The sequence below is a fragment of the Micromys minutus genome (genome assembly GCF_963924665.1).
Source record: "Micromys minutus genome assembly, chromosome: 6".
Taxonomy (NCBI): Eukaryota; Metazoa; Chordata; class Mammalia; order Rodentia; family Muridae; genus Micromys; species Micromys minutus.
In genome coordinates this window covers 72,701,468-72,842,291 of record NC_137975.1, presented here as the reverse complement: position 1 = coordinate 72,842,291, position 140,824 = coordinate 72,701,468, and the positions used below count along the sequence as shown (strand labels likewise).

Below are 140,824 nucleotides of genomic sequence, written 5' to 3'. Positions count from 1 at the left end.
AAAACAAGCGAACAAACTTGCCCTGGCTTTCCTACTGGTACTTCTGCTTGAGCCGGTTGAGCGCTGGGATTTACTAGCATGAGCGACCACACCCAGCTAGTAAATTTAACCTCCATAATTAGGGTCTTCAGAAATAAAAGGAAGCAGGTGTGTGTCACAGAGGACATACTCTCTGAAATGATCCGCCCAAGAAGGTCAGCCTGGAGAAGCTACTGGTGTGCACAGGACCCGGTCCTCTGTGCGCGGTGCACAAATGAATGGTGATCCTCAGGTTTCCTTAAAGAGCGCTAGACCAGAAGGCTGTGCGATTCAGAATTGGCTTTTCAGGTAAGATGACTGATGCTCAGGAGGGAAACTCAGGGAGCAGGGAAGCGACCTCGGTGATTTCCAGAATGCGGAGGCAGGCGGGCTCAGCGTCTTGTCCCTGAGGTAGAGAGAGCAGCATCTGGCTCCAGCAGGTGCACAGGAATGCCGTGAGCCTGTCCATTAGCTTTCGCCTTCCATAAAACCCCTTGGGTAAATGCTGGTCCCAGATGAACTGGGGAAAGGTGACACGGATACTTCTACACTCCTGGATGCTCTACAAAGGAAAGATGCTTTCTGCGCCAAGCGCGCTCCCGCGCATCCCTCTGTAGAGTGTGCACAGCCACCACAGAGAAAGCATGCTCCAGTGGCGCAATCGGTTAGCGCGCGGTACTTATACAGCAGTATATGTGCGGGTGATGCCGAGGTTGTGAGTTCGAGCCTCACCTGGAGCATGTTTTCTTCCCTTTCCGCCTCAAACACGTTCGGAAATGCCTTTTTCCTTCCAAAGAAAACAGGAAGTGGTAATATTTTCCGTGGTGCGAACACATAAAGTCCTCAAAAGATAAAGGGCATCTAATCCATATCAAACATAGAAGTAAAACTAGGAGCCAATAGGTTTAATTAAATTCGTACGCTAATTTCTAGGAAAGCAGAAGGAGGCTCATTGTTTCCTTCTCCCCGGCTTAATCCCAGGAAAGGATTCTTCAGCATTTGGCGAGTGCGTCAGTACCTGATAATGCCACCACTGGCCGTATGTTCTTCTATTTTCACAAGGCTTGCCGTGAGGCCTAAATCTCCAGTTGTGCCGAGTCCAGTTTTCCCACCTGTTTTAGAAAAGCCTGCCTGGATAACAACCCCTGTATCAGGGGAAGCTGAGGCAGGAAGACTGCCACTGCGGGGGAGATGAATGCCAGTCTGGGATACAAATCGGACTTCCAGGCTGGCCTGGAATACAGAGAAACTTAACCATCCCAGCTCTGTCCCTTGTCAGTTTGGCTCATATAAACATCTCCATAAAGCATACTTTATCGTGTAACGAAGAAAAAGATCGCCACCCACCAAGCATGAATGAATTAGTCTACATACAAATGAAAGTATGCTAACCCTTGGAGATGCCATTCTGGGACAGACAACCATGCTCAGTTATTCAGCATAAAACTGCTTCTGCCTCAGATTAAGGTCCCTGATGCTTGCGAGCAGAATCAAGATGAGTTAGCCCTGGGTCGGTTGACCTGGGTTCTAGGAGAAAGCAAGCTGAGCGAGCCCGGGAAGGCAATCAAGTAAGTCCCTGGTGACCTGTGTGCCGATTGCTAGGCCCCCAAAAAAATAATCATACAGGTGTCCCGCCCTACGGGACCCACAGCCAAGGCACCTAGATACTAAAACTGATATGCCTGCAGACAATGCCTCCGTGTAGAGAGTTGCTCTGCTGTGTTGCCGCGTGTTTGATTAGTTCTTCATATACCTGCTTTGTCTTGGGGAATCCCCTCACAGACCATCACCATCTTGTCAACCCTGTTCCAGGCATGCTAACTCCTTCCCCAGAGAAGGAAGTGGTGTTTATTGTTCACCTGATATCTCGTAACTTAAGTTTTAGAGACTAAAGGGAACAAGACTTAAAGAGTGATTGTCGTGTTTTATAAAAACAAAGAGAGAAGGAATGTGTTCAGTGGAGGCCAGGTATGGTATGGGGGGAGAGGGTGCCTCTGCAGGCCCGTGTTGAGGCATCCGGTCCCCCTGAGGGACCTGCCACGCAGCTGTATAGTATAGAATAGAGTTTAATCAGGACATGGTGGAGGGGAGTTGAGAGGGTAGAGACAGAGAAAGGCGGGTGGGGCGGGGCAGCCCCTTTTATAGGTAATCAGGCACACCTGGCTGTTGCCAGGTAACTGTGGGGCGGAGCTTAGACTAAATGCCAACAGTGATAGAAGGTTACTAATAATTTATGAGAGAAGAATGGAAAGATATTTAATATATGTGCTTACACACACACAAGTATTCATAGAAAAACAAAGGAGAAATGTTTATGAAAACGATAGTCTTTTGTTTGTTTCAAAACAGGGTCTCTAAAAAAATAAATAAATAAATACGGGGTCTCTATATAGTCCAGGCTGTCCTAGAACTCACTATGTGTCCAAGTTATCCTTGAACTCAGAGATCTGCTGGCCTCTGCTTCTGAGTGTTGGGATTCAAGGTGTACACCACCATCATACCTGAGTGTTGGGATTCAAGGTGTACACCACCATCATACCTGAGTGTTGGGATTCAAGGTGTACACCACCATCATACCTGAGTGTTGGGATTCAAGGTGTACACCACCATCATACCTGAGTGTTGGGATTCAAGGTGTACACCACCATCATACCTGAGTGTTGGGATTCAAGGTGTACACCACCATCATACCTGGATGTTGTGCTTTGTTTTGTTCTGCTTTTTGAGTCAAGGTTTTTCTGTAAAACAGCCCCGGCTGTCCTGGAACTCGATTTGTTTACCAGACTGGCCTCAAACTCAGAGACTCACACGACCCTGCCTCCCAAGGGCTGGGACTAAAGGGGAGCAACACGACTCCTTAGCTTCTTAAATAGCCCTGTTATCTTTTGTGCCTACAGACGTTGTTTTGTCTGCATGTATGTCTGCATATCACATGCTTCCCTGTGGGCTAGAGGAGGGTGTCACTGCGTTGTGACTAGAGTGTCACACCTGAGTAAGGAATGTGCCGCCTCCCAAATGCAAACTGTCAGTAGATAATGGGCTTCTTTTTGGTTCTAGGAGGATCAGGCGCAGTAATTTACTCACATTTCTAGGTTTTCCCAGCATGCATCACACCATTGGATTACTAATGGGATTCCATAGGTAAAGGGCTGCTAAGGTTTTGTTGTTGTTGTTGTTGTTTTTAAGAGAAGTAAGCCTTTATTTCCATCTTTCTCAAATTAAGCAGGCTGAGTTGGTTGCATTGAAGGGATTAGTCTAAGAGACCAAATCCCAGATCACCATCTGATTCCTCCGACTCTTCCTTTGCTTCAGCCTTGGCTGGGGCTGCAGCAGCCGCAGGAGCAGCAACTGCAAATGCAGATGGATCAGCCAGGAAGGCCTTGACCTTTTCAGCAAGTGGGAAGGTGTACTCAGTCTCCACAGACAAAGCCAGGGCCCGCTTGTACCCATTGGTGATGGAGTGAGGTACTGAGAGGCAACAGTCGGGTAGCCAATCTGCAGACAGACGATGGCCACATTGCGGACATCCTCTAGGAAGCGAGAGTGCAGGGTCTGCTCAGTGATGTCCAGCACTTCAGGGTTGTAAATCTGCCATTGTGAAACACCTGCTGGATGATCAGCCCAAAGGAGAAGGGGAGATGTTCATCAGTGTGTTTAGCAGTGTGGCTTCACTGGCTCCTACCTTGTCTCCAGATTTGATCAGAATTTCAATGGTACCTCTGGAGATCTTAGTGGTGGTAACTAGAGCTTGGAAGAAAGAGGTCTTCTCAGGCCCCAGACCAGTGTTCTGAGGCTGCTGAGTTTTGGTTGGATGTATTTTCCCCATGTCTGAAGCACAATATCTTTGCAGAGGTATATTTCTCACTCACTTGATATGTCCATAAACTGTGTATGTATGTATCTATGTATGTTTATATATATGTGTGTGTGTGTGTATGTGTGTGTGTGTTGATGTGTGTGTATGTATGTGTGTGTATGTATGTGTGTGTTAATGTGTGTGTATGTATGTGTGTGTATGTATGTGTGTGTTAATGTGTGTGTATGTATGTGTGTATGTATGTGTGTGTTAATGTGTGTGTATGTATGTGTGTGTGTTGATGTGTGTGTGTGTGTATGTATGTGTGTGTGTTGATGTGTGTGCATGTATGTGTGTGTTAATGTGTGTGTATGTATGTATGTGTGTGTGTATGTATGTATGTGTGTGTATGTGTGTGTTGATGTGTGTGTATGTATGTGTGTGTGTTGATGTGTGTGTATGTATGTGTGTGTGTTGATGTGTGTGTATGTATGTGTGTGTTGATGTGTGTGTATGTATGTGTGTGTGTTGATGTGTGTGTATGTATGTGTGTGTTGATGTGTGTGTATGTATGTGTGTGTATGTATGTGTGTGTTAATGTGTGTGTATGTATGTGTGTGTTGATGTGTGTGTATGTATGTGTGTGTGTTGATGTGTGTGTATGTATGTGTGTGTTGATGTGTGTGTATGTATGTGTGTGTATGTATGTGTGTGTTAATGTGTGTGTATGTATGTGTGTATGTATGTGTGTGTTAATGTGTGTGTATGTATGTGTATGTGTTGATGTGTGTGTGTATGTATGTGTGTGTGTGTTGATGTGTGTGTATGTATGTGTGTGTATGTATGTGTGTGTTAATGTGTGTGTATGTATGTGTGTGTGTTGATGTGTGTGTATGTATGTATGTGTGTGTTAATGTGTGTGTATGTATGTGTGTGTTAATGTGTGTGTATGTATGTGTGTGTGTTGATGTGTGTGTGTGTATGTATGTATGTGTGTGTGTGTGTGTGTGTGAGAGAGAGAGAGAGAGAGAGAGAGAGAGAGAGAGAGAGAGAGAGAGGGACTTTTCTCTTTTGCTCTGATCAGATACCTCACAGGTAGAAGTTTAATAAAAGAATAGTTTGTTTTGACATATAGTTCAGGTAGTTCAGGGCAAACAGTTCCCTGTGTTGGGGCGACGTGGAGGGGGCCCGGCTCCTGCTCCTGACCATGGCTACAGGACATTGCTCCCATCTTGTTTGTCAGGAAGCAGAGAAAGCTGTTGTCATCTGGCTCTTTTCTTTCCCCCATTTTAGTCTGTCGGGAACCACAGCCCGTGATACGGTGCTGCTTACACGAGGGGACTCTCTCCCCTCAGTTAATCTTCTCTATAAAATTTGTCACAGGTTCAATGCTGTGCGTCACTGGTGCTCCATGTATTTTTCGATCTTGCTGCGACAGAACTCTCTTGTCATATTTTTTAAAAAACATTTCTTTGATTAGAACAACTCTACAAATATCAATTCTTTTGAATTGAACACAGAGCCAAGCATATTGCTGTCTGGTAGACATAATCTAACAGAAATTTCCACAGGTTCGGAATATGTTACACTCAAATCAAGCCTCCCTCCTGAGCTCTTTATCTTAATAAAGTCAGCACACAAATCCACAGTGAGTACTTCCCCACGTGTGTTCTAGATGATGTAACAGAAAAAGAGAGTAAGAAGCCTTTGCTCTCTAGAATTAAATCCTATAAGAAAGACAGAAGACATAAACAACGAGACACCCAGTGCATTATTCCAGGGCTTAAACGAACTAGGCAGGACCATCCAGAGTTTCAGGGGAGCCTCAGAGCTATGTAGTAGGATCCAATGTTAAAAGTATATATCACTACTACTCAGCTATTGGAAACAATGAATTCATGAAATTTATAGGCAAATGGATGAAACTAGAGACTATCATCCTGAGTGAGGTAACCCAGTCACAAAGGAACACACATGGTATGTACTCACTGATAATCGGACACTAGCCCCAGAAAACTCTGAATACCCAAGAAACAATTCACAGACATTATGAAGCCCAAAAAGAAGAAAGGCCAAAATTGGGATTCCTCTGTTCTTCTTATAAGGGACAACAAAACAATCACAGGAGGAAATTTAAGGTCAAATAGAGAAACAGGGACTGAAAAAAAGATCATTCAGAGACTGCCTCACCTTGGGATCCACCACATATGCAGCCCCCAAAGCCAAGCACTCAAGCCAAGAAGTACTTGCTGGCAGGAACCAGATAGAGATGTCTCCTCAGGGCATCTGCCAGAGTCATACAGATACATCTGAGCATGCTTGCAGCTAACCAGTGAACATGGGGACCCCAATGAAGGTGCTAAAGAAAGGACTGAAGGAGCTGAAAGGGGTTGCAGCCTCATGGAAAGAACATTATCAACCAACCAAACCCTCCACAATTCCCATGGACTAAAACACCAACCACTGAGCCCACATTGAGAGACCTATGGCTCCTGTTGCATATGTAGTTGAAGATATGTGTCTGGCATCAATGTGAGAAGAGGCCTTTGGTCCAGGGAGGGCAAATTTTTCCAGTGTAGGGGAATGCCAAGGCAGTGGGGTGGAGAGGGTGATTAGGAGCGAGTGCACCTTCGTGAAGACAAGTGGAGGGGGAGGGAGGATGGGAGCAGAATGGGGTAAAGGGATAACATCTCAAATGTAAATATAGAGTATTTAATTTAAAAAGTATATAGCACACACACACACATACACACGGTTAGAATAGGTGCCTGTAGATATAATTAAATTTATATCCACATGAGTCTTAAATAAGACAATGTCTGTAGGGGAAAATAGAAATAGATTAATAAATCACAGAATATGTATGAAGTGTTACTTTTTTCTCTCTCTTTTCTTTTGAGATGGGATCTCCATGTAGTCCTTGCTGTCTGTTTTGGGATTTGCTATTTAGACCAGGCTGACCTGGAACTCACAGAGATCTCCTGGCTCTTGAGTGCTGGAATTAAAGGTGTGTGCCACCACATCCAGCCCTGAGGAGCTACTTTGTGTAAGGCTGTTACAGAAATCTTCTCTAAACAATCAGTGTTTAAACAGAAATATGGTTTAAAAACAAAAGAGGAGAAATCCTGTATTTGGTCTGAACGTGGGTGTGGCCCCCCAAAGCATTGTAAAGCAGAAAGAAGTTGTTAATGAGAAATTTTCAACTGAAGACTTTTTAAAAATGTACTTTAAAATGAAGGTGAAAGTAAAGGCAGCCCGGTCCTGTCATCTTAGAGCCCAGCAGGCTGAGGATCATTAGTTCATGACTGGCAACCAACATGGCCAATCTGTGACCACAAGCACCAGGCCCTTCAGGAGAAGAGGACATGACTATTAATGTACAGACAAGATTGTTTATTGTAGATGTAAGGGAGAAAGCAGGCAGAGGGGAGAGTCCTGTCTGAACAAAGCTATAGACTGATCCAGACCACGAGAGGAGAGAGGGAGAGAGAACAAGAGCCGAGCACCCTCCACACACACACACACACACACACACACACACACACACACTAAGAGACCAGTATAGTCAAAATGCTTGAGTTATTTACGGATGAGGCTGGGTGAACAGAAGAGAAGGCCAGCCCCCAGGAGGGAGAGGTTCAGGGTACGGGTGACTAGTTCTGCAGGTACTGAGTAAGGTTTATCCCAGGTTTCTTTGAGACCAACATAGGGAAGACTGGGGAATGGAGTAGGGAAAGTGGGTTAATGGGAACAAAGTATAAGAACAGACAGTTTATATGCTAACTTTAAAGATCACTGGTAAACAGTTAGCTGGGAATAGTGGCTCTTGTCTACATGTCAGTACCTTAGTGGCTGAGGCAGGAAGATCAAGGTGAGCTCAAGGCCACTTTGGGCTACAGAATGAGGCTTTGTTTCATAAAACGGAGAAAGCTGAACACCATGAAGCATGCCTGCATTAGCAGCACCAGATGAGGAGTTGGGGGGGGTGGAGGAAGAGGAGGGGAAGGAGGAGGAGGAGGAGGGGAAGGAGGAGGAGGAGGAGGAAGAGGAGGGGAAGGAGGAGGAAGAGGAGGGGAAGGAGGAGGAGGAGGAGGGGAAGGAGGAGGAGGAGGAGGAAGAGGAGGGGAAGGAGGAGGAGGAGGAGGGGAAGGAGGAGGAGGAAGAGGAGGGAAAGGAAGAGGAGGAGGAGGGGAAGGAGGAGGAGGAGGAGGAAGAGGAGGGGAAGGAGGAGGAAGAGGAGGGGAAGGAGGAGGAGGAGGAGGGGAAGGAGGAGGAGGAGGAGGAAGAGGAGGGGAAGGAAGAGGAGGAGGAGGGGAAGGAGGAGGAGGAGGAGGAAGAGGAGGGGAAGGAGGAGGAGGAGGAGAAGGAGGAAGAGGAGGGGAAGGAGGAGGAGGAGGAGGAGGAAGAGGAGGGGAAGGAGGAGGAGGAGGAGGGGAAGGAGGAGGAGGAGGAGGAAGAGGAGGGGAAGGAGGAGGAAGAGGAGGGGAAGGAGGAGGAGGAGGGGAAGGAGGAGGAGGAGGAGGAAGAGGAGGGGAAGGAGGAGGAGGGGAAGGAGGAGGAGGAGGAGGGGAAGGAGGAGGAGGAGGAGAGTAGCTACAAGTTGAAGGCTATTCTGGTGTTCATAGTAGGTTCAGCTCTCACAACATCTCTGGTCAAATAGCTAAAATCAAATACTGACAATGGTAAGTGCTGGCTGATCTGGACATAATACGAGTTCTCACAGAATGCTTAGGAGCACTTTATTTTGCTAAATATAAATTTGTATCTTGGGGTTGGGGATTTAGCTCAGTGGTAGAGCGCTTGCCTAGCAAGCGCAAGGCCCTGGGTTCGGTCCTCAGCTCTGAAAAAATAAAATAAATAAATAAATAAATAAATAAATTTGTATCTTACAACCCAGTGATTTCTACTGTCTGCCTGTCAATCTGACAAACAAGTGCTTGTGTTCACCCAAAAGTCATGTGCAAGATGGATCAGGTAGTGATTTTTATAATATCTTTGGCTGGAGACAACCTGATGGATAAGTATATTGTAGCAGACCTGGAAAACAGAAGTTGATGGGAAAGAACACTATTTCTGTTGTTCTCATTTTTAACCACCACACCCAGCTTAGGCAGTCTGTTTTCAGTCATAAGCATTGACAAAGTCTATAATCCTAGCATGAGGAGAGGAAAAATTGGGACCTCAGAGTCCTTCTCTTCCATGTATAGGTGTTCAAGGCTGGACCCAGATGACTCCAGGCCCTGTCACAAACAAACAAACAAACAAACAAGCACCCACAAAATAAACAGCAACACTAGTACAACCAACAAAAATAAATACATAACACATAGTACAAATTTCAGAGATAATATTGGTTGAAAACAGCCAGACACACAAAAAAAAATGCAGATTCTGTGTGGTTTAATATATATAAAGTTATTAAAATAAGACAGCTCAGGAAGTGGCTGTCTTGTGGAAGGTGTGGCATGAGAGGAAAATGGAGGTAGGACAGGACTCTAAACCTGCAAAACTCATTAAGTGGCACACACATTCATGGTTTTCACTCTGTAATCTACTCTTAGTGGAGTAGAAAAACTGAATGAGAAAGAAAGCTTTGGGTGCTCAATTGGATAATCCTAAATGATGTCATACAAGTTAGGAAGAATCGTGGAGCAGCGGGAAGCTCACCGACCATGGGGACTTGGATTGCTTCCCTGTGTACAGATCTTCCCACCTTTCTTTCTCCCTCCTTTCTATAACACTTTTGCAACTTTTTTGGGCTATTCCATTTTATAGATTTTAAACTTACTTTTTAAAAACAAACTTTAATTTTGTTGACACGTTAATTTTTTTAAGCTTTATTTCCAGTTTCTAGGAATCGGAAAGTTTCTTTTTTTTTTTTAATGATTTATTTTATTTATATGAGTACACCGTTGCTATCTTCAGACACACACAAGAGGGCATCTGATCCCATTACAGATGGTTGTGAGCCACCATGTGGTTGCTGGGAATTGAACTCAGGACCTCTGGGAGAGCAGTCAGTGCTCTTAACCCCTGAGCCATCTCTCCAGCCCGTTAATTTTTAATTAATTAAAAAATTATTCTATTTTTAATTAAAATAAAATTGGCTGGCCAATTAGGAGCCTCCTCATCTTTGGGGAAGACAAATCCTACCTCTCTCATCAGTTTTTAATTACACAACGTTCTTCATCTAGGACCCCATGAGATTTCCTCCCTCCCTGTTGGTTTGTCGGCGGGTGCCGCCATTGTTCAGGTCTTGTTTAGGCAGCCATATTGATGAGAATTCATGGATGTAGCTTCTCTGCCACAATCTAGACTGCAGCAGACCTCTTGGTCCTCTGACTCTTACCATCTTCTCCCTCCCACTCCACAGTGTCCCCATGCCTTTTGTGCAGGGGTTGTGGGCTACAGGTGCATCTGCTGGGGTTGAGCGCCGCATGGCCAGTTCTCTGCATTTTGACCAGTTGTGGCTTTCTGCAATGGTTTCTATCTGCTGCAATAAAAGGAGCTCCTTCGATGAGGGGTGGGAGGCACACTTATCTAAGGGTATAACGAAATTTAGAATGTACTTAGGAATTATACTGGTTTAGGAAAGAGACAGTAGAGGTTATCCTCTAAGCTCAGTGACCTCACCAGCGTGTGTAATTGGCTAGGGTACAGCAGTAGGCTAAATTTCCCTCCAGTTGAGGTCTGTCTCTCTCTGAGGAACACACAAAGAGCTGTGCTGTTAATAAACTCGCTGGCAGCCCTCCTGACTCCAGCTTTGGACTCTTTCTTGATCTTTCTCTGTCTCGCTCTCTGTCTCTGTCTCTCTCTTTCTCGGTGTCTCTGTATCTGCCTGTCTCTCCCTCTTTCTTTCTTTCTCTTTAGTTTTTAGTTTTTAGTTTTTTTTTTTTTTTGGTCCGGGAGTCTCCTCCAGGGACAGTCTAGAGTCCTGATATGGCTGGTTAAACGGGTGCTGCCAAGCCGAAATAGCTCAGTTGGGAGAGCGTTAGACTGAAGATCTAAAGGTCCCTGGTTCAATCCCGGGTTTCGGCAGTAACTTATTTTTCATACTTCCATGTGTTTCTCACCCACTGTTCCTTTGTTAAAGTCCCTGTCTTATGATAAGGGATTGTATAACTTCACTGTTGCCAGAGAAAGAGACTTGAAAGTCCTTTTGTGTACTCGAAGCTAACTTGTTCTTCAGTTTCCAGTAGTTCCCGGAATTAAAATTATATATTTATATATATGGTATTATTTGTTTGAAAGTAGATTTTATTAAATGTATGTATAAGATTCAGGGAAGGGAGTGTGGTTCAGGGGTAGTGGTCCCACATTCTAGCTCTGGGTTCTGTTCCAAGCACCATCTTGGTTTCCGGGGTCTCTTTGTAAGAAGAAGTAAAGGCACAGCTGTGTGCTGAGGGTTAGCCCAAACCTAGATGCCAATGTGTGCAGATGTTTAGAGAGTCCATTCCTCAATACCAGGAGTCTCTGAAGATTTACTTTGAACAGAAACCTGAAAAAAATACGAGTTATCTCTTGTCAATAAATAACGAGTTATTGAGAAGTTTGCAATTTGCTATCTAGTAATTGTCATGCTTCTAAAATTGAAACATAGGGTTATGAGAGTTTTTTCAGGAAAAGTTCATCAACGGTTAAAGATATTGTTTTGAATGTGATGTCTAAGTGTTACAGATTCTCTTATTTAAAACTATGAATATTACTTAGGAAATCTCTAGTTGTTTTACTTAGAACTTCGGCGTATATCTGGCCGGTTAGCTCAGTTGGTTAGAGCGTGGTGCTAATAACGCCAAGGTCGCGGGTTCCATCCCCGTACGGGCCAGTCCGTATGTGTTTTCTTTCTTAAACCGAAGCCAGATCGGTTTAAAACAAAGTCACTATATTAAAGAGATGAGCGCGCTCTAGAGGCAGAGTCAGGCAGATCTCCGAGCCTGCAAGAATAATGAGGTACCAATCTGTCTTTTAAAAAAATTCAGGAAAGAAATGAACAGTTAGGTGTGACTGATTGCCTACGTGCTCAATTCTCTCTTCTGGAAGGCAGGAGCTGATCCTAGCGTGTTGGTTGAGATACAGTGTGAAATCCTGTCTCACGAAATTTTGCACGAAATTGTGCTTAGGTGAGTGTGTGTTTTATAGGCAATTAAAAGAAGGTACGAAATTCTCTCGCTTTCTCTTTTCAGTCTAGAGAGGAGCCAGACTCAACGAGTCAGTAAGTAAAGTTGGTGTGAACGAGGCAGTAAGAACAGCAAGAGTTTTTGTCTTTGTGTTTTGAACAGTCTCACTATGTGGTGTTTGTTTTGAAACAGGATCTTGTGTAGCCCAGACTGACCTTGAGCTGGAGTGTTTGCAAATCTGGTCTTGAATCTCTGATCCTCCTGCTTCAACCTCTAAGCTGGGTTTACCTCTTTAATTTTTCTGGGGTAAATAAACGCTGTGCTGATGTGGTCTGCAAGGCCCCGTGAGGTTCTCTGGACTGCGGAGGCCGCGGGACCTTAGACTTGGAGGTGAGCATGCTGTACAGAGACCCAGCCGAGGCGCAGGGTTCCTCGTCCGAGCAGCTGGGTGTTCCAGGCCTCCCCTGAGCTCGGAGTTTTCTCTGGTGTAATCATCTCTTGCATAGCCTCATCTAATCAGAAACACCAACAGTTAATATCTGCTCTCGGCTGTGAGGTGCCCTGTGACATGCGAAAGGCTGATCCCGTGTTGGCTCTTAGTGCACAACCCATTATTAAATGCTTCATCCCTCTCGAGCTTGCCCGGAGAACGCGGCACCGAGCAGTACACGCCGTCAGCTGGAGGCCACGAGTGACTTCCTTAGTTTCCTCTAGTAATCCCCAAACTCTCTGTGAGAGGGAAGACAGGACATATGGATTCATTCCTAAACTAAGATGTTCTCGGTGTAACTTGAGAAAATAACTTCCACTTGAAAGTAACCTCGGCCTCCAGCCTCTCTCTTCACTGTGCCCGAGTCTTCTAGGTTTTAAAGTCAGGATCTTGTTGAGTGTACCGGCTCATACATTTAATCCCAGAACTAAGAAGGCAGAGGCAGGCAGATCTCTGTGAGTTTGAGATCAGTCTAATTTACATAGTGAGTTCCAAGCCAGCAGGCTGTCCAGAGATTAGTGAAACCCTGTCTCAAAAAAAGACAGTCTTAAGTAGTCCTGGCTGATCTCTTGTGCCTCAGTGCTGGGATTACACGTGTGTATCTTTTATTCTGAGAGTGAGGAGAAAAATTGTCATGGTCAAAGACCAACCTTCAGTTCTAGAAAGCAGCAATCATCCAAGCTATGATTTCTGTTTGTTTTTTAAATCAAGGTTGACTTAAGATGCACAGGCCAATCAAAACAACATGACAGCTCTCAGATCAGTTCTGTCTTAGTGTCATTCTGTTGCTGTGACAGATCCTATGACAGAAAGCCAAGTAAGGAGAGGAAAGGTCCTATTTCAGTTCATAACTGGAAGTCACATGCCAGTACCCAGCAGAACTCCAGCAGAAGCCAGGAAGGAACACTGACTGCTTGCTGGCTCCTGTCTAACCTCTAACACAACCAGACTCACCTGCTGAGGGAATGACTCCACCCACAACGGGATGAGCCTCGGTATCAATTAACAATCAGAACTCCACCCCCAACACACACCCTTGGTTGAAACTAAAGATGTATATGAAAATATTGAAGGCAGAAGCTGGGTCTTGCAGTTCTGGCCCATAATTATAGCTACTCAGGAGGCCAAGACAAGAGGATTAATAGTTCAAGGCTTATCTGAGTCATGGAGTGAGTTCAAGGGAAACGTGAGAAACAGTGAGACCCTCTTTGTGTTTTGTTTTATGTATAAAGTGGATTAAGGGACTGGAGAGATGTCAGTGGTTAAGAGCACGCACTGTTCTTGTAGAAGGCCCGATTTCAGATCCCAGAATCCAAGCCCAGCAGCTTGCAACTCTTGTTACTCCAATTTGGAGATCTAATGCCCTTTTCTGGCCTCCACATAGTCCCACAGTCACACGCAAATACACACCACCACCCACCCTTACACACGATTAAAAATAAAATGAATTTTTTTTTAAAGGTATATGCAGGGGCTGGAGAGATGAGATGCTTCAGCAGTTAAAAGCACAGACTGCTCTTCAGAGGTCCTGAGTTCAATCCCCAGCAACTGCATCGTGGCTCACAACCATCTGTACTGGAATCTGATGTCCTTTTCTGGTGTCTGAAGATGGCAACAGTGTACTCACATAAGAAACAAACAAACAAAAAACTTTTAAAAAGTGGATGCAAAGGGGAAAATTGGCTTAAAATGAAAAACAAACATTAATTCAAAAGAAGACAGAAGGAACAAAGGGATACGGAAGAGTCAACAAGAAACGTGAGTAGGAAGGACCAGTAGAAATGATAGGTTAAATCGTAAGGCCTGGGAATCGCTGCAGGAAGACCCCAGACTTAGTATGGAAAGGAAAGAGAGCTTATTCTGCAGGGACAGCTAGAATGGCAGGATCTCCATTGTTTCCAAGTGGCAACACCCACAGCCCATCCAGTTCCTTTTATAACAGGGCTGCTGAATTGCTTTTGAGATACCAGCAGACTTCTAGAATTAAGGGCACATTCCAAAGGGGTTACAGATACCTGTAATCAAAGGTTGTAGAGAATATATACACCACTGAACCCCAGATGCAAAACCAGGAGATAAGATATTGACTGAGTTTGTCAAAACTTCAAAGATGCTTACTTATAGTCTAAAAGTTTTTCATGACCCTGCAAGCTTGGAACAAATGGTGAAAGTTAAGCAAGATAATTGCTCCTAGAGTGTATGCATGGTGGCATTCTCTTATTCAATTTATGATTGAATTTATGTGCAGACCTGCAGTGAGTTCTTTTCACCCTGTGAACACACGCTCTGGATACTGAGAACAAAGGGCAGAGATAAGTCCCCTCCCCTTTTCTCACAGAGACATCGATTTGGAGAAGTGCAATTCCCTGCTGCTCAGACTTTACCTAGACTCTAGCTATGCCACTTGGAGATTCTAACTGGAGGCTGCAGAGGCCAGCCTTAAAGGGACTTGGCCAGGCAGAAACAGAATACCTTTCACCCAGGAGAGAAAGCCAATGGTCTAAATGGTCCATTGCTTAGTTTCTGAATGGGATATGAAACACGAACTCCTCAAAATACAATTATATGAATAGTTACATCAAATGTAAATGAGACTGGAGATTCAAACCATATTCCGGAGACAAAGAAACAAAAGCCACTTAGAAAGAACCATTTTGCTATACTCGAAGTTAGGTGTGTTTTCAAACAACACTTTATCCGAACTTATGAAAGCACTTTAAAGCTGATTTCCTGAAGAAGCCTTATAGTTCTGACTCTGATCAGAATCCCACAGTGCTTTGTCCATCTGGAATCCCAGCACTTGGCAGACAGAGACAGTGGACTGCTGGGAGTTCCAGGCCAGCCCAGGCCACAAAATCAGACCCTGTCTCCAAAGAGATGGAGAGGAAAGGAAGGAAGAAGGAAGTGAAGAGGGACAGACACACGGAAAGACATCGAGGAGAGAGTTACCATGGAAGCTAAGAGAGGCAGGCCTGGTGGTTTGTGCCTGCAATCCCAGCTTCCTATATACTGAGGCAGGAGAACTAAAACAAAGGCAGTCACCCTGGGCTACAAGGTGAGGTCCAGAAAGAAAAAAACAAACACTTGAAAGTTTATGTTTTGAGTTTTGAGACAAAGTCTCACTGTGTAGCCCAGACTGAATAAGAATTTATCATAACCCCCCTTATTTCTGGGGTTACAAGTGCTCGGCCAACCACATGCCTGGGGACACCAGTCTCAAAAACTGGGGGAGTAAGGAGAGGGTGCTAGAGACAATGGCAAAGAAGAGACCCCAATGGCTCGGACAGAGACATAAAGAACAGAGGGAAAAGTCCTTTCCCACACGGTGCTGCTCAAATCAGCAGGTCTTGTGATGATTTGAAGGGTGTTAACAGGTGAGAGAAGTTGGATCTAACCACAGGCTCTAAGGAGGTTTGCTGGTCGGGGAGTGTCTTAGTTACCGTTCGATTGCTGTGAAAAGAGACCATGACTAAGGCAGTTTAGGGAAGAGAGTGATTAGTTGTGGGCTTCTTTACCATTTCAGAAGGATAGCCCATGACTGTCATGGTGGGCAGCCTGGCAGCAGGCAGGAAGGCATGGTGCTGGGGCAGTAGGTAAGAAGTTACGTTCTGATCCATATGCAGGAGGCAGAGACATAGAGACTGGGTCTGCCCTGGGTTTTTGGAACCCACAAGCTCACTTCCAGTGACTCGCCTTCTCCAGTAAGGCCACAGTTCCCCAAGACTTCCTAAACAGTTCACTGACTGAGAATGGAACATTCGAATGCATGAGTTTATGGGAACCATTCCCATTCAAACGAGCACAGTGAGTTTAGCCTGTGACACGTCCATGTCTAGGACTTGGTGGGAGCTCCATCTCTAGTGTCTCAGGAACCACCGACTAAACACCCCACAGTGCAATGTCATAATCAGAAAGTATCATGATGCTTGAGATGTTTCTATGTGATCATGATTAAAGTATGGGCCCAGTCAGCTTAAAACTCAACTCTGTGTTTGATGGACACTCCAAGACTCTGAGCTTATGTTGAACTGTAGGCTTCAGCCTCTGTGTTAGATATTAATGGACACCAGGGCAGTGGGTTGCAGCTAGTCTAGAGCATACCAGTGTTTGGAAGCCATGTTCTGCAGTACAGTTGCTTTCTTATTTATCTCGTTCCTAAAGTCTCTGGTTGGACTTCAGGTAGGAATAGTTGGGCCATGGCTTTTCCCCGACATCCTCTACCACTCTGCTTCTCTTTTCACCTTTGTGTGAATATCAAGATTCAACAGTTAAATAGGTGTCCAATATTGACAATTAATCCTGGACAGAAGAAAGAAAGAAACACACACCTGGTGCAAGGCAGCTCTGGAACTACAGTGTCCTATATTTGGGAGGCAGGTGCTTAGTATCAGGAGTTCAGGGAAGTCTCAGCTACTTAATCTAAAACCAGGCTTGGTTATAAGAGAAAGAACCACTACAGCCCTGATGTGGCTGGTCAGACAGGTATCACCAAGCCGAAATAGCTCAGTTGGGAGAGCGTTAGACTGAAGATCTAAAGGTCCCTGGTTCAATCCCGGGTTTCGGCAGTAACTTATTTTTCATACTTCCATGTGTTTCTCACCCACTGTTCCTTTGTTAAAGTCCCTGTCTTATGATAAGGGATTGTATAACTTCACTGTTGCCAGAGAAAGAGACTTGAAAGTCCTTTTGTGTACTCGAAGCTAACTTGTTCTTCAGTTTCCAGTAGTTCCCGGAATTAAAATTATATATTTATATATATGGTATTATTTGTTTGAAAGTAGATTTTATTAAATGTATGTATAAGATTCAGGGAAGGGAGTGTGGTTCAGGGGTAGTGGTCCCACATTCTAGCTCTGGGTTCTGTTCCAAGCACCATCTTGGTTTCCGGGGTCTCTTTGTAAGAAGAAGTAAAGGCACAGCTGTGTGCTGAGGGTTAGCCCAAACCTAGATGCCAATGTGTGCAGATGTTTAGAGAGTCCATTCCTCAATACCAGGAGTCTCTGAAGATTTACTTTGAACAGAAACCTGAAAAAAATACGAGTTATCTCTTGTCAATAAATAACAAGTTATTGAGAAGTTTGCAATTTGCTATCTAGCAATTGTCATGCTTCTAAAATTGAAACATAGGGTTATGAGAGTTTTTTCAGGAAAAGTTCATCAACGGCTAAAGATGTTCTTCTGAATGTGATGTCTAAGTGTTGCAGATTCTCTTATTTAAAACTATGAATATACAATACAATAGGTCTAGAATTGATCCTTGACTACAGACAGATGATTGATCAAACAAAAAGTCAGCCTGGGCTACGGCTAGCCTCAGCTAGAGTGTGAGACAATGTCTCAGAAAGACAAGAGGAAAGGAAAAAGAAAAGAAAAGAGACAAGCAGTGAGCCATCTGTCGATCCTTTGGCACAGATACAGCTGTGAATGTCTGAGCCATGGTGAAAGGGTTAATATGTATTTGCCATGTTCTTCTTCTACGTGTTCAGTGCCTTCAGAGCTACATATAATTCTGTAACGTTCATTTCCATCGCAAGGGTAATGGTTATTATCTTATTTACATTAATTTTGTATTAATGGCTATCTAAGGCAGGGCCAGATAAGCTTTCCCCCCCTCAATATGTCCCCAACCTGAGTTGTCTTTTGCACTTCAGTCTAGCACACCCCACATAATCCTGAATGCTCAGTGCAAAACCAACCAACCAGCCAACCAATCAAACCAAACACCACCCCAAAACTTCATAAAATCCAGTTCTCTGTAGAATTCTGTGAACTTTACTGAAGAAGGGAGATAGGATGTTTACAGAGTCTAGCATAATCGGAAAACACATCTTAGAATATCAAAAGTCTCCTTACACACCAAGAAAACGTTGACTAATTCCGGGTTACATCCTGTTTTACATGTACTTTTTGCTCATTGTAACTAGTAAGACCTTAATGCAGAGTATCAAACCTTAAAAAAAAAAAAAAAAGAAAAAAAAAAAAAAAGCCAAGCACTGACACAATTGTATTTGTATACATTTATGCAAAAATGTTTAAAAATTTTTTCTTTTATCTTTGTTTTTTTAAAATAAAGTTTAAAAAATGAATATCAAAAGTAGGGAAAGAAATAGAAAATAAAACATAAATGTCCTATTTTTTTTGGAGTTTGATCTCTTTTGCAGTTATTCTATAAAAAATCTGCTAGAAAAGACTCAAAGACATCAAGTCTTAAGATGATTTTTTAACCTGTAGTCAGTTTGTCAGTTGTTAGATATGTGTGTTTTATCACTAATCGCCTTTTTAAAAAATAGTACCTCTCTGTATTGTTGTTGCCTAGTTACTGCCTCATCCCAGACTCAGGCATTTCAGGGGTGCACCATCATTCCTAAAATGTTTAAAGTCCATACATTGTTATTGCTTCTTCTCAGTGTGTACCTAGACTGACGATGATGCATCTCTAATCTCATGATCTCAAAGCCAGCGTTCTGGAGTGTTTCAGGAGTTATTGGAAAGTTTTTCTCAAATTACTTCATTTCTTATCTGCATATTCCAACGCAAGGCTGGTCAGTTTCTCAGCAAAGGTTAATAGGTGGGATGTGATCGTAAGATGTAAAGAAAAACGCTCCAGTTCAATTAGTGCAAATATCAAATGGGATTAATAAGAACCAAGCAAGAACAAAAAGGCCCCGCTGGGATTTGAACCCAGGATCTCCTGTTTACTAGACAGGCGCTTTAACCAGCTAAGCCACGGAGCCAGAGCTGCGGAGAGGAGTAGTTATGTGTTATTTGAATACGATCAAACACGTTTGTAAGGTTCAGCAATCCTGGAAATTAGCTAAGAAATGAAATAGATCAGAAATACCAATCACAACCAAAGAAGAACTTTCTCCTAAAGTGGCTGCATATTGTAGCTGGATTGAAGGAGCGACCGTTGGTAAAGTCCTTTGCTGAAGCCAGAGGAAAGAATCTTCTTATCCATCTCAGCGTCGAAGCCGCACCTGCGGCTGTGTAGTTCTAGTGGGAGCCGCGTTTTTGGGCACCCTAGGAGGAGCGAAGAAAGCCGGTTCCCGGGCTCGGTTCACCTGGTTTAAGAGAAAACCAAACCAAACCCAAATGTTTCTTTGGATGACACAGCGCTCCTCGAGGTTGTATCCCAAGCAAGATAGATTAGTGCATTCACTTACTTCAAAAGCCAAAGGTCAAAGAAGAAAGAGAAAAAAGGGGAAAGAAAACAAAGCAATGAAGAAATGAAATGATAGGATGAAGAAAAGAGAAATGAAGTCTATTTGAGACCTTTTATAGTACGTAAGGAAGTCGACCAGTTATCCTCTGGCCGGTTAGCTCAGTTGGTTAGAGCGTGGTGCTAATAACGCCAAGGTCGCGGGTTCGATCCCCGTACGGGCCAGTGTGGAGTAGTGATTTTGTAACTGTCTCTGGGTTGGTCAGTTCTGCTCTTTCTACATTAGCATAGTTCACAGAACCTTCAGCAGGTGTCAAATGTATCTATCTTATCTTAGCCAACTGTCATGATTTTCCGACCACTTTTTCAGTCTTTCACTTCATTTGCTGCCTAATTGTATTATTGGTACCTGACTTTTCTTCACCTCCACTGGACCTGTACATCGGTACCTTCGTTCGTTAATTGTTCTAGAATGCTCTCCGGCCTGATAGCTCCAAACCTTGAGCATCAGCAGTGGGAATCACCCTTTCCCCTTGGTTTTGCTTTCATCTTCATATCGGTGAGGGTGATAAGTTATTCCATGAGAAGTGAAGCGCTGGATCAGTCTCATGTTTAACTGTTAGATCTTTAGTGCTGGAGTATAATAGTGTCCATATGCTTTTGCTGCATGAAGGACAATAGACACACATGCAAAACACCCTATACATAAAAACAAAACAAAATCAAAAAGGTTGAAGTCCTCATTGTATTTTATCCCTGTAGGAAGTAAAAACATTCAGAGGAGAAATGTAAACACATCCGCGAAGTAATATGTGGTTGCCCTGAAATCATATAAAACCAGACTGAGTCGTGGTCATTTGTATTCACACACCAGGGAAACAGTTTGACCGTGGGCAGGGTAAGTTCGCAACCTTGAACTGGTTAGTTTTTGTCAACTTGACGCTAAGTGTAATCACTTGGGAAAAAAAAAGGGGGGGGGAACCTCAATCGAGGGATTGCTACCCGTAGATTGGTCTGTAGGGCATCAGATTGGTTTATGATTGATTTTTGATTGATGCAGGAGATGTATGAGAAAACTGGCTGAGTAACAAGAATTGAAACCAGAAAGCAGCGTGCCTCTGTGGTCTTTGCTCTAGGTCCTGCCAGCACGTTTCTGCTTTGAATTCCAGGGCCATCTTCCCGCAAGTGTGACCTATATACAACCTGTAAGGTGGGAACAGCCCGCTTTCCTTCCTCAAGTTGTTTTTGGGTGTGGTGTTGCCTCCTCTGCCCCTGCTTTTTAGGATGAGACACTGTTGTCAAATCTCAAACTGAAATACCATCAAGTCTTTCTAGGTCTTGAGCGGGTGCCCTCTGAACTGAGAATCTGCCATTGACTTAGGCTTGCTAGCTGCAGGTTTTGTGAGTTGTCAGGCATGTGTATAGATGCAAGCATAGATTTACTTCGTCCTGGTTTTGTTTCTGACTAATGGAGTGGTAAGGACAGGCTGGTTAGAGAAAGGTGGAGGGGCTGTGAATGTCTTCATAATTTCTACACAAAGATGGCCCTAATTTAAGTTTTAATTCCCCCCCCCTCCATAAATATTTTCTTTTGAAAAGACAACCGTCTCTGGAGTTTCTTCCTTTGTACCAGAAATTCTGGAAGGACAGGGGCTCACTTTTCTCACTACTGTTGCCTCGTACTCAGATGTACCCACTTGCTGGCACCCAAACCCTCTGTTTACCAGACAGCCAACTAATCACAGGGTCCCACAAGCTACGGTCTTAGACTATATGCTATGTTATAAAATTCCTTCCCTCAAACTCTAGCTTCATTACGTGTTCTCTAAGTGAAGCATGGGAAAAATGTGCCCTGGTCTCCACTCTTTTCTCTAGGATTTTGCCGCTCTCACAAGCACAAATATTTCTTTGGAATATTAGTGGTAATCATGAAAAGTGATTTCTTAAAGTGTAGAGAAAATTTTCACTGCTATACCACCATATTTCAAGGAATCTTTAACAGTTCAGCATAAGCTTGTGCATTTGAATATAGAATGATCTTAAAGTGATTCTCTGGCTGTACTGGGATGGCCGAGTGGTTAAGGCGTTGGACTTAAGATCCAATGGGCATATGCCTGCGTGGGTTCGAACCCCACTCCCAGTATCCTTAGGTGGAGCGTTTGTGAGGTTTTTCTAATGGTTTTGAAGTACAATTACCCACCCTACAAATGAGTGTTATGTTTACGTTTATTTACTTTACAACACACCCTGGTGTCACAGGCTCTGTCTTCACCGGCAGTGGTTTGCAGATGGTTTTCAACAGCAATCTTCTCAGGTTTCCAACAGAGGAAACCCATGTGTACACATTCACTGCATATTGGTTTTGTTTCTGACTAATGGAGTGGTAAAGGCAGGCTGGTTAGGGAAAGGTGGTAGGAAATAAACTCTGGTTCCCAGAATTCCCGGAATGAAGAAAAGGCCAGGACCCCTGATGGGAACTTGCTAAAATATTTAATAAATGTTTTACTGTTAGCCTTTCTCCCATTCTTCCTCAGAGGGGATATTATTGGGGAAAAAGAAACAATTGAACTTTCTAGGGGCTATTTAATACTGGCTCTGAATTCACACACACACACACACACACACACACACACACACACACACACAATGGCAGAATCTCGACACTGGGTCCATAACCTTTCGAGAGAAGACTATTATGGTTGGAAAGGTTAAGTGGAAGCCACTGGAGTTGCCTTTGCCAAGGAAAACAGTGACTCAAAAACCAAAACTGCATCCCTGGAAGGATTAAAGAAGTTAGTGCCTGCATCAAGAATTTGAAAGATACGGGGGTGGGGGTTTCCTTCCTGAGTTGTGCAGGAGACAAGGTGGATCCTGAAGAATTGACAGGTGACTGATCACACACTTAATCAAACAGAGACTCTGATTGCAGCTGCTCTACCAGAGGTTGTAGCCTTACTTCAGAGGACAAACACATCTTCTGGTAAGTGTTTGATCTAGAAAAATTCCCTTTTCTCGGTACCCGTCCACAGGGACCACCAGAAACAATTTGCTTTCAGTTGGCAAGGCCAGCAGAACACCTATACAGCTTCTCCCCAACGATGTATATGAACTTCCCAGCCTGTGTCATAATCTCCACAATTTAGTTAGAAAGGATTGCCCTCATCTGCCTCTTCCACAAAGCATCACACTGGCCGGTGGCGCTCTGCTGATTGGACTAAGTGCACAGGAGGATTTGTTGGAAATGCCTGTGCACGTGGAAGGATGGGAAATAAAACCCATTTCACAGGCCTTCTACCTCAGTGAAATTTCTAGGGAATCGGTGATGGGGGGGGGCGCAGAGATATTCAGCACAACGCCGAGTGCCCCGATTTGGACTCTGGAGTCAGCACTTTTTCACTTGGCTGTGATATTCCAGCCTATAGATGAAGTGGCTGGGAAAACTAGCCCCGAGTGGGGTCTGGCTCAGGAGAAGTGTCTTCAGCAGGTCCAGGCCGCTCTAGCACTTGGGGTCACATGACCCAGCCGACCCGGTGCTTCTTGAGGTGTCAGTGGCACAGTGGCACATGTGGGCACGACCCCTTGTGGTGTTAACTGCGGAGGACACCCTTGGGGTTTTGGAGCAAGGCGCTGCCATCATCTGCAGAAAACTAGTGCTAGAGCATCCTGGACTTACAAACAAAAAACAAGAAAGTGCCCATAGCAGCAGAGATGGAGGTTGCACTTCTGCACAGCACGGCTGACTGGACCAGTGGCTGATCCAGCGCTGATACGGAGGGTGGCCATCAGAGAGCTGGTGTCAGCTTGACTGCATTGTGCCACGTCCTCGGGGGGAAAGGACAACACTTTGGTGTTTATTCTGGCTATGGGTTTGCCCTTCCCTCAGGTGAGGTATTTACCCACCATCCATTGGCCTACAGGATGCCTTACACAGCCATGGTGGTCTACACAGCATTGCTTCTGACCACGAAGCATGTCCAGAGACAGGAACACAGTAGGTCCACAATCATGGGACCCACCGGTCTTACCAAGTTTCCCACCATCCTAAAGGCGCTGGCTTGGAACGGCCTTTTGACGACACAATTACAGTATCAGTTAGGTGGCAATGGCCTGGAAGGTTGTGTCAGGGTTCTGCAGTTTGAGTCAGAGTCCGATATATGGTATGGAATTAAGGGGTGGATCCGAGAACGGTTCCACTCACAATCACTCCTAATGCCTCACTCTGGAAATTTTGATTTTCTGTTCCCATGGTTTTAAGTTCTGCTGGCCCAGAGGTTATGGTTCCAGAACCATGCGTGCTCCTGCTAGGTGACACAGCAAACGGTCCACTGAGCTGGAAGCGCTGACGTCCCCCTGACCACTTTGGGCCAGGATGACTCCTTATCATAAACTCAATGGCCAAATATTGGTGAGCCGATGAGGTACCTGAGAATGGCATTCTGCTAATAACAAAAAGTGCCTCACATTTTGTGAAAGAAATTTCCTTTGGGTCAGGGAATAGGCTGAAGAGTACGCTTTCTCCTTGAAGTAAGTTTCGCCTTACAGGCTCTGTTCAACTTGACTTGGAAGATTCGCCACTGTTTAGCAAGTTAGGAAGTTGTTGCCGGTGGGAGGGGTGTGGGGTTATGTGAGAGTCCTCCCCCCCTTTTTTATGGAGGGTCATTTTTCAAAATCAGTTCTAACTGTGAAACCCTGGCTGTCCTGAAACTATGTAGACCATGCTGCCTTTATACTCAGAGATCCTTCCTTCTGCATCTGCTTGGCATTCAAGGCATGTACCCAGCTTTGAGATTCCATCTTAGAAGGGAAAAAGAGGGAAGGGAAGAAAAAAAAATCCCAGGGGGAGAAGGAATAAAAGAGAAATAAAAACCGAGAAGAGAAAAAACAAGACACACAAACAACCCAGAACAACTAAGTTCACTGGGCCTTAAGGGCTGATCGGTTAATCAGGTGGCAGATTTATTTATTCTAAATCTTTCCCAGGGTGGCTCAGCAGAAACAAACAGGGCCTATTAACCTAAAGGTGAAAGCCTTCCTATGGGGGTGGTTTTAGTTTAGTTTAGTTTTGTTTTCTTGTAAAGAACACGATGTCCAGAGTACAGCGTCCAAGACGATGTGTGCTTCTGTTCACGTTCTGTCTTTGTTAAATCCATGTAGAGTTTGAGGCTGTGCCTGGCTCTCACACTTCCCATGCTTGTGAAACTCCTGCTCACTTATTCCAAACACATTATTACTTGGGAAAAGTATGAACACTGCATTTGTTTCCACCACTGAATCCCGTGTCTTCCGGAGTTAGAATAGAGGCTAAAGTCGAATGTGATCTTGTTTCTTTTACTCATACTTGGAAAAACAGCATGGCTGACTTACTCTTTCTACTTGCTCCTTAGTTCCTGTCAGATCCGTTCGAGGCAGCGGTCACGTGCTGTGAATCCTTTAAAGTAATCCATGTTATCATAACTCAGGAGATCCATTTTATACACCCTCCTTTCCAAATCCAAATTAGATTCTTGGAAATGCTCCGAGGTGCCGCAGCATACGATAGGACAGGAGAGTACATTGAAGCGAATCTCGTGTCCCAGAACTCCACAGACATATTAACGAGGGGAGACAGTCTTACTGACATTATTGACAAAGCAAAATAACCCCGCAAACCACAACAACAACAACAATGACAAAAACCAACCCCAAACATATATAGCAAGCAGCTAATAAAACACCCCTTTATAGCCAGTACAAAGGCATTTGTAAATTTAATTTGAACTCTGAAATCAAGAATAAATTTTATTGTTACATCTTCTTGTCATCAATAATAAGTTTTATTGTTACATCTTCTTGTCATTTGTATAAGATTGGAGAAAAATTTCTTGTCAAGTGCTTTTTGTTTTCAGTTAGAGAGTCACACAGGTTGCTGAGCTTCTATTTGATGACCGTGCATCTATAAAATTAGCAGTGAATGTAACAGTGGATGTTTTATTTTTGTTTGTTTGTCACATCGGTTATCCTCGAAATCACACATTCTCTGCTTCAGACGTCATATTCTAGGGACACAGGATTTGGCTACCATGCCCGGCAGGTGGTTGCGAATTGACTGCTCTGGCATAGGTGTGCGGGCCACTCACCCGGCACCCGCATCCGTTTTTCCGTATGCACACTTCTGCGCACACATTCGTTGCCATCCTCACATTCTCTACCTCACCCTCCTCTCCTTCCTGAATTTGCTCCCTTCGGAGTCTGGATCGTCTCTAGCTTCACAGACTCCAGACACCTCCCGTTGGCTTCTGGCCGGCCAGGAGATAGCGTAAGATGACGAGCAAACCTTCCAGCGTGTTCCTCAACATTTGGCCAACTTTGCTACGAGAAGCTGAGATGGGGCAGACGCTTGTTTAGCGACGGTGGTTTGAGCAGAAATGGAATGTTTTGGATGAGAGGATGGTGTGGCCTCTTAGGTCACCAAGGCAAACTCCATCCGATGGATAAAGTGCTCCCTCTAGCACCAGCAAATGCCCACCACTGAGTTCCACCTTGTCGGAGTTCCTTCAATGGTTTTTGCAAGTGGGATTTCCCCAGTCATAGCAAAGTCCGATTGAGAATAGTCAGGACAAATCTGTCTGTCTGTCTGTCTGTCTCTATAGATACATGCACAAACCTATATAAACACACAAAGACATACATCTATGTACATACACATATAGGTTAGAGATATATAGACACACAAACATATGTACACACACATATATACACATACATTCATGTACACATACATATATGGATTGAGCAGGAGCACAAATTACAAGTTTCTTAACCCTGATGGAGACAAAGGAAAAGGTCCTTAGATGAGGTGGATTTCAGTCTCACACGGGGAAAGCACTATAGCCTTCCTTCGACACAACCAGCCAAATGTGAACACTCTAGTTCACCCCTTTCCCAAAACCAACAAACGCTGATGCTGTGGGACAGGCGACCAAAATTATACCACTGGTAGAATTGGGGACTGCGCCCTCCGCAGAGGCTCTGGGGCCTGCAGAGATTGTTTTCCTGCTGACTCCAGGGCCACTCTCAGACTCCTGCTGAGAACACTGACCTGGAAACGTAAGCGTGAGTCTATATGTAGGCTTTGTCTTCTTCCTGCATCTGGAAGGAGACAGATGCCTTTAGCCTACACCCTTACTGACTGTGCCCTGGGATTAAAAAATAAAACAAAACAAAACAAACAAAACAAAAAAACCCTCACTTTAACCACATGTGGTTAGTATCTTACAGAGGTTTGGCTTCTGCCAGGATAGAGCTTTCTATATCCAAGAATGGACTTTCAGAATGGCTGCCCAAGAGTGGAGGTTGGGGTGGGGGTCAGGTTGGGTGGCTGAGAGGAGTCTTTCTTCTCCCAGATGAGGTCTTAACCAAAATTATAAAATTATAGGGGTTCAATACAACTTTTGAGACACGGCTCCAATTTACTTCCAGGGAAACTCTCCTAGCTTATGTGTTATGTGAGGGGATGTACGTTTGGGAATGAGAGGACTGAGGTAGCCAGAGCCAGGCTGACAGGCCTAAATTTCTGTTTCCCAGAAATGAGAACCTGGATCCTGGAATCTGTAGTCAACCAGCCACACCTGGATCCTGGAATCTGTAGTATGCCAGTCACAGCCTTGGGCAGCCAATCTGAGGACACCATGACATCTTGCCTGAGCAGGATTAGGTGGCTGGAATGAGTAAGTAACCACCCTGGGAAGTCTCCAGGGCCCTAACCAATTATACGATCAGTCAGACCCGGGCCTTCCTTAGAACACGCTGTGTAGACTAGGGAGGAGAGTCTATGAAAGCAAGAGTTAGACTTTGAGGCAGTGTGAAAAGGGGAAACACAGATTGGGGCTTAAGCTTCATAAAGGGAAGCTAATGTAGAAAGTCCGGAAGGTCCGAATTAGTGTTTGAGGGGTGAGCGGAGATCTTGTTGAGAGCAATGATTAAGACACACAGGGAAAGACCTGTTAGCTGGGTCCAGCCTGTGACAGCTCTCAGAGTTCTCAGTAGGAGAATGGGAAATTTGTGCAAAATCAAACAAACAAACAAACAAACAACAATAATAATAACAACAACAAAAGACAAAATCCCCCAGAGCAAAACCAAAAGAACTCCAAACAACTCATGGTTAAAGTCTGTCCGTGATTTTGTGCTCTGGTACATTCACAGCGATTTTCAGCCGCAGAGGCATCACCGAAATCAGATAAACAGTCCAAGAAACCGGCAGCGGTGACTGGACACAGAGGCCTGACCAAGAACGGCTGCTCCGCTGGGCTCCTTGCCTGTGGAGTCTAGAAGAGCAAACGTGTGTCTCATGTTGACTGCCTTCACGTTAGATACGTCTCACCCCCACATACTTCTTTCCAGCCATAGGACAAATAATGTGAACATTCTTTCTAACAGGGAAAAATATGCACTTGTATTCTTTTTCGGAATAAAGAGACACCAGAAGCGTGACCTTTCTCATTCACACCAGAACAAGGGTTCCAGAAACTGGGCAGGTTCTCTGCAGTATTGACTTCTGACCATGGGACTCCTTAGACATGTAAGCTCGCATTTCTGAGGGCTGGTAAAACGAGTGTTGGCTGTGAACGCGTGGAGTGGGCGGTTTTAGGGGTTAATATTGGAACTCGTGTAAGCTTCAAGGGCTACAAATATTTAATAATGAAAAATGTGAGGTGCTCCAGTAGGATTTGAGATCGGATCCCTGGATTCAAAGTTCAAATCTCCAAAAGAGATTTTCCTGAGGGAGCTAACTCATCCCCGACACACCTCTGACTGCAAATTTTAAGTTATTTATAGTGAAACTCTACCGCCCTCTTGTGGCACATGTTGACAATACAGCGGGGTTTTGCTTGTTTAGAGAGTAAAATTGACTTCACATTTTATAGGGAAAGGTCAAAGAGGCTGAACTCCCGCGGTGCTAAGAACAGCTCCAGCACAAGAGTGATGCCGAGAATAGCCCAGCTTTGTTGAACGTTTTGCCAGGTTTTTTGAGAAGCCTGTCTGGCAGCGTAATTCTTGCTTGTCTGTATCTTCCATTAACACCTCCTCTCAGATGCAAGGTAGACCCTATTTTGATTTTTACTTTTATTCTGAAATGCAGGTTCACAGCTTCACACTGGATGTCCTCGGGGGTGGGGGTGGGAATTCACTTTCCCAAGCTTGAGCTGTCACAGGTCAAATCTGACTCTCTGTAGGAGGTCACCGTGGTGGTCGGTTGTCTGAGAATCCCAGCACACTGCTAACGTCAGTTGCCAGGTATGTGTGGACAGGTTTGATGTGAGCGCCAGTCCTTAGGGGCTATCCCATGAATATCCCAAGCCAGAGTCTGTAAATCACACAGATTCCAGCTGTGGTCTATCCTAATCTCTGACCCCAGAACCCAGGATTATGGCACTTGCTAATCAAGGTTTATGATACGTGATTGTTTTATGCCGCGGAGTGTTAGATTGACATGTAGTGAAATAGTATCCAGAAGAAATCCCCAATCAGAAAGTTTACTTAAATATTTACTCTGCGCTGCCTAAAAGTACTGCCCCCCTATTGTTGGCATTGGGACGGCTCCTACCGCGTCTCCCCGTACCGCCCCCCACCCTCCGCGCTGGCGCCACCCACAGGTGGCGGGGGCCTGGCGCATCCATCACCATGGAAACGGCCGAAGCGTTCCCAGGATGCATCGGTTCGGAGCCCGCCTCCACCGGAGAGCAAAGACGTCGCTACCCCTATAAAGGACTGAAACCTCTTCTCTTTACCCTGACCCCTGTGTCTGTTCTACTGAACCTTTCCACATGGAACCGTGTTAGTTTGGTGTGGTTTGTCCGGGCATGAGCCGAGAAATCTAATTAACAACAAGTATAATCTGGTGTAATAAGTATAATCTAAGAAAAATACCTCAGCATACATTTTGTAGTATTCTTTTAAAAAATCTGGTAAAGCCAGTGTTTTTAAAATTAGTTTCACTCATTGGGAATTTCATACAATATATTTTGATCACATTTACTCCTTGCTCCTCCCCAACTCCTTACAAATCCACTTTCACCTTTATACTCCTTAAATTTTGTGATGATATTCTCTGGCGACAAGCAAGCATTCTGAAAGTTCTTAAACCAGGTTCTACTAATTAGCTGTGCAAACTCGAGCAGTTTCTTAACTGTCACTGAACACATGCCTTTCGATCTGTCCCACAGGCACAAGTATAATCCGGCTTAAAGGAGTGTAGTGAAAAGAAAGTGACTCAGACTGGGGGTAGTGGCACGAACCTTTAATGGCAGCACTCAGGCGGATCTCTGAGTTCAAGGACAGTCTGGTCTACAGAGTGAGCTCTAGAACAGCTGGGGCTGCACGGAGAAACTGTGTCTTAAAAAACTAAAACAAAACAAAAAGAAAAAGAAATGGGCTTAATTCTCATAAAGGAATTTAAAAAGCATTATTCAGCATAAGGATTAATAATTATTGGGAAAAATTACCTTCGTGTCAGTTTTTTTCCTGCTAAACACAGTGTTGTATTGTAATTTGTATTAATCAGATGGCTTTTGAATCAGAGTCTTTTGAATTACAAACTATGCTGCCAAAAGAAACAAAACAGGCGAGGCCACCAAACATACATTTTACACATTTCCAGAACCAGTACATTTCTATATGTAGAATTTCAGTTTATAAAAGATATTTACATATTTAACTCCCAACAGATATTACTAAATTTTCCTTCAAAGTTTTGCCAGTTTACAGGCTACTGGCAGTGGCTGAGAATAATTCACGATTTTCCATTCTTATTCTTACTAAGCTTACTAGGTGAGAAACGGATACTGAAAGCAATGTTAACTGGATGACAGATGGGTTAGGAAAACACAGAGAGCTTTGGTGTTGGTGAGAAAAACATTAAACATTTTGCTTTAGTATCTTCAGAAATCATTAGTAGTAAGAAAGTGAGATGTTAACTTATTGGTCCTTTTGAAAAAAAAAAAAAAAGAACCTGGTGCAGTGCTGACAGCATATTCGCTCTACAGATGAATGCCCTGTCGATGCTAACGCTGGGGCCTAAAGCTAGTCTTCATTCCTAAGTCAACCTAAGTTGTGCCGGGAGCTGACAGAATTAAGAAACTTTCTTAGCCCGAGTAACGCCATTTTACACAGATCTCAGCCTAGGTTTCTGTTTCCCACAGTCGAGGCCTTTTCCCAGAAATTAGGTGATCTCACTTTGGTCAGGTGAGTGGAATGGTCACCCAGGCAATGGATCCTGCTTGGCAGAACATTCCCTCCTGCACCTAGGTTGTCCCCCTCCTCAAGTAATTCTCCACAAAGGGTGTTGTGAGAAACCCTTTAACCGGAAAGTTCCCTTAGTTCCATACCTTACTTTCCCATGCCTTATTTCCTTCTTCTACCTGTATAAAACTAGCATGTGAAAAAGTAAACATTTGTCAGCTTGATCAGACCACTTGACTTGCTGGCCTTCGCGACTCTTGTTCCCCCGTTCTATCCTAGGTGATCCCGGGTTCCCGTTGACTGCCCTGAGGGTCGGGGCAAAGTTGTAAACTGAAATTTTCAGTTTACACATGCAACTTGCTGGGTAGCAATCAAAAAAATCTTGAAGGATCTTTTCTTGGCTAAAACACTGACATCCCCGAACCTATATCAAACACGTTCTTACACTAGAAATAGACATCTAGGGCGCAACTTGTTTACACTATTCCCTAGTCGAGCCCTAGAACAAATTAGGGCAGGAACACACGCATTGTATGTGTCTACATGCTCAAGACTCAAAGGCCTTTGAGCTTAAAGAACTGATACTTCCAGTCAGATTTACTCAGTGTCCGCATGTTAATCTTGATGCCCTCTCCTAGCACAGGATTTCAGAGACATTAGCATCCTCGTTAAGAATAACTGTTGCCTTCTTTGCCCTACCCTTTGGTTTAGATGAGGCTTTTCCCAATTGATACTCAATTTGGTCCAATAGTTAAGCCGAAGACTAGACCTGCTTTCTCCTCATTCATTGTTTTCCCTCTTTAGTTAAAGGGAGGAAAGTCCCAGAGCAGAACATTAGGAGCTGCTTGTTTCTAAGATACCTGGGGACTAGGGAAAGGAGGGTCCACCGCTGAGAGGAAAAAACTAAAGTATCCTAAAGTAACTACAGAGAACACATGTGCAACAGCTTTTTACGCTGAAAATGTAGGTGGCTCTGAAAAGAGCCTTTGGGTTCGGTGTGAGTTGCACGAACTCACTTGGAGCTGGTGTACTTGGTGACCGCCTTGGTGCCCTCGGACACCGCGTGCTTGGCCAGCTCCCCGGGCAGCAGCAGGCGCACGGCCGTCTGGATCTCCCGGGACGTGATGGTCGAGCGCTTGTTGTAATGCGCCAGGCGCGACGCCTCGCCCGCGATGCGCTCGAAGATGTCGTTCACGAACGAGTTCATGATGCCCATGGCCTTGGACGAGATGCCCGTGTCGGGGTGCACTTGCTTCAGCACCTTGTACACGTACACCGAGTAGCTCTCCTTGCGGCTGCGCTTGCGCTTCTTGCCGTCCTTCTTCTGGGCCTTGGTCACGGCCTTCTTGGAGCCCTTCTTCGGGGCGGGGGCGGACTTGGCGGGCTCAGGCATGGTGAGACTGGAACTCTACAACTGTAGTGCGAAAGCTACCGGCCCTGGCTATTTTGATGAGTCCTTATTCAAATGAGGCAAAAAGATACACACCTATGATTGGTTCGTGACTTCCATGACGTCACCAAAATTCTAGTCCAATCGAAGTGCGCACAGGAATGTTTTCCATTGGTCTAAAGAAAAGAGAGTCAGCCAATCGCATGGGCCCATTTTTGCGCCCAGAGAAAACTATAAGAGCCAAGCTCTTGACAGTTTCCACCGTACGGTAGCCAAGTACTGTTTATTCTTCACTATGTCTGGACGCGGCAAACAGGGCGGCAAGGCTCGCGCCAAGGCCAAGACCCGCTCGTCCCGGGCCGGCCTGCAGTTCCCCGTGGGCCGCGTGCACCGGCTGCTCCGCAAGGGCAACTACTCGGAGCGCGTGGGCGCCGGCGCCCCGGTGTACCTGGCGGCCGTGCTGGAGTACCTGACGGCCGAGATCCTGGAGCTGGCGGGCAACGCGGCCCGCGACAACAAGAAGACACGCATCATCCCGCGCCACCTGCAGCTGGCCATCCGCAACGACGAGGAGCTCAACAAGCTGCTGGGCCGCGTCACCATCGCGCAGGGCGGCGTCCTGCCCAACATCCAGGCCGTGCTGCTGCCTAAGAAGACCGAGAGCCACCACAAGGCCAAGGGCAAATAAGACCCGACTTAAGTCACCTGGAGGAAGAAAAAAAGGCTCTTTTCAGAGCCATTCACAGTACCTTTTAAAGAACTGTACGCTTCATAAAGCGGTTTTTATTTTACATGCGGCTTTTTAGTGACCGAGTTTAAAGAGCTGAAATTTTGAAAGTTGAAGATGATCGTAGGTTTCTGCCCAATGGAAACTGTTGCATGTATGAACCCAAATGTAAGAACTAGTTTTAACCTGAACTGTGGCGTTAAGTATTGACATGGGCAGGTTAAGACTTAAGGAGTAATTGTAGCTCGGTGTTTTTTCCTCTTTTCAAGACAGTTTCTCAGTCCTCTTCAGTGTCCTGGAACTCGTCAGTAGGCCAGTCCAACCTTGAACCCGAATAACAGGCTGCCTCTGCCTGAGTGCGGTGTTTAAAGGCATGTGCCACCACTGCCCGGGGCTACGCACAATTTGTGTGGTTAGGAGCCAAGGGGCCAAAGTTATTCAGACTTGCAATCTTTCTTTTAAATGTAGTGTTTATTCTAAGTGTTAATATAAAAGCTACGATTTTCTTTTGTGCACCATAGAGACGTAGTGATCAAGGTAAAAGACTATATGTAGGGAGTGCACATCTGCGTATTACGTTGTTTGATGCACCTAAATTTAGAAAACAAAAAGCAAAAAAGAAAAACCCTACTAATTAAAAACTGAATTGTGGCCGTGGGGGGTTGATGAAAACCGCGTTCTTCCAGGTAAAATTCTGTTGCGTGAAGCCCCTCCCCTGGACACGCCCATTCCCACTGGGCTCCTGTTTTCACTCCGGTCCGCAAGTTCCCTATAAGTATGAACTGCTCTCTCAAAGAAGCTACCTGTTTCTGTTTCTTCTTAGAGCAATTTAGGTTTTATACCATTACACCATGTCTGGTCGCGGCAAAGGCGGGAAAGGCCTGGGCAAAGGCGGCGCCAAGCGCCACCGCAAAGTTCTGCGCGACAACATCCAGGGCATCACCAAGCCCGCCATCCGCCGCCTGGCCCGGCGCGGAGGAGTGAAGCGCATCTCCGGCCTGATCTACGAGGAGACCCGCGGGGTGCTGAAGGTGTTCCTGGAGAACGTGATCCGCGACGCCGTCACCTACACGGAGCACGCCAAGCGCAAGACCGTCACCGCCATGGACGTGGTCTACGCGCTCAAGCGCCAGGGCCGCACCCTCTACGGCTTCGGCGGCTAAACTCAACTAAACGGACATCCACATAAAGGTCCTTTTCAGGGCCACCCACTTTTTCCTAAAGTGCTGTACAACATTTTCTGAAACTAGAATTTTCAGGAACTGCCAAGTTGGCGTTCTGCAATCTTAAATATAGTGTTCTCTGCTGAATACTCCCACCTCATTGGTTTTTAACTCCTAATTCTATTTGGAGTTGTTGGGCCTTCTAGATGATATTAATGGATTCTGGCTGGTCACCTAATATTGACATCACTTTGGAGGGAACTGCCAAGCTTTATACCCATTTTAATTCTCCCAGAGCAACTTTGGCGGTAAACAGGATCTGTGTACATTTGCACAGCTGTCTATTAGAGGAAGATTAGTCCGTCCCTCGGGAAAGTAGAATGAGGCTTCCTAACAGCCATCCCCCTAAAGATTTTTTTTTCTGTATCTGTTTAAAGTGTTTTTTCCTCTTAAGTGCCTGTTTGTGACACTTCATTCTGCTCAGGATTTGGGAGTTTAACCCTGCTACCTAAGCACTTTTTCCTGCCTTTTTAATTCTTGGCAGAAAAGGCAAGTACAATACCTAGATTTTATGAGCACGGCTGGACACTTTTCATTGATTCATGTTAATATTCTGTCTTACCACTTTTTGCATGTATGTATGTATGTATGTATGTATGTGTGTGTGTGTGTGTGTGTGTGTGTGTGTGTGTGTGTGTATGGGACGTAAACGTGAGGTTTATTCAATGCTCAAGTATTAAGGTACCTCAACGTACAATAGAAGACAAGAACGTGCGTTTCACTAACCCCCCTCCCCAGCACCCCTCCTGAGCCTGCAACAGTATTTGTGTGCTTTCTTGTAAGTTTCGGGTAACACATACATATTAGTTACCTGCCCCCAGCCCCAGCCCCAGCCTGTGCCCTGTTTACTTGGTATTTTACTCTGGGTCATTAAGGTTATAGTACAGTCAGATTTCCTTCTTGGTTGGAAGGGTAATCTTGTAAAATATATATAGTAAGTAACAATTTTTTTTAAAAAAATCAATTTATCCTGGTAATAAAATGGCTTCATAGGAACTATCAATCTTAACTTACTATGTATAATTAGTGAGTAAATACTTAACTAATTTTTATTTTGAGCATAAAAGAGATATCTTACTGGTTATGAATGCTATTGTTGCTTTGCCAAAAAAATTAAAAATAAAAATTTTTTTTTAAAAAGGAGTGATTTACTATAATGTGGTTAAGGTATAGCTAAAGGATAAAGCTTGTCCTCCAAATATGAAGTGCAGATGTGTCTTATTTGGACTGAAAATTTGAGAATTAGCTAATTTGCTTGTTTAAATAACAAAACTGGATTTTGTTTGGGGGGGGTTGATGATTTATTTTTATTTAATGTGCATTACTATTTTGTCCACATGTATGTCTGTGTGAGAGTGTCAGACCCCTGGATCTAGCGTTACCTAGTTATGAGCTGCCATGTGGTTGCTGGGATTTGAACTCATGTCCTCTGGAAGAGCAGTCAGTGCTCTTATCTGCTAAACCATGTCTCGAGCCCCCTTTATTTTTGTTTTGGTTTTTGGTTTTTGGTTTGTATGTAAAGGTGCTAGAGACTGAATCCAGAGTCATGCAAACATGCTACCACATCATCCTTTCTTTTTTTTTTTTTTTTTTTTGTAGAACCACCAGCTTAGGGGTGGCAACCACTCACAATGGTCTATGCCTTCCCCCATCAATCACTAATTAAGAAAATGCCTTACGGGCTTGTCTACCATGGGAGGCATTTCCTCAATCAAGGCTCCCTCCTCTCTGATGACTATACCTATGTCAAGTTGACATTAAAAAAATAAAAGAAAAAAAAATAAAAGAACTACCCAACGAAACTGTTAATAAACAAACAACCGAACTTCCCCACTGAGTTGACAAGATTCTGCCCTGCAAGATCTTTAATCCCAGCACTTGTGAGGCAGAGGCAGGCAGATCTCTAAGTTTGAGGCCAGCCAGGAATATAGAGAGAAACCCTGTCAAGCAAACACCCACGCAAACAAACAAAAAAGCTATACTAACTACACTTACATTCAACTTTAAGAAACTTCTTTGATTAATCAATAAAAAAAAAAAACAGTGAGTGACATGAATTGACAAATGCTCAGTCAGTCCCTCTATGTGTGACCTCAGTCTTCCATACTGCTGGGTGTTTCGTACTTACTAGTGTCCCTGCTTCATTCTTGATTTTCAACTGTCCTGCAGACAGCAATTGGAGACACTGATAACTGATCAAATAAAGTTTTTGCACACAAGACCATTCCATGAGTAAGTTACTGTTGAAATGACGTCTATTGGGTCGGTTCAAACACAAAGGACACGTCAAAGACGAAGGGACTGGGCAACTTAGCACCTGAGCAATGGGAGCAAGCAGGTGCACCGCACACAGCAGTAAGCGTGTGGGTGACGGTGACCGTGTATTCCCTTCTTCTCCTTGCTTCACTGCCTTCAACAGTGGCTACAAAGACAAGGGTTCCAGTGAGGGCAAGTGGAGAGCAGCTGGACTGAGGAGGAGTATCTCCATTGTCCAAGAGGGCGGGTAAGTGTACCTGACCAAAAGCTTACCCGGTGAGCTCTCAGCCCCCACTCCAGAGCCAAGCCTGCCTGCTGGATGCTGCTTTGTCCTTCACTCTGATGATCTTGGACTCAAACCTTCTGGAACTATCAATCTCAATGATGACTATTTTCCTTTTTAATTGCCTTGGTGATATTTCTTCACAGCCAGAGAAACATAACAAGGACAATGATTATTAAACATCTCCTCCAGCTCATGCATTTTTAACATCAGGGGATTTCATGTATGAATAGTGTCGTATGAATGGTGATTTTGGGGTTCTTTTACATATGTAAACACACATGTACAACTTACTCCTTATCTGTACCTAACAAATTTTAGACTATTGTCGTATCTCTCATGTATTTCTCAGTAACAGAACTACAGGTTTTCAAATAGTACCCAGAAAGTATATTTCAAAATGTTGGGAAACCAAGACCATGAATTGTTCCAAATATGACCCAGTCCTGGAACAGGTGTGTAACACTGTGTTAGGGTAAAACTAATCTTTTCTTCTACTCTGTTTTAATAATTTGGTTATCAAATGATAAATGACTTGTTTGCTTTAAAACATTTTCTTTATTATTGTGGGTGTGTCATAGGTGCGGTTAGCTCATGGGTGAAGGCAACCTTAAGGAGTGATTTTTTTCCCTCCTCCTTTCTGTGGATTTCAGAAAACTGAACAGACATCACCATTCCTATGTAGAAAGCACCTTTTTTTTTTTTTTAGACACAAGGGACTAGGGATGTAGCTTTACGTAGCTCTGCCTGTCATGGACCTCACGATGCAAACCAGGCTGGCCTCTGATTTCCAGTAGCTGAGATTAAAGGGGTTTGCCACTGTTGACCCACTAGCCTAGAACTTGCTCATTTTAACAATAATTTATTCATTGTAATCCATGGGAACAAATTTATCCCAGTGAAAAGCAATGAGACTTAACAGAACCTTGTGTGTAAAGCCCACACTACTGTTCTGTGTTCCTGTGTAGGCAGGGCCAATGGTCATCAGCGATGATGTCAGTCACTTGTGCAGATGCTGTCGGGGAGAAGGGAGCGCTGTGTGTTCTGAACTACAGTAAGAATGTCGTGAGCGGCCATGTGGGTCACTGAACTTGGGATTTTACAGAAAAACAGAAAATGCTCTTAAACCACGGAGCTATTTCTCCAGCCCCTGAACTATGCATTTTCTACAAAGTCATTATTCTTTCTCTTCCTTCTGTAACAGGGCTCCAGATCTTCCTATGCCCAGAGACTTTAACACAACCGACTCAGTGGTAGGTGAGCCACTTGGCTGTAAACCTCAGCTCGCAGACAGCATCACCTGCAGAAGCTAAATCCAAGTTCATAGCTCTGGGAAAGTCTCTAAATGTAGTGAACTTGCTTTTCGGCTTCTGTAGTTCTGCTTCTGGCTGCTTTTGTTAACTGAAGCATGTCAGGACATGGATTTTGTGTTTAAAAGCTCACATAAGAAAAGGTTGGAAGTACGTTGTTCTAGCAAACATCACTGTGCTAGCTGGAGGCCTAACAGACTTGCTACTGGCTTAAACCCAGGTCTGATTAGTCTTCTCTGGTGAATACCCCACACCTTCATTCCATCCTTTTCTTCTTCCTTCCTTCCTTCCTTCCTTCCTTCCTTCCTTCCTTCCTTCCTTCTGGATGAGTTTCTTACTATGTAACCTTGACTGGCCTTGAACTTACTATATTTTTAGACCAGGGTAGCTGCAAACTCAGAAGTTTGCCTGCCTTTGCATCCTAGGAGCTGGGATTAAGGTATATAATCATCACTCCCAGGCAAAGTCCAATGACACATCGGACGTAATTTCACAGGATATTTTTCTAAAGTTTGAGAGGACAGTGTGAAATTGAAAGCAACTGAAAACGTGCCAGATGAGAAGGTCGGTGCTTCCGAGGTGATATCAGTTATGGAAGAATCTGCTCCTTCCTAAATACATAAAATAATTTTGGGTATAGCACTATGAGCTACAAAATCTAAAACTCCTTCATAGGTAGAGTTGGATAAGTATCTCTCACAATCTTACATTGAAGTGTCAGGAAAACTCAACTACTGGTCAGTAATTTGTGGTATGGGCCTTTTGATATAAGTACATGGAAAAGAAGAATCATTTATTAATAACAACAGAATTTGTCTTGATAACCTATTGCATAAGCTGTACTATCATTCTGAAGTAGTGTCCGAAATTTAGGTAATACAGGTTCAACAGCACAGACAGAAACAACGTCCCAGGGCTTCTGATTATTCCCAAAATGGACTGCAGCCACAGCAAACTAACAATAACAAAGCCCAGACCACATAAGAGCAAGTTTAATGTGCTTGCATTTTTCTATTGTTCGTTACTATCAGTATGTATGTCTTCAGGCTCGAGGCCGTGTCTGCCAGGCACACCAGCCCTGAGTTCGATACTCAGATCTACAGTCGCCGGGAATGGTGGGTACGGTGGCCCATGGTAGTAATCCTAGCACTCTGAAGGAAGAAGCAAGAGGGTCGAGATTTAAGCAACCATGGGCTTTTGTACCAACACCAGTAGCCTATACGCATGAAAATTAAAAAGCTTAACACTGAAGGGCTAACTTAAGTAAGCAGATATTTACCTTCTGGCCGGTTAGCTCAGTTGGTTAGAGCATGGTGCTAATAACGCCAAGGTCGCGGGTTCGATCCCCGTACGGGCCAGAGAATGATATTAATTTTACAACCGGGGGCTGTACTCATAAAATAAATAAATCTTAATTAAAGAAAAAGAAAGAAGCTGGAAAGATGTTTTTTAAAAAATATAATAATAATAAGAGCGCACACACTGCTACCCGAGTCCAGTTCCCAGCAACCCCTTCAGGGACTCATAACCTTCTGTAACTTGAGTTCTGAGGGATCTCACACCCATTTTCTGTCTATGGACACCTGCATACAGATACACATACATAAAAAATAAGTCTGTTTTGGGACAGGGACTCTTATTTTCCTCTGGCTGTCCTGATACTCAAGAATTCGGAGATCTTTCCTCCTGCTCTGCCTCCCAAGTGCTAGGATTGAAGGTGTTTACCACCAGGCCCAGCTAATAGTAAATAAAAATGAATTCTTCATTTGTTACATCGGTTTAATGATGTTTCACTACATTAGACCGTACGCATAAGAAATTTCTACCTTATTTTGGCTTAAGACTGGGTCTTACTGTTCCTAACACAGCTCCGGCTGTGCTGGAATGGGGTAGGTAGACCAGGCTAGCCTTCCTTCAGCCCACAGATCGGCCTCTTCTGCCTCTTGAGCACAGGTTGGTGTTGGATTGAGGAGGAACAGCTCTTTGGGGTTGTTTGTCCGTCCGTTCGTTTTGTTTTTTGAGGGTAGGCCTTACTATGTATCCTTCACTGGTTTGAAACTCGCACTGCTCTTTCTCTGAAGTTAGACCTGAAGCTCAAAAACCTAAATTCAAAATCCTAGGCAGCTTAAAATTCCCAATGGGACACATAGGCAAGTTTTGTGCATGAGACACTTCTAAAAAAAAAAAAAAAAGATGGAAGTATAGCACGAACTACCATTGAACCTGGCCAAGAAAAACCAAGTGAGACTAGAAAACAAGGCTAATACACCTATGTATAGTAGACTGTGGTGACAAATTCTGATTAGTTTGCGAAGACAGCCATATAAACTTGAGCAAGATATACCTAGACCACAGAAAACGAGCTTTTCGAAGCATATGGTAGTATTCCAGAGAACCTTTATTGGAAAGTCGCTAGGTGCTCTGTCCAAAAACTAGTTCAATTCCCAGTTACCCACATGACAGCAAAACAGAAAGCAATGAGACTCAGAGGGAAGAGATCTGGAAAGCGCTCACAAGCCTGAGAATCTCTAACACTACAAAATAAATACACTGGTGCAACTAATGATGCAGCCCCTTACAGAGTTAATTGAATGGCCCTGAAAAGGGCCTTTAAGAGGAGGTGGGTGACCTTAACCGCCGAAGCCGTAGAGGGTGCGGCCCTGGCGCTTGAGCGCGTAGACCACGTCCATGGCGGTGACGGTCTTGCGCTTGGCGTGCTCCGTGTAGGTGACGGCGTCGCGGATCACGTTCTCCAGGAACACCTTCAGCACCCCGCGGGTCTCCTCATAGATCAGGCCGGAGATGCGCTTCACTCCTCCGCGCCGGGCCAGGCGGCGGATGGCGGGCTTGGTGATGCCCTGGATGTTGTCGCGCAGGACCTTGCGGTGGCGCTTGGCGCCGCCTTTGCCCAGGCCTTTCCCGCCTTTGCCGCGACCAGACATGGTGTAATGGTATAAGAACTAAGTTGCTCTAAGAAGAAACAGAAACAAGTAGCTTCTTTGAGAAAGCAGTTCATACTTATAGGGAACTTGCGGACCGGAGTGAAAACAGGAGCCCAGTGGGAATGGGCGTGTCCGGGGGAGGGGCTTCACGCAACAGAATTTTACATGGAAGAACGCGGTTTTCATCAACCCCCCACAGCCACAATTCAGTTTTTAATTAGTAGGGTTTTTCTTTTTTGCTTTTTGTTTTCTAAATTTAGGTGCATCAAACAACGTAATACGCAGATGTGCACTCCCTACATATAGTCTTTTACCTTGATCACTACGTCTCTATGGTGCACAAAAGAAAATCGTAGCTTTTATATTAACACTTAGAATAAACACTACATTTAAAAGAAAGATTGCAAGTCTGAATAACTTTGGCCCCTTGGCTCCTAACCACACAAATTGTGCGTAGCCCCGGGCAGTGGTGGCACATGCCTTTAAACACCGCACTCAGGCAGAGGCAGCCTGTTATTCGGGTTCAAGGTTGGACTGGCCTACTGACGAGTTCCAGGACACTGAAGAGGACTGAGAAACTGTCTTGAAAAGAGGAAAAAACACCGAGCTACAATTACTCCTTAAGTCTTAACCTGCCCATGTCAATACTTAACGCCACAGTTCAGGTTAAAACTAGTTCTTACATTTGGGTTCATACATGCAACAGTTTCCATTGGGCAGAAACCTACGATCATCTTCAACTTTCAAAATTTCAGCTCTTTAAACTCGGTCACTAAAAAGCCGCATGTAAAATAAAAACCGCTTTATGAAGCGTACAGTTCTTTAAAAGGTACTGTGAATGGCTCTGAAAAGAGCCTTTTTTTCTTCCTCCAGGTGACTTAAGTCGGGTCTTATTTGCCCTTGGCCTTGTGGTGGCTCTCGGTCTTCTTAGGCAGCAGCACGGCCTGGATGTTGGGCAGGACGCCGCCCTGCGCGATGGTGACGCGGCCCAGCAGCTTGTTGAGCTCCTCGTCGTTGCGGATGGCCAGCTGCAGGTGGCGCGGGATGATGCGTGTCTTCTTGTTGTCGCGGGCCGCGTTGCCCGCCAGCTCCAGGATCTCGGCCGTCAGGTACTCCAGCACGGCCGCCAGGTACACCGGGGCGCCGGCGCCCACGCGCTCCGAGTAGTTGCCCTTGCGGAGCAGCCGGTGCACGCGGCCCACGGGGAACTGCAGGCCGGCCCGGGACGAGCGGGTCTTGGCCTTGGCGCGAGCCTTGCCGCCCTGTTTGCCGCGTCCAGACATAGTGAAGAATAAACAGTACTTGGCTACCGTACGGTGGAAACTGTCAAGAGCTTGGCTCTTATAGTTTTCTCTGGGCGCAAAAATGGGCCCATGCGATTGGCTGACTCTCTTTTCTTTAGACCAATGGAAAACATTCCTGTGCGCACTTCGATTGGACTAGAATTTTGGTGACGTCATGGAAGTCACGAACCAATCATAGGTGTGTATCTTTTTGCCTCATTTGAATAAGGACTCATCAAAATAGCCAGGGCCGGTAGCTTTCGCACTACAGTTGTAGAGTTCCAGTCTCACCATGCCTGAGCCCGCCAAGTCCGCCCCCGCCCCGAAGAAGGGCTCCAAGAAGGCCGTGACCAAGGCCCAGAAGAAGGACGGCAAGAAGCGCAAGCGCAGCCGCAAGGAGAGCTACTCGGTGTACGTGTACAAGGTGCTGAAGCAAGTGCACCCCGACACGGGCATCTCGTCCAAGGCCATGGGCATCATGAACTCGTTCGTGAACGACATCTTCGAGCGCATCGCGGGCGAGGCGTCGCGCCTGGCGCATTACAACAAGCGCTCGACCATCACGTCCCGGGAGATCCAGACGGCCGTGCGCCTGCTGCTGCCCGGGGAGCTGGCCAAGCACGCGGTGTCCGAGGGCACCAAGGCCGTCACCAAGTACACCAGCTCCAAGTGAGTCCGTGCAACTCACACCGAACCCAAAGGCTCTTTTCAGAGCCACCTATATTTTCAGCGTAAAAAGCTGTTGCACATGTGTTCTCTGTAGTTCTTTTAGGAGGCTGGATGTGGGAGGTTTTTATTTCCCATTGTACCACAATGGGAATCCTATTCGGCCTGGTAATTTTCTTTCTAGCAGAGTAACTTACCCTGCAGTCAGTATGGTCCTGTCTTGAAGGATCAGTATTCCAATGTATTTCGAACTTTTATGGCCTTCAGCCTGCTGGGATACTTTTATGAATGACAATTTTAGGGATATTTGTGAACTTCAATATGTAAATATCTTTACCTTGGATTCAATCTGTAGAAATTATTAGTTTTGAGAATACGTGTGTTTTGGATTTTTGATCTCAAGACTAGAACCCAAATGTTATCAAGAGCAAACTTCAATATAGCATTTTGGATTGATAAAGCTAAAGGTAACTTAACAATAGTGCTAAATATTTTAAGCAGTTTATATTGATTAAATATCTTTTAGCTATTCTTCATACTGTTTCTTTGTTTACCTCTGTCCTGGAAATTTATACCAGGCTGTCTTGGAATTCAAAAATCTGCCCTTCTTGAATCCTGGGATCAAAGATGTGTATGAACATATTCAGCTTATCTTATTTCGTGGCACCTTTATAATGCAAATTACATTTGTGCCTGTATTACAAATCACAAGGCACAAGTCAATCAGTGGCTATTAACACATTTCCTGAATTTCTTCAGTTAATAAATAGTAACTTTATAAACAGTTCCAGAATACATGGCTGTAACCACTAAATTTCATCACAGCCTGTCTAAACTCCGTTGTCTCACCAAACTAGCTAATATTGGGAGTCCATTCCCTGATCCAAAGGAAATTTCTTTTACAAAATTTGAAATATTTTGTTATTGACAGAATTATTCTCCAGTGCCTCATTTGCTTACCATATTTCCACCGATCTTATGATTAGGAGTCATCCTGGCCCAAAGTGGTCAGGGGGATGTCAGAGCTTCCAGCTCAGTGGACCGTTTGCTGTGTCACCTAGCAGGAGCACGCATGGTTCTGGAACCATAACCTCTGGGCCAGCAGAACTTAAAACCATGGGAACAGAAAATCAAACTTTCCAGAGTGAGTCATTAGGAGTGATTGTGAGTGGAACTCTTCTTGGATCCACCCTTTAATTCCTGGCTCTGTCAACTCTGGCTATGGGAGAAACCATACCATATATTGGACCCTTACTCACACCGCTTTCTGGAGAACCCTGACACAACCTTCCAGGCAACTAACTGCTACCTAAAAAGCCTTGTAACTGGGTTTTCAAAAGACCCACTTTTCCTGTCAAACCACCTGCTTCAGGGTGGTGGGAAACACGAAGCCTGTGGATTCCATGAGTGTGGACCCAGGATATGAGATGAGTCTCTTGGTTAAAAACATTGCTATGTGGAACACCATGACAGTGTGTAAGGCATTTTGTAAGACCTCAGATGGTTTTGGGAGAACTCTTATGTGCAGGAGAGGGAAATCTAAACCAGAGGAAGTATGCTCTCCGGTGAGGACAAAGCAATGATCTTCACATGGAGGACACAGACTGCTGCTGGCCACCTGCCATTCGGTCACTGAATGGTCACCATAGGCAGTGGTGCTGTATCAAAGACCCTCAGCAGCAGCAGCGTGATCAACCTCGGTGTGTGCAAATTCAGGTTTTGAGCCCATGTGTAATCTCCGTCTCTTCCATCATGGGCAGAAAAGAGGAAGACTGTCCAAAGAATGGGCAATCCTACCTAACTTGATTATTAACTCCTCCTCTGCTAGAGTCACCTTCCAATGAGCGTCACCATGGGACACAGTATCTTGACCTCCACCGCTCATTCGAACACATCTTTCTGAACACTTTTCCACTCACACTTTTTATGAGTCTGATTACTGGCTGCATAGCCCATGAATCAGTAAAACAGTTTCACAATCTGGCCACACCTCTCTCCTTCCTAGCAAAAACATATGACCACGTGTACCACGCCATGTCCCACCCACCATGAAGTTTTCCCTTCACCAGTGTCTTTGAGGGCTGATTCCAAAGGGGGTTGGAACGCTGTAGCTGTCCACTTCTGGATGTCTCCTACACAACACGCAGGGCCATCAGGAAACCTGGCCACGGTTCTTCCTCAGTTCAACAGGTGCCTGTTCGAGGAATAGAAACCATAGGCATTTGGCAAACTACTTCATGGAACTCGCTTGAGCCCACAGGACCTGCTCAGGCCCAATCTCTCACACACATTCAATTTGTACTTGGCAAGGACGGTCCTTGTGCGCAGACACCTTCATGGCCTGTTCAGTCAGGTAATATCCAGTTGCTGATGGGCAGTTCAGCCTCTTGGTAACTTGGTGTCCCATTGTCAAACATTCAGTTTCCATTAAGGTTCCGTAGCAGGCTAAGAGCTGTTTCTGGAAAGAACAGTTTTCTGCAGAGGATAGTCTTGCCTTGCTCCAAAATCCCAAGTGAGTCCTGTATAACCAACCCCCAGGGGCTGTCAAAGGCTCCACATGTTCAGTGGCTGTACATGTGTGTGTGTGCCTGAGTGTGTACACGAGTGTAGTATGGCACGTGTGAGCAGTTAGAGAACAGTTGGGATGCTCTTTTTCATTTGGTAATGGAGCGGTCTTTAACATACTACATTCTACAAATTTCCCAGCTCTCTCATTTGAAGTGTTGCTTCACTAGCCGTCAGACTGATGGGAACACAACCCCACTTTTAACGTTAAAATTTTCTTCCTTCTTTCGACACGGTTTCATAATGTGCTCCTGGTGTCCTAGAACTCACTACATAACCAGGTTGTATTGGGAGTCAGAGAGACCCCCCACCCCCATTGCTGGCATTGAAAGTGTATACCATTTTGTTATTTATTTATTTATTTTTTTGAAACAGTGTCTCTCTAGCTGAGAATGATTTACTGTAGTTCCCGGAACTCATGTGTGACAGCTGGGAACAAGCAAAAGAAATGTATGCTAAATACCACCACTTCATTTCCAGATTCCGTTTAATCACAGGGAGGAACTAAATTCTAGTACTCAGGCGGTAGGGAGTTGGGGCTTTCCTAATAGCTGAACAGCTTCTATTATAAAGAAATAGTTGTCTGAGCCTAACCTTAAAAGACAGCTTTTTGCTGCCAGTGTAACTAAGTTTCTAGTCTCTGGCCGGGGAACCTACTTCTATCATGATTGGTTAAAACTCCCTGGCTAAACTCTGTGCCGGAATATGATTGGACAGTGCTCAGCCCGCCCCGCTCCTCCTGGCTTTATGACTTCATCCTTTAAGTACAAGGTTTCCCAAGGTCACATTTCAGTCCTGAGTCTGTCTTTGACCCTGATCAATGAGTAGTGTGTGATTATATTTTTGCCCCGTGCATCTACCTGGTGTTTGAGTTATGTTGGATTTAAGTGGACCCCACAGCAGTGACACACATCCTGTCACTCCGGTTTCAGAGATCGGATGTACTCTTTTGCGCCATCTGAGCCCCGAAGCACACGGAGGACAAACATACACGGAGGCACACAAGCATACAGAAGTGAAAATGAATCAAAGAAACATTTTCAAAACGAAATGGCAGATGTTGTGGCTCATTTGGGAGACTGAGGCAGGCATTCGAGGTTACACAGTAAAACTCTGCCTCCCCCTCAAAAGAAAACAAAAGATTATTTTACAACATAGGCAATTAAGAAAGCCCCGTGAGCTCTGCTCCTGTTTCCCATTAGTTCAGCATGTGTAACATGTTGTAAGCCCAGCAGTGTAATATGTTGTAAGCCCAGCAGTGTAATATGTTGTAAACCCAGCAGTGTAATATGTTGTAAGCTCAGCAGTGTAATATGTTGTAAACCCAACAGTGTAATATGTTGTAAGCTCAGCAGTGTAATATGTTGTAAACCCAGCAGTGTAATATGTTGTAAGCTCAGCAGTGTAATATGTTGTAAACCCAACAGTGTAATATGTTGTAAACCCAGCAGTGTAATATGTTGTAAACCCAGCAGTGTAATATGTTGTAAGCTCAGCAGTGTAATATGTTGTAAACCCAACAGTGTAATATGTTGTAAACCCAGCAGTGTAATATGTTGTAAACCCAGCAGTGTAATATGTTGTAAGCTCAGCAGTGTAATAAGTTGTAAACCCAGCAGTGTAATAAGTTGTAAGTTCAGCAGTGTAATAAGTTGTAAACCCAGCAGTGTAATATGTTGTAAACCCAGCAGTGTAATATGTTGTAAGCTCAGCAGTGTAATATGTTGTAAGCTCAGCAGTGTAATATGTTGTAAACCCAGCAGTGTAATAAGTTGTAAGCTCAGCAGTGTAATAAGTTGTAAGCTCAGCAGTGTAATATGTTATAAGCTCAGCAGTGTAATATGTTGTAAACCCAGCAGTGTAATATGTTGTAAGCCCAGCAGTGTAATATGTTGCAAACCCAGCAGTGTAATATGTTGTAAACCCAGCAGTGTAATATGTTGTAAACCCAGCAGTGTAATATGTTGTAAGCTCAGCAGTGTAGTATGTTGTAAGCCCAGCAGTGTAATATGTTGTAAGCTCAGCAGTGTAATATGTTGTAAACCCAGCAGTGTAATATGTTGTAAGCTCAGCAGTGTAATAAGTTGTAAACCCAGCAGTGTAATATGTTGTAAGCTCAGCAGTGGAGTGTTTGCCCCCTTTTTTTAATGTCTTCAATTTTCTTCCTTCTGTTTTGAGGTATGCTCTTATTATATAGTCCAGGCTGGCCTCTAACTCTCAGCAATCCTTGGACTTCCGTGTGCTGAAACTACAGGCGTGCATCCTGACACCTGGCTTACTCCCACCTCCACGCCCAGTGCAGGGCAACGCTAGGCAAGAACACTCTAGGACAATCTGCCAGCCGAGCCGCATCCTAAGCCAAGAAGAAACTTAGGGGGAAAAGTCTCTTGTCCTTGCTTGGAAAATGTTCTTTACAGATGAGAGAAAAGAGATGTCCCAGGTTTTGGCATCAATGTTAGGAAAAAGATGAAGAGTGTGTGTGTGTGTGTGTGGGGGGGGTTTATGCTCCATGGAGGTGCGGAGAGGCCTGGGGCAAGGGGGATGCCTCTGGGGAACTCATGCTGGGAATCCCTTCCCCCTGAGGGACCAGCCACATGAAGGTATAGTATAGAGTATATTCAGGGCATGGGGAGGGGAGTTAAGGGGAAGTATGGGGAGAGAGAGAGAGAGAGAGAGAGAGAGGGAGGGAGAGAGAGAGAGAGAGAGAGAGAGAGAGAGAGAGAGAGAGAGAGAGAGAGGAAAAAGAAGAGGAGAGGAGAGGAGAGGAGAGGAGAGGAGAGGAAGAGAGGTAGAGTCCGGCCATGAGCATGTGGAGAGAGAGTGGAGGAGGGAAGGGGGAGAGGAGGTGTGCAAGGAGCCCCTTTTAGTGTCAGGAAACTGTGGGGCAGAGCATAGCTGGCTATTGCCAGGTTTGTGTGGTGGGGTTTACAGAATCCCAGCAACGGACCCACAGAGCACACTGGATACTGCCAACGAGTGAGGTAAAAGCAACTGTACTGAGTGTGTTCACTACAGTCTGTGGGTGTGACTGTGAAGCAGGAGTCCTCTGGAGGTGGTCACTCCTGGTGAAAAGATGACCATGCTTTTGGGCTTGCTTTTCTGTTTGCTTTCTGAGAGCCCCTCAGGTAGCTTGGGGGGCCTTGAACTTACGAATTTCTGCCTTCGCTCTTATGTTCTGGGTTACAGGCCTGAGCCACGGCGCAGGGTTTTATGTGGTACGAGGTATTCAGCTTCTTTCATATTAGAAAGCAGCTGAGCTCCCGAGGTTTCTCCGCTAGCCCAGGCTGTCCAGTAACTCACAGCAGTCATCCTGTCTCATAAGCTGGCTTCCTAAGGCTGTTTGCTAATCCTACATCCCAGGGAAATTCATTCTGAGACGTAAGAATGCTTTTCTTGCTTACACCTTAACCAAAGCAACTTGGAGAAGGAAAAGGCTTGTTCCCATCTCCCAGGTTATAGGTCACACTTGAGGGAACTTGGATCTGGAATTCGAAGTAGAAACGTGCTGGCAGGACCTAGAGCAAAGACCACAGAGGCACGCTGCTTTCTGGCTTCAATTCTTCATACTCAGGCAGATTATACAGGCTGCTTGGGGCCACCTGGCCCAAGTGGAACTGTCCAGAATGAGCTTGGCCCTCCTATATCAAACATAAATCAATCTGATGTCTTCGCTGACCAATCTGATGGTGGCAAATCCTCATTTGGAAGTTTCTCTTTTTGTTCCGGTGGTTACAGATCTTGTCAAGTTGACAAAGAACCGACCAGGACAATGTTGTAAACTTATGTCACTGTCTAATTGTTTCCTTGTACATGACCATGACTGACAGCCTTCCAAAATAAAATTTATTGCAGAACGTCCAAAGGAAAAAAATTATAGCATTTGCATTTATATTCTTTCCACTATTTGGACAAAAGTATGTTTTTTGGCTATAAAGATACAATTTGAGGACTGGATGATTTAATGCCAAAGAGTAAAACTGAACTATACTGCCAGGCAGTGGAAGCCCACACCTTTAATCGCAGTACCCTGGAGGCAGAGGTAGGAGGATCTCTGAGTTTGAGGCCTGCCTGGTCTAAGGAGTTTGTTCCAGAACAGCCAGGGCTACACAGAGCAAGAAACCTTGTCACAAACAAACAAACCAAGCAAAATAAAAACAACAAAAATGCCCCAAACCCAAACAAACGCATAAGTGCACATGCATACACACGTGTAGACCAAACTCCAACTCCTCCACTTCCATGCCCATAAAAGGAACCAAATCAACCAAACAAAAAAACCTAGCACACCTTGTAATGACAGAACTTATGGCAGCAGGGACAGACATAGCATGGTTTACTGTTCTCCAGCTATAGGTCCACCCGTACATTCTGATTCTGAGTGTATTAATTTTTTCTCCAGGTCACCTTCTCTTTACTCTACTACTACAAATTAAATAAATAAACAAATAAACAAATAAATACATACATACATAAAAGCTGTATAATTTTTTTAAAGGTGACTCCCAACTCGTTTTTAATGGTGAATAACAATTGTGATTTTTTAAAAAAAAATCTGAAGTAGCTGGCTTACCATGTACTCCTATTCCATAAATATATTATACCTTTTGTCTTAGGGTTTCTATTTCTGCACAAACATCACGACCAAGAAGCAAGTTAGGAAGGAAAGGGTTTATCCAGCTCACACTTCCACACTGCTGTTCATCACCAAAGGAAGTCAGGACTGGAACCCAAGCAGGTCAGGAAGCAGGAGCTGATGCAGAAGCCATGGAGGGATGTCACTTACTGGCGTGCTTCCCCTGGTTTGTCCAACTGCTTTCTTATAGAACCCAGGTCTACCAGCCCAGGGATGGCACCACCCACAATGGGTTGTGACCTCGCCCACTTGATCATTAGTTGAGAAAATGCCTTCCAGCTGGATCTCATGGAGGCATTTCTTCAAATGTAGCTCCTTTCTCTGTGATAACTCCAGCTTGTGTCAAGTTGACACAAATCCAGCAAGTACACCTTTGATGTCTCAGACCTTGTGTAGCTTTTGAAAGAGTTAAAATTTTAGGTTGGCCTCACTGACCCTGCCTTGAGGACAAGTATGCTTCAAGGCTAAGAACAAAGTACCATGTTCAAAGAAATGGCCCAAATCCAGACCATCTAGACTCGATAAAGTCTGGGTCTGCAGTTCTGAGAAAAACAAATACAAGGTCTGTGTGCCCCAAAATAGAGTAGCCTAGAGTTAATTCATGTCTAAAAGCAGGCAGAGTGTGCCAATTTGAATGAACCAATGAAATTGCTATGTGCCCGTTGCTAACTGCCTATGTAATTTTCCCTATAAATATATCCCCCTAATTGAGTTCAGGGTCGACTTCTCTATCTCCTGCATGAGCTATGCGTTGTCCCCAGAGCTCTGGCGACCCCTCCTTCTCCCCCTTCCCCCCAATAAACCGCTTGCCTGATTTCAGCAAGATAGGCTCTCTGTGAGTTCTTGGGTTCGAGTTCTCCTGGTACTAGAGTGAGGGGCTTCTCTAATTCGGGGAGGGGGGTCTTTCACTTTTTATGCAATCTTTCACTCTCACCAGGGAAGAGATTTGTTTACACAGAGCTGTCATATCCACCTGTTGGGATTCTGAAAACCCCACCCCTCCTTACCTGGCACTAGCCAGGTATGCTCCGCCCCAGTGACCAGACACTATAAAAGGGGCTGCTTGAGCTTTGCTCTTTGTTCTCTTGCTTCTCTTCTGCTCTTGCAGCCTTGCTCTCTCTCTTGCTCTCCCTCCCCTTACCCCCTCTTTCTCCATACGCTCATGGCTGACTTCTACAACTCTACTTCTCTCTCTCTCTCTCTGTCTGTCTTTCTGTCTGTCTGTCTGTCTGTCTGTCTCTACTATGCTCTTAACTCTCCCATGACCTGAATAAACTCTATTCTGTACTATACCATTGTGTGGCTGGTCCCTCAGGGAAGGGATTCCCAACATGGGCCTCTCAGAAGCATCTCCCTTGCCTCCAGGCCTCCCCTCACCTCCATGGGCCATATTCCCCCCCCCCCCCCCTTCATCCTTTTCCTAACATTGGTGCTGAAACCCGGGACGTCACCTTTTAATACCACCACCCACTTCCAATACATTTCCAGAGCATGTCAATCGCCTGGAGCAAGGCACATTTCCCCTTTTCTTGTATTCCTTTACATCAATTCCCTTTAGACAGCCGTTCTTGAAACATTTTGAGGTGGGAGTCCAGCCATGGGGGGAACAAGCCACTGTAACACTTCATTACAGTGAAAGCCAAGCAAATTTCCTGTACCTGTTTGCTAGTTACCTCAGTTTATGCTCCGTCCCCTCCTCCTCCCCGTCCTCCTCCACCCTTTGTTTTGTTTTTGGATTTTTTTTTTTTTTTTTTTTTTTTTTTTTTGAGACTGGGAGGGTCTAATGGAGCTCTTCTGCCTTGGTGCTCTTTCATGAGACCAGACTAGTTTCACACTCACAGAGAGCTTGCTGCCCCACAACTGCTTAGATTAAAGGTGGTAGGATCAAGTCCTCTGCCTGGTGCACTGTTTTGCACAAAAGAAATTGCCTTAAGGAGATGTTTTGCCTTTGTATTCTGTAGGACATCAAAATTCCTTTCTGTGAGAAAGCCAAGGATGACGTGGGCCCTCCTAAAGATTGTGGGAACTACTTATTGCTGTGTGGCAGCCCTGTGGGGGATTCTTTTCCTGTTGTCCCTAGACTAACTGCGTGAGTCCTAATAAGTATTCATCTTTCTATATGCGTATTGAACATAAAGGAATTAGCTAAATGCTTCCCCAAATTATGCCCAGGGCACCGGAAACTGACAGAATTTGTAGCACGGCAATCAGGGAGGGACTTGGTTTGACATTTTCATTAAGAGTAATTGTCCGAAGAGAAATGTCTAGATGCTACTGCAATATCAAGACTTTCTTCCAAAAATCATCTGAAGTAGAGACTGCATCAGCCAAATCGTCAAGATTAATTCCCTGCTCCTACAGACTTGGCACAAGTGGTTTTTCTGCAAGACTTGCCCAGGTCACATCCTTTCCACTAGTTTGCTTGTGTGTTTTCTGTCCTCCACTAAGAAGGAACATAAACTTCAAGATCTCTCTGATCAGGGTATTTGGTTTTCTTTCATGTAATTTACCTACACATGTTGTTAGACCTGAGAAAAACCACAGCTGTCTTGATTAAAGCAAGCTTTATATTTAGAATTGGGAAGCTTGCTGCCTCTCCCAAAATCAAGATTTCAGATAGCAGCCCCCTCACTGGCTTTTGATATTCCTTTTATGAGGATACATCAGGGCTTATAGAAAACAGTTGTGCTTTTAGCACCAAGACAGAAGAATTCGGGATTCAGGGCTCAAGGCTGCCTGTGAGGTAGATAAGTCATAAAAATACATCACGTGGAAGGGAAATCATCAAGGTATCTGGCAAGAAACATTTTAGTATGGCCAAAGGGCAACCATACATCACAGTTTCAGGAGTTTAGCAAGGCAAAGGGGGGTGGGCATCATATACCATGGGGCTACAGGATTAGTAAATTGAAAGCTATGTTTTGCAGGATACATTAGGTGTGGGAAACAAACTTACTCTTGTAAGGCATGGAGACTTAATAACCATGTAGTTCCTGGTTTGGACTTAATAACAATGTAGTTCCTGGTTTGGTCTCAATTTCTCTGGACAATCTCTTTAACACCATATTCTCTTTCTCTCTTTCTCTCTCTCTCTCTCTTTAAAGATTTATTTATTTTATTTATATGAGTACACTGTAGCTGTCTTCAGACACACCAGAAGAGGGCATCGAATCCCATTACAGATGGCTGTGAGCCACAATGTGGTTGCTGGGAACTGAACTCAGGACCTCTGGAAGAGCTGTCAGTGTGCTCTTAACTTCGGAGCCATCTCCCCAGTCCTACCTCCATATTCTTTCTTAATCATAGGACAGTGAGATAAAAGGAAACTTCCCTTTACAAGAATTCAGTCTGAAATGCTTCTGACTCAAACAGTGGCTGATGGACAAGCCTGTAAACAGAGTGTGGGGCTGAAGCAGGAAGTTTTTTAGTTAAGTCTTCCAACAGAGCAAGACACAAGTTTCTCCCACACACAAAAGCAAAAGTCCAAAGCTACCAACCCTCCCTGAGAAACAAGTTCCACACCCAAATCGCAGGGGGAAAAAAAAGAATGGAAGAGAATGGGATATATTAAAACATTTATTTTATAATGTATCAACTATTTCTTTATCAGGATCATATTTTGGAGGATAGTTCTCAGTTTGCTCTCCATTCAGACAAGTCTGTATTTATGTTGCAGCTTCAGTTTAATCATTTTAATTTCTTCAAATTCAAAAGGACGGAAGATAATAGAATTTGTTCCACAGGATTCTATAGAAATTAATGGAGATGATTAAGAAAAACCGTTAGGCTTTAAGACCTTACAAGTTACACAAGAGCTAACATTCCTATGGTCAGAGGCACATTAACATCTTATTAACTACTTTGAGCTGTCCACATTTGCACTTAAGTCAACACTATTTGCGTTTGCTAACCTAGAGGACTTACAGAAAGAAGGCTTTAAACCTTGTTTGATTTAGTTTTTACTTAGTATTTTATCCTCTGAAAAATTCCAGGACAACACCAAGTAAAAGTCACAGTAAAATACAATATAGACTTTTGAGGTTTTTGTTTTTCTCTTCCACAATCTATTTTCAATCGTTATACCAGTAAACAATGCGATCGAACACAAGACATTTCTAAAAGGTGAACACTTAGGAAAACGTAAAAAGTTTTCTATTTTCACGGTGCTTAGCCTGGTTGTATAGGTCTGTAGTTCCAGTGACTCATGAAATTGAGGCAGTAAGTCCCATCTTGAGGCAGGCCTAGCTAGAATTAGTTGGAGAACAGACTAAAAAGTGAAATTCCCTCTGAAAACAACAAAAAGAAACCTAAACAAACGACCAAGAAAACGGGACCCAGTAAAGTTGCGCCTGACTAAATCTCTTAAGTTTTCAACAAACATAATGTAGAGCTCTGGGCTTCAGAAGACCATTTGACATACTTATGTGCACACCATAGTTCCAGAAAGAACTCGAGGGGTTTTATACTAAACAGAATCTACTGTGACGTCTTGAGCTCAGGAGTTCAAAAGCAGATTTACCGAGTCATAGCACTACCTAGACAGGCTAAATTTCAACATGGATTCTGGAATACTGAAAAGAATAGAAGCAACGTTAACGGCCAGTGTACTCAGGAGCTCCTTGACTTCTGTCGTTAACTTTACCTATAGAGAATTCCAAGGGAGCTGGGAACCCAGAAAAATTGCTACATTGTTATCAGAAATAGTAACCAAGACGGACACAGCCACCCATACAAGTGAACAAACAGCTCAGTTTTGAAGATGTAGTTGGCTCTGAAAAGAGCCTTTGGGTTCGGTGTGAGTTACACGAACTCACTTGGAGCTGGTGTACTTGGTGACCGCCTTGGTGCCCTCGGACACCGCGTGCTTGGCCAGCTCCCCGGGCAGCAGCAGGCGCACGGCCGTCTGGATCTCCCGAGACGTGATGGTCGAGCGCTTGTTGTAATGCGCCAGGCGCGACGCCTCGCCCGCGATGCGCTCGAAGATGTCGTTCACGAACGAGTTCATGATGCCCATGGCCTTGGACGAGATGCCCGTGTCGGGGTGCACTTGCTTCAGCACCTTGTACACGTACACCGAGTAGCTCTCCTTGCGGCTGCGCTTGCGCTTCTTGCCGTCCTTCTTCTGGGCCTTGGTCACGGCCTTCTTGGAGCCCTTCTTCGGGGCGGGGGCGGACTTGGCGGGCTCAGGCATGGTGAGACTGGAACTCTACAACTGTAGTGCGAAAGCTACCGGCCCTGGCTATTTTGATGAGTCCTTATTCAAATGAGGCAAAAAGATACACACCTATGATTGGTTCGTGACTTCCAGGACGTCACCAAAATTCTAGTCCAATCGAAGTGCGCACAGGAATGTTTCCCATTGGTCTAGAAGAAAAAACGAAGTCAGCCAATCGCATGCTCCCGTTTTCACGTCCAGAGAAAACTATAAGGGCCAAGCTCTTGCTCTTTTCAGAACAGTTGTCAGAGACTATCTTTCGCCATGTCTGGACGCGGCAAACAGGGCGGCAAGGCTCGCGCCAAGGCCAAGACCCGCTCGTCCCGGGCCGGCCTGCAGTTCCCCGTGGGCCGCGTGCACCGGCTGCTCCGCAAGGGCAACTACTCGGAGCGCGTGGGCGCCGGCGCCCCGGTGTACCTGGCGGCCGTGCTGGAGTACCTGACGGCCGAGATCCTGGAGCTGGCGGGCAACGCGGCCCGCGACAACAAGAAGACGCGCATCATCCCGCGCCACCTGCAGCTGGCCATCCGCAACGACGAGGAGCTCAACAAGCTGCTGGGCCGCGTCACCATCGCGCAGGGCGGCGTCCTGCCCAACATCCAGGCCGTGCTGCTGCCCAAGAAGACCGAGAGCCACCACAAGGCCAAGGGCAAATAAGTCTTAACGAGCTCATCTGAGAACAAAGGCTCTTTTCAGAGCCACACACTCACATCTTTAGAAGAGCTTAAGCTTTATTACTATGTTACTAAGAATTAATTTAATCTTTACTGCAGAAGTCATGTTTTCTCGTCCTTGATCTTCAAATTAAGTTTTGTGAGGATTAACTCCTCAGTAGCTACACTGGTGAAAGCTTCAGTTTGGATTATCTTGTTTTTGGTTTTCAAGTTTCCTAACTGCTTTTAATTTTCATATCCCCATTATAAGTTAAAGGAAAAGTTTTTGCCTTAGCATTTAAATCGCATCAAAGTTTTAAGTAAAAATTTTAGAACCATGAGTTGGTTTTCCCTTTAGATTGAAAAACTGACAGGAACACATGATGAAACGTTAGAAATATCTTAAGTTTACAGAGTCGAACAATTGGCGGGCATTTTTTCTATATATGTCGAATTTTGGTAGTCAACTGATACACGCATTGAATTTTGAAGAAGCATAATATTTGAGATGTACTAGCTACAGATGATAAGAGACTCATCACCTGGCATTTAATCCTGTTTTAGTGCACTCAGGAGTAAGGAAAGTGTTACTACCAGTCATCTGGAAAAAAGGATTGAACAACCTATACATGAGAAATAAACACATATCAAAGGATTTGCAAATGCATGCTTGTGGACACCTTACCTGGCATATTAATGTATCCTGTTTCAGTTTCAGTGAATTTCAACAAAATCATTCCAATAATAGTTATCTATAAAGGGAGGAAAAAAATTATCAGCAGCTCAAACCTGAGAAATAGAAACTACAGATCGAAAATTGCTAAAGAATCAAAGTTGCACATGCATTTCTTAGAGACATATTTCAGGCTTGCCTCTTAGCAGCAATTTTCTCTCAGCTTCAGGACTTCAGACATAAATGTAGGGAGTGACTCTGAAACTGTTACACAAGCCCAGTTAAGGTTTGAAACAAAACAAAACAAAACAAAACAAAGGGACAGTTGGCCAATCACATTAGAGTTGGATAGGCGTGGTCCAAAGCATTGTCCAATGAGCTTCAGATTCTCTCTATAAATAGGCCTTCTGCCTCGGTTATCCTACCAGACTTATCTCCGAAGTCATGGCTCGTACTAAGCAGACCGCTCGCAAGTCCACCGGCGGCAAGGCCCCGCGCAAGCAGCTGGCCACCAAGGCTGCCCGCAAGAGCGCCCCGGCCACCGGCGGCGTGAAGAAGCCGCACCGCTACCGGCCCGGCACCGTGGCGCTGCGCGAGATCCGGCGCTACCAGAAGTCAACGGAGCTGCTGATCCGCAAGCTGCCGTTTCAGCGCCTGGTGCGCGAGATCGCGCAGGACTTCAAGACCGACCTGCGCTTCCAGAGCTCGGCCGTCATGGCCCTGCAGGAGGCGAGCGAGGCCTACCTGGTGGGTCTGTTTGAGGACACCAACCTGTGCGCCATCCACGCCAAGCGTGTCACCATCATGCCCAAGGACATCCAGCTGGCCCGCCGCATCCGCGGGGAGAGGGCTTAAAATTCTTTATTCCCTTCCTTCCCAAAAGGCTCTTTTTAGAGCCATCACCTTTTCACTCACTATGCGGCTGTCTACACTATCCTCATTCATGTTTTGCACTTTACTAACGTCTTATCAAGCTTATAGCCTTGATAGTTTACGCCTACGTTTCAACCCATATTTTAGTCCTACTTTACAGAGTCTTTGGAGCAGCATGAACATGCCATGGGAGAGTATCTTAAGGGAAGTAATGATCTCATGGGAAAATAGACGTAGTTTGGGAGCTTCAGTATTGACTCAGTTGGTCTACCCCAAAACAAACCGCAGTCCTGGTCTCCAGATTCTGCGTGTGCAGCAGCAGTCTTTCCTCCATGGTGTGGAATGCGTCTCCATTCCCACATCACTGCGTCTGTAGGAGTGAAGCTCCATTTTCTACTCTTTGTGCTGTCGCTTTGGCACCAATGTTCGGAGAAAAAGGCTCCAGGAGCGCAGAAAGCCCGGGCTTGGTTTTACAGGCCCAATCTTCAGTATCTCGTCGAGGAGACTTAGGATAAAACGTTGAATAATGATCAAAGCAACCAAACAAGACAAGTTTCAAAAATCTCATGGGGATTAATCTCATGACCCCAAGTATAAGGATTAATTGAAAACGACTCTTATAGCAGGTACGGTGAGACACTTGACAGAGTTAGCTCTCACTTTTCTTTAAAATACCACGAATGAAAATTTCCCTGTTACGTGCTCGGAAATAACAAAAAATAGTGCCCACCACAAAGGATTCCTTTTAGGTTTGCCTCTCCCATTACTAGTTTATGTATTTACTTTCCCGTATACCCCCCCCCCATTCTTAAAAGAGACGATAAATTTTCTTTTTTTTTTTTGATTTGCTGAAGCTTGCTAGCTGCAAAGCATTTTTCTGTACATTCCATAAATCATTTCACAAATCATTTCCCTTGTTAATATGCCTTTGTCAGTTGAATTTGGAGGCCTCAGGTATCAACGTTAGATTTTTTTTTCCTGCTTGCATCCCTTTTCATTAGAGAGAATCGGACACACGAATTTTGTGTTATAAAATTGCAAATACTGTGCTTTTCCTCCAGGGAGAATGCTTCCTGTTTTAAAATAATGGATGCAAGGAAAGGATCTTGTTGAGGCTTTTCTGCAAGATGCCAAGACCACACAGGACCTATGGGAGTTATTAACCCACAAGACCTTGTGCACTTCAAAAATGTACTTACACAAACTATTAAAACTAAAGGTAACATTTGTTTCAAGAGTAAGAAAAGTGTTGACACGTTTTAAAGGTAAACATCATTAAAATTACAGGTAAGAGGAAAATGGGAGAAAACTCATTTGCCCCAAAAGATAGTATAGGGCGTTTGGTAATTCTTTCTAAACCGCTGGTATCTTGATACCCAAGCAACACTGTTGACTTTCAAGTGGTTTTTCTTGCAGTAAAGTCATCTCTGGCCTCTCTCTGCTTTGTGCCTCTTATTTGTAAATGGAACTGAGAAAATGTCTGGGTGTCCCTCCCCCTCCCCCCAGGGGTAGAGAAAGAGGACAGGAATGAGTTCTGAACAGCCTGTTTGATCTCTTCCCACTGCCGAGAAATATGGGGCTCTGATTCTTGAATGTTTTTGGAATGAAGAAAACTCCAGTCACTTCAGCAGAAATGTGCCAAGTCTGAGAAAAGCACAGGAAAAAGTAACAGGAAGCTGGCGTTTGAATCCCTCTTTCCCAAATAATTATAGATGGAAGACACACACACACACACACAAACACACACACACACACACACACACACAGAGAGAGAGAGAGAGAGAGAGAGAGAGAGAGAGAGAGAGAGAGAGAGCGGGCACACACCTACAGTGATATACAACACTTTGCACAGCTGACAGTGTCAGAACCATTTGTCATCAGCTCTCTGAGGCTGTGAGCTTCATAGACCCATCAACCAGCCACACAGACTACACTGTGAGTGAAGGTGGGCTAGGAGCCTGACTTATGAGCAAGGATGACCCAGTAGCAGTGGGTAGCTCCGATGTGAGGTGAATGGAGCTATTTTCAAATTAGAGTCTTTATAATCTAGACTTTCAGCAGCTCTTTCTTTTTCCCTGAAAATTCTGATATGGTTCTCTGGTAAACAGCGAGTAAATATTGCTTGCGCCAGATATTCCCAATTAGGCAAAAGCCTGCTTATAAAAGAAGGGGCCTACTATCTGATCTTATTGCTTTTGGTACTGGTAAATCTGACCACCTTAAGTGGGCGGTAGGGGTTGGGGAGCCTGAACAAAAGCAGAACCAAGCTCTACCCAAAAGTCACGTGCAATGTACTGAGTATCACCGAGCCTGCCACCTTCTGGCTGCTTCAACAGCAGCAAGATAATCCCCGGGCTGAGCTACTCCTGAAGCTGCCTTAGTCTTCTAGAGCTCAATACATTTTTTCTTGTGTAGGCTGCTGTGTCTGAATTCCCGCGTTGCCCTCCAACCTTGAAGGTTGTAACCTTGTAACTTGTAAATGATTGCAAACCACGAACCCGTGTCCCATATAGCGTTGCTGTAATATAGTAGTAGGAGTTTAATGCCTTCTTGTGTTGAAACTCCAGTAAGTTGCGGATTCACCCATTATTTTTATTATTTTTTTCGCGCCAAAATCGCAACTGTGGAGAGGAAGACAAAGTCACTTACAATTTCTAAACCTTTCCGGTCATAAAACTTTTGCACCGGCTCTTGGGTGAAATCAAATGTAAGAAGTGTTGATGACTCCAGGAATAACTATTTTGCTTGTTAATTTTCCTTTCAGATTTTTTTTCCATTAAATTTCTGCTCTCAAAAACGGCGCCTTTGTTCAAATAAATAAAGAGGTCCTTTGATCTTCAAAGCCAACATTTTCTCAAGATGATTATTCCTGAGAGTTGCTAGAGTAACTTTTCCTTACAAAATCAATAAAACAAAAAAAAAAAAACGCAGTTTGTACATTTAATATAAAATGTAGGCAACGTTTTCCTTTTCATGGCTTGATTTAAACACAGACCAATCCTCTGTCAGGAACTATGATGTAAGCAGTTTACTGTCCAATGAAAAAGGACGGCTCGTTATATATATACTGCCGTTTCCTACCACACTCTGGTAGTTTTACTCTCCTCTTAGCTTCCGGAAATGGCCCGTACTAAGCAGACCGCTCGCAAGTCCACCGGCGGCAAGGCCCCGCGCAAGCAGCTGGCCACCAAGGCCGCCCGCAAGAGCGCCCCGGCCACCGGCGGCGTGAAGAAGCCGCACCGCTACCGGCCCGGCACCGTGGCGCTGCGCGAGATCCGACGCTACCAGAAGTCGACGGAGCTGCTGATCCGCAAGCTGCCGTTCCAGCGCCTGGTGCGCGAGATCGCGCAGGACTTCAAGACCGACCTGCGCTTCCAGAGCTCGGCCGTCATGGCCCTGCAGGAAGCCTGTGAGGCCTACCTGGTGGGTCTGTTTGAGGACACCAACCTGTGCGCCATCCACGCCAAGCGTGTCACCATCATGCCCAAGGACATCCAGCTGGCCCGCCGCATCCGTGGAGAGAGGGCTTAATGCTTCCTCACTTCTATAAAAGGCTCTTTTCAGAGCCCCCTTCATTGTCACCAAAAAGTAGCTGTTTTAACTATATCATAGATATTAGTCATTTACCATGTTCAATGTTATGACCTCGGTTTGCACACTCCTCCAATGTGTTTAAGGTGTACAAGACAACACGTGTTCCATTCTCCTGCCACCTTTAGTTTTTTTCTTCCACTCTACCTTAGCCGTTGCTAACTGCCTCTACATGCATACGCCTTCGGTAGTTTCCTTTAAAGGTGGCAGCGATCTAAAACCTGGGGTTATTAGCACCTAATTCTCCTGTACACCTATCCGTAAATACAAGTTTATGGGAATCCCCATTCACTAGGTCTGGAGTGTTTCCTAAAGCTAGTTTGCATAGTGAGCCATCCTTGTATAGTTTTTTTTTTACTTTAAAAGTAAAGTTTTTGAGTAAGTGGTTTTGATATCCCTTGTTTCCTTCTAAACTATTTTCTGGGCTTCAAAATATCACTAGCTTGATAAAATTTGTAGGTCTTGCTGTTTACACAGTTCCTATAACTGTAGCAAATATGTTGGCTTCTTTAGCATACTTACCAACTTCTGTATTGGTAAAGCATCTTATTTTTTTTGAGATAAGGGCAAAAGTTTTCTATGTTCCTTGAATATCTAGCAATGAAAGAGCTAATCCTAATTTTGCTTCAGGTACATATTTAATAGGACTATAAGCATGTCCCAGTGCTCAAGAGAGACTTATGGTCCAAACCAGAACAAAACAAAGCTCCAGGCTGTGTGGTTTTTCTTTTTTCTTTTTGAAAGCAAAGTAGTAAAATTCTCTGTGATTTATTATACATCTAAAGCATTCTGGTACCTTTTATTGAACTGGTACAAATCTTGTACATCTTTCGTCACCAAAGCAAAACTCACTTCTACTATAGGAAGCTTTATTTTTCTCCCTACAGCAAACCACCTTAACCCTTTCCCTTTACATTTATTTTTCCCAAAGCCTTTTCAAGACAAGGTTTTCTGTGTGATCCCAGCTTTCCTGGAACTTGAGCTATTGACTCTTGACTGTGCTTGACCTGCCTTTACTTCCCAAATTCCTGGATTAAAGAAGTGTGCGACCACCGCCCAGCTCGAGAAAATCTTTGGATTTGTATAAATGTAGGTTCTTCAATAATATTCTAAAATCTTGGCCTTATTGTTATCTAAACATGCAAATATTACCAATATTGTCATTGGCTATTTACTTAAGAGTGTGACCGTTCTCTTTCGAGGGCAGTAGGATCTCCTCAAAATTTTTATTGAAACTTTTAGAAATTTTCTATAATGTATTTTCTGTTTCCAAACGTCCCTAGCTAATTGTGAAAGCCCATTGATCAGAACCATATCTAATTTATTTTTATTTATAATTAAGGTGATTGGCCTCTGAAGTTAGTGATTCCTTTCTAAGTATTTGAGCTATGTTTTCTAGCTTTAAGTGCATGAGAGTTTTTCTACATTTATATATGTACATTACTTATATGCCGGATACTGGGCGAATCTAGCAGAAGATTCCAGATCTTCTGGGACTGGAATTATAGATAGTTGCAAGCTGTCCTGTGGGTGCTGGGAACTAAACCCAACTTTCCTAGAGTAGTTTAAATGTTAAGCCATCAATCCCTACAGCTCTTAAATAAAATGATTTTTAATCTCCCATTCTCAAACAATTCACTTTCACACTAGAAATACTGCACTCTCCGTTTTAGATGTCAATACGTACAAAGTTCTAGGGGTCTGAACTATTTTAAAGAGAAATATCTTTAGTGGTTAATTTCAGTCTGTAGTTAGTCAGGCTCTCTGGCCTGTGTTATTTGCTGCAGACACAAGCAAAGTTCTTTTCCAAACCAAAAGAACTAGTGGTTTTACTATTGCAAAAATTGAAGGCGGTATCTCTGTACAAATCCCCTTAAGTAATGTTCTTTGCATACTTCTTGTAAATTTACGGAAACATGCAAGTAACTCTGAGGATGCCCTATGCTTGGAGAAGTTTTATTAAACACTGGAGGAATTTTTAGAAATATCTTTGGTCAGTTGCATGTGATTCGAAAACACACAAACAGGTACGTGTAACCGAAGGCTGTTCTCCTTTGGAACTCCAAACTGCCAATTTCTGTGGCATTATTTTCGGCAGTAAGTAAAAGTTTTGGGACTAACAAACACAAGTTGGGATTGTAACCTTGAGTCGCTGCGGCCACAGGGCGGCGGATTGGCCGCTCCACCAATCACAGCCCAGCACCGCCTTATATAAACCCGGAGCCTGAGCAACGGAGCATTGCAAAATTTTCTCTTCTCTTTAGGTCTCCTTTTATAGCAGCTTTTAGTCTCACCATGTCCGAAACTGCTCCCGCCGAAACTGCTGCTCCGGCTCCTGTAGAGAAGTCTCCCGCCAAGAAGAAAACGACAAAGAAGGCTGGTGCGGCGAAGCGCAAGGCCACTGGCCCCCCACTGTCCGAGCTCATAACTAAGGCTGTTTCTGCCTCCAAGGAGCGCAGCGGCGTGTCCCTGGCCGCGCTCAAGAAGGCGCTGGCTGCTGGTGGCTACGATGTGGAGAAGAACAACAGCCGCATCAAGCTTGGACTCAAGAGTCTGGTGAGCAAGGGCACCCTGGTGCAGACCAAAGGTACCGGCGCCTCTGGTTCTTTCAAGCTTAACAAAAAGGCGGCTTCCGGCGAGGCCAAGCCCAAGACTAAGAAGACTGGGGCTGCTAAGGCCAAGAAGCCCGCAGGTGCCACCCCGAAAAAGCCTAAGAAGGCTGCGGGGGCGAAGAAGACCGTGAAGAAAACTCCAAAGAAAGCGAAGAAGCCTGCGGCGGCTGGAGTAAAGAAAGTTGCCAAGAGCCCTAAGAAGGCTAAGGCTGCTGCCAAGCCTAAAAAGGCTGCAAAGAGCCCAGCCAAGCCCAAGGCGGTGAAGTCTAAGGCATCCAAGCAAGTTAGCAAGCCTAAGACCGCTAAGCCTAAAACAGCTAAGCCTAAGAAGGCCGCTGCTAAAAAGAAGTAGGCTTGCTTGTGACAGCGACAAAGCCCCAAAGGCTCTTTTCAGAGCCACCCAGAGAGCTCCGTGAATGTAGCTGTACACACTTAGAGCTGTTATCTGTTTGTCCCGATTGGGTCAACCACCTGGAACACCAGCTTAACATGTGTCTTATGTTTATAGTTACATGGTGAGACCGTTTAACCCTCGAGTAAAGTGGTTATATTAGTTGCTAGGTAATTCACTGCCCCCGTCGTAACCTGCGGTTACTCCGGTAAGTGTACGTGTGCCATACATAACTGCACACGTTTCTCTGGTGTGAAGGCATTGTTTAGGAGTAGCTGTTACTAGCATGAAGTGAAACTTCCATACCAACTAGTTAGCGCAGGGCGCGAAAAAGATCGTATTCATTGGCTGTATGTCTTAAACCAATGGTACCCTGGATTATTACTAACTTTACATTTGATTGGACATTCGTTAGATGACGTTTACAGATACGCGCTAATCATCGCGAGGTCCTGCGTAAAGGGCAGCCAGGGCGGAGGCCATCCTAATACTGGTCAGGTTTCCTTTTCTTAACAGCTACAGCTGGTGAAAGTCTGGGTCCGACAGGAAGGCTTAGAGGTGACAGCAAGCATAAAGTGAAAGCGCAGCTGCAAGGTATAGATGAAGATCCTGAAGGAGGACACCTCCCCCACCCCCAACTTGGGCGTCTATCCCAAAGTCATGGGCCCACTCGTGTCCAAGTGCACAAAGTCTGCACACATTTCCACTCAAGTCATTTATCCTTTTTGTGGAGCCTTTTTACTCAGTTCTTCCATTGGAAACACAGACACTGAAGTCCCTTGACGAATGGCCCTTTTATTTTAAAGGTATTTTTAATCTAGTAATTGGTGTGACACCTACTACATAGGACGTTTATATTTAACATTTGGTCAGTTCTAAGTGTTAAAGACAGTGTAGCATTTTTCACCTTTAAGGTTAGCTTGTTGCCAACACTGCTAATATGTAACTAGTTTTCACCATCATTTCAGGCTTCTCGGTGAGACAGGTAGGAAGGAATATTCTGAGTCAACAGTTTTTAAGAGAAGTTTTTGTTTCAAGTCTCGGTTTTTATTTTTATTTCTTAAAGAAATATTAAGTGTTGGGAATGCGGTTTTTTCTTGCTCACATCAGGCTTAATTTGTGTGAAATGCCTGAATGCTCTCTAGAAGTTAAATTATAGAGCTAAGACATCCCACAGGCTTAAGGCAGAATTGGCTCCTTGTGAATGCACTATGCTGGTAATTCGAATTTCCCCCCACCTGTTAATCTGTATATCTGGTCTGGATAGAGCAGAGTAGCCTTGCTTATTCCCACAGTCATAGTTTTCTATGAATTTTCTACAACAAAATGGAAGCTTCCATTTTGCCCCCAGGGTTTCATTTGCCTCTTAAATGTTTTGCCCCTTTAAAAAAATAATATTTATAATAATTTTCAGATGATGTCACAGACCAGCACAGGCTGACCAACTGCAGGCAGTTCTGGCTGAGCCTCAGAACTGAGACAGTGTGTGTCTTAATGACACACACCGCCCTGCCTGGTTGTCATTAATCCCACAGGCTTAGGCTTTCCCTTCACCTACAATGCAGATTATTCTCTTTAGAATTAGCTCTGTCTTAGTTTGATATATTTCTGAATGACTTGCCCTCAGCAAATATTTAAAATGCTCTCTAACCCCATCTCAAGGCCTCATTCTTGAGAGAGGTTAAATGACCAGCATAAGTATGTTGGGAATTAAATACCTTAGGTTATCTGTATACATTTTCATATATATTCTAAAGAAACAGAAAACCAGACATGGAGTAGGTAATTGGTAGAATAATATTTTTTTCTTGAGTAACAGTGGCACTTCATAAATCTGCTAGAGAGACAGGAAATAGGGAATGTATGTTGCCTCTGAATTCTTTTTTGTATTGATTTCTCTGTATAGGAATGCTATTTTATTTATTTCTATTTATTTATTTAGTAATTTAAAAGAGAATTCTGAAAAGTTTTGTGATTATATTTGTAAATATTTTATTGCTTTGCCTTCATTATCACTTTCAGTATTTAATTTTTTAATCTGTGTAGCGTCCTCTGTGCAGAACTCAAGTACACTTTGCAGGGAAGCTTTCCTCCACCTTCGGACAGCAGTGACTGGAAGGGCACAGGGATGATGGACAGCACCGGAGGCCGCTGAGTGGTTTGAATACACTTGGCCTAAGATGCAGCACAGAGACCTAGAGCCGAGGATAGAATACACCAGTGATGATAATCTTGGCCAGTCTTGTTAATTATTGTATTTACTTGCAGTTAAAGAAATGGAAACCAATGGGGCTAAATGGTAAACATGTGTGATGGTTTGCATATATTTGGTCCAGGAAGTGGCACTACTAGAAGGTGTGGCCTTGTTGGAGGAAGTGTGTCACTCTGGGGCTGGGCTTGGAGACACTCCTCCTTGCTGCCTGAGGATGCTCAGTCTGTTCCTGGCTTCCTTTGGATGAAGATGTTAAAACTCTTAGTTCTTGCACCATGCCTGCCTGGAGGCTGCCATGCTCTTGTCTTGATGATAATGGACTGACCCTCTAAACCTGTAAGTCAGCCCCAATTAAATGTTGTTCTTATAGAACTTGCCTTGGTCATGGTGTCTGTTCACAGCAATAAAACCCTAACTAAGACACATGGCCATACCAGCTATATCCTGTCTCTGGGTGGTGTGTGTGTGTGTGTGTGTGTGTGTGTGTGTGTGTGTGTTTACAGGCGAAGTAAGAAGGGTGAGACCAGCAAGAGGAAAGGGCTAATTCAGGTGCTGTTTTTTGCTGCTGTCATTGTGCCCTGGGTCCCAGACCAGGAACAGAAAGGTGGGGGCACAAGTGCCAGGGTGACAAGTCTGATCTGCCTTCTCTTAATACCCACGCTTACCTGTATCCCTGCTGCCACCTCTCCCAGTGCTGGCATTTTCTGGTCCTTGCCACAACTATTATGTGGCATTTAGGTCCATACCCACTGCTTTAGTTTTGCTGTATTCCAAAAGAAATTATGAAAGAGAAATTGGTTAAGAGAAATGGATTCATTTATACTTGGGCGCAAATCAGGAAAAGAACCTAGTTCTTTGCCACTGTGCCTTTGGTAATCTAATCTTTTATAGAGATAATGAGATAAGAATACACTGTGAGGAACCATGATAGGTTTACAGGGCCTCTTCTGCAAGTGGGCACCATTGAGTGAGAGGCACAAAGCCCTGGGTGGCCTTCAATTCTAATGAACCCAACTAGGACCACAAAAAAAAAAAAAAAAAAAAAAAAAAAGCTAAATCCTGGCTTCTCTAGTGATGAACCAATGGGTTTGGAGGGACAGAGAGGAACATCTAGAGCAGGGAAAGGCTAGACAATCTCCGCCATCATGTTCAGTTTCCTTGTCTACCCTCTGCCACTGGGGTTGGGGGTGCTTTGATAAGGTGGTGTGATCTCCATGACATGCGTTCCTAGGTGACACTTCCAACACACTTCTTGTGTGTTGCAGTATGGGAAACACTCAGCTTTCAGTTCCTTCAGGGCTGAGGTAAGCCTGTTGCTAAGTTGTGCTGTAGAAGGTGTGTAGGACACTGTGAGCTCTGGGAGGAAAGACTTAGACACAGGAGACAGTAAACCAGAGGATGGCGACACAACAGGGAGAGAAGTGGAGGCAGAATATGAGACAAAGGAAATGGGGCAACTCAGGGTTTTCTGATTGGGTCAGGAGAGGGCCCTGCTTCTGTGAAACCTACAGAATTGTAGACACTCCTTTCTGCTTCTTTGGGGACTGATTGCACAGCAGGACCTGTTCTTCAGTTGTTCTGGTATCAACCCATGTGTCAACATTTCTTAAAATTTGTGGAGCTGAGGTAAACTGAGTTTGGCATCTCTGGGTCTCTGGACTGAAGGACTTAAGAAGATCCAGAAAGGGACACATAACAACTGGAACCTTGACAGAATCATTCTGCAATAACAGAGAAATGCAGACGCCTTCTCCTGACTCTTCTCACTAGACTATAATGCCCATCATATCTGCCCTTAGGTTTCAGACAGCATTTAAAATGTGTTGTGCAGTAATGAAATTGGGAACCATTCTTACCCATAAAGATAATTATAGAAAACCTCAGGGTGGGTCAGGTTCAACTGCTGCATGGTACTAGAATGCCAGAGAAAGGGAGCGGGGACAGAGAACCACAGCTTTCTCGCATCTGGACGACCCTCTTGAGGGCAATGAGAAGCTGCCTGCCTTTCTACTTCAAAGCCTTGGATAGGCGAACTGTGCATTTGTCAGACTTGGAACTTCTGGCCTGCATTACTGGAAAGTTCTTAAAGTGCAGCACAGACCTTTGTTATTTTTATGACCCGGGAGTCAAGCTCTTTTTATCTTGACCTCTAAGTCATGTCCAAAATAGGTGTTTTGACTCCAGCCATTATATCTGCATTCAAAGACAAACATATTATAAAAAATGAACAGAACAATATTGCTCCTGTTATATGGGGCTGGAGAGAGATGGCTCAGTAGTTTAGAGCAGATGCTGCTCTTGCAGAGGACCCAAATTCCATTTACCATATTCACATAAGCCAGCAAACACATCTGTAACTCCAGCTCCAGGGGGAATCTGATGACTCTGGCTGTCAAGGATGTACACACATGTGTTCATACACACACACACACACACACACACATTTAATTGTAACATGAAATTTTTGAAAGATTTTTTTATTTTTTATTTTTTATACTTGTTTCTGCCAGCCTGTATGTGAACCATCTGCATGTAGTACCTGTGGAAGCCAGAAGGGGGAGGCAGATCCTCCAAAACTGGAGTTCAGTTGGTTGTGAGCCACTCTGTAGATCCTGGGAACTGAAACCAGGGTCTTACATAAAATCATCAAGTGCTCTTAACTATGAAGGCAGCTCTCCAGCCCCAAGTGCTTTTTTAAAATATAGTTTCTGGGACCCTAACTCATGGCTGGAATTCAGTCACACTAAATACCTCATGTGTCTGCAAGACCAGGAAATGCTGAACTTCCGTGTGAATTTTCCAGGGAGAACAAAGACTGAGATCCGACAACTCCACTCATGATCAAGACTAAGGGCTTGGAGTGTAAGCAGTGTAGAAGAAGAGAAAAGCCAAGTGAGAAAACGAGAGCATGGTCTACTGCTCTAGATATGAAGCCCCTGGGTGAGCTGCTGTAGACTCCTCCTCCTGCCTTTAGAGACACTTGGGTAAGCAACCCATAGCCTATGGACTCTAAGCGCCTCACCTCTTCCAGCCACAGCTGAGGTTACTGTGAGCCTGGGGATCAGAACTGGCCAGCTCGGTTTCACATGAGACATCAGTGAGTTTGTGGTGGTTAGGTAAATGGTCATAGTGAAGAACAGTGGATGGGTAAGAGGTGAGGGGGTCATGACTGGAGAGAAGAGCGTGTACATGGTTTGGCAATGGATGGACTGGACACCGTCACGGATGAATGGGCTGGGTTGCAGGGTGGTGGGTAGATGACAGATGGTACTGCTGTTTGGGTTTGGTGTGATTGGCTTACAGTTGTTCCTGTGCTGGGAATTCGCTCCCTGGTATGGTTGGATGGGAGGCAGTGCTGATGTCTAACATGGACCTTTTGGGAAGCTCATAGGTCACTGTGGACGGTGATCTTGGAAGTGATGAAAGTAGTTGTGGAAGGCTCTAAGCTAACTCTGAAGGAAGGCTTTCATAGAAGAGAGGCCACCTTCCACTGCCTCTCCTGTTTGAAGAAGTGATTTTTTCCCCCCAAGGGGACCTCAGTCATTTATAATTGGGCCTTCATTATCTTTAGACTTTTAGTATCCAATGCTATAAGCCAGTCAAACGTCTTTCCTTTATAATCGCCTGCCTCAGGTATTTTATTGCAGTTGATAAACACTGACCAAAAGCAATGGGAATACAAGTCAGTGTGAGCAGTATGGGAGCTGTTATGGGAGCCAAGTGACCACGTTCACAGAGTAGAGCCTTCTTGGTCGAATTTCTACTTCCTGTTTTCCCGTTCTCTCCAGGACTGGCCTCAAACCTTACATGCTAGAGTTCACAAAACCTGTGCCACCATGTAGGGTGCCTAAGGAGACCCTGCCTTGCAACTGCTTATTTCTGTCTCAGCCATTGTCACTTTCTGCTTATTCCTGCAGCATCCTCCTTAGTCTCAGACTCAGCTGCAGGATATGACCGTGTGATTCCACTGCTGACTTGTGACCATGACTCTAAGGACATGCTCAGTAAATGTTGGGATGGGAAATATAAAAGTTAGAAATGACGGGAGATAGTGACACAAAGAGAAAAGAGCTTACCACCAGTAGTGGTTTTCAGTGTCAGACGTCCCCCATTGTCACGGGCATTCAAATACTTGTCCTCTGTTGCTGATACTCTTTGGAGAGGTTTAGAAAGTGAGGCCTTGCTGGAAAAGTTGTCACTGGGAGCCAGGTCTGAGAGCCTAAGGCCTAACCCCGCTTACAGTTTGCTCCTAGTTTCATTCTTGTGGTTAATATATGAGGTCACAACGTCCAGCTTTCAACTCCACATGCCATGCGTGGTTCTTGCCATTATAGACTGTAACCCTGTGGGATGGTAAGCCAAAATAAACTGTCTTCTCTAAGTTGAGTTCATTTTGGTGTCCTATCACAGCAGAAGGAAAGAAACTAATTATTCGTTTGCTTTCTAAAACAAGATTTATTCTTTCTCTCTCTCTGTGTGTTTGTCTGTCTGTCTCTGTCTGTGTGTATGTGTATATGTGCTTGTGAGTGGAAAAATTGGGGTCTGCTCCCCTGGTTCTGGCAACTGAAATTGGGTCCTGCCAAGTATACTATTTCTGCCTCAGTCTCCTGAATGGTGGGAGTAGAGGTATGTGGCACCATGCCCAGTTCCATTATTATGAATTTATTTAATTATTTGTTGTATACTAATTTACAATGAAGAAAAAACTTACTCTTACAGTCCTTCCCCATATCTTGGCCATATTCTGTGTTAACATTTTGAGGTAAAAAATATGTTGAGTTTACATCATTTCATAGTGTTCTGGTCTGAATAACATGATAATTAAATTTTCTCTTTGTGGTGCTTTGAAGGAGAATGGCTCCCATAGCTTCATATATTTGAGTGTTTGGTCCTTATTTGATGGAACTGTTCTGGAAGGATTAGGAGATGTGGCCTTGGAGGGGGTGTGTCAGTATGAGTGGGATTTGAGAAATCCTATTTTCTCTCTCTCTCTCTCTCTCTCTCTCTCTCTCTCTCTCTCTGTGTGTGTGTGTGTGTGTCCATCTCTCTCTTTTCTCTCTCTGTGTGTGTTTCTGTCCGCCTCTCTCTCTCTGTATCTGTCTCTCTCTCCTGCATGTGTGTCTGTCTCTCTCCGTCGCTCTCCCCGCCCCCTTGTTGATCAGATGTGAGCGAGCTCTCAGCTTCTCTGGGGTGCTGCTCATCTTCCTGCCGCTCTGCTCCCCATCATTCTGGTCATGGACTCATCTCTGAAACTGACAGCAGGCCTCCAGGTAAACACTTTGTATTTGTCTTGATTGTGTCTCTCCACAGCAATAGAACAGTGACTTGAACTCAGAGTGATCCACCTCCCTCTGTCTGTTGGCTGCAGGGATTAAAGTCATGTGCCACTCTGCTGGGCTTTGTCACGACTTTGCTGTGAAAAAGAAATATACTTTTAATTAGTAAGCTATAGGCAATCACTTATATTTTAGGTACTTAGTCATAGAACATATGTGATCTAATAGAGCAAGAAGGGTCTTGGCATCAAGTGACAGCTAATGCTCCTGCACAAAATAAGAAAGTCAGGATACTATCAAACATTATTGATTCATAGACTTTTAAAACACATACACATAGTGAAAATGTCATAATTCTGTAATTTAGAAATGATAGTATCAGGGCACATGGTGGTACAGGCCTATATCTCCTGTGCTGAGTTTGAGATTGAGGCTAGTCTGGGTTACATGGCTAGCTAGGTTCAGGTTATTCTGTATATGTGGAGGAGGAAGGGGGAGGATGGAGGAGAAGAAGGGCACCACAAGAGCTGTTCTGCAGATAAACTGACAGCTCGCAGTTGTGGTCAGACCTACTCATCTCGCCTCTCCCTAAAGGTGCAAATTAAGGTGGAGACGCAGACCTATGACAATTCCAAACTCTTTATTCTGAGAGCTGGCCCATCTCATCCATCTGTGCCTGAGGCTGTAGTGTGCTTGTTCCCCGATACCCTCCTTGATCTGTGTTTTAATTTGATTTAATAGACAGCTGTTCGGTCATCTAACCATTTAGTGCCTCCAGCCGAGCTCTGTTTAAAGGACGCCAGGGAACTTTAAATGCCTGATTGTGGTTCCTGTTTGTGTTCAGAGAGACTGCATTTGGAGTCACCTAGGGATCCTGGTGTGTGTCTGAGTTTGGGTTTCTAGCATTTGACTGAGGAGGAAAGCGATATTTGGGATGTGGCTTGTAGCAACCCGAGCTTGGTCTGGATAAAAATAAAAACAAGCAAACCAGGTGAATGCCAGTACACATCTTTCTGCTCCTGGTGTGTGGATGCAGTCTGACAGCTACTTCGTGGGAACTGGGACCCAGGAGGGGGTGAGGGAGGTAGAACCACAAACCCAGGAAGCAGACTCTGGAGACCAGCATTGAGGCACAGATCTATTCTATTTCAAAACAGCAAGCTATTTATTTATTTATTTATTTACTAACAGCCTTTGGACAACTGGGGAATCAACATGAGCTCTGGAGTAGCCAAACAACCCACTGGCACTATGGGGGTGTGCCAGGTTGCCAGCACCCCAGAGGACTTCCATAAAGACGGGGGTGGGGTGGGTGGCTAGCGGTGGTGGGAAAGCAGACCCCATAATATCCTGGGACCGTTCTGAGGTTCCACTAGTTTACTAGGCACGTCTCTTTTGTGTCACGCAGTTTGCCAGAGGACACAGGTACGTTTACTATTATGGTGATACGGAAGCCTTCCTAGTTGTCTTCTGAGCCTCATCCAGGTTTGACAGCACACAGACTCTGAACACTGTGTTTGGTATTGATACTTTAGTGGTTGAAGTCTGGGTCACAGCAAGGTGGACGTGGCCGTCCATTCTCAATGTGATGATTAAGGAGGCCTGTTGTGGAGAACAGGAGGGAAAGGAGGTTTGTTCGCTGTGGTCACACGTGGAAGAGGAACGAATGAGGAGTTCTAGCGACCTTTTCATTTCTCTGCCCTAAGTCTTAAACAGAGGGAAAGGGTGTGTGTCTAAGTATGCAGTACTATCAAAAATGTGTTCCACCCAACACTGGGCTCGTAACTGTCTTGGCTGCCATTATTTATTCTGCAAGGTGGCAGATATGTTGTTTAAACTATTTAAAACCTCATCTGAGGAGCCAAGTTTCTTCTCCAGCATTTTAACCTTTCCTTTCCCCATCTAGAGATTCCTGGGGTGGGAGGGCAGTTTTAATTAGGAATGGGTTTCTCATAGTTTCAATAGCCTGAGGTCTCAAGGCAAGTCTTGAGTGTTTCTGCCAGGGTGGTTAGTAGGCCACCTCTGCTCTGCTGGCCTGTCCCTCTTCAAACAAGGAGCTCTCCTTAAGTTGTGATTGTTTGGAATTTCATCACAGCAACACGAAAACTTGCTAACTGCCACCATTCAGTTTGCTAAGTAACATGAGGAACCTGGAAGAGTCATCTTTTATCAAAAGAATCTGCAGGAAATGAGGAAAAAGAAGAGAGGCCTTTCAGTCAGGCCAGGGAAAGACCTGGGTAAAGGCTCTCAGAAGCTAGAGGGGCACGGCACGCTTAAGGCACCTCCAGGGCTCCTGCGTGAGAGAGGATACAGATGGACAGATTTAGGACAGGAGACATAGCACACAAAACCCAAGAAGTTGTTGTAAGGGTTCATTAAGTCTTGAAACAGTGTCTTAGTCAGGGTTTGGATATCTGAACAAAATATGACCAAAAAGCAAGTTGGGGAGGAAAGGGTTTATTTGACTTACACTTTTCATCACTAAAAAAATGTCAGGACAGGAACTCACACAAGGCAGGAACTTGGAGCCAGGAGCTGATGCAGAGGCCATGGAGGAATGTGGCTTACTGGATTGCTTTCTCAACCTGCTTTCTTATAGAACCCAGGTCTACCAGCCCAGGGATGGCACCACCCGCAATGGGCTGGGCCGGGGATGGCTCCACCCACAATGGGCTGGGCCCTCCCCACTTGATCACTAGTTCAGAAAATGCCTTACAGCTGGATCTCATGGAGGCATTTCCTCAACTGAGGATCCTTTCTCTGTGACAACTCCAGCTTGTGTCAAGTTGACACAGAACCAGCCAGTACAGGAACAGATGATCTTATTGGAAGATTTTATAAGGTTTCATGGAGCTGCAGGGCAGGAGGAGGAGCAGGAGGAGGAGGAGCAGCAGGAGGAGGAGCAGGAGCAGGCTCAGCCTATGGAAGCTGTGTTAGAATTCTCTAAAGGAACAGACGTCTTAGAACCTCTTCATGCAAGTTCTACACATCAAATACTGTGAAGAAACCAAGAGAAATTAAACTGTTTGATAATCCAAGTACCTCCTGGGACTCAAGATTCTTAGTCAAGGCATCTTAAGAGTGTAGACTATGGAGGATGTTTTAAAACTGCCATTTTACTCTAAATCTGGGCCTACGAGCCTTGTAACTAGCTTCTCTCAGAATTTTACTTCTTTTCCTCCTGCTAAAGAAAAATATAAGAATACCTCCCAGAATGCCACCTGAAAGAAAAGAACCAGAAAGCAAAGGTAAATCAGTCTGCTCCGAGGGAATCACGACTTTCAGCATCAAAACTAAAAGAAATGTGAAATTCCCCATTCATTCAAAATCAAGATGCACAATTGCTCAATGCCGTACTTAACAGATGTGAAGTATGTGCAAAAATATGAAACCTTTCCACTGTTTTTTAAACAATCTAGACACATTGCTACTTGCTCCACCAGAATGGAAGTCCAGATCTTAATTACAAAATATGCAACCAGGTTTTAAAAGCTTTTAACAGGCAGGTAATTGTTTTGGTATATATTAAATTGATGGCTTAACCTTTTATCGGCTCCCGCAGTCTCACTTCGAGGATGCTGCTCTAGTGCGGAGCTGAGCACATACATTCGGGCCCCACACCGCTTGGACTCCAGGCCTCTTAAGAACTCAGGCACTGTTCACTCCACCGCCCCTGTTGTTTCTGTCCCGGGTGGATACAACTGCCCAGGCATGTTCCATTTCTCCATTGCCCCACACAAATATGACTCTAAAGCCCGGTAGATTATCAAACAGGTTTATATATTAACTTCTCAATCTACAAACCCTCTACACAATAAACTTACATCCAATGGACAAAGACACAAACTGCCCTTAGAAACTCGTAGATATAATAACAAACTTATGAAGGTAGAGATACGCCAAGAGAAACATGCATGTCTAACTCCATCCTGTCTCTGCCTCCACTTCCGCTCCACGATCTTTGCTGCCCATTTCTCTTCTATCCAATTATATATCGTCTTAACATCAATCCACAGGCAATTATGGGGAATCCTTCTGTTGAAAACTAGTACATAGATTTATTAAAAGATCAAATTAAAGGATTAGGTGTTAAGGTTAAACACTTTGCATCTACAGTGTTATTTCAGCAAATACATGTGGAAAGGTGGTTCTCAGTTTATAACACATGGGACTAAGTTTTGAAAGCCTTTAAACAGGCTCTAGAAAGATGGCATTTTCATACCTGTTTGGCCTCTTTGCTCAGTTTTCCCCAGGATTTAAACCCATCACAAACTAAATAAGTAGAAATGGATAATAGAAATAATCAGACAAACACTTAAATGGTTTGAAGAAGAGAAAGGTATTAATGAGGATTATAGGTTTGCTGCTGACGCCTTACTTCTCAACCTTCCCTTCCCTTCCAAAAATGCCAAGAGTCTCTTCTGAGCAAAAGAATATAAATATGCATCAGTTTAAGGATAGGGCCACAACTGTGAACCAGTCAATTATTCAATATTTAATATAGAAATAGATAACAAATTTGTAAGTTCTGAATCAGATGAAGTAGTAGCATCTAAAAGTCAAAATAAAGGATTATGAAAATTGAACAATTAGCTCATAATATGCACATTTCTGTGATAAATAAGGACTGTAATGTAAGACCTTCTTATAGTCCTTATTAAAAAATGATCAGTAGAAAGAAGTCCTTCAGCCCGAGATATGAACACCTTTTCTGTAACTGTGACTCAAATTACCCCAAACTCAGTATCTTCAAGGACAAATACACTATAGTCATCCTCTATTAACTTATGAAATTTTTAGAGATTTTAAACAGGAAATAGTTACTATGGAATACATTTCACTTATGGAAAAGGAATTTTACAAGGACTCACCCCTAATGTCTTAGTCAGGATTTCTATTTCTGCACAAAACATCATGACCAAGAAGTGAGTTGGGGAGGAAAGGGTTTATTCAGCTTACACTTCCACATTGCTGTTCATCACCAAAGGAAGTCAGAACTGGAACTCAAGCAGGTCAGGAATCAGGAGCTGATGCATAGACCATGGAGGGATGTCACTTACTGGCTTTCTTCCCCTGGCTTGCTCAGCCTGCTTTCTTATAGAACCCAGATCTACCAGCCCAGGGATGGCACCACCCACAGTGGGCTGGGCCCTCCCCCCTTGATCATTAGTTGAGAAAATGCCTTACAGCTGGATCTCATGGAGGCATTTCCTCAGCTGAGGCTCCTTTCTCTGTGAAAACTGCAGCTTGTGTCAAGTTGACACAAAACCAGCCAGTACACCTAATTACTGCTTAATCCCATATGGCTGGGAGGTTTTAATAAGAGCCATTCTAGAAGTCAGTGCTATTTACAATTCTAAACACAGTGACAAAAGCTCATAATTTAGGTGGAGAAAAGTCAAGAAGATAATGTTACTACCACTGTAGATCAAATAAGGGACACCCTGTTGACTTTTGGGTAGGCAATTCTGTGTCCCTGATGCCTTTCATTGTCAGTATTCTGGGCTGGGTGAGGGTCCTGCCATTGTTTGTCTGATTATTATTGTTTGTATTTTCTCCCCAATTTTTTTTATTGGAAATTCTCTGCATTTATATTTCAGATGCTATCTATTTTCCACAATCCTATCTCCTCCCCCCACATTGCCTCCATGAAGGTGCTCCCTTTCCCAACCACTCTTTCCCACCTCAGCACCTTGGCGTTTCCCTATGCTTGAAAAATGAGCCTTCGCTGGACTAATGGCCTCTCCTCCCACTGATGTCAGAAAATGCTATCTTCTGCTGCATATGCACCTCGGGCCATGGGTCTTTCCATGTGAACTCATTGGTTGGTGTTTTAGTTCCTGAGAGTGGGTTTGGTTAGTTGATGATATTGTTCTTCCCATGGGATTGCAGACCCTTTCAGCTCCTTCAGTCCTTTCTCTACCTCCTCCACTGGGGTCCTTGTGTTCAGTCTGATGGCTAGCTGCATGCATACTCCTGGAAATACACCCCATATGTGCCCAATAAACCCAAGCACTATTGCTGATGCCAAGTAGTGCTTACTGGCAAGAACCTGATATGGTTGCCTCCTCAGAGGCTCTGCCAGAGCCGTACTGATACAGAGGAGGATGCTTGCAACTGTTTGTATTTGTTAAGGTGAAGTGAATCCCATTTGGGACTCCCTTAAAATGTAGCTGTGTTGTCCTGTATTTGTCTGTATAAGTTCTGTTGTAGGTCTTTCTCCCAGCTCTCTCGTGGGGCTTGCTCAGTCTCTGTCCCTCTAGTCGGCTTGCTCAATCAAGTCTACTGTTTACGTCCCACAAAATTGCATCTCTGATCCTTCTTTGTTGTCTCTTTGTACTGGCTCCTCCTTCTGGTCAGTTGATTCAGTGTTGCAGGGATTCAGATGTATTTTGGGTATGGATAATATTGTTTTATGCTGTTCTACTTTATTAAAAAGTTGACTCTGAAGTTGGGTTATGCCTCACCCTCTCCAGACCTAAGCATGCTTGTTTAAAATGTTTTCTCAAATCTCTGTCCTGGGTCAAAAGGCCATTTGATTCTGGGACAGAGTCAAAACACAACAAAACATCAGAACAGCCTGGAAAAACACACTCTGTGCTTTATCACTTGGGAGGCAGAGGCAGATAGATCTCTGAGTTCCAGGCTAGCGTAATCTACAGAGTGAGTTCCAGGATAGCTACACAGGGAAAGCCTGTCTCAAAAACCAAAACCAAGCCAATGCAAAACAAATCCATAGACTATTCTCAATAGATGAAAGCATAATATAAATCTCATTTGTTGCCATTTTGAGGACCAGGCCTGATTTCAAAATTGGCAGTAAGGCCCCAGCTTCAGGAACAGACCTAAAATCCAGAACAAGATCATAAGACCCTCTCCCAAGGAACAGCCTGGGGACAACCACAAAGATGGGGAAATAACTTCTCTCAGAATGGCATATCTGAGCTGAGCAGCCCTATTTTTTTTCACATGGTTGAACATTCATGACATAGGAATGTAGACCACTGATCACCTGTGACCTCCCAGCACTCACCAATGAAATTTCAGTTTACCTAATCCTTATAGAAAGGTCCCCCATTTCCTTGTAAGAAGGTCTTTGTGCTTTTGTCTGGGGTTTCCATTTAAAGAATGGTTGTGTTGTTGGACCTGCGTGGCCCAATGATCGGGTGTCCACTCCCACAGAGATACAGAGCCTGTGAACAATGCAATAGGCAAGAGGTTTAATACGTCCAGTGCACTGGGGTCGTTCTGCAAGCAGGACAGAGATGACCCCGAGGATTTAAAGTACACAATTTTATACAGTTCTGAGGGCAGATTTCAGTGACAGCATGGGGTGGTGGTGTCTCATTGGTGGGTTACAGCGACCCTTGGATTCATTGGATGAGGGGGTTTAGGCTGATGATGATGATGGTGCTTTTCCATGAGACCTTGTGGCTGTCAACCAGTAAATTCTGTCCTTGTTTTTTTTTTTTTTTCTCAAAACTGGGTGTTTTGAGAAAGTCTCAGAGCAGGGACAACTTAACCTTGCTAAGAGCCTCACGACATTCTTGGGTGTTTGGAAAGTCCCAGGGAGGGGGAGGGCAACTGCAACTTGTCCCTAGGTGGCCTGGCCAAGAGCCATACAGAATAAGGGTCCATGATTCACTGAAGAATGACACCCCTTTCTCAAATAGTAAACACAAAGAGTGTTTATTTTTCAGAAGTCCATCATGTTGGGATCTCCCATTACCCAGATACCCCCTGACACCCCCAAAGTGAGATCACAGACCTGATTTAAAGTAACTTTGGGGAATCCTGAGGTAGGTGGGCTTTGTCATATTCTATCCCTAAGAAGATTCCATTACCAGGCTTTGGGGCTGGCTGGAAACTGCTGACCCATTGCCCTTGTTTCTGGACATGTGGTGGGGCATTTTCTAACTAGCTGCCTGAAGCCCAGGTCTTTCTCATGAGTTGCCTCTCCCATTCCCCGGGAATGCTGGTTGCTTCTGCAGAGTACATGCTCTTTGTTTTTGGATACTGAGTCTGGAGTTTTCCTTCAGCGATTTTCAGGCCCTTACACAGAAATTACCTTTGCTTATCTCATACTCTTGGCTTTAACTCTCTAAAACATTTTTAAATATAAACGTACCTTAGGGTTTGTAAGTTTGCTGTGCAGAGTTTAAAATGTCTGTAAAAGCAATAACAAAAAGTTAACTTAAAACTTATTAGCCCCATTAAATCCTCTGCTTTTTATTGTATCTTTTAATTTAAACTATGAAGGCAACAACAGGATCTTTGGAAAATTAATGAAAATTAACAAATAGCTTTAAGTGATTACATACAAAAAACTAACCATCTGACAAGGACCAGCCTTGGCTTGGAGAGGGGTTCTGAGAGAAGTGGTGTTTGGGAGCAGGGAACCAAGGGACTCACGTCAAGTCGTGGGTCCAAGCTGACAGCCCAGGACCAATTTCCAGCCTGCTTCCCCACTATTCTGCTTTCTCTCTCTCTGATCTGCTTTTTTCTGCAGACCTCCAGACAGTCCCATCTTTTTATTCCTCTGGACACAGTTCTCCAAATGGTTCTTTTTGCTATTCTAAAAACTTTCTCTAGATAGCTCCACTCCAGCAGAGTTTTGGTCTAGCCTTTCGTTTATTTTACAATTCAGTCCAATCATTTACTCCAGGTTTCCTTTTGATTATCCTAGGAATCTGCATCCCTTGACCCCAGGCCCTTGATTCTTAGGAGACTGCAAACTCACACTTCTTTTAACATTGCAAAAGAATTCAGAAATCTGACTGCCTCTGTTCAGCACTGAGGTTGTGAGCTAGCTGGGTGAGTCCCCATCCTGAAATTGCCATTTCTACCACATCTGGGCCTAACCCTGTTGTGTCCCAGCCTAACCTTGAATTCAGGAATCTGCCTGCCTTTGTATCTTTCTAACAAGCTGGCATTTGTTCCTTAGATCTGTGAAGCTCCTTACACAATCCATATCAAATCCTTACATTTTTGTATAGTTGAGAAATTATACATTTTCAACCTCATGTTTTTAGAGTTCTTTTCCACAGCCTTAAGGACTGTCATGAAGATCCCATTTTGCTAAGACATTAGCCCCAGCTTTGCCTCCTGGTTCATTAATGTTAACAGAGAGGACATTCCTTGGAGGAATGTGAAAATATGTACATTATTATATAAACAAGCTTTATTTCCATGACAGCCATCGACTTTCTTAGATGTCCACATTTGATGGCCCTGTCCCAGGGGCAGGAACTTTGTCATTTTATTCCTACCTAGGCCATGCCAGATCCAGGAATAATCATTATTCAAACAGAACTATATTTAGTTTTTAAAATTAAGATGTTATTATTGGTCTTATCATTAAGCATGAACCTTTTGATTCAACAGTGTATATACTTTAAATGCTTTATAAATTGAAGGTGATACATTTGAAAATTTTGGATATTCTTATGAAAAAAAAGATATTTCTAAAGTATTTACAAACCCCATCCTTTTGTGTGCAAAAGACCAAATTTCCAGCCTTAAATTGTGAAATCAGTTAAACATTTCATAGGCCTTGATTGCCTTCTGGTAATAATGTTCTGGTAATATCAAGTGAGACATAGCAATTGGATATAATCTACATTACATTTTTGAAGTTGCAATATATCCATAATTCTATAGATACATTTTCAGCATTTCAATGGACTACTGCATTATGTAATGAAAAGGCTTCATCAGTTATATTACATTGAAAAGAAGCTTTTAATCTTATGAGTATTCCTTAACAAAATGAAATGGTGAATGTTAGAGTTTATATTTCACAGAATCTTAAAGAATTTTTACAACATTGGAATATTAAAAATATTATGAGTATCCCTTAGGACTCCCAAAGACAGGCCAGCATTGAAACTTCTAACAGAACATTAAAGGTGATGTTAAACAAAAGGGGAAAGATGGCCCGTAATTCTAGAAACATCATATTAGAGTCTTATTTACTTTAAAACTTTTAAATTGTAAAAATGATGATTTTATTTTATGCTTGCTAAAATTCAACTGTTACTGGAGAAAGTGTTGAGGGTGATATATTACAACCTGTTTAGTGTAATGAGAAAGAATTTTATAAAAGGAAAACAATAATGTTATAATGGGGAAAGGGGATGTTTATGTTTTCACAGATTCAAGTGACCATTGTTTTCGAGGAAGGCAGATGAAATTGAGAAATACACATGGGACCAGTTTGTCCCTGACTTGCCTTCTCAACAAATGGCTTATCTGACTTTGGGCCAGACATCTAATACAATTGTGAAACCACTACCTTCCATAGTGGATTGCACGTTTCCTTCCTGGGGGCAGTTGAAAAAATTAGCCAGTGCAGGAGAAAAGATGGTTCATAATCTGGAATGAAGTGAAGCTCTCCTCTCTGTGCTGGAGAAGGCCGTCCAGGAAGGCCACTCACTCTGATGTCTCTGAATTCTAGGACCCTAGGACACTAGAGGTTCTTTATTTCCCAATGAAGAGTATTTGAATTTGAATTCATCATGTGAAACATGGATAGAAATAATTCATATCTGTAGTGGACATGAGGTTCACTGTTTGAAAAATATATCTAGGGATGATTATTATTTGAATTGAGACAAAAACCAAAGGGAAGAACCTGTTCATGTTAGTAGCTGAAGGGTTCCATGGAGATATAACTACCTTTCATTCCACCTCATTTCCCCCTTGCCACACTCCTGTTGTCTGTCTCAGAGTAAAGTGAACGGTCACCCTAGGAACAAAGTAGAGGACCAGGGATGCAAAGTTCTTATCACAGCTTCATCGACTGAAGGCTTGTAGGTGTTGCTCACACCAAACAGAAAGGCAAAGAATTATGATAGTTCCGTAATAAGACCAACATCACCCACCCATAGTCACGGGTATGAGGGGTTAATATGACACGGGGGTGGGGTGTCCCCTCCCCCTGCTCATATGGAATGAGGAGCTACTCAAGAATGTCTTTGGAACTTAGGAAATTTAGGATTGGCATTGTATAACGTTTGGGCCCTGTAAGTGGAATGTAAGGAAAAAGACTATTCACAATGAGACTGTTCTCTTTTATATAAAGGATGTGTCAGTACAGCATGTGTTCCTCGTCCTTGTTTGTTCATGACGGGAGAACCGACTTGAATCAGTTTGAGAAAAACATGTGCCTTGTTTCAGTTGTTTTTAAAAACATTCATCTTGTTAATTTGAGCTCCCAGAGAACTCCGAGCGTAGACTGGTGTCTGGCTGGCGTACCGGTGGAAAAAACGCGGCGAGCGTCTCCCCCTATACCTATGCTTTATCCTATATTGGATCAAATGAAAAAGGACTGTTGTCCACGTGCGGAGAATGACCACCATCACTGCCACGGCTCCCACGGCTGGCGCATCCCGCATGGACCGTATATTCAAAGGCTTCATTCTGACTCAGAACTTCTGAAACATGCGAAGGCGTATAGATAACATACTGTCAGCCGAAATCACTGACTACAGTCTCGATGATGTTAGGTCACCAAATTTTTAGTTTGCAAAAACAATTGCCATTTAGATGTGACTGGAATGTGGTTCAGTTGTTTCTCCTGTGCATTGGAATGAGACCTTATTCCCATTATAGTTTGTTACCTTATGAACGGTTTGTTTTGGATTAGAGCTGTAACAGTGCACTGTGGTGAAGAATAATAGACTTTTATTCTTTATTCTTCCCACATAAGCTGAATCCTTTGATCAACTCAACCCTGACGTTTCACACATAACTTTAGCCCAAACCTGTATCCATGAGCCTTGTGACTGGCCTCTATCAGCATTTTCTCTTCCTCCTCCGACTAACAGAAAATAATAATAGAGAAAATAGGTACTCAAGTGTTTTCTTTATACAGAGTGTAACGAAGCTGAGACGTTTTACACAGGTTCTTTCCCTCTATTGTATATATACTATCATATAGTATCTGACAACAAAGATGACATAGAAAACACGTGAGCGAGCGTGCGTGCGCGCGCGCGCGCGCACACACACACACAGCAAATTATGTCAAGACATCCAAGAGCAAATTTCTGTTTCCAAAGAGATTTCAGAGGCTCTGAAGTGTCACTCAAGTTGTCTCTGTGAACTATGTTTACATTTTCATTTACCAATATTATTAAAGTTTGTAATCACACACGTTTCTACATGAAGTTCAAAACTAATTCGGCTTAGATTTTATTAAATGCTATTGTATGTGAATCCGCTGAAATATAGCCCTGAAATTAATTTATTTCAGCCATTTCCTTCTGTGTACGGCATGCATTGTTAATTTACCCCTATTAATTAATTAAAAAATAAAGATACATATAGTTACTTCTAGTTTGTCTGAAAGGCCATGTCCTTTAATCAAGCAATTAATCCAAACCTATCTCCTGCTGCCTGTGTACTCAGAATATGAGAACAGCTGGGAGTCACTAGAATACACTTAATCACATAAAAATATACCACCAAAAAACTGAGCAAAATAAACTCCTTGTGGAAGCATGTTCATGAAGATTCCAGGAAAATTTAAAATGTTTCACCTAAGCTATTGCATATTTAAACTGAAAAACTCATTTTGACAATCCAGCATAAGAATGGGGAAACAGCAGGCAAAGGCCGCACTTTTCCTTGTTATGTTTGTTCTAAGTACCAGAAACGGTTGACACTGAGCATGAAAGGACCAAGAATGGCAGGGAAACATTCCACTACCTCTGGTGCTTAAATTTTGAAACTGCCCGCGCAGCACCGTGATTGGCTAATGAACCCACTAATAGAACACTAAGGGGCACAAACTTTCGGTTTTAGTAAGTTAAAACAAAAGACTGCCTACATAACACTGCACATAGAAACGAAGTTAACAGGTGCTGTTTGAATACTAGTGCCTCAAGGTGTCTTTCACTGAGCCTCTCCAACTAACACTTTTCCCTTAAGAGTTTGCAAAGTGCCAGTTCCTTTCAGCAAAGTGAGTGGCTCTGAAAAGAGCCTTTGGGTTCGGTGTGAGTTACACGAACTCACTTGGAGCTGGTGTACTTGGTGACCGCCTTGGTGCCCTCGGACACCGCGTGCTTGGCCAGCTCCCCGGGCAGCAGCAGGCGCACGGCCGTCTGGATCTCCCGGGACGTGATGGTCGAGCGCTTGTTGTAATGCGCCAGGCGCGACGCCTCGCCCGCGATGCGCTCGAAGATGTCGTTCACGAACGAGTTCATGATGCCCATGGCCTTGGACGAGATGCCCGTGTCAGGGTGCACTTGCTTCAGCACCTTGTACACGTACACCGAGTAGCTCTCCTTGCGGCTGCGCTTGCGCTTCTTGCCGTCCTTCTTCTGGGCCTTGGTCACGGCCTTCTTGGAGCCCTTCTTCGGGGCGGGAGCGGACTTGGCGGGCTCAGGCATGGTGAGTTAGGAAAGAGGAATCTCAAGCAAGAAACACTGAACAGTAGTGTCTGGGCACTGGAGCGCTTTTTAAACAAACTTGTGCCTTTGGTTAGCGCGAATTAGCCATCGTCATCCACTAAGTACCCAATCATAGCAAGGGGTTTTCAAAGCAACTGTGTTATTGGTCTAAGTGAAATGTTTCAATGTAACCAATGAAATTGCTACTTTTCCACTCCCTGGGTTGAGTATAAATGTTGCGAGTGTCCGTTTCTCACTTATCTCTGAGAAGGTTCTATTCGCACAACTACCATGTCTGGACGCGGTAAGCAGGGCGGCAAGGCTCGCGCCAAGGCCAAGACCCGCTCGTCCCGGGCCGGCCTGCAGTTCCCCGTGGGCCGCGTGCACCGGCTGCTCCGCAAGGGCAACTACTCGGAGCGCGTGGGCGCCGGCGCCCCGGTGTACCTGGCGGCCGTGCTGGAGTACCTGACGGCCGAGATCCTGGAGCTGGCGGGCAACGCGGCCCGCGACAACAAGAAGACGCGCATCATCCCGCGCCACCTGCAGCTGGCCATCCGCAACGACGAGGAGCTCAACAAGCTGCTGGGCCGCGTCACCATCGCGCAGGGCGGCGTCCTGCCCAACATCCAGGCCGTGCTGCTGCCCAAGAAGACCGAGAGCCACCACAAGGCCAAGGGCAAATAAGTCTTAACGAGCTCATCTGAGAACAAAGGCTCTTTTCAGAGCCACCTCCATACACACTTGGAGGAGCTGTGCTGCTTAGAATGGTAGTTGGGCTGATGGGTGCAACACTGTATAAGAGGACACTCAGGTCAACCGAGCCCTGGTTTATTCCTCCAAGGAACTGGCCAATTTAATCGCACGTTACCTATAATACAGTACAAACTTATTGGCCTGAAAGTACTAATGTCTTGTTAGCTTTTAATGTTTCAGGCCAGGAAGTTTATACTAAGCATTGTGTATGTTCCTGTATAGCATTGTAGGAATAGCAAATTACCAACAGAATTTCTTGGTTCCCACAGCATTTATAGGATGACGTAGGCATCCTTCTTTCCCGTTTTAATTTTGCTTTTTTACATTGCAGAAGAATATTTTTGTAAAGCGTTTTAAGTATTTCGTGGGTTGGTATTGAGTGAAACTTGGAGCGTCCATGTGAAATAAAACTGGCAAAGGTTTTAAGGAGGCTGAGGTTAAGAGAAGTTAAAGTCTGCTGCCAATGGACTTAAAAATATAATGCAGAAAATAGACAATTTACTATATTTCTACTGACTCCGAAGAAATTAGAAAGCAACTCTAAAAGGGAAAGGTTTAAAAATGATGTACTAAGACTATTACTAGACTTATATTTGCAGTATATATGGGTAGCAGTTACTTTGAAAGAGTCATGTAGGGGCCGCAGAAGTGGCTGGGTGGATAGAGGATCCTGCAAGGTCTATAGATGAATTCCTCGGTAACATCAGCCTCCGTTTTAGGTGTCACACATCCTGTTCTGGAATTGTTGGCAATGGTACAGAGACACGAAATATACACCTGATTTTAAAAGAGGCAATTGGAGGTCTAAGTTTCCCTGTCATCTCACAGGCTGTGTGCCTACTGCTTGTTATGTCCTGTGCCAATCTCCCATTACATGGACAGAACATAGCAGACATCATTCTTGTACATGTGGAACTTGATGGAAGACAGGATCAGGCCACCAATCATAAACCTTGTCTATCCTGTTGGTTCTCCCAGCCTGCTTGGGATTTTACAATCAGATCTTCATGTTTGACAGTGTTCAAATGACACATTTGAAACTCAGAGGGAAAAGCAACCTGCTATGTCACTTTTTATTAATTTCTTTTTCTCATGAGACTTGGTCTTTCTCTGAGAAAGCGGAGGTATGGGATACCTCCAGAGCAAGTGCCAGCATTTGGGTTCAAGCCAAATTTATTGTCTCTCCTGGATTCCTAAAACACAAGCACACACACACGCGCACACACACACACACACACACACACACACACACACACACACACGGACAGAGAGACAAAAGCAGAGACAGAGATACAGAAAAACAAAAAAATCCACACAACTCACACATGAAAGGAAATAGTAAACACTTCATACTAGAGGTTTCTCCAAATTTCATGCTCCAATGTGGAAAGTGTTTTTATGAAGTTGTAAATCAAAGTCATAGTTAAAGCTAGATTTAAACACATTGGTGGGCTCATCAGAGAAACATTTACCGCAATGTGGGAGAATGTTTCTGCAGATCTCAGATACTATCTGATGACATTCTTGGCTTTTGGACTGGTGGAAGCTACTGGTCTGCTATGTTGAGGTTGCAATTTTTTTATTAGTCACAAAGTGTTTAGACATATAGGACCACATTCAGGAGCAACCAGGCCCAGGATCTGTGACACTCCAAGTTTGCATACCTCTCATACATGTAGTTCTTGTCAACCAACCAGTCTTTGAAGATATAGCTTCTTTCCACGAATTTTCTTGACAGATCCTAATTTAGAAGTTGTGGGAAAAAAATTTAAGGAGATCAAAAGAAAAAGTGTTGTTCATTTCCTTGTATCATACAGAGAGTATTGTACAAAGCAGTCACAGATGAACCCCCGGTCTCAAAGATTTTATTCAAACTTCACAAAGCACTTGGATTTAAAATAAAAATAATTGGCGAAAGTCGATAGAATAGAAAATATTTGAGAACAATGAGGTTGGCAATAGGGACAATGAAATTTCAATATAAACAAAGCTTAAATGTAACATAGCCTCAATAGTAATTTCAGTAACGACCCTAAGTGTAGTGAAGAAAAATCCACTTATATGTGAAAAATGACTTTAAATGTAAAAGGATTCACAAGGCAATGCAAATAATTCACAGACTGAAGCTGCTCTTATGACAAATTCTCAACAAAAAATTACAGATATTAAGATTTTTTTGAAAGTTTTAGCTGAAAATACTATTTGAAATGTGGTCACTGTAGAGAAGGAACACAAAGTAACCACACGGTTTCCATGTTAGCAAGTGTGACCACCAAAGCCCTTTAGCAGCTCCTGCAGTGCCCTCTCTGGACCAGATAACGGCTTGTTAGGGGTCGATGAGCTTTTTGTATCTTGTACAATGTCAGTGTATTGATTGTGTACTTGATTCTCCAAACTCTTAACACAGGGCGAGGAGCTAGTTCCCTTAGAAAACATAGACAGGGACACAAGAGGCGCTTTTTTTTTTTTTTTTTTTTTAAAGTCTTCCCCTCCCCCATGGCGGCGGGCGCAACTTCCCGCCTCCTCCCTGCAGGTTCTCATTTCGGTCCGCCCCCTGCTGTATAAAGGCCGGCGCTCAGGCCTGGTGTGAGCACAGCTGCTGCGAGCTCCCGAGAGTGCAGTGATGTCTGGTCGCGGCAAGGGCGGGAAAGGCCTGGGTAAAGGCGGCGCCAAGCGCCACCGCAAAGTCCTGCGCGACAACATCCAGGGCATCACCAAGCCCGCCATCCGCCGCCTGGCCCGGCGCGGAGGAGTGAAGCGCATCTCCGGCCTGATCTATGAGGAGACCCGCGGGGTGCTGAAGGTGTTCCTGGAGAACGTGATCCGCGACGCCGTCACCTACACGGAGCACGCCAAGCGCAAGACCGTCACCGCCATGGACGTGGTCTACGCGCTCAAGCGCCAGGGCCGCACCCTCTACGGCTTCGGCGGCTAAACTCAAACTAAACGGACATCCGTATATAGAAAGGTCCTTTTCAGGGCCACCAAATCTTATAAAAGATGTAACGCTTGTTGAGTTGTCAGAGCATAGCAAACTGCATGTGCGTTTTCCAATCACTTTTAGCCCAGAGTCATGTCAGTTGGCATGCGTTCACATTGTTCAGATGTTCTCAGGGACTATTTTCCAGAATTGCAGTAGTTAGCCCCTTCTGCTTTCCCTTTCCCAAATTCATCCCAATCCCTCTTAAGTGATTGGTATGATACCTTGCCATAGACGACTGGATACAGTCTGAATTGTGATTAGTCTATGTAGCAGGGGCTGGTCTGACTGTAAACTGTTAGCTCGGATGCAGTAAAAATCAGAATAGAACTGAATCCCACTTTTGGGGTGCGAATTTGTGAATCGAGTTATGTGTAAGTCTTTAAATGACAAAACGACCAAAACTCGACAGTTCAAGAATTGAACTATTGAAATATGCCTTAATTACAGTATTTTTACACTTCGACAGAAATATAAGACAGTTTTGCTTGTTCATTTAGTCAGTTCTGCCATTTTCTTGACGTTAGGCTGCACCCATGTCTACATTCTTTACATATTTACATTGGTTACATTCCACATAAGATAACATGTTTTTTTTTTTTTTTTTTTTTTTTTTTTTTTTTTAACTGAGATCGTGTGGGTTTTGATTAATATACCTCCCAATTCCCTTCATGTTTTATGGCCTCCATTTTTCTTTAGAGCTGAATAATATTCAAGTATGTTTGTTTACAAGTTTTTTATTATCCATTTCTCTGTAGATAGAGAACCAGGTTGATTTTAATTCTTTCTTATTGTGAATAAACAGTAATTAACAGTGAGGTAAGAAATATTTTTTGATATGTGTGGAGTTCTTTGAATATACGTTAAAATTTTAATTTTTAAAGAAATCTCCAAACTGATTCCCACAGTGCCTGCATTGATTTGTACCCACACTAAGAGTGATTTGGAATTCCTTCCACTTTTTTTGCCCACATTTGTTGATAGTTTTCATTCTAACTGAAGTGGTATCTCAAAGTATTAGTATTTTTTATTTGTATATCTCCGACGTCCTGGATTACTGACTAGTTAAAAATAATTACTGGTCATTTGCCTTTGTTTTGAAAAGATTGATTCAATTTATTGGCTAATTGTCAGCTTTTTCTAGCATTCAATTCCTGAATTCTTTGTAAATCCTGGACATAGTCTCTCATCTCATGTCGCTGGCGTAGGTTTGATCCCATGTTGTATGTTGTCCTTTTGCTGTTGATTATTTGCTTTGCAGTAGAGACACTTTCTGTTTTCATGTTGTTTCATCTGTTGGAACTTGACCTTAGTTTCCCTGATGTTTCTGTTCTTTTTTTTTAAAATTCCCTAACATACATCTTCGGGGCATTCCCTGCTTGTTCTTCTAAAAGTTTCAATGTTTCAGAGCTTTGATCCATTTTGCACTGAGTTTTGCCCAAGATGAAAGATACAAATTCAACTTCATTCTTGTCCGGTTAGAACTCCAGCTTTGCCAGCACCTTTGAGCACGATTTTCCCGAAGTATGTCCTTCCCACTTTGTCATAAATCAGGTGGGAATAGCTTTGCCTTCTTATTTTTGTTCTTTCATTGCATTGTGTATGTGTCTCTTTCTAAGCCCGCACCAGGCTGTCTCTAGCACTGAGGTCAGGTGATGACGCCAGCGCTCTTCTTACTCATTACGATTGCTTTCACTCTTTTCTGTTCCATATGGATTTCTGCATTATTTTTTCCAACCTTGTAAAATGTGACATGGACATTTTCATAGGTGTTATATTAATTCTGTACATTAATTTTGGTACTTGTGAATATGTTTACAATATTGTTTCTGTATAAAGATTTTTTTTTCACCTTCTGATATCTTCTGTTGTTATATTTTAGACGAGAAAGGTTCAGGCCATCATAATTAAACATATAAGGACAAATTAAATTTTCTTTTCCTTTGGCCAGCAGCCAAAAGTGGGTTTGGAAATTGGAAACTTGGAATTGGCTCTTGGCATTGGAAACTCAGGGAACTGTGCTTTAAGAGCAAATAACCACATAGACCACAATTCTGTCAGTCCTATGTGAGGGTCAGAGCAGACTAATATCTCTCTGGGAAGAACAAACCTGACCATTCTTGATTTATATGTTTACCACTTGTTTGATTTTGTTTTTAATTTGTACAAACATTAGTTATTTTGGTTAACACATCTGGACAGTGGTCAGGATCATCGACAAGGCAAATGTGTTCTCAAGCCAGAGCAGAGCATTAGGGAGTGAGAGGGCTGATAAGTGTCTACATACAGAAAATAGTGTCAGGACAAAACCAGCACTACCCTACTCACTTCACTGCGGTTTCTGTTTTCAGTGTCTTAAAGTTTTTGTTGCTGAGGTCTTGGGTTTTGTTCTTGTTCCTGCTGCTGCTGCTGCTGATGTTATATGTATTTTTTAATATGTAATTGGTAGTATTTTGAAAGGAATGTTTTTTTCTACTTTCTAGGAGGGTTTGAAGGCTATTCTCGATTGTCAGCTTGACTCTCTCTGGAATGAACTACAGTCCAGAAATGGAACACATGCCTGTAACCCAGATGCCTTTGATCTAGATATGGAGACTGGAAGACACAAGTTTTGGATCAGGTTTTGATGTGGGATGGCATACACACTTAATCCTCATCTTGAAGCATTCTTTATCTGGCCCATACCTTCTGCTAGAAGCCTGTAGAAGTGTTGGGATTCTGTAAACCCCACCCCTCAGTTACCTAGCAACAGCCAGGTGTACCCACCCCTCAGCTATTGCAGGGTGTGCTCTGCCCCAGCGACCTGCCACTATAAAAGGGGCTGCTTGTCCCTTCCTTTCTCTTTCTCTCTCTTGTTCTTGTCCTTACACCCTTGCCCCTCCTCTTCCCCTTCCCTTCTCCCCTCTCTCTCTCCGTGCTCATGGCCGGCTTCTACTCCTCTACTTCTCTATTCCTTTCTTCTCTCTCTCTGCCTCTACTACCCTCTTAACTCCCCCCTGACCTAAATAAATAACTCTATTCTATACTATAGTGTGGCAGGTCCCTCAGGAGGAAGGGATTCCCAGCATGCCCCCTCCTCCCAGAGGGATCCCCCTCACCTCCAGGCCTCGATACACCTCCATGGGCCATGTCACCCCCCCACTCTCTTCATTCTTTTCCTAACATTGGTGCTGAAACCTGGGACATCATCTTCTAACAACATTTGTGCCCCGTGTGAGGAGGTTAAATTTCCTCATTTAGATTATCTCTCTTTCCTTTCAATAAGAACAATGGAAAAAGGAAGGTTTTATTTTCTTCTATGCCTGCTTATACTTACCTGCCAGCACATTTGTTGGAGCATACTTCATCAGGACTCCAGCTTATACAGAAGAACAGCTGGAACACCCAGCCTCATGGGACTGAGCAACTACTAGATTCTTGGAATTTTTATTCTCAGCTGGCCATTGTTGGGTTAGTTGGACTAAAGCCTGTAAGTCATCAAAAAACGTTCCCTTTATACATAGAGAGAGACATTCTATAAGTTCTGTGATTCTATAGAAGCCTGACTGTTGGTTCCAGGAGAAGCTGGTACCGGAAATAGTGAGAGAGGAGCAGAAGTATAAGGATGAGTCCTTTAAGCATTTGAAATAGGCTTTTAATTTGCCAGCACCTTCTAACTCACCAGCATCGTCAGCTACTGAAGAAACCTATCACTCAGTCTTTCTCTAGGAAACTGGAAAGCCTATGGTGGAAATTTCAAACTTAAAGAGGTAATGCCTTTGGTCCATCAGCTGTGTGTGGCAATGGACTGGAGACCAGCTCCACGAAACTTCCTACTAGCTTTCTGCTTCTGTATATTGCACACATCAGAGTCTCAGTGTTTTGATTTCGTTCTATCATTATAAAACTTTATGCATTCTATACTTTCTTATCCATTTATATCCAAAGAAAACCAGGAACTACTCTCAAATGTTATGCAAAAGTCATTTCATCGCTTCAGTAGTTTTTTTTTTCTTTTCTTTCTTTCTGAATTAAAGTTTCCAATGTTTGTATCTCTCCTGCTAATGCTTTTTCATGATTCCAGCAATTTCTGGTAATGGACCCTACAGGACTCTTAACAGTACATGGCTCTGTTTCATTTTCTAATTTTTCTAAACAGATTTCCCTAAAGTTACTTTGCAAGTCAAGCATTAGTCTGGAACTACCATTGTGCAGTTATTACATTGTTTCCAAGATGAGAGCACACAGCCTGTACCTGGGCCATTAGGCCTGTGCTGTGCCCTGTTTTTAATTGCTTAAGAATCATTACATCAAAGAACATCTAGTTTTATTAAAATTTACCAGAGCAGAAGGCGAAGGGAACAGGAAAGTCAGATATAATCGAATAATTATGCATACCAAGGCCAACTGGAAAGCAGTCACACACAAATCAATACAGCCTTTGTCCAGGGCTAAGGTTAGGAGAAAAGGGAACAACCCATTTTTAGTTTTTTACAAAGAGCCTCTGGAGTCTACTGAGATGTCTCCACCCTGGCCTATTGAGGGCAGTCCCTTATTTCAGATGGTGGGTTCCCTGGAGGGATGTGTCTCCTGCTTCTCAGGGTCCCAGATGCCATCTTTTTTTTTTTTTTTTTTTTTTTTTAAACAAAGAGATGCTGCTACAGGTTTCTGAGATGTCTCCACCCTGGCCTGCTGTCCCTGTCATGGTATTTGTCCCCAATACTAGAATAAGACAGAGAGTCAATATTAGCAACATGACGACTACTGTGTTTTTTGTTTGCTTCTTTGTTTTTGTTTTCATTGATTTTTGTATACTGCAATTTTACTATGTCTTTATTTAGGTCCATGAGCTTTCTAGTAGACTCCACAAGGCCTTTTAAGGAAAGAATCCTATCTTTAGATAGGTAAAGTTTCACTTTTTTGCTTTCTAGTATTATGTCTTATATATCTTTCTCTTGTGTGGTTGCTATACGAAAGACATTCACTATTATATTGGATAAGAAGGGAGAATTGTCATTTTTGTTCCTGATTTTAGAGGAAATGCTCCAAATTTCTCTCTAATACAATGTTGGCTATAGGTTTGTTGTATTTAGCCTTTATTATTTTGAGGTATGTTCCATCTAGTCCCAAAGTCTCTAAAACTTTTATTATGAAGGAATGTTGAACTTCAACAAATGCTTCTATAGAGTCAATTGAAATACTTTTATGTTTTTCTGTCCTTGAGTTTATTTCTAAAAACTCTGTTTTAGAATTTAATAGTTCCTCAATGTCCCATAAGGGTTTATTATAAACTTGTGATAACTTTCCATTGAAATACTGAATACTTTTTGTTTTGAATATCTAAATAAAAAAGCCAAGTTTACTATATAAAATTAAATTAAAATATCATCTGATAGCTACATTTTAAATATCAGGAGCCGACACAGGTCAAGCTAATAACTACTAGGTGATCTTTCTGAGATGAGTCTACTTTGGATTATTAATCCACAAAAGATTTGCTCCAGTAGGAAAAGCCTCTTAGAAATTCATTTGAGGAAAGATTCCTGCTATTAATATGCTTTTCCTGTTATTATTAAATATATATAATAATCAGTATTTATTAATCCACCCCTTTGATCAGATCTTTGTAGAACCACAAGGAATTTATGTGTAAACTTATGGTAATCTTTTTATCATGTGATCATGCATTCTGAAAGATGTGTAAGTGCTGAAGGACAACGAGAAGACAGAACTTAACTGGTGGAGAACTTTTTAGACAGATCTTAACAGAATTTCCTAGAACACAGCAGGATAATTTTTTAGTCAGGACACAAGAGAACTTTTTAGACAAAAACTGAACTCAGTAAGAACTTGAAGTAAAGGCCTAGCATTAGGAGAAAAGGCATTGAGAGTAAGAGCATTATTGTGACCTCAGAGCAGGAGGGGAGAGCAAGATTAGAAGGAGAATGAGAGCAGAATAACTCAGGATACACACACACACACACACACACACACACACACACACACACACACACATACACACAAGATAACATAAAAAAGGAAAAGCGCAATATGCAGAATGCAGAGGGAAAGGGAATAAAAGAAGCTGCAGAGAGCAGAAGGAACGGGCAGCTTCTCCTCACTATGGGACAGAGCAGCTCTTTCTGTCCTTAATAACTAAGTAGGCTTAGCCTTACTAAAGGACAAAGCTGTTTTCCTACATACTTGGGTTTGATTCATCTAGAATTAAAAGAGAAAAAGCTTTTTCTTTCTCTATGCAATGAAGATTGGAGTTCATTTTTTATCTGGAGTGAGTGAGTTCTTCCTGCACTGGTGTGTATTTTTTTTTTTTTTTTTTTTTGCTCCAAATGCATATGTAAGTGCATGTATGTGTGTGTAAGTATGTAATTATGAGAATGCATGCATGTATGTAAGAATGTAATTATGAGAATGCTTGCATGTGTGTGTAAGGTGTGTGTAAGTATGTAATTATGAGAATGCATGCAAGTTGAGCCTAACAGGTTTAGCTGAAAATGTACAAATATGCATGTGTGAATCTGTATATGAATACTTGTGAGTTGATGAGTATTTGCTTATATAAAAGTGTTTTTCCTTCTGCTAGTGTGATTCTCTTCTGCAAGGTATCTGGACAAAAGGCAAAAGGCTCCAGTAATTAACTCTTTACTTAATACCCTGTTGTTTTACGATAAGGTACTGAATGCCGGAGACTGCAGTTTCTGGTCTCAAAGGGATTCAGAAAGGTCAGCTACAGTAGCTAAGCGACTTAGACTTAGATTAGTAAATATTTTTATTATTATACAACAAGCCCAAATATCTCATAAGGCCAAGTCTTACCCCCATATCTTGTAAAGCTAATAAATCTTAGCCCCTCTGACGCATTTTTTACCCAAGAAGAAGCACAACAAGAAAGAAGACCAGCCAGGGCTGGCCCCCAGCATTATTTAGGGAAACAGGACTAAACTTTGTAATTATTACTTTTTTTGTCCAGTTAACGGATACATTTTGAAAGAGGAAGTAGTAAAGTGCTGGTTATAATGGATATTTTTGAAGTTTACTAAGTAAGCACAGGCCACGTATCATTTCTTTATTCTACAGATGCCAATTTGGAAATAGTTATATACAATAGTGAAAACTGCAATTATATACATTGTTCATAGAAAATTGAAAAGAAACTATACACCCCTCAACTAACAAATTAAATTTCATTAATATAAAGATGTTTTTAAAGATGTTTTAAGATAAAATATATTTTATTATATTTCTCACTAAGAAAGTGAAACATAAAAATGCCAACAGATTAGTTGTGTCCCTATGTGTATTATGATTATTTGACTGCATTAATAGCCAATACATCTGGGGGTGTATTGGAAGCCTCTTGGACTTTAACTTTATCCATAACTTTGATCCTGTAATATCTAATAGGCAACATTACCCTTCCTCATATTGATATCAATTCATGTGAGGCATATTCTGCTTCTTCAACAACAAACGGTTCTTTTCCATAGACTTGTCAAAGATCCATGACTCAGAGTTCAGACTGACAACCATAGTTTGACGGGGCATCAGACCATTAGTGCAGCAGCGTGAATGCAGCGTGAACTTCAGATGGTAGGTGGGGTCCAGGGCAGAAGAGGCACAGATGCTGAGGGTAGGCCCAGAGTTTGGAAGAGTTCCAACTAGTTGTCTGTCTCTGACGGTCATCCACAACAAAGATCTGCAGTGCCAGAGACCTGGGACTGACACAGAAAGGCTGAGGAGACACTGGAGTTTATCCCGAGGGACCTAACACCTAAGAAAGGAAGACACGTGTCACATAGCGCCTGGACTTCTTTTAAATTTTTCATGCCACACAAAAGCCCAGTTCTTCACCCATGAAAAGCAGAACGTGCCAAGTCTACGGCGCTCTTCTATCAACAGGAGCGTTCTTATCTGCCACGATCTCAGTTGCTTTCGCCAACTGTCTTCTCAAACTTTACAAAAATACTCTATTAAACATCCTCCAGTATTAGCAGGGATACTTAAGAATGACAGCTTTGTAGAAAATGCAATTTATATTTTCCTCTCTGTTCACAAAACATCCCAGAAAAATCAGCAGATTTTCTACAAAATGTTATATGAAGTTCCAATTTACAGGGATAAAGTCATTACCATTATTAAAACAAGCAACTTTATCATTCAAACACAGCAGAACTAAACATTAGATTTATTATACAATATCATTACACATCTGGTCCAGAGGTGAACCATATTTGGAAAAATTCATGGTTTTGGTATCCTGGCATTATAAATGTGACTTCCTGGTACTATTTGAAATTGCAAATGTGACAGGTAAAACAAGATTCGAAAATGTGTTAGGTATAGATATGGGGTAAGCTGTGCAATTGTGTTAATGCACATGAAGGGATAAAGATCCAAGAGACTGATGGTATTTGTGAAGTACTATTTAAACAGAAAATGCCTTGATGCTGAAACTCATTCTATTCTAGATATATTTGGTATATGGGCTGCCCAAATCCAGCTGTTCCAGGGAGCTCTATACATTTAGCTGCCAAACTACAAATTAAACTTTGGAGTATTCTAGGTGTTTATGTTGAGCCACAACAGTGGCCAGGCCTATTTGTCTGCCTGGTCACTATTGCACTATTGGTGCAGCTGCCTTTTCTCCAGACTGGGGCCCTTTTCTTTATAACCAGTGAAGTAGCCTGATGCAGCATAAGAAAAAATAAGCCAAAGATGTGGTATGTTGTAATTCAGGCACTCCAGAGATGAAATCGGGAAACTCAGTCAGGAGTTCAAGGCCAGCTGGGGGTATCTAAGAGCTCATCTCAAAAAGATAAAGAAAACAAACAAAAATTTAATAAATAAAATCTTGCTCCACTTCTTTTCCTTTGCGTTTACATTAATTCAGTTTTTTTCCCCCCATTATTTAATGAATAAGGATGATGTGTACATCGGTAGTGTGGGAGTCAGAAGAGGGAATCGGGTGTTCTTTAGTTGGAGTGAGTTACGAGTTTCTCAAACCGGGTTCCAGCAAGTGACACCTTATCCTAAAGAATGGCAAGTGCTTTTAACCAAGCCATTGCTCCGGCCATAAACTGAGTTAATAAACCATTTGCATATAAATTTTATTCAAGGTGTTATCTATTATTGGACTGCTTACTTTGTGGTGCATTTGGGTGATTATATAATTATGCAGAATGAGATATTATCAGTGGTTGAGCTTTTTTTTCATTTTCAAGTATAAGGGTTAGGGTTAGGTGTTACTGGTTAAGGTGTCCTGTTAAGATACTGTTAGGGGATACTCTTGTATTTATTAGTCTTAGACTATTAAACATTCATGAATAATTATTTCAGAAGCTAGATAAGAAAACTTAAGCTGCAGATAGACAATTAGAAGTCATTAAGGAACAGATACTACTTAAGGCTCCAGTGGATGGGATCTCCAAAGGACTGAGTGTGGGTTTTCTGTTTTGGTCTCCTTTCGTTTTGTTTTGGGAGATGATGTTATTAAAACTTACTAATTTTTACTATCACTGAGATCACAGAATGGCATTTGCAAAGTAGGTAAAATATTCAAAGGTTCTCAGAAGCTCTGTCCACTGTAAATACTATGAAACCCGGAATTTAATAGGTTACATTAATCTTCAGATAGTCTATTCATAACCCAATGAAGGTGCAAAACAGAAACCAAGGCAGACGTTGAAAGCATAAATAAGGCACAAGGGGGGCAAAAAAAGGAACAAGGACTAACCTCTTTCAAACCGCCAGAAACAAATACTACAAACTCTAGGTACAAAGAACTGCCAAGCGAATCAAGCATCCAAACCCAGATGGCATGTTGCAGTGACCTTGACTTCACGTACAGATGGGACGTTTGGCACGTACAGGAAGTCGCAAGATTAGTTCAGTATGTTTACCATGAAATCCCAAGGTTAACATAGACTAAAATGCACAGCAGGTCGTCTTCTGCCTTCACGGCTACAGCCCTTCAGTTGAGTTGTGTGTGGGTGGCCCTGAAAAGGGCCTTTTGTAGAAAAGAAGCCTAAGGGCTTAACCGCCGAAGCCGTAGAGGGTGCGGCCCTGGCGCTTGAGCGCGTAGACCACGTCCATGGCGGTGACGGTCTTGCGCTTGGCGTGCTCCGTGTAGGTGACGGCGTCGCGGATCACGTTCTCCAGGAACACCTTCAGCACCCCGCGGGTCTCCTCGTAGATCAGGCCGGAGATGCGCTTCACTCCTCCGCGCCGGGCCAGGCGGCGGATGGCGGGCTTGGTGATGCCCTGGATGTTGTCGCGCAGGACCTTGCGGTGGCGCTTGGCGCCGCCTTTGCCCAGGCCTTTCCCGCCTTTGCCGCGACCAGACATCACTGCACTCTCGGGAGCTCGCAGCAGCTGTGCTCACACCAGGCCTGAGCGCCGGCCTTTATACAGCAGGGGGCGGACCGAAATGAGAACCTGCAGGGAGGAGGCGGGAAGTTGCGCCCGCCGCCATGGGGGAGGGGAAGACTTTAAAAAAAAAAAAAAAAAAAAGCGCCTCTTGTGTCCCTGTCTATGTTTTCTAAGGGAACTAGCTCCTCGCCCTGTGTTAAGAGTTTGGAGAATCAAGTACACAATCAATACACTGACATTGTACAAGATACAAAAAGCCCATCGACCCCTAACAAGCCGTTATCTGGTCCAGAGAGGGACTGCTAAGGGGCTTTGGTGGTCAGTGCACACTTGCTAACATGGAAACCGTTTTGTAAATTACCTTGTTTTTTTCTACAGTGATTACATTTCAAAAGGTTGATTAGTTAAGACTTTCAAAAGGTCATTTTAATATGTTCATAATAGTTCATAGACATCTTTAAATCGATTTCACAGAAGTTCAATTTGGTTGGAACTCTGCTTGCCCCACACAAGCTGGGAAACCCGGTCTGCTCTCCTTCCCTTAACTCCAGGCTAATCCTCGTCTAAGAGTTTTTGGCAACCAACCCAGGCTTGAGAATGGTCAAGGCAGGGTCTTAACTCTATCCTCAGTTGCCCTTGGGGTGACTGCTGCGAAATTTATCCAAATTGGGGTAGTGTTCGACTTCTAAATCCAAAATGCCTGACTTTCCTTTGTTCTTCAGCCTGGCCTCAGTACACGCGTACTTCTCTGGATGGCCACCAGAGGGCACTCCCGACTACACAACATCTTTCGTCATCTTGAAATTTTCTGCTGGCATAGGAACAAATAGTCTTAACTCCCCTTTGTCCACGTTTTTTTTTTTGGGGGGTGGGGCGGGGGCTGAATTCCTGTCCCTCCCTATGCATCCAGGGCTTGGTGACTCAGGTCTCATTGGCCAAGGTTGCAGCACCTCCTCACCTACAGGGATTTAGAGACCTTGAGACACCATCAGCCTGGGCTGAGCCGCCGGAACTACTAAGTCCCCACCCCTTCTCCGAGCCTTGGCTACCCCCCTTCCCTCTACAATGTTATGCGCTTTATCTGTAACGCAAATCTTCCTCCTTTTCCACCTACACCACCCCCACCTTAGCAAATCTTCCTCCTTTTCCACCTACACCACCCTCAACCCACCTTAACACGTGCTTCGCTTACTGAAAAATCTTCCCTACACCAACCCCTTCTGTCTTCCCCTCTGTGACAAAGGCCATAAGCAATCAGCCTCCTCCCCCATCTTCTTCTTCCCCTCTTCCCCGGCCCCTTCTTCTGTTATCCACCTCCACCCTCCTTGCCTTCTCTGCCTCCTGCCTCTTCTGCAACGCTCCATCCCACATCCTGGCCCTACCCGCACACTGACCTATTACCCCAGGACGTCCCAACAGACATCGGCTCCATTCTGCCCTCTCTGGGAAGCAGTTGGAGCTGAGGGTGTTGTTCAGAGTTAATGTCCCCCGCCCACGATCCCCCCCCCCCTACTCTCCCAGATTGAAAAACCACTAGGCTCTCTGTCAACGTTGTGGCAGTCTGGTTCCTTTGCCAGCCATTAATATGACACGACCTTTATGTCCAACAGGCCTCCACTCTTGCTCTCACACAGCTCAGACGTGTTAATGCAGCAGCCAGGCAGTAGGCAGACCAGACACACACCTAGCAGACGATGTGCTCCCTGTCTTAGGGTTTTACTGCGGTGAACAGACGCCATGGCCAAGTCAAGTCTTATAAGGACAACATTTAGTTGAGGCTGACTTACAGGTTAGAGGTGCAGTCCATTATCATCAAGGCAGGAACATGGCAGCCTCCAGGCAGGCATGGTGCAGGAGGAGCTGAGAGCTCTACATCTTCATCAGAAGGCTACTAGCAGAATACTGGCTTCCAAGATCTCATAGCCCAAACCTACAGTGACACAGCTACTCTAACAGGGTCACAGCCATCTCCTAATAGTGCCACTCCCTGGGCCAAGCGAATCCTGTGGTTGACACCGTGGGAACAGTCTCAAAGTTGTTAACATCGATAAATTCCGTGAAATTATGCATCAAGCTGAAGAAAATCTGGGCATTTTCCTAGATCAGTTACAAGAGACCATGATCCAATTTACCCTGTCCTTGATTTAGCCTGCCCATGGGGAGCCGAAGTCCTGGATTAATAGTGTGTTTATGAGTCAAGTTGACAAGGAGCAGTTGTGTTGACTGGTTTTGAGTGTTGACTTGACATAAGCTAGAGTCAATGGAGAGGAGGAGCTTCAATTGAGGAAATGCCTCCATAAGATCCAGCTGCAAGTCATTTTCTCAATTAGTGATCAGTGGGGGAGGGCCCAGTTCACTGTGGGTGGTGCCATCCCTGGGCTGGTGGTCCTGGATTCCAAAAGGAGGCTGAGCAGGCCAGGGGAAGCAAGCCAGTAAGTGACATCCCTCCATGGCCTCTGCATCAGCTCCTGCCTCCCGACCTGCTTGTGTTAATGTCTTAACTTCCTCCAGTGATAAATTGTGATCTTGATGTAAAAGCCAAATGGACCCTTTCCTCCCCAACTCGTGTTTAGGTCATGGTGTTTGGTCACAGCAGCAGAAACCCTAAGACAACACGTCTGTCTAAAGCTCAACTATGATCTCGTGCCATAATATACTTGGGCATTCAACTTAGCCAAGGCTCTAAGACTCATCTCCGACTGTGTGGGGCCTCTGAGGGACCTACAGCCCCCAATTATGGTGGAACAGATTCTTTCATTTTGGGGGCCTGGTGGGGTTCTTCAGACAACAAATCCCCAATGTTTTATGCCTAAGCCACTATACCAAATGGCCAAGGAAACCCCCAGTGGGACTCTCATGAACTTGGCTATATAGTTCTTTCAGAGTCTTCTCAGCCCTAAGACCTCTTTATAGATGAGAGGCTGGGGTAGCAGCAGATGTCCTGGCCCAGCCTGTTATGCCCTCCCACTGAGCTGTTGCTTTTCTGTGTAAACACTGGGGTCCTACTGTGTGCCGGTGGCAGCCATTTCTGTGGGCCCTAAGCAGTGGTGGCTGAAGTCTCCCAAGAGGCCCTGAAGATCCCTTTGCTCCAGCCTGTCACTTTGTACTCCACCCAGCACCTCTCCATCCCCCGAGTCACTCCTCTCTCTCTCCGTGGACCCTGATGGGTCCAGGCCTTTCATCTGTTATTCCTGGAAAAGCGCTGTAAATCTGGTCACCCTTCCATCTATTCTCACCAGAGATCACTTCCCGCTCCTGCTAGAGGAATGGGGCCCCTGTGTTCATCCTGACCTGGTCTCCTAGACCCTCTCATCAACTTACAAACTCATCCTTTCTGTGGATGGAAGCTTCCTTTCAGACAACTGAGGAACCCCCAGCTAACTTATATGGTGTCACCTCGGCTGAACCGGGTGAGGCAAACTTGCTCTCAGTGGGAACCTCTTCAGAAAAGGCTCTAACCAAGGTGCTTCATATTGCTAAAGAACAACAGGATAACATCGACACCGATTAGAAGTGTGCCTTTCTGATCGCTCATAGCCACTCTGTCCTATGGAAGGAAAGGGGTTTCCTCACCCCCAAGGGCACCCCTGTTGTTCCTGGTGTCCTTACAGTAAGCCAAGCTCTTAGAGGCCTGCCACTCCAGGCAAAGGTGGCCATAACTCCCTGCCAGGGGCACCTTTAAGGACCCAGTGGCTCTGAGTAATTCAAGGACTGACTCAGGTGCTTGGGGTTTGGCTTCCGGCTCCTCCAGTCCCGTGAGTCACATCCTCTTCCGGACATTCTCCTACAAACCTCAGTACCAGATGGAGGAAAGAAACACGTTTCTTGGCAAAGGGGCCACATAAACAACTGCCTGATCGGTGGTTGGGATCAAAGGGGTGTCTCACTGTCTCCCAAGGGCCACTGACAACTCTGTGGTGTCACTGGTCTCCCTCCGGCATCAGATGGCTTTCCCAGGTGCCCACGTAGAACGTGAGACCATTGGACCTCCCCACAGCAGACGAGGAAGCACCAGCACGGTCTCGGGAGAAGGTTGCTGTTACTCTAGAAACTAGTATCGAGTCTCTCCTCAAATTGTCTGAAGCAAATACAGGCAGGGCACATCCCTGTTCCACGCTTTCCGACAGTCCCCGCTCTGCACACGGCTGGCCCGGCTCATAGGACGGGTGGGAATCACACGGCCATTTTTTCTCCTAGCGCTTTGCATTCTCACTTTTTTTTTCAGGAACTGATTGAGCACAGGTCCACTGTCGCCCACCTCTCCCACCCACGCCTTCCTTCTTCAGCACAAAGTATCCAGATTTGGATCAGTACCGGTAACCAGAGGTTGGGGTGTTCAGTTGGAAAACCAGCTGTGTTTCCTGCACAAGCTGGGAACCCTCATCTACTTTCTTTCCCTCAGTCTTGTGTGGAGAGCATTTTTGGCACCTCTGATCAGTTGATGGCGGAGTACTATTAATATTAATATTATCCCAGGACGTCTTGGTGCCGGCCAAGGCAGGAATCTGGCTTTTGTGCTCTGCCCTGTAAGGGCTAGTATTAAGCACGTTGGCATCTGTAGCTCTAGGAAGGCTCTCAAGAATGAGGCGACAAGGAAGTACATCTACACCTGAAGTTCCGGGCAGGGCTTTTAAGAATGTGGTATAGGGAAGTACATTCATGTTTGAAGATACAGGTGGGATCCTTAGAAATGCAGTTTAGGGCAGGGTGGACTTCAGAATGTAGGCTCAGCATTCTCTTTGTCTTTAGAGACCCCCCTTTTGTCCCTGACCTTTTCACCTGACCTCCAGTAAGATGTTTACAGGATCTTCGTTTGTTATCTCGATTGATCTGAGTCTCAGAACTGCGGTTACCTTTTTGCAGGTAGTTAAAATGATTTAAAAAGAGGCGGATTAAACCAAGCTTCGCTTAGGCCATGAGGCTTAGGCCTCCAGTCCAGCGGATCAAGCTGCAACTTCAACTAACTTGTCTCTTTTCTGTCAGTCCTCGCTCCGGCTCTGGGAGACCCCAAGTTGTTTGCCCAAGCTGGTCTCGGACAGTCTTGCCTGCTGGGAGAAAACTTAGGGCTAACCTGTCATCTACTCAAGTGCACCTGCTTAGGGGCTCAGCTTTTGACCGTACGTGGCCACAATCCCAGCTGACAGTCGTCAGCTCACACCCAAGGCCTATAGCCCCCCCCCCCCCCCCCCCCCCCGCCTTGGTCTGGGTGCGCCGTTTCCCTGGCCCTGTTCCTTGGGTCCTGTGAACCTGCTTAGGAGCTGTGTCTAATAAACCTGTCTTTATTTGTAATTCAATTTAACCTGGCCTATTCTGCATTAATGAAAATCATCTATTATTCACAACTTAGATTTAAAATTTTAATTCTCTTGACAGACCCAGGCAGAGTATTATTACCAGTAACACTGAGCAGAGTTCTATTCTTTAACGTAACATTTCTTGGTAGAGGAAACCTACAGTGAAACGGTTTAAACTGGTGTGGAGAAAAAATTGAAAGCGGTGACGTGTACTTAATATCCCATCGTGACTATTTAAGCATGCATTTGAAAAAAGCTCATACATTTAATCAAAGCATGCTAATGGAATCTTTACTATAAAAAGTATGTGTTTCTGACTATACGCTAAAATTCAAGTACTTTAACTGGGAGAATTGGTATCGATGACTAAAAAACAGCTTTTCATCATGGGGGTAAGAGATTCTTTATTATGGAGCCAAATATGAGGGACTAATGCTCCCAACACATAACTTTAGTTGCTCCAAATTCCACATTCAATGAAGTAGCTATTTCTTGTAATTATAATTATAGTAACAGAACTAAGAAAATTATAACTCAAGGCATTTAAAGATACTGTGGTGTGTATATGAAATCAATGTCAGCTTAAAAAAAAAAAAAAAACCTCCATTTCTTAAAATTCCAAAAAATTCCAAAAGCCAGTTCATATTCCCAGGAATGAGCCCAACTTGAAGGATAAGAGATTTTTTTAATTGGGTAGATAAAAACCAGCACTTCTCAGGAACTTGTCAAATTGGTTCCCATGGCCTAAAGGAGTCATTTTTCTTAGCTATGGCAGAAGGAACCTATGGATACCTATGGCTACCTATGGCTGCATAATAAAGCTCACGCTGGCCCCCAGGTTCCCGGAGTATCACAAGTGCCTATTATACATTTCAAACAGCTCAGCAGAGGATCTTAGATTCCCTGACACTGGAGTAATGATGCACAATTGTGAGCCACAGATGGACACTGGGAACTGAGCCCTGAGCCTCTGAAAGGACAAGTGTTTTAATTGCTGAATCATCCCTGGTAAGGTTTTTTTAAAAAAATCTAAAACCATTTTAACATTGAAAAAATCATATTGCATTATTTCATTAATTAGTCAGAGAAGATTTACATTGTGGAGGTGGTGAGAAGAGGTTGGTATCGTCCCTCATCTTAAAGGCCACGGCCAATACCGACGATTATTCCCTAACGTATTGAGTAAAAAGTTCCCGCAGAAGCAGAGACAGCGCTGAGGCAGGAGCTTGGAGTAACTTTGGAGTAATAGCACTGATATTAGAAAGAATTTACTAATGGATTTACTTTGAGATAAAATGACTATGAAAGACCATGATAAATCCTGACCCCCTAACAGGTAGAATAGAGCCAAAAATGTAGGATAGCCAGTTTAGTGACTCTGTTTCAGGAACTGACTGACCATAAAACCATAAAAGTTAAAATAACACCCTATAATCTTGAGAAACCAGGTGTTTCCCTTACAATTCTTCACTGGTATTTTTGGCATTTTCCAATGACATACTCCCTCCCCCCTTGGGTTGTGTTTTTTTTTCCTTTAAAAAACTTCTTCTCCCAGCCCCTCGGGGTCAGACTCCTCTACCCCTGCGTGGAATATGAGTCTCGACCCCAGTGCACTGGTTCATCAATAAACCTCGTGTAATTTCAGCAAGGACGGTCTCTCGTGAGTTCTTGGGAGTTCATGTCATCCCGAGACTTGAGTGAGGGTCTCCCCTCTGCGGGGGTCTTTCAGCTATATCTTTATTTATTGTTTGTTTGTCAAAACACTGCCAGCGGTCCTTGTCCTCAAAGTGGCCATGTGTGATTCTTCTGCATGCATATCCTGACTGCTGGGTCTCAGTGAGTATCTTTGAGCCGTTCTCTTTAGATCTTATGGCTGCCAAATAGAAACGGTGTCAGATAGGATCTATATTAATAATAGATTTGTCCAGGAGACGATAAGTCACACAGGTAGCATTTAGCTAAGGGAGCACCGCCTCCCAAATACCCCAAAGAAAGGTAGTGAACTAACAAGCTCACATAGAGACAAGCAAAAATTATGACACTAGGAGGTAACTGTACACCAGGATTGACAGTCCCTTAGGCTCTGTTACTATAACAACAGAGACAACAGTGATTTACAACAGCCATTAGGGCTATTTCCAAACCAAAGAACAGGCCTGTAAGAGGCAGCTCCACAAAGACAGGGCAGAGTCCTGGCCTGCCACAAAGCCCTGTTCACTTCTTGAGTAAAGCATAACTCTGCCACGTGGGCAGGATGACCCCAAGTAACACCTATTGAGAGGCTTGGGTGGGACCAACAGTGGTGTACCTAAAGTCATTTTCACAGGACACTTATAGCTGAATTTGAAGAAAATCCCTAAATAGAGCCTAGTTTGGCGGCTAGAATAAACCATCTCCTTATTCACCGAGCGCTGTTCCCTTTGCCGACTCGTCCACGGCGGCACCGCCGCTCCACTGAGAGAAAATCTGAGCAGCGTATCCTCCTCACTGCCCATTCGGCCCCTCCAGGATTAGCTGCGCACTGAATTTTCACTTTTATAAATTAACCCGAAATATAATCATCTAGGCACTGTGTTAGTTCGTCAGGGTTCTCGAGAGAACAAATGTTGCTCACTGTTCTGCTAAAGCAGTCTCATCCTGGTGAGACAGTCTCTCTGCTTACCTGCTCCGTTTTTTTCTACATGCAGCACCCATATGGCAGTTCACACGTGTCTGTGGCTACAGTTCCAGGGGATCTGATGCTATTTTCTGGCTGATCTGGGCAAGAGGCCATACATGTGGTGAACAGACACACAAGTCGCCCAAAGACCCATAATAAGAGAGGAGTTTTAAAAAGCCATAGCCCGTCCCCTGCCTACACTTTGACTTCCTGTTAACAACACCTTTTCTTTCTTGGTTATTCTGCCCCTCAATTCATTGAGTCCACTGGGCTGCAGGAAGCAGAACCTGTGCAGTGTCACTAGCTTATACTCTTGGCCCTATCACACTTCCCCTCACTTCTTATTCTCAACTATATAGAGCAAATACATTCTACGCAATGTACCCTAATACCGTTTTTAGTTTTGTTGAGAAGTAAAGCTGTCTGTTTTTCATGAGCCCATTCTGGCCCATCTAAATCTGCAATGGAATGAGATGACTCAGGATGGGAGCTGCAGACAGAAAAAGCAGCCAAACAGAGAGTCTGCGTTGTTAACCAAACCCCCAAATAGCCACCTCTTCTATTCTGTGGCCATATAATATTCTGAAACTGTCTCTTACATCCTAAGAGACTGGAACTTTTGTTGAATCTCGCAGCCAGAGTTAACAATACGCCTTGAGGTCCCTTTTAAGAATGTTAATCTAACCTGTTTATTTAACCTGAATTTAAAAGAACAATATAACACTGAAACTTGTTTTGAATTTCTCATGTAATCAACTTTTACAATCTGTCTTCCATGCTTCTGGCCCAAATAATGCATGTCTATCATTTGCTAGAAGCAGCAAATACAGATGTCTGGAAGCAACTTTCTAAAATCTACCATCCTAATTGGCAGTAACATTTATGGATGTTGGTTTATAAACAATAATGTTTGTTGTCTGGTTCATTTGGTATCAGTTAGATCTTGTGACATAATTCTGTATAAAATCTGTCAAAGATTTCTCTAAACCAGTGGTTCTCAACCTGCCTAATGCTATGACCCTTTAATACAGTTCCTCATGTTGTGGTGACCCCCAGCCACAAAATTATCTCATTGCTATTTCATAACTGTAATTATGATTCTGTTATGAATCATAGTGAAAACATCTGATGTGCAGGATATCTGATATTCAACCCCCTAGGGGTTGCACTCCACAGGTTGAGAACTGCTGCTCTAAAGGCATATACTATTTTCTATAACGTTCAATAAATACAGAGCAAAGCCCTTCGCTAGAGACAAACATCCTCCTCCTCCTCCTCTTTCTATCTCTCTCCTCCTTCTCTCTCTCTCTCTCTCTCTCTCTCTCTCTCTGTGTGTGTGTGTGTGTCAGAGAGAGAGAGAGAGAGAGAGAGAGAGAGACAGAGAGAGAGAGAGAGAGAGAGAGAGAGAGAGAGAGAGAGAGAGAGAGAGAGAGCTGTCCAGATGGAACATGGCAAATTATAACTCAGGGTTATTGGTAGGGAAGTAGACATTAATAGCTTAGAGCATAGATATCGACCCAGCTCTAGTGTATTAAAAGCTTATTATCAATATAAAACTTGTGTATCTTTTATCTGGGAACTAAATGATCAAGGTGGGGTAGAAACTCCTGATTGAGATTAAACGTTACAACAGGAAATTGCTTTTATTTCATGTCCTTTGTGTTCACGGTTACTCAGAGCTAATCACTAATGCATTTAATCTGCATGAATCTGCATTTAATTTAGTCTGTCTAGTTTCTTCTCTAAGCTGCTAAGCTCCTAGTAATTGCCAGCCCCAAGTTAGGGTGGGGGCAGTAGGATGAGCTACAACTGACTTTAGTAGGACCTTAGACCTTAACACAGCCGACTCCAGGACAGAAGCACCATCCAGGCCGTAAGACTCATCTTACAGACAGCAGCCCTTGGCAAAATCAAGATCTGTAGTTCTAGGAAAGTCTTTAAATATTGGGTTTTGGCTTCTGTAGTTCTGCTTCTGGCTAACTGCTCTCGCTAATGAACTATGTCAACTTAGTTGGCGTATGTTTTGGTGATGAAGAGTTCAGTGGGATCCTGAATACGCAGTGGAGTTACCAGCTGGCTAATCCATACTTTCTATTGGTTTAAACCTGTGCCAAGTAGTCTTCTCTGGTGGATATCCTGCAACCGAGCTTCCTAAAGTACGGCCATGCGTTTTATTTAGGACCTTTAATAATCTGCTATGCTCATAGACTCTTCTCATCTAAAAGGCTATAAATGTAAGAATTTCTCTTTGCTCTTTGGGCTGCTGCTGGATTCCCCACCATATTCCTACTTCCTGTGCTGGGAATGTTGTTAAAGGGCACCTGTCAGCCATCCTGGCACATGTCTCTTCTAAGCCTGGAAAGGGCACAGATGTTTTAAAATGGTAGCCAGAATCCTTTATGATGAAAGAATAATTCAAACGGCCATCAGTTTTCCTGGATCTCCTGAGTCAGTTGAGAAATTAAGCCTGAGACGTTGTGAACCTCTGAACGAGGCACTGGATATTCAGGGAACATAGGCATGGTTTAGGAACCCCACCTGCAAATCACTTGATTGAAGGTCTGTCCCGCTTAAGGCCATGCGTCAATATTTGAGTTCCCGCCCTGTTTCCAGGCGACTAAACTTAATGTAGCGGTTGGCATTAGGAAAAGTATACGAACTGAAAAATACCCACAAAACAAAATCCAAAGGCTGCATTAACGTGGCCTCCCAGGACATGGCCATGCTTGGGACTGAGAGGAAGTAAAAGATTCACGGCTGGGAAGCTGAGATTGGACGGTCCGGTCTCCAGGCTGTAGATACCGCACCCACGAGCTCAGCATGTTTCTTATGTACAGATGAACAGGAGGCAGGACTATTGCATAGATCTGGACAGGGAGGTGGGGTTATCATATGCAGATATACCTGTATAATCAAGGAGGCAGGGCTTCTGTCACATAGCTCAGTCAAGAAAATGGGTTTCACTAATAGAAGATAGGAGAGCAAACTTCAGGCATCTATACAAGGGAAGGAGAGCTCATGTGGTTATTTTTTGGCACACACTTGTGGTACATACTTTTGGCAGCCATACATGTGTTCTGAGCCTCATCTGAGAGGTGGAGAGAGCTCTGCCGTTCCCTCATGGGTCTGAGATTCTAACGCCCTTGACATGGGCATTCACTCACATCTGCCCTCATTCAGGGGCTTCCTTTGCTCCCTACATCCCGAGCTTCCTCATGAGGCATGATAGAGGGCAACTTAGTGTTCCCTAGGTAAATTTGTTGGTAAATCCTTTATAACGTCAATTTATTACTGTTTCTCCCTCACCAGTGGGAATATTCATCTTTTTATATATTTAATACCTGAAAACCGGTGGTGTTTTGGAAACAACAAATTCATGGAGGTGCTCGACCTGAATTTTCCTTCAACGACCAAAGTCCAACCACCCAGAAGCACCCGTGTCATCGTGACTATCCTCTGAGAGCAAGTACTACAAGCATCTCACCACTACTGTGTGCCCGTCTCAATTTCCAGATCTCTCTGAAGTTTGGAGCGTTCATTTTCCCTTCGGGTAATAAATGTGAACACCTTTAGTGAATCTAGCACCAGTTTCTGTCGAACGACAAGAGTATCATGTGCGTCACACGGGTGAACTGCCATATGCTCTGAGTTCACCAAAATGCTCTCTCTGAGAGTCAGGATTGTACCACTCCCCGACCAGTTCTAACTCGAGCACTCCAGTCTCAAAGTCTCTTACAGGCCTTTAATCCCACCACTAGGGAGACAGGCATCAGATCTCTGAATTCCAGGCCAGCCGGGTCTACACAGTGAGTTCCAGGACAGCCAGGGCTACACAGAGAAACCTTATCCTGGACACCCTCCACCTTCCAACCTCCATCTCCAACCTTCTGCCTCCCCCCCCCAAAAGAATCAGTCTCTTACAAGGCCCTTCTGTAAAGATTACTGGCTCCCCTAATGTTACAGGGAAGGAGCAGAACATTATGCAGCCCAACTGTAAAGACACTGTGTCCTTTGAACTATTTTTCTGATATTACATTTGCTTATCCCATGATTAAAAAAAATACCATTAAAAAAAGAAAAGGGAGAGAGAGAGAGAGAGAGAGAGAGAGAGAGAGAGAGAGAGAGAGAGAGAGAGAGAGAGAGAAAAGGTTAGTACTGCAGTTATGGGAAACTCAGCCACAGAGGTAAAGCTCAATAGGAAACTCCCGCTGACTGCCCCTTCCCCATTTGGTTCCTGCTTTATATTGTAAGCGACTGATTTGATGTACAGTTTGTTGTTAAAAGATGACATCCTGGGTTTCAGCACCAATGTTAGGAAAAGGACAAAGAGAGTGGGGGGCATATGGCCCATGGAGGTGCAGTGAGGCCTGGGGGCAAGGGAGATGCCTCTTGGGCAACCATGGTGGGGATCCCTTCCCCCTGAGGGACCAGCCACACAACAGTATAGTACAGGAGAGAGTTTATTCAGGTCATTGGGGAGTTAAGAGGGTGGTAGAGGCAGAGAGAGAGAGAAGAGAGAAGTAGGGGAGTAGAGGCTGGCCATAAGCACATGGAGAGAAAGGGAGGAAGGGAAGGAGGAGAGAAGGGGCAAGGGGGGGGGAAGGAAGAGAGAGAGGAGGGGGCAAGTAGCCCCTTTTATAGTGTCAGGTTACTGGGGTGGGGTATACCTGGGTGTTGCTAGGTAACTGGGGGTGGGGTTTACAGAATCCCAACACAGTTGCTATTTGTTTTTTACTTTAAAGTCTTCCAGGAAGACACATTGTTCAGCCAAGGACTCCATAAAATCCAGCTCACTACCTCAACAATTCTTCCTCAGTTGATTTCTGCTCGATGTTCTGAGATCTTGCGTGATGAGGTTTTACTGTCTGTCTCTCTGTCTTTTCTGCCGCTATTTTCTTTTCGCTTTTGCTTTGCTGTATAATTAATAAATGGATTCATTCAAAACTCTAATGTATAGTAGGCTGAGGAAGAGGACGCTTGTGAGTTCCAAGCGAGCCTGGGTACAAAGCAAACTATCACTCTTAAAATAGAAAGTAAAATGAATGAAAGAAATCTTATTGCAATTTGATGGGATTTGAGATTTTTCATTTTATAATGTATTACATTATTTTTTTCAAGGTTTGTATAATTATTTTGGAAAATAGTTCCTAGCTGGGCCTCTGTATTCACACAGAACCAGATGTATAAGTTGTGACTTCAACTGTGGTTCATTCTCAGCTAATTTTCTCAACTTTAAAAGAGGGGAGAAAATAGAATTTGTTCCACAGGATACTATAAACCTCATAGGTAATAATGAACGAAAATGGTTAGAAAGGCATATTAGCATCTTACTCAAGAGTAGCTGAAATTCATTTTGAACATCTATGTACTGTTTCACTAATATTTGTGCTGGTTAGTCTTTCTCTACTCAACACAGGCTAAACTCATCAGATGGAAGAGGGACCCTCAATTGAGAAAATGCATTCATTAGATTGACGTGTAGATAATTGTGTAGGGCATTTTTCCAATTAATGATTAATGTGGTTGGACTAAATTTACATGGATACCCTGGGTAGCGTGGTCCTGGCAGGTTGGAAGAAGGGTATGTAAACAAGAGTCTGCGTTCTGCCTCTGCTCCGGTTTGAGTTCCTGGCCTTTTTTCAATGATGGACTAAATCAGAAAGGGCCTGGAAGCCAAATGAACCCTTTCCTCCTCAAGTTGCTTTTGGTCACAGCAATACAAACAAAATAGCACGATATTAAATTATCTACATTTCTGAGACTATTAATTACCACTCTATTCCATTGACTAGCCTACTGATGGGAGTTAGATAATCTTCATTTTCTTGACATTTATACTATGCTTGAATGAATATAACTGTTTACCGCGTATGATTAAAAAACAAAACACTGCTTGTAGGTAGAATCAAAACTATAATAAAAACTGCAATGAAATTAAAACTTTGAGGTTGTTCCTACTCTATAGTTCACGTTGAAATACCATACCAATAAATTAAGAGCAAAGTTAGAAATTAGGCCACATCAAGTGATACAACAGAAGACAATTTTAAAAACCAAGTAATTTAGGGTTACCATGCAAGTTTACTGAAAAAAACAAAACAAAACAAAACAAAAACAAACAAAAAACCAAAATGGGATTGTAAAGTGAAACCTGGTTGCAAAGGCCTGCAATCCCAGAGACTGAAACTGAGAAAAGATGCAAAACTTGAGGCCAGACTAGGTGGTTACAATTCCATAGTAGACAGCAAGAGACTGGAACCAAGAAAACTAAAAAGTGAAGAGTAACATAGAAAAGGTATGGTGCTGTGTAACCTGATCGGGACAAGCACAGCCACATTTCAACAGATTTGTTAAAATAGGAATAAGGTCTCAAACAAGGACAATATTTCTGGAAGCAGGAGCAGCACAAACGCACTTAAAATGCTAATGAGTTTTAGTTTCTCTTTAACTTTGAGTGTACTGGAGACAGCATTATATCTCCAATGTGCTGTGTTTGCCCTTTCAAAAGAACTGCTTAGTGGCTCTGAAAAGAGCCTTTGGGTTCGGTGTGAGTTGCACGAACTCACTTGGAGCTGGTGTACTTGGTGACCGCCTTGGTGCCCTCGGACACCGCGTGCTTGGCCAGCTCCCCGGGCAGCAGCAGGCGCACGGCCGTCTGGATCTCCCGGGACGTGATGGTCGAGCGCTTGTTGTAATGCGCCAGGCGCGACGCCTCGCCCGCGATGCGCTCGAAGATGTCGTTCACGAACGAGTTCATGATGCCCATGGCCTTGGACGAGATGCCCGTGTCGGGGTGCACTTGCTTCAGCACCTTGTACACGTACACCGAGTAGCTCTCCTTGCGGCTGCGCTTGCGCTTCTTGCCGTCCTTCTTCTGGGCCTTGGTCACGGCCTTCTTGGAGCCCTTCTTCGGGGCGGGGGCGGACTTCGCGGGTTCAGGCATGGTGAACTAGGAAAGAGGAATCTCAAACAAGAAACACTGAACAGTAGAGTGTCCGGGCACTGGAGCGCTTTTTAAACAAACTTGTGCCTTTGGTTAGCGCGAATTAGCCATCGTCATCCACTAAGTACCCAATCATAGCAAGGGGTTTTCAAAGCAACTGTGTTATTGGTCTAAGTGAAATGTTTCAATGTAACCAATGAAATTGCTACTTTTCCACTCCCTGGGTTGAGTATAAATGTTGCGAGTGTCCGTTTCTCACTTATCTGAGAAGGTTCTACTTGCTCAACTATCATGTCTGGACGCGGCAAACAGGGCGGCAAGGCTCGCGCCAAGGCCAAGACCCGCTCGTCCCGGGCCGGCCTGCAGTTCCCCGTGGGCCGCGTGCACCGGCTGCTCCGCAAGGGCAACTACTCGGAGCGCGTGGGCGCCGGCGCCCCGGTGTACCTGGCGGCCGTGCTGGAGTACCTGACGGCCGAGATCCTGGAGCTGGCGGGCAACGCGGCCCGCGACAACAAGAAGACGCGCATCATCCCGCGCCACCTGCAGCTGGCCATCCGCAACGACGAGGAGCTCAACAAGCTGCTGGGCCGCGTCACCATCGCGCAGGGCGGCGTCCTGCCCAACATCCAGGCCGTGCTGCTGCCCAAGAAGACCGAGAGCCACCACAAGGCCAAGGGCAAATAAAAAAAGTCTTAACGAGCTCATCTGAGAACAAAGGCTCTTTTCAGAGCCACCTCCATACACACTTGGAGGAGCTGTGCTGCTTAGAATGGTAGTTGGGCTGATGAGTGCAACACTGAGAAAGAAACTTGTCAACCCAGTTCTTGTTCCCCAGTAAGAACTGAACACTACCGAGGAATTCGCATAATAGTATTATTGCCCCATATTAGTTTTAAGAAGTTAATCCGTTACTTTCCCCATATGTAAGTAAAATATGCATGAGATGGGTTTCAAGGGTCCCTGAAAGAGTAGCACTTAGCCTGAGGCCCAGAAGTAAAAATAATATATAGGGTATACATACAAAGGCAGACATCGAGTTTCGAGGTCGGCCTGCTAGGTAGTATGAGTTGCAACACAGTACTTAGCAGTTGTCTGGAGGAAAAAAAAATCCCCTTTGCACTTGAACAGCAGCATATATACTGGGAAATAATCACTATGTTCAGTCCTCACCTCAGTCCTGCTTATGTGCATGATTGACATGTCCTGTCATTTTCCAAGTCCAAATCAGCTAAGGATGTCATATCATTTGATGGTATCACAGCTAAAAACATTTCCAATAGACCTCCCCACCCCGCTCTGCAAATTCCAGGAGGTCAATGTGTTTAAAGCCGGTTTTTTTTAAAGTCACGACCTATCATATATATCTCATTATACATCTTTTCCTATAATCTGAAAAAGAAAAGTGTAGAAAATGATTTTAATAAAAATTACATTGATTTCCACGAATATTCACCGGGATTTTCTTTTCAATACGGAAATTGCACACTAGCCTAAACACACAAACCCTTAATCAGGCTGCAAGAAAACAAAAGAACTCACCAGCCAATTAAGTTGGTCCAGTAACCATTTTGACCAATCAGAATTCAGCCGTTTGTATAAATGTGGTCGTGAAGCTCGCTCATTCTCACTTTCCTTTGGAAGCTCAAGTGTTACCATGGCGCGTACCAAGCAGACCGCTCGCAAGTCCACCGGCGGCAAGGCCCCGCGCAAGCAGCTGGCCACCAAGGCCGCCCGCAAGAGCGCCCCGGCCACCGGCGGCGTGAAGAAGCCGCACCGCTACCGGCCCGGCACCGTGGCGCTGCGCGAGATCCGACGCTACCAGAAGTCGACGGAGCTGCTGATCCGCAAGCTGCCGTTCCAGCGCCTGGTGCGCGAGATCGCGCAGGACTTCAAGACCGACCTGCGCTTCCAGAGCTCGGCCGTCATGGCCCTGCAGGAAGCCTGTGAGGCCTACCTGGTGGGTCTGTTTGAGGACACCAACCTGTGCGCCATCCACGCCAAGCGTGTCACCATCATGCCCAAGGACATCCAGCTGGCCCGCCGCATCCGCGGGGAGAGGGCTTAAGTTAGTTACTCTTCAAGTGTTTTTTCCAAAGGCTCTTTTCAGAGCCACCCACACCTACACAGAGGAGCTGTTTTACTTTTTTTAGGCCAGTTGTAGCCAGTTTCTGACCTGCCTAAATTTGCCGAGGAAGCGATCTCTGCAGAGAGGGTAAATGAGTCTATGTCCTTGAAGGGGTTATCCATTGAGATGTGTGGATCCCAGCATCCTAGCCGTAGATTAAGTTTTCTCCTCTCTACACATTTAGCCTCTACTTTGTATTACGTCCTACGCATTGGCAGGCAGTGGTACCTGCTTATGGGTGTTTGGTCTGTGTCTAGAGGCCAGAATAAGGTACTAGGACCTCTATCCCTGTAGCTCTACAGGGTTTGACATACACAATGGGTGCGGAGATCTGAGGTCTTCCAGAATTGCTGCAAGCATTTTTATAACTGCTTAGCTATCTCTTCGGTACCAAGAAGGGAACTTGAGTTGCTCTGTATACTTAGGGTGTTCAGAAAGCCCCTTGATAAACGGTTGAATGGATTGGGAGACAGGAAGTAAACTGCTCGGAAGATGCAAAGCCCATAAGAACCCCAAGTTCTACAACTAGCCTCCTGTGGCCTGTGAGTCTTTAATTGCCCATAACTCTATAACATCCATTTACTTGTCATCAAAGCGTTCAGCTTTTTGTGGCCCAGTGACCTGTGTGCCATTCCTGTCCCTGTGCAAGAGAAGTCCCTAGCAATCACGTGTCTTTCTGTTACACCAGCACAACCCAGGCCTAGACAGTTAGCTTTACTGAGTCCCTTGGCTCAGGGTTGGAATAGGAGACTTCCACTGTAGCTATGAGGTGGAAAGCGATGTGTGACCTCTAGTCACACACGCACAACCTGTGTCACATGCCCACACATTCCCACACTCACCACACACGTAGAATGATGTCATAGTTCTATGTATCAGAATTAACCCCTAAAACAAAATGAACTGCCTCTCAGGAGAGATAACCTGGAAAGGGAGGTAAAGATTTAAAGGCCCATGAGTCTACTGCAGATGGGAGTCTGTCTTTGGGTCCAGGCTAAGGCCTGTTGACAGATGGTAAGGAGTGCATTCTTCCTCAGACACTAAGATCTAGTACTCACCGCAGAAGGGCTCACCCAGATTTTATTTTGTTTGGTTTGGTTTTTCAGGATTGCACTGACAACCCTCGTATCTGTCTCACAGGGTTAGGCTTCCGGTTAGAATGACATGAAACATTTCTCAGTCAGTGGCCGCATGTGCCTGGATATTCTGATTCTGGCAATACTCCATGTTATGGGACTGTCGCTATGGTGGGGTCACCTTCTAAATAAACTTTATGAACTCCAGCACACCTTATCTCCCATATAAGAACTTAGCTTTACTTTAGTAAGGACAGATAAAAATCGCTACTCAGTGACAGATGTCACACCCTTGGCCTATCCTAGTGGGCAGGCAATAATGTTATTTATTAAGACAAGGATCGGTAAGAAGTCGAGTTGATGAGTGATCCATCTAGAATACATATTTGGAGTTTTGTTCGTTTCTACAGGAAATCTGGACGTTAACAGTTGCATGAAGGGACTAAGTCTCATACAAAGATCTGGAATTCAATAGTATATCAAAACTATATAGAAACTAAGGGAAGGGGCTCTCTTCTAAGTTTTCTTTACTGCCAATACGCCCTGCTCTGCTTTGTTCATCTTACGGCCATTCTCTGCTGGACCCCAACTATCCTTCAATAAGAATTCCCTCAAACTCCCCAAGCACATGCTCCTTTCTTAGATCTCTTTTCTCTTAATCCGCCACGCTCCCTGCTCCCCGAAGTCCGCACACTGCCCTACCCTTCCTGTGTTATTTGCCCACCTTTGTGTTCTCGTCACTGGATTGTTTCTTTGGCTCAGACACTATACTTATGGTGTCTAAACGTGAAATTAATTTTCTGAACGAATAATTAGAACTCAAGGGGGTAAAATAGCAACAGACGCTGTGCCCGAACTTCCTGAGACCCCAAAACTATTAGGTGCTATGAGTCCTTTCCAAAACCCAGATGTCATGTACACTCATTTGGACAACAACAAAGGTACTTTACCCCACTGTGCTCCCATGGCCTTTGGCTTTTCAGAAGAAATGGAACTATTTCGAAACACGGATTGTCTACTTAGCACTCTTGGGATTGGGACGGCAACATTCAACACCGTCTCATCTAGGGCACATCTTTGTATACATAGCTACTCAAGGTTTTCTTTCTTTTCTCTTTCTCTTTGAGATGTCCTGAGCACTGGGATTGGAGATGTACCTCAGGCACGTGCAACAATGTTGCTAACAGTTTAGGAGTCACTGACATTACACCAAGGTCCCACAGCCAACTGCAAATATTCATGACAGGAAAATAAAACTAGAGACATTGTCTTCTAAATTTTTATTATACACCCACTTGAAACAGCAATCATATCAGGGACTTGGGATTTCTCAAACTCAGCCATCCCACTGGCTCAAACAGCAGTGATGGTATTTACACGTCTGAACTACCCTATATGTGGTGTGTGGAATTACATTTCGGTCCCACCTATTCCAGCACTGTCATATATATGAGCACTGGGTCACTACAGAAAATATCTTTTCTCAGGGTTAGGGCAGGTCATCACACTTTCCCGACGTTTTAACTCCACCTCCATTTTATTTTCATGAGTCATAAACACAGACAGAGCCGGCAAGAGGTTAGTCAGAAAGAGAATTAGATTAATAGTGTTTACTTGCTTAAAAAAATCTTTTATGAATTACATTTACTGTAAGGGTAGGGCATGCATGTATGAAAGCCAGCGGACAACTTGTGGAAGCAATTCTTTCCTTCCATGTGGGCTCAGGCTTGAACTTAGATGTTCAGTAAAACGGGTTTAATGATTCTGGGCTCTGTACTAGGCCACTAGCTTAAACACCTAATGAAGACTTCAGGAAACTGTTATTTAGCTATAATGTTTCAAAGTCAAAAGGGAGTAAATTACAAAATTGTACTGAGGCCGCCTTCTGCAAGACTCAACCTTGCAGAAACTACACTGGTACCACACAGAGGGCTGACAAGGCATTCTAATAAGTGTTCTGTTTGGCATAACTTGTGGCTCAAGTAGGCACTTGTCATGCAAGCCTAGGGCCTGAAGTGGATCAGAGACTGGGGTAGAGCATCAATTCCGCTTCTGACTTCTAGAAAAGTTCTGTAACTCAATGAATTGCTATCCTGGATTACTCACAAACTCGTTTCGAACACAAAAAGTGTTTCTAAAAAGATCCAATTTTTCCTAAGAACTTATCGGAAATACGGTGTTCACTTGGCACTGTCTTCTTGGGCAGCAGCACGGCCTGGATGTTGGGCAGGACGCCGCCCTGCGCGATGGTGACGCGGCCCAGCAGCTTGTTGAGCTCCTCGTCGTTGCGGATGGCCAGCTGCAGGTGGCGCGGGATGATGCGCGTCTTCTTGTTGTCGCGGGCCGCGTTGCCCGCCAGCTCCAGGATCTCGGCCGTCAGGTACTCCAGCACGGCCGCCAGGTACACCGGGGCGCCGGCGCCCACGCGCTCCGAGTAGTTGCCCTTGCGGAGCAGCCGGTGCACGCGGCCCACGGGGAACTGCAGGCCGGCCCGGGACGAGCGGGTCTTGGCCTTGGCGCGAGCCTTGACAACGCAACCTGATATAAGGAATGAAAAGCTGTGTACTATAACTTACGTGCTGAGGGGGAAAAAGCAGCTCACTCTTTATTATTGACAAAATGGCGCTAAAAATGAAGACGTGGCATTGGCTAAACGTCTAGTATCATGTTAACCAATAGGAGCACAAGTTTGGAGTATCTGCATCCTTAATGGTTATAGACAGTTTTAAACTAACCAATAAGCAAGCGTCTACCTTTCCTTCCTATTTGCATAAGCAAGTGTATATAAGGTTTCCACTTGGCGGCCTCCTTGCAGTCAATTCTCTTTCATTGCCTGGTGGTTGTATACAACATGCCTGAGCCTACGAAGTCCGCCCCCGCCCCGAAGAAGGGCTCCAAGAAGGCCGTGACCAAGGCGCAGAAGAAGGACGGCAAGAAGCGCAAGCGCAGCCGCAAGGAGAGCTACTCGGTGTACGTGTACAAGGTGCTGAAGCAAGTGCACCCCGACACGGGCATCTCGTCCAAGGCCATGGGCATCATGAACTCGTTCGTGAACGACATCTTCGAGCGCATCGCGGGCGAGGCGTCGCGCCTGGCGCATTACAACAAGCGCTCGACCATCACGTCCCGGGAGATCCAGACGGCCGTGCGCCTGCTGCTGCCCGGGGAGCTGGCCAAGCACGCGGTGTCCGAGGGCACCAAGGCGGTCACCAAGTACACCAGCTCCAAGTGAGTTCGTGCAACTCACACCGAACCCAAAGGCTCTTTTCAGAGCCACCCACAATTTCCCTCAGAATGGCTGTTACACATGTTTATTGAAGGCGCCTCTCCCGCAGAAGTGTTTGCGTTCAGAAGGTCAGGGTTTTTCCCGGACGGCAGTAATATTTTAGTAACTCAGCGGTCTGTTGATAGTCCTTGTACTTTGCGTTTTAAGAGGTTATATCTGAAAGTTTAATTCATTAACTGGTATTCAGGTTCTGGCGATCAGCTTCTTTCCTTCTAACTGAAAAGTACGATGAGCAAGCTGTGGGCGTTGGTAAGTGAATATTGGCCGTACAAGCAAAAATAGAACCTATGTGTAAATTCGGGAGGAGCTTCAAAACCGATTTGACTGTCCATTTTCACGAATCTAGCGACAAGAGCCAAAACTGCATTTAAAGCCAGTGAACTCTAGCATGACCGCATTTATGCAGGTCGCCATCGCAGTTCCTCTGCATGAAGACTACTTCCAGTGTTCAATTAAAGCAGGACAGTTGGGGCTGTATAAGGAATAATGTAGTTTTGCAGTGTTGTGAAATGTGCCGCTCTTCTGACATCTTGTGGCCACAAAGAGAATCACAAGCCCATGGCCTTGGGTTTTTTCATCCAAACTGACAATGTTTCCTTATGACCAGCGAGTTTTGTTTTGTTTTGTTTTGGTTTTGTTGTTGTTGTTTTGTGTCCTGGCAACGTTATAAGAGTGATATTAACTTCTCGAGAATCATTTTGAGTGTGACTGAAGAAGAGGAGGCAAAACAGATGAGATTGGAGCACATAGTGGGAGAGTCTGGTCAGAAACAAAAACCACACACAATCAAATTAAAATGTAAAATAACTGAGACTATCAGAGAAATGCTTTTTAGTTTTCGATTTCTGTCCCGTATTTATTTGACATTTTCCCGTGCTTCATCATACATACCCAACGATATTATTAAACCATTGTTAGAATGACAGGGCAAAAGAAACCTAACACAGGCGATAGATATTCTCTTGAAGTTCAAGATCAAGGCATGAGCAGATATGGCTTCTCCTGAGGCCTGTCTCTGGGACTTGCCAGGCGTCTGCCTTCGTGTTGTGCCCTTGACTTATTCAGCCCTGTGTCTCTCTAATAAAGGACCCACTCTTAGGACATTTCTTAATGGAAATGAACTAAAGGCAAGTTACTAGGCGATTGGTCAGCCACTGACCTTAGCTCCAGCCTGTGAATTAGCTCCTTGAAGATCCTGTCTCCAAATACAATCATTTGAAGGACAAAAACCTGACCATGAGCCTTTGGGGGGGGGGCACTTTAATCTGTCACCACACTTAACAGTATATTTTATTTCAACCTTCTATTATTTCCATTTCTCTCTCATTTTAAACTCCTGCATTTAGTTAAAATTATAGCTAAAACATCAACTGAAGTTTTTCTTTTCCCCCTATTGGATAGTTTTATGTATTTACATTTCAAATGTTATCCCCTCCTGTTTCCTTGCTCTCCCATACCCTTTCCCTCTGCATCTGTGAGGATGCTCCCCCTCCCACCCACCCACTCCTGACTCAACACCCTGGCATTCCCCTACACTGGGGCATTGAGTCTTCACAGGACCAAGGGCTTCTCCTCCTATTGATGCCAGACAATGCCATGGGTCCCTCCATGAGTACTCTGCTTGGTGGTTTAGTCCCTGGGAGCTCTGGGGGTCTGGTTGGTTGATTTTGTTGTTCTTCCTGTGAGGTTGCAAATCCCTTCAGCTCCTTCAGTCCTTTCTCTAACTCCTTCTTTGGGGTCCCCGTGCTCTGTCTGACGGTTGGCTGCAAGCATCCTCATCTCTATCAGTAAGGCTCTGGCAGAACCTCAGTAGACATCCATATCGGCCTCCTGTCAGCAAGCTCTTGGCAACTGAGGATTTTCTAAAACAGAGTTTATGTCAGTTGCTCACAGGGGTCCAACAGTCCCTGGACATTTGAAACCTCCTCTCATTTCTACAAAATTTCCTGAAGTCCATGGTTTCTGTACTTTTTTTTTTTTCTTTTTTTAATGTTGATAGTGTTATGAGACACTTAGGCCCTTAGTCCTGCCACTCTGGTTTCTCCAAATTTTGAAAGAAATTAGAAACAAGTAAAGGAAAGTAGTTTCATTCACAGTTAGGCAAGAGCTGGGGAGCTAGGAGTTCCTGCACGTGCTCTATCTCTCCTATTGCAGTGTTCCAGTTTTATAGAAACCACAGAAGGAAACGCAGGAAGAGGAGGCGGTGCGTTCTAGGCAGTTAGTCTGTCCTGCGCAGAAAACTCCCAGAGTCCGGATGTTTGCTTTTCCCTTCCCCTTTTTGAGATTCCTGGAGGAAATCTTATATTTTTAGCCAGGAGCCTCGCCGTCTTTCCAGCCCTTGCGGCAGAAATCTTAATTCTTTAGGGTCCATTGTTTAGCATTCCTCTTTCATTAAGGACCAAAGCGCATTTCCGTAGTTTCCTAGCTCTGTTGTAAGAACAATCACAGCACATGCACGTTCTTAAAGCTGGCAGGAGCTGGGGAGTGGAAGTGGCCAGCATGTTCCTGCACGTCACGGCTCCACTGGCCGAGTCTTCCAGTTCTGAAGAAGCTATGTATTTCAATATGAAATAGCCTAAACCTTTTGTATTGGACCTTAACAAACGTTTAGAATGTGACCCAGGCTAAACAAACAAAAGTTGTTTATTTATTTATTTATTTTGAATCTCATGGTTGGAAATCTGGATATGAACAAAAATTTCTGGACCCAGGACAAACTCTGCCTGAGGTCTCCTGCCGCCAAGGCCTGAGTCAAATGCCCAGAGTTTCCCACTTGATGCTCAACTAAGAAGTCATTCCTGGCCTGGCCCCTCTGGGCAGAGCACAGGCTTCTCTCATTCAGACATTCAAAAGCTAGTTTAGAAAAATAGTAAGCCAGTGGGAACAGCCGTGGCTTTCTAACAGCAGTGAGGTGAGAGCAAAGGCATAGGAAATATTCAGGGTTGTTTATTGTGATTTTGGGTTTGTTTGTTTTAGTCCAGAAGACTGGCTTGGGCCATTGTATTTGCTAAGCACACGCTCGACCTCAGTGCTGTTTTCTAACCTCTCAAAAGTTGTTTTATTGTTGATCGAATGGTTACCTAAGTTTAAAAAGCAAAACACACAATTCATTCTACTTAGGTGACCTTTGATTTGTTTTCATTGATATCATTCTTAACTGGCATGGGAAAGTTTTAGACGTTAGCTGGGCACAGCATGATGTTCTGTTATCCATACACAAAGCTGAGTATTAAACAGAGGGAGTTACCAGTCACCTGCTTACCTGTGCCTTGTGATACAATCTCTTCTACCTGTTTTCTAAAATTCCCTTCCTTTTCTTTAGTGGCTTTCCCTTCCCTTCTGTCTTACAAGACTTAAAAGGGCAGAGGGTAGGGGTTGCCTGCTTTTCTTATCTCCCTTTTTCTCTTTCCTCCAGTCTATTTTAGATAAAGCAAGGATCTCAAATTGCATTTAAAATAGCCGTCTAATGAATCAATGGGCCCTTTCCTTTATCTCTCTGTTCATGATTGAGAATTAGAGAGAACTGTTTCCTTCTGGCATTAACATCTCAACAATTCAGATTTTTAAGTGGAGAAAAAAAAAAAAAAAAAAAAAAAAAAAGGAGAACCGTGCCAGTTTGTATTCCAGAAAGCAGCACACATTTTAAGAGAAAAAAATATCAGTATAGTACTGAGCTTAAAATTTTTTTATTTATATTTTTCCCCCTGAAAGAATATGACCAGATGATTCCCAGCAAATTATTGATTTAAGTCATCCTCCACCAGACTGAGAAGCTGGGATTATATAAAAGCAAAAAAAATTTAACTGTTTACTGTTGAGCTAAAATCTCTGAAATACTTCATCAGAAGTCGCAGTGGATTCATTTTATGATGCCCAGGGACCCCACCATTTCTCTGCCTGCAGGACTTAGAAAAGGGCTGGTACTTCCAAAACTGGATTCAGGGAGATAAACGCACCCATCCCGACACAGGAAACTTGGCTTGGAGCATTACCAAAGATTGTTTTAAAAAAAAGAGGTCAGAGTTGTCAAAACAAACTTGGAAAGACCTGGAGGTGGACAAAGAAAATTCCAGCGTGTCCTCACGAAATAACCTAACAATAGTAATTGGGATCTTTTGCTGCCTGTGATGTATCCGGGTATTTTACATCTCGGCAGAGATTGACTATAACGGAGAAGACGCCAGCTATTTTCCAGATGTTGACTGTGGAAAGGAAGGTAGTGTAGGGCTGACGAAGGAAGGGCCTTTCTTTCTACAGACTCATTAGGGACGACACTCAGTTCTCTGCCAAGCGACTGTTGCCCCAGACACTTTCTACTCCTGTCTAGAAAACAAAAAACAACAACAAAAAAACTGAAGTTGGGAAATCTCCATAGGCAATGTCCAAAGCTCTGAAGAAATAAAGGAGCAAAACACACCATACTGAGCTGGTGGTGATTAGCGCCAAGGAGAAAAACGGAGCAGGACGAAAATGCTACTCCGCTAAAAGCGAGCTGGCCTTGAGTTGCTTCTTCGAACTGTACATTTCTAGCAGGCAGTGGCGCACAGACATGCTAATTCTGCGACTCGGTTTCTTACCTCCTCTGAGTCTGTTATTACCCCACAGTTAATTGAAAGCGCGCCGTTTTCATTTTAAAGGAATATTGAGCGCAGCATACTTAATTAGTCATTACTTTCCGCTTTTGCAAGCAAACAAACAGTAGTAGCAAACTTTTTTGTGGCGAGGAAGAAAAACAACATTAGCAGAGGATGGTTTCGATCCATCGACCTCTGGGTTATGGGCCCAGCACGCTTCCGCTGCGCCACTCTGCTCTAGCCGGCAACGCTGTCTTTGAAATCATCCCTTTATACTTTTATGTAACACTGCTTTCCAGTCTTTTACAAGTTATAGTGATTAGTTAGCTAAATAATTGACTTAGATCTAGCTAAATGAGCTCAGAGAGATTTTATTTCAAATAGCGTCAGATAAATGAAATTCAATGTTTTTTAAAAAAAGCTTGTCGCTAACCTATTAGTCCCTTTCATTTGAAAGAAAGATTTCATTTAAAATATGATTAGCATACAGGAGTAATCGAAAATCTAAGTAGGAAAAACAAGTGATTCTAAGGCAGATTGTACTTTGAAGAAAAACAAAAAGCGCTGCATTGGCCGGGAATCGAACCCGGGCCTCCCGCGTGGCAGGCGAGAATTCTACCACTGAACCACCAATGCATATGCTGTTAAAGCTTCGTCGTAGACATACTTACATTATCCCTATGACACTGCGTACTAAAATGCCATTTTCTTAAAACTAGGCATTAATGTCAGCTTGCAGACCATAAATCTCCCTTCAGTGGTGGAAAGACTGACAGACTTGGGTGGTTCAGGGGACCTGGGGTATTGAGGTGAGAGGGGAGGGCAGTAAGAAGGCAGGTAACTGCGGATGCCGAAAATACCCAGTTCTCAGAAATTGCTTAGGACTCTGGGTGGACACGGAAGGAACGTGAGCAGGACAATGAAGAAATGTTAAGGGAGTGAGAAGGAAGAGAGTCGAAGAAAAGGGTGCAAAAGAGCCGAGCAAAGGGGAGAGAGGAACCCCAAGGCAAGCCCTGGAGGTGGGATCGGTGCTGCTCCCTATTGGTTGGAAGGTCGGAGGCGGAAGGGGCGGGTGTTAGGAATGAGGATTTGGCCTTGGGAGCTTTGGTCAAGGTTGCATTGATTTCAGAATGTCCTTTAGGAAAATCCAGTATGGGGATCCCATTAAAGGATAACTTCTCCCCAAAGGCACAGTCGTGACTTCCATAAAAACATAAAAGTGAACTCGTGCTAAGTGAATTTGTATAACAAATTCAAGATGTGACTGCTGGGAAAAGAATAGAAGATGAGAGACAAATATTGGATAGTCACAGCACCACCCCCTCTATGCCACCCCTACCCCCAGAGTGTTAACAATGTCCCCAAACCTGGGAGAACAGATACAGGGGTTGATCATCCAGTCCACTCTGAGCAGACCCTGCGTCATTGTACATGTCTTTCCTCTGACCGAACCCTTCCTCTCTTCAAACCCAAATAAAGCTCATGTCTAAACACCAAAGACAGATTGTTTATACCTCTGTTTCTCTACCTTTCTCCATTTCCCATCTTGTTAGTGGCGTCCCATGGCCACACTTTTGCCCTTCAATAAGAAAACCAGCAACTCTTGCTTTGAGCCTGCACGTGTATGGCAGTTTTACATCTGATGGCTAAAACTAGGGACACAGTACTGTGGCTGTCTTCTGAACACTTGTCTTCTATGAACAAATCCAGCAGTCCACTTCTCCCTGTCTCCAGTCCTCCCTGGTCACCCAGCCCACCCTGCCCTACCCACCTCTGCTTTGTCCCACCTCCACCAGAAAAGCCACTCCAGACAGCGTTCATGACCTGACACTTTACACACCAGTATCTTTCCTCCTGGTTTCCATGACCGGCCCTCTGTCTGGTAGTAACTGGATGACAGAAGCTACCACAGCATCCTGAGCTACAAACACACAGAATGTCTTGGATGACGAAAGTTGTCAGGGGCAGATTTTCTGATGGAGGAGTGATGGTTAATGTGCATTTCTTTATGTTTTTGACTCAGGCCAGTGGACAATGTCAGTTTGTTACAAAAAAGCATCATCAGATGCTGATTTCTGTTCCCCGAGATCTAGTTCCAGTCTGGGTATAGGCATTTCCATGAATATCCAAGACTCTCCTGTATCAATGTGGTGGGAAGAATGCTCCTCAATTATCTCTGATTGGTTAATTAAAAAGAAAATCTCTGTGAGTTCGAGGCCACCCAGGTCTAAGAATCGAGTTCCAGGATAGCAAGAGAAATTCTGTCTCGGGAAACATGATAAATTCTGTCTCAGATCAAGACTCTAGAAAACAACAACTTAACTTTTTTTCTATAGGAGATGAGGGGCTGCGTGATCCAGAACAGCATAGACGACTCAGTTTTTTAGTGATGGTTTGAAGTTGACAGGCACTGTACTGTTCATGCCTTTGGTTGTCTTCATTAGCAAACGATGAGGCTGAGAAACTTAAGTGGAGGTACTTATTCCAGATTATTTAGATGGCACCCAAATGACATTTAGAAATTAATATTTATAAGACAGGTTGAGAGACATTCTACTGAGGCTCACAATGTGGACAAAGAAATGTGAAGCAGTAGCCAGCAGTGAGAGATTTTTATTTTAACCGTGTTTCATAAATTTCTATTTTCCGAGATTGTGAAATGGTCAACTCTATCAGCATTGTAGAGTGTAGACATTTTTATGAGTTCTTTCTTTTTTTCAATATTTATTGGATGTTTTATGTATTTACATTTCAAATGTTATTTGATTTTTCTTGCATTATACTAAAATCAACTCCATTTTTACCCACTGGTAGGAATTCTGCTCTTTAAAAAAGCAACATTTCATGAGCACCCTTCCAAAGCTGATGTCAGTGACGTCAGGATAAAGTGATTCCTACTCCATACTGAAGGAGTCCATGCCTTCCTTAAAAAGACTTCAGGAGGCATGGTATTCTGATTGCCCAGTTCCTATTGTATCCCCTATTCTATAAAGGCATATTACTTGCAACATAGATTGATTGAAATGCAAAACCCAGAGCTACAACCAATAGCTTATTGGTACATTCCTCCACGTAAGGATTACATGGAATTTATTGCCAATCAATTTCAATACCCTTTAAAATAGAAAATGAAGTTGACATATTTATATGGATTTATGTTAAATACCAGCCACTTATTTGCTGGTTTTATTTTAAATCATCTTTCAAACAGCTTCAGAACTATTTTCTTACTCCACCCATTCTTTTAGAGTTATCATTCTGTTATTTTAAATCCAGACAGGCTCTTGATTGACAAGCGTCAATTAATATAGCAGAACATTAAAATCCTATAGCAATGGTGAATTCTTTCTAAAGTAGTATTATTTTACTAGTCAGTTTTTATGAGGCGTTTTACTACAGATAGGAGCACATAGAATTATTCTACACCTCGGTCACTGTTGCTCCACATTGTATGAATGTATAATAAGAAAGGCCAGCAGAGATCATCAAACACATATCATATGTATAAATATACATCAACTAATAGGAAAATATTTGTAGAATTTAAATATAAACCCCTTTAAAATTTATGAGTGCGTATCTTGTTGAAATAATTAAATTGTGTATTTTTTAAAAACACAATTGCCTCAATTTCCTCCTTTTCGCTAATTGCTTCAAGCCTACCTCCTGCTTTGATCCAGATGTCAATATACACAGATAAAAGCTCTAGAATAAAAAGCAGCAGATACACACAAGAGGAGTAGACAGCAGGAAAAATCAAACTAAGACCAGAAATCAGCCAAGTAGAAACAAAAAGAACCATAGAAAGAATCAACAAAACTAGGAGCTGGTTCTTTGAGAAAATCACAAGATCAATAAACCCTTAGCCAGACTAACTAGAGGACACAGAGAGAGTATCCAAATTAACAGATCAGAAAGGAAAGGAGAGACATAACAACAGAAACTGAGAAAATTCAAGAACTCATAAGATTCTACTACAAAAGCCTATACTCAACAATACTAGAAAATCTGGAGGAAATGGACAATTTTTCTAGACAGATACCAGATACCAAAGTTAAATCAGGATCAGATAAAAAAAATCTAAGCAGGCCTATAACATCTAAAGAAATAGAAGCAGTCATCAAAAGCCCCTAAAACAACAACAACAACAACAACAACAACAACAACAAAAAAGCCCAGGACCAGATAGGTTCAGTGCAGAATTCTATCAGACCTTCATAGAAGACCTAATAAAATCCTCTCCAAACTATTTCATAAAATAGAGACAGAGGGAACACTACCCAATTCATTCTTCGAAGCCACAATTACTCTTATTCCTAAACCTAAAATTAAATAACTTAATTAATAAAAAATGAAGAAAAAATGTTGGTATAGAGCCTATGCTGACCTCACCATAATTCTGAAGGTTGAGTCTGATCCCAGGTGGTACCTAGGAAATACCAGCAAGAACTCCAAAGGCCAAGGTGGAACTTAGTGTTCCTGTAGGAAATATGAAAATTTTTCTGGAGATTTGTAGAAAGACAAGTTCTCAGACCCACATCAGACCTATTGTGTTAGAAGACCTAAGGATTGTAGGACTCAGTGGATTTTTTGACCTTAGACCCTGAGATGTCTAGGAATCCTCACTAAGCACATTAAATGGTAAAAAGCTTAAAACTGCAGGTTGTATGGATAGCAATTTGGGAGAATCATAAAGAGTCAGTTCCCAGGGCTTGTGAATGAATAAATCCGGGAGGGAGAACACTGTATCATTCTCTATCAGCAAGACTTTATTTCATGGAAATCATCACAAACATTCAGTAAAGAAGAAAACAAGATAATTTATCAGGCTGCACAATTATATACTAATAGGGCTATTATTCAGACATCTCTAATTTTCTACTCAAGATGAGCCTTGTCATCAACCTCTTGAACGCTCCCTTTACCTCTTTGTTCCTGAGTGTGTAAATGAGGGGGTTCAGCATGGGTGTGATGATCCCATAAAAGAGGGACACCATTTTCCCCCGGTCCTTGGAAGTAGGGGATGGTGGCTGCAGATACATGTAGATGGCAGTGCCATAGAAAAGCACCACCACAATGAGGTGGGAGCCACATGTCCCAAATGCCTTTCGCCGACCTTCAGCTGACCTTATTCTCAACACTGCTTTGACAATGAAAGCATATGATATGAGGATGAGAGTCACAGGTATTAAAAGAAAAAACACGCTGATAAAGAACAGCTCTGCTTCATTAGCAGTCGTATCCACACAGGACAACTTGAGAAGAGCAGGGACTTCACAGAAGAAATGGTCCACTTCCTTGTGACCACACAGTGGCATCTGAATGGTCCATGTGGACTGCAATACTGAGTTGCTGAAGCCACTGATCCAACACGCAGCTGCCAAGTGGAGGCAGCGCCTCTGCTGCATGATGACTGAGTAGTGGAGAGGCCGACAGATGGCTACAAACCTGTCAAAGGACATGACCCCCAGCAGAAAGCATTCTGTGGAACCCAAGGCCAGGAAAATGAAAAGCTGGGCTACACAGCCACCATAGCTGATGACCTTTCGGGTGCTGCATATGTTGATGAGCATTTGTGGGACTGTGCTTGTGGTATAGCACAGGTCTAGCAGGGACAGGTTAGTGAGGAAAAAGTACATGGGTGTGTGCAGTTTGGGATCCAGGCGGGACACAATAATTATCATCGTATTTCCAAAGATGGTCAGAATATAGGACACTAGAAACACCACAAAGAGTGGCAGCTCCAGCCATGGCCGATCTGAAAACCCTAAGAGAATGAACTCCCATGAGATGCTCTCATTGGCTGCACTCATGTTAAATGTACAGCCTCAGGTCCTGGGAACACAAAGGTTATAAGTTGGTGGGCATGCTCACTGGATGTGCCAGTCAGTGGTGACGTGATGAGGCTGGAGAGTTTGTGCATTCACAACGTGATCCTGTTAGGGTGGAAATGTATTGACAGAAGTTTCAGTGTCTTTTAAACCTTTCAGAACTTTTTCTGTCCCTAATAATTGTTACCAAAGTGATTTCAAGATTATAGTTCTTTATCAGTTTCTACTGTCACAGAATCTGTCCTTTGGTGTTTGCTATTTTATGAATGGATTATTTTCTGGACTTTATTTTCACCAGGTATCTGCTATCAGGGAGATACAACTATTGCTCCTGTAATTTTAATGCAGTTTAATTTGTCCCCAGAATTATTGAGAGTCTCTGTTGCTGCCATTTGCAAAAATTAATTCTATCTTATTTCTCCATTATTCCTGCCCTTGCCTCAAATAAACACAGATATTATATCATCTATAATAAGCTTTTAGACACCATGTCGAGAGACTTATCCTATTGCTCTCAGGTTGCAGAATCTCCACAGGACTGTGAGCTCATGTGACATCTGATGCTAGCCTGTGTGGGTCATACACTCCCAACCCTCTTCTGTAACTAGTTACATTGCTCTGAGGTGCTTCCTGTCCTCTGATATTCAGGTTCCTCTTTTGTAAGATACACATTTATAAATATACTACATTAGCTACTGTTTACATTGCTGTGAAATAACACCATGACCAAAAAGTAATTCTGGGAGAAAAGGGTTTATTTAGCTCACACTTTCACATTGCTGTTCATCACCAAAGGATCAGGACTGGAACTCAAACAGGGCAGGAATCTGGAGGCTGGAGCTGATGGAGGAGTGCTGCTTACTGGCTTCCTTCCCCTGGCTTGCTCAGGTTGCTTGCTTTTGGACATGGATCACCAGTCCAGGGCTGGCAGTACCCACTAATTGAGAAAATGCCTTACAGCTGGATCTCATGGAGGCAGTTACTCAAAGCAAGCTCCTTCCTCTCTGATAATTCCTTGAGGTTACACAAAGGCATCCAGTACTGATAGGAATTACTTTTCTGGACTGTGCACAATCACAAGTGCACCTCGATGAGCCCGACACTGGGTAGGAGCAGAGAAGTGGGAATCAAGCAGCCACAATGAGGGAAGGGACTGAGGAGCTCAGGAGACTCACTTGGAGCTCTTTTAATGCTCATTTTTCTAGGGGTCAGCAGCACATGAGGTTGTGTTACAAACCCAGCAGTGCATTTCAATCCCAGGAGCCAGGGAAACACATCCTAGGTATAGCTGCTATCTTAAGTGTGACTGTGATCTTTTGTGTAAACTGTTTGGCAATGCCTGGGAGCACAGAGGTTGGGCAGTGGTGACAAGAGTGATGGATGCTTTCCTTTGAGAAACTACTCATAGCTCTACATTTTCTGCAGGTACCTATGATAGTACAGAGAGTTAATAATGTATGCATCTGAAACAGTTCTCAGTGGTAATCTAATTACTCTGAGTCAATCATCATCTGAAATTATGCTTTTCAGCTTTAGTCCTGTTCATCAAAATGTTAGCAAAGATTGCTGGGCTTTTCTACTAATTCCAGAACATTTCCTCCCTAGGAATCCTTCCCTTACTCCCTCCTTTAAGAAATCTGAGATATATGGTCAGATATAGAGAGATTAAATTGTAAGTTTTTCTCTTAAGGCAAGTTTCCAGACTTGTTTGAAATTTCCTGGTAACTGAAGGCCAACTTTCAACTGTTTTTCTCCTGCCTCCACCTTGGGAGTACAGTGACTAGATAGATGTGCAGGACCACTCCCTGGTTGGCAGTGCTAAGACAGAGACCTGGGCCTCAGGCAAGGTAGGCAAGCATTCACCAAAAGTGAGCTAGATATCCATTCTTGTGCTGCATTAACAAAGATCAGGAGCCAGGTTCTCATTCTTGCCTCTCAGTGCCTAATTCACTTGCTCATAGCTCCAGCTGCTATCTCAGAGGCCACAGTTAGGTTTCTCCCCTTTAATGCAAACCTGCATTGCAGAATCTTAGGGAGAGGTTATTCTTTTTTGGAATAGCACACATTCTGTGTGCCAGAAAAACAAATCGATTGAATCAAGTGAGAGGACAGCAGAGCTTAAAACTGACATTTATAGGTAAGTGTTTCAGACAGCTGCTGAGGAGTCTTTGCGCGTTTTATCTCAGATCACCTGAGTATTTTAACATAAGCTTCAGGATACTTCCTTGATGAATGATATTTATTTATTTATTTTTATTCATTTTTTATTTTAGCCTGTAATGGACTGGCTTTGTGTTTCGGATTTTCTTCCCCCACATCTGAGTTTGAATTCTCAAAACGATGAGAGAGATATTTTGAAACATCTTTTCAAGTTTTATGGTGCAAAGGACATTGAATCAAGAAAGGTACTAGAGTCAGCTCTAAGCTTGCCAACTTCACAAGTGAATTAAACACTTTGAATTTCAGTTTTATTTTCTGTGATGGGATAGAGGAGATATTTTCCTCTCCCTGTAACAACTCTTTGTGTTTCCTGAAATGAGCTCATACCTGGATGAGAGGTTCTTTAACATGCCAATTCTGTTTTGCTGGAACATAAGCATAAATAATAAAAGTCATTTTCTTACATAACCAGTAAAGGAAAATGACTAAAAATGTAGTTTAGAAGAGATGTGTCCTGAAGACAGAAGTTTGGGTTATATGCTTCTCTGGCTTAGGCTGATTTCCTGAGAGCCCAGATCTGCTTGTGCAGCAAACAGAAGGAAAAGCTCACCTGCCCTGAAGCCTGTTCCCACCGAGGTCCCAAACCTCTTCTAGTGCTCAAATTCTAGGGTGAGTTTTAGTTCTTTGTACAAATGTATTTACTAACCTGCAATTTCAGCATTTTGAACGATGATTTTTTCTTGATGTCCGAGTATCCTTGAATATAAGTAGATTTAAAGGCTCCAGCGCCTTCCCACACTAGTCAACTTAGCGTCCTTCAGTTTCACTGTGAGGAAGATGTTCTGAGGTCCCCAAACACAGCCACCTGGACAGTGAGGAGGAAGCATCACTCAGGACTGAAATATATCAGAGTGGACTCACGCCATTTATAGTTTAGAGGATCTACTGTTCTTTTGAGAGATTTTCTTTTTCTGTCAGACTTGCAAAACTGAATAAAAAAACATTTTCCCTGTAAAGACCGGTGTTTCCTTTGGTCTGTGGAGGGCATCTTGATCCTTCATAGCCAGTCTTCTGTTTATAGTGGCAAAGCCAGGACTTGACCCTGTGGGAACCAGGCAGGGCAGCTGTGAGGTGATGACTTGGTCCTCACTGATTAGCTCAAGCAGGAACTTCCCTCTAGGGATGGGTGGGACTCTCAGCACTTTCTAACACTAAAGGAATGTCTTGGAAAGTGTTATGACCTGGTTACTAAATTTTGTGCTCAGTGGGGTCTGTTTTCTCTTTGTAATCTTCTGAAGAGTTTTCTAAAACCATTTCATTTCCTTGTTTATTTGTTTGATCCTTTTTGAGACAGGGTCTGGTGTAGCTCAGGATGGCCTCAGCCCCCTGAGTGCTGGAATTTTAGGAGTGTGCCACTACCTCCTTTCACTACTTACTTAAATGAGAAAAAATATTATTTTATGTATAAATATTCTAAGATATCATCTAAGGTCATATTGTTACCTTTTGATTTAGCCAAAAAAAAAAAAAACAACAAAAAAACAAAACAAAACAGATAGCTATCATTTGAAACTGTCTGCCTTCCAAGTTTGTCTAACCCTCCCACCTCCTCTGCTTCCTGAATTCTCAGCAACGCTCTGCTGTATCCATGTCACCATGGCTTTGAAATGTTTTTTTCCTGATCTTGTTACTCTTCAGCATTGATTGGTCGGCATCTACCAAATCTCTACTTTTCTGCTCACCAATTCACAACAGTCTGGTCCCAGGCACTCCCTCTACAATTGTAGGTGAAATGTGTTTGTAGGAATATATCACTAGGACCTTACTAGAGACTTAGAAAGTGCCAGGTTATGAAATTCAGCTCAGCTTCATGGTAAGTACTCCTGGGACCTCTGCCTGTGAAGCCCCCTGTGGTAGTGAAATCTACATCCTCTTTTGCAAACTTAGCTCAGTCCTAGATCATGAATTCTGCTTGTAGGCAACAGAATATCTCAGACAATATGAAAACCCTTCAAGAACTGAAAAAGTCGTAATAAAGAACAAAAACCACTGTGTATAAGTAATATAGAGCCATTGAAAATAAACACAAAAGTTACTATGTCATGGAGTGAACAGTGGTCTTGAAGTTTCTCCTTCCCTGAAGAAATTTGCTGATCCTGGGTGCCAGCCAGCAGCACATAATTCACCGAATCTGTCCTATCAGTCAGCTGGTGAGAAGGAAGGGGGTGGAGAGAAAGTTGTTATTTTTATAAAGCTAAGGCAACTAAAATGAAGTGAGGACCTAATGACAGCCTTTAAAATAGTAGAGAAGAAACTGTAAAAGTTACACTTACAACAACAACAACAAAACAAAAACAAAAAAACAGACCAAAAATGACAAACAGTCACATTTTCAAGCATTGTAGTTCTGGGGAGTTATATCTGGGCCTCGTGACGACAGATGGACTCAGATAAACACACATCTCTCTAGAAGAAAGACATGGGAGACTACCCCACATGGCTCAAGGGAACTAGAGACAGTCCAGTCTTTTCTAATAGGATGTCCAGGTCACTGTTTGTCAGTGGGACACAAGTTAGAGTCTCCTGTAAACAGGGCCCCTCGACTGAGAAAATGCCTCCATACAACTGGCCTATAAGCAAGACTGTGGAGGCTTTTTTTAAATGAATGGTTGATACAAGAGCCCAAACTATTGTGAGTTATGCCACCCTGGGCAAACAGTCCTGAGAAGTTTTAAAAGACTATCTCAATAAAAGCCTGGAGAACAAGTCTGTCAGCAATGTTCTTCCGTGTTCTCTGCTTCAGTTTCTGCCTCTAGTTCCTATCCCGATGTCCCCTTCATGATGGACTGCAAGCTATAGGATGAAATAAATAATTTCCTCTCTGACTTACTTTAGGTCATGATGGTTATCGCAGAAGTAGAAAGTCAGGTAGGACTCGAGGATCCCTGACTTATGCCTCTGCTCAGCCTCTGAGTGTAAATACAGGGAGCTCAGATTCCTGTCTGCTTACCAAAGGGCAAGGACAAAATCCGGACTCATGGAAATGGTCAGAGATCAGATTTATGGATACCTTGAGGCTCCATAAAACAAATGTATATACAAGCATTGTATTATTTCATTCTGTTTCTCTTTTTCTCCCTTTCCCTCTCCCCCTTCCCCTCCCCCTCTCTGTTTGTGTGTGTGTGTGTGTGTGTGTGTGAAATTTATTAAATCAATTTACATCAAACTAGAACAGTTGTCTCACACACTTGAGAGGCTGAGAAGCCACTATTTTCTTTGTCCTTGAGACCAAGAACTTCAGCAGTGCCAATCTGGCACCAAAAATCTGACAACACTAATTTTTAAACTGTGATGGAAATCTGGAGGTGGGGTTTCTGATCTCAGCACAGAAAACAGCAGTAGCAACAGAGTGAATTCACTCTGCAGCAAGAGGGAAAGCCAACCCAACAAGGACAGAGAATCTTGCTGCTAGCTGGTTTCTACTGGGCTGCTACCTGAGCATGCCCTTCACACCTGGGGTGGCTTTCCCAAGGAGTCAAGGCAATCAGAACAATTCTTCAGGTGAGGCTCCTACTCCGGTGATTCTATTGTGTCCCAAGTTGAAATGAAAACAAATCATCATACCTATTGCTGATGTTGCATGTGTGCAGTTTCTCTGCTGGGTCTAAACCATGGCTTATCTCAGAGTGGGCATCCAGGTCTGACTCTTACAGTCTTTCCACCTCTGTTTCTATGATGTTCCCCAAGGGTTAGGGTGGGGTGGCATTGTAGATATATCAGGGTAGATGGATGCTCCCACTCGGGTCACTTATCTGCAGTTTGACCAATTCTGTACCTCCGTAGGCGTCTCTGTCTACTGAATAACGAAGGTTCTTTGATGAGGGCTGAGAGCTATGCTTATCTATGGGCATAAGGATAAGCATTTAGAGTGCATATGGAATTTGTTCTGCTTAGGAAAGGGGCAGTAGTAGGTTCTACTGTAGGATCTATGACCTTCCGGTAGCACTGGTAGTTGACTAGGTTTACAGTAACAGACTTGAATTATCTCCTATTGATTGGGCCTTAAATTAAATTAGACAGTTGTTGGTTGAACTCCAAGATAAAAGTGCCACTGTTGCACCATTGGGGACACATTGCTGGACCAATAGTTGTTGTCCATGGGTTTTCAACAGGATAGGACTAGTGTTTGCTTTTCTCTCTTGGGAGCTTACAAAGCATCTTCCCATATTGTCCGAGTTCATCCTCCAGGAGGAGGCTTCACTGTCAGTTCCTGCTCAATCCCTCCAGATCCTGTGTCCACAGTGTGTGTGTTTTCTTCAAGAGTGGTGTCATCCTTTCAAGTTCTGGGAGGAGACCAGAGCAAATGCAGTAGTCTCTCTTCTTTACAGGATCGTGTGGACTCCCCAGTCCAGTGACTCTAGGGGAGGTTTCCCATGTTTGACTCTAAGAATTTTGTTAGATAGTCTGTTAGTCTTGGGTAGAGCATTATAACATCATTCAGCATAACACCATTAAAATATATGTACAGATATGTGTATTCTTATGTAAGCCTATGAAATGTTTCACTGTGGGTTTTCAAACATCTTTAGTATTATTTATCCACACGCTCCTCCCTCTAGTGTTTATATGTGTGTGTGTGTGTGTGTGTAAATACATATATAAACCTCCTCCCTGCTCCCAGTTAAAGTGCCCTCCTCCAATTTCCCCTCTTTCTCTCTTCACTGTACATGTGCCTTATTCTCTGCTTCTCTAGAGCTCCTGTTGATCCTGTTGATCTCCAACATGATCCTGTTTTACTTCCCTAGCTTCTGTGGTTATGTCAGACTGTGCACTCCAATCTAAAGATTTGGAGCTAGAATTCACATAGAAGAGCAAATATACAACGTTTGTCCTTCTGGGTCTAGTTACCTTACTTAGTCAATGTGCTAGTTTGTTTTCTATTGCTCTGATAAACACTATGAGCAAAGGACACTTGTGGAGGAGAGGAGTTAGTAATCCTGCCAGTTAGGTTAGAGTTTATTATCAAGATAATCCGGGGTATGATCCAAGACCTACAAGTAGGAGTGGAAGGCTGCTTCCTGGCTTGTTCCTCATGGAAGAACCAAATACCTAAGGGCCTCAATGTCTACAGTTATCTGGGCCCTCTCACATGAGTTACTAATAAAGAAAATGTCCTTAAGATTGCCACAGGACATTCCAATTGACCAATTTCTCAATTGATGTTTCTTCTCTCAGAAGACTTTAGTTTTGTGTCAAATTGACAAAACAAAACCAAAATTAACAAACACAAAGGAGTCCTTTCCCTTCCGTCTATTTTCCGGAAAAGTTAATTTTTTTCTGTTAAGCTAAATAGATATTCATAGTGTACCACATTCAAAATGTACTACATTTTCATTTCCTAGTCACCAGATAAGGAACATTTAGACTGTGTGCACCTTCTAGGTATTGTGAATAGAGCAGCAAGAACCATGATGTATAGGCTGGTTTTGTGTCAATTTGACACAAGCTGGAGTTTTCACAGAGAAAGGAGCCTCAATTGAGTAAATGCCTCTTTGAGATCCAGCTCTAAGGCATTTTCTCAACTAGTGATGAAGGAGGAAGGGCCCATTGTGGGTGGTGGCATCCCTGGGCTGGTTCTCTTGGATTCTAAAAGATAGCACGTTGAGCAACCCAGGGTAAGCAAGCCAGAAAGCAACATCCCTTCCATGGCCTCTGCATCAGCTCCTGCTTCCTGACCTAACTGAGTTCCTGTCCTGAATTCCTTTGCTGATGAACAGCATTTTGGAAGTGTAAGCTGAATAAACCCTTCCCTCCTTAACTTGCTTCTTGGTCATGATATTTTGTGCAGGAATAGAAACCCTGACTAAGACAATGGCTGAGCCAGTATCTATGGAGTAAGAAACTGACTGCTTTGTGCATATGCCAAGGGTGGGTTACATATGCTAGATCTCCTTTTAGCTCTTTGAGAATTCTCCTCGCTGATGCTATTGTGAATAGACTAGTTTGCTTTTCTGTGGTCCCCTTTCTGTTGACTGTTTTCTTGATCTTAACTAGGGAATGATGACATTTCAAAGCAGTTTTAAATCACATTTCCCTGATGGCTAAGGATATTGGACATTTAAAAAGTATTGATCATTTTAATTTTTCTTTAGAGAACTCTTTTTAGATATACAGCCCATTTTTAATTAGATCATGTATTTCCTTGTTTTTGTTTGTTTGCTTTTTGAGTTCTTCGTGCATTCTGGATATCAACCCTCTATTGAATATATAGCAGACAAAATTTTCCAATCTCCTTCAGTAACCAGTCATTTGTCTCTGTATTAGTTTCCTTTCTTGCTGCAGTGACCAGGTACCTGAGTAGAGTAACCTCGGGAAGTGGGGGTTTACTTGGAGTCATGGTTTGAAGATATATTGTCTCCACTGAGAGACAGGCATTGATGTTCATTTCACTTTCTGCTCTTAGTGCAGTTGACCTCAGCCCACAGATTAGAATTGTTCACAGTAACAGTGGTTCTTCCTGGCTGTATTAAATGTTTCTGGAAGCATCCTTGTAGAAACCTTCTAAGATGTATTTCTATGATAATTTTAAGTGTTTATAAAATTGACAATGAAGATTACCCATCACAGTTTCTTATATGAATTTTATATGTTCATAAATTTTTTTCATTTAGGGGTTCTTGAGTCAGGGTCATATGTAGCTAAGGCTGACCTACAACTCGAAGTACAGCAGTGAATGACCTAAATTCCTGAGCTTCCCACATGAAGACATTATAGGTGTGTGCAGCCTTTGTGCCCTGTGTTTATTTTTCTTTCTTCTTGTCAGCATATTTGTATTTATTCGTCTTCTAGTCTTTAATTCTATAAGCCACCCAGAGTTCTTAGTTTTTTATTTTACTTTTGTTTTTAGTATTTCAACTTATCAAATAAAATTGTCACAATCTCATTACGTTCACTGTGAATTTCCTTTCACAAGTTCATATTTGCACCCAGCCATTTTTCTCAAGAACTACAACATCTTAAGTGTTTAGTAGTTTTTATATAGGGCTTCTTTGAAAGAAATCTTGATGCACTTCTGACTTCTCACATTGTAGTTTATTTCATTACATACAGGGTCTGAATAACAGATTGTATGGGCCTTAGATGATGTCATTATACAAAAGGTGTTGTTCTTCAGGCAGATCAGATAAAAAGCTTTCTTTACAGTTAATCCCTCTCTTCTGCCCTTACACCCACATCCCTCCACTTGCCAACCACAATAAGCATTTAGTTCTTTCATTTTGCAAACTTTGTCAAAATTTACTCTTCTCTTATGTGTATAATGGACTGTGCTGCCAAATTATAATATAGGTAGAGCAGTGTTTCTTCATTAATTGTTGTTATATACATACACACATGTACACATATATCTCTGAATACATAAGTACATCCTTCTCTGACAGCATAATGTTATTTATGCATGGGCTTTCAGGACTGACCATGTGATACTAGATAACCAGTTGTGCTCTTCCCTGGGGAGATGATTTCTCCTGCTCTCAGTATTCCTAAGTTGCCTATAATTGTTTCTTGGGTTTGAGGCCTCTTGGGCTCTTCCCTGTCACATTAACATGAGTGTTGGTACTGTCCTTATTCAGCTAATGTTTAGGCTGTCATGCTGGTGAAAGTTTATGACTGTAGATTCTGATATTATGAGGAGACACACACTCACATCAAACTCCCTGCCCCTCTGGCTCCTACAATCTGTCTTTTCTCTGTTTCACAATAGTCCCTGAACCTTAGGTTCTGTTGGGTGTAGATGTATCCATTGGGACTG

The 140,824-nt window shown here is 43.7% G+C and overlaps 21 protein-coding genes and 1 pseudogene across 22 annotated transcripts; 12 read left to right on the top strand and 10 right to left on the bottom strand.

Moving 5' to 3' along the window:
- Positions 1–3,268: 3,268 nt before the first annotated feature.
- Positions 3,269–3,844, bottom strand: LOC308422047 (large ribosomal subunit protein uL10-like; annotated as a pseudogene). The gene has a single exon. The product of its transcript is annotated as a large ribosomal subunit protein uL10-like (transcript).
- Positions 3,845–31,799: 27,955 nt separating this feature from the next.
- Positions 31,800–32,193, bottom strand: LOC308421580 (histone H2B type 1-C/E/F/G/I; the record flags this gene model as incomplete). The annotated part of the gene is made up of 1 exon (XM_080917984.1): positions 31,800–32,193. One exon carries the CDS (start codon positions 32,191–32,193, stop codon positions 31,813–31,815), a length of 381 nt encoding a protein of 126 aa, XP_080774110.1. The 3' UTR covers positions 31,800–31,812.
- A 292-nt stretch (positions 32,194–32,485) lies between these two features.
- LOC308421575 (histone H2A type 1-B) lies at positions 32,486–32,878 on the top strand (the record flags this gene model as incomplete). The annotated part of the gene is made up of 1 exon (XM_080917980.1): positions 32,486–32,878. One exon carries the CDS (start codon positions 32,486–32,488, stop codon positions 32,876–32,878), a length of 393 nt encoding a protein of 130 aa, XP_080774106.1.
- Positions 32,879–33,768: 890 nt separating this feature from the next.
- LOC308421588 (histone H4) lies at positions 33,769–34,080 on the top strand (the record flags this gene model as incomplete). The annotated part of the gene is made up of 1 exon (XM_080917993.1): positions 33,769–34,080. One exon carries the CDS (start codon positions 33,769–33,771, stop codon positions 34,078–34,080), a length of 312 nt encoding a protein of 103 aa, XP_080774119.1.
- Positions 34,081–40,438: 6,358 nt separating this feature from the next.
- LOC308421585 (histone H4) lies at positions 40,439–40,963 on the bottom strand. The gene has a single exon (XM_080917989.1). It carries the CDS (start codon positions 40,929–40,931, stop codon positions 40,620–40,622), a length of 312 nt encoding a protein of 103 aa, XP_080774115.1. The 5' UTR covers positions 40,932–40,963; the 3' UTR covers positions 40,439–40,619.
- Positions 40,964–41,821: 858 nt separating this feature from the next.
- On the bottom strand, positions 41,822–42,214 carry LOC308421577 (histone H2A type 1-B; the record flags this gene model as incomplete). Its single annotated transcript, XM_080917981.1, has 1 exon — positions 41,822–42,214. One exon carries the CDS (start codon positions 42,212–42,214, stop codon positions 41,822–41,824), a length of 393 nt encoding a protein of 130 aa, XP_080774107.1.
- Positions 42,215–42,506: 292 nt separating this feature from the next.
- Positions 42,507–42,887, top strand: LOC308421581 (histone H2B type 1-C/E/F/G/I; the record flags this gene model as incomplete). Its single annotated transcript, XM_080917985.1, has 1 exon — positions 42,507–42,887. One exon carries the CDS (start codon positions 42,507–42,509, stop codon positions 42,885–42,887), a length of 381 nt encoding a protein of 126 aa, XP_080774111.1.
- Positions 42,888–53,785: 10,898 nt separating this feature from the next.
- Positions 53,786–55,269, bottom strand: LOC308421571 (histone H2B type 1-C/E/F/G/I-like; the record flags this gene model as incomplete). The annotated part of the gene is made up of 2 exons (XM_080917976.1): positions 53,786–53,825; positions 54,893–55,269. The coding sequence occupies 2 exons, from the start codon at positions 55,267–55,269 to the stop codon at positions 53,786–53,788; spliced, it is 417 nt and encodes a 138-aa protein (XP_080774102.1).
- Positions 55,270–55,557: 288 nt separating this feature from the next.
- LOC308421574 (histone H2A type 1-B) lies at positions 55,558–55,950 on the top strand (the record flags this gene model as incomplete). The annotated part of the gene is made up of 1 exon (XM_080917979.1): positions 55,558–55,950. One exon carries the CDS (start codon positions 55,558–55,560, stop codon positions 55,948–55,950), a length of 393 nt encoding a protein of 130 aa, XP_080774105.1.
- A 1,113-nt stretch (positions 55,951–57,063) lies between these two features.
- LOC308421569 (histone H3.2) lies at positions 57,064–57,474 on the top strand (the record flags this gene model as incomplete). Its single annotated transcript, XM_080917974.1, has 1 exon — positions 57,064–57,474. One exon carries the CDS (start codon positions 57,064–57,066, stop codon positions 57,472–57,474), a length of 411 nt encoding a protein of 136 aa, XP_080774100.1.
- A 3,138-nt stretch (positions 57,475–60,612) lies between these two features.
- LOC308421570 (histone H3.1) lies at positions 60,613–61,023 on the top strand (the record flags this gene model as incomplete). Its single annotated transcript, XM_080917975.1, has 1 exon — positions 60,613–61,023. The coding sequence occupies one exon, from the start codon at positions 60,613–60,615 to the stop codon at positions 61,021–61,023; it is 411 nt and encodes a 136-aa protein (XP_080774101.1).
- A 2,355-nt stretch (positions 61,024–63,378) lies between these two features.
- On the top strand, positions 63,379–64,047 carry H1-5 (H1.5 linker histone, cluster member; the record flags this gene model as incomplete). The annotated part of the gene is made up of 1 exon (XM_080917967.1): positions 63,379–64,047. The coding sequence occupies one exon, from the start codon at positions 63,379–63,381 to the stop codon at positions 64,045–64,047; it is 669 nt and encodes a 222-aa protein (XP_080774093.1).
- A 20,540-nt stretch (positions 64,048–84,587) lies between these two features.
- LOC308421582 (histone H2B type 1-C/E/F/G/I) lies at positions 84,588–84,968 on the bottom strand (the record flags this gene model as incomplete). The annotated part of the gene is made up of 1 exon (XM_080917986.1): positions 84,588–84,968. One exon carries the CDS (start codon positions 84,966–84,968, stop codon positions 84,588–84,590), a length of 381 nt encoding a protein of 126 aa, XP_080774112.1.
- A 291-nt stretch (positions 84,969–85,259) lies between these two features.
- On the top strand, positions 85,260–85,652 carry LOC308421573 (histone H2A type 1-B; the record flags this gene model as incomplete). The annotated part of the gene is made up of 1 exon (XM_080917978.1): positions 85,260–85,652. The coding sequence occupies one exon, from the start codon at positions 85,260–85,262 to the stop codon at positions 85,650–85,652; it is 393 nt and encodes a 130-aa protein (XP_080774104.1).
- Positions 85,653–88,344: 2,692 nt separating this feature from the next.
- Positions 88,345–88,656, top strand: LOC308421589 (histone H4; the record flags this gene model as incomplete). Its single annotated transcript, XM_080917994.1, has 1 exon — positions 88,345–88,656. The coding sequence occupies one exon, from the start codon at positions 88,345–88,347 to the stop codon at positions 88,654–88,656; it is 312 nt and encodes a 103-aa protein (XP_080774120.1).
- Positions 88,657–98,641: 9,985 nt separating this feature from the next.
- Positions 98,642–99,042, bottom strand: LOC308421586 (histone H4; the record flags this gene model as incomplete). Its single annotated transcript, XM_080917990.1, has 1 exon — positions 98,642–99,042. One exon carries the CDS (start codon positions 99,040–99,042, stop codon positions 98,731–98,733), a length of 312 nt encoding a protein of 103 aa, XP_080774116.1. The 3' UTR covers positions 98,642–98,730.
- A 14,526-nt stretch (positions 99,043–113,568) lies between these two features.
- On the bottom strand, positions 113,569–113,962 carry LOC308421578 (histone H2B type 1-C/E/F/G/I; the record flags this gene model as incomplete). Its single annotated transcript, XM_080917982.1, has 1 exon — positions 113,569–113,962. One exon carries the CDS (start codon positions 113,960–113,962, stop codon positions 113,582–113,584), a length of 381 nt encoding a protein of 126 aa, XP_080774108.1. The 3' UTR covers positions 113,569–113,581.
- A 291-nt stretch (positions 113,963–114,253) lies between these two features.
- Positions 114,254–114,646, top strand: LOC308421572 (histone H2A type 1-B; the record flags this gene model as incomplete). Its single annotated transcript, XM_080917977.1, has 1 exon — positions 114,254–114,646. One exon carries the CDS (start codon positions 114,254–114,256, stop codon positions 114,644–114,646), a length of 393 nt encoding a protein of 130 aa, XP_080774103.1.
- Positions 114,647–115,616: 970 nt separating this feature from the next.
- Positions 115,617–116,027, top strand: LOC308421568 (histone H3.1; the record flags this gene model as incomplete). Its single annotated transcript, XM_080917973.1, has 1 exon — positions 115,617–116,027. The coding sequence occupies one exon, from the start codon at positions 115,617–115,619 to the stop codon at positions 116,025–116,027; it is 411 nt and encodes a 136-aa protein (XP_080774099.1).
- A 3,270-nt stretch (positions 116,028–119,297) lies between these two features.
- LOC308422046 (histone H2A type 1-H-like) lies at positions 119,298–119,867 on the bottom strand (the record flags this gene model as incomplete). The annotated part of the gene is made up of 2 exons (XM_080918518.1): positions 119,298–119,701; positions 119,837–119,867. 2 exons carry the CDS (start codon positions 119,865–119,867, stop codon positions 119,298–119,300), a joined length of 435 nt encoding a protein of 144 aa, XP_080774644.1.
- Positions 119,868–120,014: 147 nt separating this feature from the next.
- Positions 120,015–120,410, top strand: LOC308421579 (histone H2B type 1-M; the record flags this gene model as incomplete). The annotated part of the gene is made up of 1 exon (XM_080917983.1): positions 120,015–120,410. The coding sequence occupies one exon, from the start codon at positions 120,015–120,017 to the stop codon at positions 120,393–120,395; it is 381 nt and encodes a 126-aa protein (XP_080774109.1). The 3' UTR covers positions 120,396–120,410.
- Positions 120,411–129,879: 9,469 nt separating this feature from the next.
- On the bottom strand, positions 129,880–130,836 carry LOC308422045 (olfactory receptor 2B2-like; the record flags this gene model as incomplete). The annotated part of the gene is made up of 1 exon (XM_080918517.1): positions 129,880–130,836. The coding sequence occupies one exon, from the start codon at positions 130,834–130,836 to the stop codon at positions 129,880–129,882; it is 957 nt and encodes a 318-aa protein (XP_080774643.1).
- Between the last annotated feature and the right edge of the window lie 9,988 nt (positions 130,837–140,824).

Coding starts and splice junctions, on each gene's coding strand:
- LOC308421585 (XM_080917989.1), bottom strand. CDS start 40,931: ATGTCTGGTCGCGGCAAAGGCGGGAAAGGCCTGGGCAAAGGCGGCGCC.